General features: G+C 32.0%; 18 protein-coding genes across 31 annotated transcripts; 8 read left to right on the forward strand and 10 right to left on the reverse strand.

Annotated features, from left to right (window-relative positions):
• The first annotated feature begins 9,371 nt into the window (after nt 1-9,371).
• On the forward strand, nt 9,372-17,341 carry LETM1 (LETM1-like protein). The gene is made up of 15 exons (XM_022877798.2): nt 9,372-9,667; nt 10,378-11,024; nt 11,131-11,443; nt 12,300-12,446; nt 12,538-12,626; nt 12,753-12,845; nt 14,140-14,266; nt 14,451-14,515; nt 14,648-14,822; nt 15,088-15,279; nt 15,403-15,450; nt 15,791-15,937; nt 16,032-16,114; nt 16,674-16,789; nt 17,002-17,341. Exons 2-15 carry the CDS (start codon nt 10,441-10,443, stop codon nt 17,082-17,084), a joined length of 2,262 nt encoding a protein of 753 aa, XP_022733533.1. The 5' UTR covers nt 9,372-9,667; nt 10,378-10,440; the 3' UTR covers nt 17,085-17,341.
• Nucleotides 17,342-18,181: 840 nt separating this feature from the next.
• LOC111287873 (UDP-glycosyltransferase 74F2-like) lies at nt 18,182-20,565 on the reverse strand. The gene is made up of 2 exons (XM_022878547.2): nt 19,714-20,565; nt 18,182-19,214 (listed from the first exon to the last, which is right to left on the reverse strand). The coding sequence occupies exons 1-2, from the start codon at nt 20,350-20,352 to the stop codon at nt 18,483-18,485; spliced, it is 1,371 nt and encodes a 456-aa protein (XP_022734282.1). The 5' UTR covers nt 20,353-20,565; the 3' UTR covers nt 18,182-18,482.
• A 9,390-nt stretch (nt 20,566-29,955) lies between these two features.
• On the forward strand, nt 29,956-35,400 carry LOC111287628 (BTB/POZ and TAZ domain-containing protein 3-like). Of its 4 annotated transcripts, none has more exons than XM_022878286.2 (7): nt 29,956-30,111; nt 30,302-30,421; nt 31,352-31,723; nt 32,107-32,237; nt 32,955-33,261; nt 34,217-34,530; nt 34,992-35,400. In XM_022878286.2, exons 3-7 carry the CDS (start codon nt 31,382-31,384, stop codon nt 35,119-35,121), a joined length of 1,224 nt encoding a protein of 407 aa, XP_022734021.1. In that variant the 5' UTR covers nt 29,956-30,111; nt 30,302-30,421; nt 31,352-31,381; the 3' UTR covers nt 35,122-35,400. The 4 variants fall into 4 exon arrangements, with proteins under 4 accessions (XP_022734021.1, XP_022734020.1, XP_022734022.1 ...); XM_022878285.2 differs by having other exon boundaries at nt 31,357-31,723; XM_022878287.2 differs by lacking the exon at nt 30,302-30,421 and having other exon boundaries at nt 29,960-30,111; nt 31,357-31,723.
• A 5,052-nt stretch (nt 35,401-40,452) lies between these two features.
• LOC149519002 (uncharacterized) lies at nt 40,453-42,546 on the reverse strand. Of its 2 annotated transcripts, XR_016341327.1 has the most exons (3): nt 41,317-42,546; nt 40,736-40,824; nt 40,453-40,623 (listed from the first exon to the last, which is right to left on the reverse strand). XR_016341327.1 is itself a non-coding variant. In XM_089758942.1 (2 exons), exon 1 carries the CDS (start codon nt 42,434-42,436, stop codon nt 41,342-41,344), a length of 1,095 nt encoding a protein of 364 aa, XP_089615068.1. In that variant the 5' UTR covers nt 42,437-42,546; the 3' UTR covers nt 40,687-40,824; nt 41,317-41,341. The 2 variants fall into 2 exon arrangements, 1 of the variants encoding a protein (XP_089615068.1); XM_089758942.1 differs by lacking the exon at nt 40,453-40,623 and having other exon boundaries at nt 40,687-40,824.
• On the reverse strand, nt 42,457-43,709 carry LOC149519003 (putative disease resistance protein At3g14460). The gene is made up of 2 exons (XM_089758896.1): nt 43,053-43,709; nt 42,457-42,999 (listed from the first exon to the last, which is right to left on the reverse strand). Exons 1-2 carry the CDS (start codon nt 43,707-43,709, stop codon nt 42,457-42,459), a joined length of 1,200 nt encoding a protein of 399 aa, XP_089615022.1.
• Nucleotides 43,710-44,027: 318 nt separating this feature from the next.
• LOC149519004 (putative disease resistance protein RGA3) lies at nt 44,028-44,612 on the reverse strand. The gene has a single exon (XM_089758897.1). It carries the CDS (start codon nt 44,610-44,612, stop codon nt 44,028-44,030), a length of 585 nt encoding a protein of 194 aa, XP_089615023.1.
• A 2,366-nt stretch (nt 44,613-46,978) lies between these two features.
• On the reverse strand, nt 46,979-50,259 carry LSM6B (Small nuclear ribonucleoprotein family protein). Its single transcript, XM_022878139.2, has 4 exons — nt 50,152-50,259; nt 48,794-48,918; nt 47,349-47,462; nt 46,979-47,253 (listed from the first exon to the last, which is right to left on the reverse strand). Exons 2-4 carry the CDS (start codon nt 48,906-48,908, stop codon nt 47,207-47,209), a joined length of 276 nt encoding a protein of 91 aa, XP_022733874.1. The 5' UTR covers nt 48,909-48,918; nt 50,152-50,259; the 3' UTR covers nt 46,979-47,206.
• A 2,019-nt stretch (nt 50,260-52,278) lies between these two features.
• On the reverse strand, nt 52,279-58,294 carry LOC111287727 (formin-like protein 2). Its single transcript, XM_022878398.2, has 4 exons — nt 55,882-58,294; nt 55,502-55,701; nt 54,476-54,720; nt 52,279-53,536 (listed from the first exon to the last, which is right to left on the reverse strand). Exons 1-4 carry the CDS (start codon nt 57,399-57,401, stop codon nt 52,724-52,726), a joined length of 2,778 nt encoding a protein of 925 aa, XP_022734133.2. The 5' UTR covers nt 57,402-58,294; the 3' UTR covers nt 52,279-52,723.
• A 5,008-nt stretch (nt 58,295-63,302) lies between these two features.
• On the forward strand, nt 63,303-67,272 carry LOC111287245 (uncharacterized). Its single transcript, XM_022877636.2, has 5 exons — nt 63,303-63,607; nt 64,545-64,646; nt 65,431-65,572; nt 65,671-65,717; nt 66,947-67,272. Exons 1-5 carry the CDS (start codon nt 63,521-63,523, stop codon nt 67,163-67,165), a joined length of 597 nt encoding a protein of 198 aa, XP_022733371.1. The 5' UTR covers nt 63,303-63,520; the 3' UTR covers nt 67,166-67,272.
• Nucleotides 67,273-67,851: 579 nt separating this feature from the next.
• On the reverse strand, nt 67,852-72,708 carry LOC111287244 (mitogen-activated protein kinase 2). Its single transcript, XM_022877635.2, has 6 exons — nt 72,336-72,708; nt 72,116-72,245; nt 70,421-70,558; nt 68,932-69,264; nt 68,588-68,768; nt 67,852-68,285 (listed from the first exon to the last, which is right to left on the reverse strand). Exons 1-6 carry the CDS (start codon nt 72,584-72,586, stop codon nt 68,110-68,112), a joined length of 1,209 nt encoding a protein of 402 aa, XP_022733370.1. The 5' UTR covers nt 72,587-72,708; the 3' UTR covers nt 67,852-68,109.
• Nucleotides 72,709-74,148: 1,440 nt separating this feature from the next.
• LOC111287242 (uncharacterized) lies at nt 74,149-82,892 on the forward strand. 4 transcript variants are annotated; one of them, XR_016341328.1, is made up of 17 exons: nt 74,149-74,493; nt 74,560-74,604; nt 74,698-74,738; nt 74,875-74,956; nt 75,091-75,135; nt 75,931-75,987; nt 76,144-76,203; nt 76,285-76,412; nt 76,724-76,991; nt 77,598-77,664; nt 78,682-78,752; nt 78,828-78,917; nt 80,587-80,695; nt 81,265-81,356; nt 81,710-81,785; nt 81,871-81,976; nt 82,539-82,572. XR_016341328.1 is itself a non-coding variant. In XM_022877634.2 (16 exons), exons 1-16 carry the CDS (start codon nt 74,362-74,364, stop codon nt 82,661-82,663), a joined length of 1,518 nt encoding a protein of 505 aa, XP_022733369.2. In that variant the 5' UTR covers nt 74,149-74,361; the 3' UTR covers nt 82,664-82,892. The 4 variants fall into 4 exon arrangements, 2 of the variants coding, with proteins under 2 accessions (XP_022733369.2, XP_089615070.1); XM_022877634.2 differs by lacking the exon at nt 81,710-81,785 and having other exon boundaries at nt 82,539-82,892; XM_089758944.1 differs by lacking the exon at nt 82,539-82,572 and having other exon boundaries at nt 81,710-81,793; nt 81,871-81,973.
• An 842-nt stretch (nt 82,893-83,734) lies between these two features.
• On the forward strand, nt 83,735-90,131 carry LOC149519005 (uncharacterized). The gene is made up of 4 exons (XM_089758943.1): nt 83,735-87,929; nt 88,411-88,500; nt 88,620-88,788; nt 89,393-90,131. The coding sequence occupies exon 1, from the start codon at nt 85,819-85,821 to the stop codon at nt 87,895-87,897; it is 2,079 nt and encodes a 692-aa protein (XP_089615069.1). The 5' UTR covers nt 83,735-85,818; the 3' UTR covers nt 87,898-87,929; nt 88,411-88,500; nt 88,620-88,788; nt 89,393-90,131.
• Nucleotides 83,812-84,282, forward strand: LOC111287683 (putative disease resistance protein At1g50180). Its single transcript, XM_089758898.1, has one exon. It carries the CDS (start codon nt 83,812-83,814, stop codon nt 84,280-84,282), a length of 471 nt encoding a protein of 156 aa, XP_089615024.1.
• LOC149519006 (putative disease resistance protein RGA3) lies at nt 84,279-85,049 on the forward strand. The gene has a single exon (XM_089758899.1). The coding sequence runs from the start codon at nt 84,279-84,281 to the stop codon at nt 85,047-85,049; it is 771 nt and encodes a 256-aa protein (XP_089615025.1).
• LOC149519007 (disease resistance protein RGA2-like) lies at nt 85,194-85,808 on the forward strand. Its single transcript, XM_089758900.1, has one exon. The coding sequence runs from the start codon at nt 85,194-85,196 to the stop codon at nt 85,806-85,808; it is 615 nt and encodes a 204-aa protein (XP_089615026.1).
• A 3,560-nt stretch (nt 90,132-93,691) lies between the features above and the next one.
• LOC111288248 (putative phosphoinositide phosphatase SAC9) lies at nt 93,692-108,401 on the reverse strand. 6 transcript variants are annotated; one of them, XM_022879058.2, is made up of 14 exons: nt 108,361-108,401; nt 107,784-107,829; nt 107,080-107,678; nt 105,109-105,241; nt 103,187-104,400; nt 102,515-102,622; nt 102,203-102,373; nt 101,751-101,990; nt 100,750-101,184; nt 98,738-99,556; nt 97,324-97,521; nt 95,351-95,809; nt 95,017-95,247; nt 93,692-94,180 (listed from the first exon to the last, which is right to left on the reverse strand). In XM_022879058.2, exons 2-14 carry the CDS (start codon nt 107,794-107,796, stop codon nt 93,890-93,892), a joined length of 4,911 nt encoding a protein of 1,636 aa, XP_022734793.2. In that variant the 5' UTR covers nt 107,797-107,829; nt 108,361-108,401; the 3' UTR covers nt 93,692-93,889. The 6 variants fall into 6 exon arrangements, with proteins under 6 accessions (XP_022734793.2, XP_022734791.2, XP_089615072.1 ...); XM_022879056.2 differs by having other exon boundaries at nt 107,784-107,995; XM_089758946.1 differs by having other exon boundaries at nt 105,109-105,231; nt 107,784-108,042.
• Nucleotides 108,402-111,011: 2,610 nt separating this feature from the next.
• LOC111287674 (stromal 70 kDa heat shock-related protein, chloroplastic) lies at nt 111,012-115,282 on the reverse strand. 2 transcript variants are annotated; one of them, XM_022878348.2, is made up of 8 exons: nt 114,535-115,282; nt 113,516-113,768; nt 113,144-113,223; nt 112,909-113,051; nt 112,703-112,801; nt 112,361-112,550; nt 111,824-112,222; nt 111,012-111,634 (listed from the first exon to the last, which is right to left on the reverse strand). In XM_022878348.2, the coding sequence occupies exons 1-8, from the start codon at nt 115,087-115,089 to the stop codon at nt 111,236-111,238; spliced, it is 2,118 nt and encodes a 705-aa protein (XP_022734083.2). In that variant the 5' UTR covers nt 115,090-115,282; the 3' UTR covers nt 111,012-111,235. The 2 variants fall into 2 exon arrangements, with proteins under 2 accessions (XP_022734083.2, XP_022734084.2); XM_022878349.2 differs by lacking the exon at nt 112,703-112,801.
• Nucleotides 115,283-116,111: 829 nt separating this feature from the next.
• LOC111288569 (ion channel CASTOR-like) lies at nt 116,112-118,034 on the reverse strand. Its single transcript, XM_089760289.1, has 4 exons — nt 117,725-118,034; nt 117,275-117,541; nt 116,560-116,805; nt 116,112-116,475 (listed from the first exon to the last, which is right to left on the reverse strand). Exons 1-3 carry the CDS (start codon nt 117,785-117,787, stop codon nt 116,587-116,589), a joined length of 549 nt encoding a protein of 182 aa, XP_089616415.1. The 5' UTR covers nt 117,788-118,034; the 3' UTR covers nt 116,112-116,475; nt 116,560-116,586.
• Nucleotides 118,035-119,297: the final 1,263 nt, after the last annotated feature.

Here is a 119,297-nt window from a genome sequence, read left to right on the forward strand (position 1 = left end):
GGCTTAAGATAGAAATATTTACCTTTTATAGTATTTTACTCAATTTCATTACAAAGCTTTTAAGAAGATACTTCACATCATGTTCTCTTCCACCTTTATAGATCAAATGTAATTTTGCAAACATTAAAACAATCTCTCTAAAGCTAGTTGTTTGCTAAGTTTAAGTACAAAAAAATGATGAATGAACAACAAATATGATTTGAACACAATAAATACAAAGATATAGATTTTAAAGCTCTAAAACTCTAGATTCTTTAAGAGAATAAACATATGGCTTATTTAATATTACTCTTTTAATTCATCAACCTTCTTGATATGTTAGAATGCCCAATATATAAAGAAAATGATAATCGTTTAGGAATGTTTTGGAGTTGAAAATAGCCATTGAAGCTAGATAAACTAGTCATTGAAGTGTTTCTAGGCATAAAGGATCAATCCCCTCTTGTAGAGAATTGATTGGTTCATGTATTTCACTTCATTTTTTGCCATTACAGCTAAGGGGATCGATCCTATACCGTACTTGATCAATCTATTCTTGTAGGAGATAGATCTCTTTTGGTGTTTTTCAAATTCATTTTATTTTTATAAAAAAAAATTAATCGATCTGTTATAAGAGAGAATCAATTGATTTAGCCAGGGGATTGATCTTGTAACCTAAGGGATCAATCCAGTCAAGCTGGGCAATTGTATCACGTTTTACACTCTACTCACTAATTTAATCATATCTTGAGTTATACAATTTCAAATAAAAAAACTGTTTGAAGATTTAGAAACTAGACTTAAAATGATTTCTATTCATATAAAATTTATCGCCTAATTCATTGTATACGAATTATAATGAATTTTCAAATCACCCCTTGTGCAATTTTTAGACAACTGTAAAGTGTCTAGTAAAAATTTAAAATCTTTTCTTAAAAAATTTAGATTTTAATTTTGTTTGATCCATTATAAAGTAGATTCAAAGAGCTTTCCAACCATACAAAATTCAAATATCAAAGCTTTGTGAATTAACATAGAAAAATAAAATAAATTCAGTGTTGGAAAACTTTATTCTTGTAAAATAGCTTTCTTAAGTTAATCTATTTCTAAAAATCAATATTATCAAAATTGTATTGAGTCCAAAATGAATAAGTTCACTTTAAAAACAACAATTGAACTTTCATTTAAGCTCAAATAAATAATGTTTAAAAATACTTTTGATTTGAGAAATAAGAACACATAAAGAAAGGTTTGTTTAAACATTGAAACTCATATTATTTATTTAGTATAAAAAATAATAAAACTTAAGAACATGTACTAAATAAATCTTTTTCAAAATCTTAATCAAGCTTGTTTAGCTTAATGTTTTATTATTTCAAAATAAGAATCGATTCAAGACTAAAAATTTGCTTATATTGGTTTTGATAAGGTTGTGAGTGCTGAGGTATGGTTTCATTCTCTATAGTAGTTTACCCTTTATCTTTTATGGTAATTTTAAGAATTTAAAATCATGTATGATAGGGTAAGAATCCCCAATAAGATTTGTTACTAGGTATCATAACAATCATTTCCGTTTGTTGCAGGTTGTACATGCTGTTTTGATTTTTTATTTGTTTTTTTAAATCTACTTGATTCATTTTTAAATTGATGTTTGTATAGTATGTAAAATTGAAGATATGAACAAAAGTAATTTTTTAATAAGTTTCCACAATATGTGATTGTGTATTATGAATTTTTTGATTCTCTTTGTTTTTGTTTTAATTCATTATTGCAATTAATATTGATTATTTTTCGTTTAATTATTGTGATTATCACATTTTTTCTTAATTTTCTACTCTATTACATGATACTTCCTTTTCATGTTATCTTTATAGTGCAAATTATTTTAGTTTAGCTAACAACTTTAATGCAAAAGTTAAATTAATTTAACTTGATTTAGATTTTAAAACTATTAGAAGTAAATAAGCTTTATTAATTGATCATATTTTTTTTCATAAATAATCATATATTTGGTTCTTCCAATAATTAATGGTCACATATGTAAAACTTGAAAATTATTGGGAGGCTTTTGCCCCATAACAACTTTTTTTGCTATTTCAAAGTAAAATTTTAATGTACTTATAACGCATAGAGACATATATATACATTTACTATTAGGAATTCAAACAACATTCTGATGATGACAATCTTACACCATACTAGCTCATTATACTTTTGAATTTATTGTTGAATTTTATGCAACCTTTGAATTTATTATACACTCTTTATATTTTTGTGTTTTAGTTATGATTGACTTCAATAATTTTTTTTTCTCTTTAAGAGAAACAAACTTGAATGTTAAAAAAAAAAAGTTTACCTACAAAAGAGTTTCTTTGATCGAATAACTATGGTGACATCACTCAAATCAAATTAGGGATTTGTTTTTAGGTATTCTTTTTGTAATTTCAATGCTTTATTCATTTGCTCATATGTTATTAATTAGGATTAAAATATTTGATACTTTCTAACACTTTATTTTTTTCCCTTTTCTAATTGCAAGTTGTTTAATATTCCTATTATCTTTTTTGGTTAAGTTCTATTGTTCTCATTAGTCAAATGAGGTAGTTCAATATGATGCAATTTTTATTATTCACTTCGTTTATCAATTTATTTCTTCTTTATTAAGTATGTATGCCATCCTTGGAATGTTTTCTCATTATGGTAAATTGCATGCAATGGAATGATGTTTTTGTACCCTTTGAAAAGGTAGATTTATGATAATTACATGGACAATTTAAAGAATGTGGATTTTCTAAATAATGGACATGGAATGATGCAGTTAAATATATGCATTTGGTCTTGAATTTGATCAATTCTATCTTTTTAAGAAAATCTTCTTTATTTTTACTCCGTTTGATGAATTATTTAACATTACATTAGTTTTGGGTTAAACAAATTCTTGACTAGTAAAGTTTGTTATGAACACTTAAGGAGATTTGCTGATTTGGTTTGAAATAATTTCAAAACCAGAATAAGGTTAGCCAAATGTTATCAAAATCTCTAAGGAACCAATTTGGTGCAAACGTGGCACACCATGCTACTAAAGATGGAAGTGGAAAGACCAATAAGCAAAGGTTGTTTTAGTTTCTTTAACTTTTTTTTAGCAATTTTTGCTTTTATTATTAAAAATTATACCAATATGTGATCTTCATATTTGTCTTTTTTTTATTATTTTATAGGTAAATATAGGATATAGTTGAATCCTTAGTTTATAGATAGGTACTGATCCTAAGTAATTCACTTTTAAATTTTCTCCACATGTTTTTTGTTTGATAAAACTATAACTTTTGTCATTGCTTTGTAAAAATAGATTGATTATTTGCATGTTATAATCTTAGTTGTTTGGTCTCTTTATGACTAATCAATTCTAACATGAATTTTTTTATTGCTTTGCAAAAATAGATTGATTATTTGTATGTTATAGTCTTAGTTGTTTGGTTTCTATGGCTAATCAATTTTAATATGAATTTTTTTTATTCTCTAAAGTCTAAGGATCATAACTGCATAACATTATTAATTCATAACTAATTAGGTTCTTTGTTTTCTTTTTTTGTGGTTAATTTTGCCAATTTATAAGTTTCATATATTTAAATTTAATAAATGTTTCATTCTAAAAACATCTTACATAAATGTCTTTTATGCTTAATTTATAATATGAGCACTAGAATTTCAAGTTCTTTAGGTTGAATACTTAGTAATGAAATGTTAGTTCAAAACATTTAAAAAATGAAGTCCAACAAAAGCCCATGCATGTATCAATGTGATCCTTAAGAATGTTGTCAAATAACTCTTTCGATTAAGGTCTAAAATTTTTATTTTTTATACTTTTTGATAATATGCTTTTGGTCATAATATCACAAATTGCTTTAGAATATTTTTTCCAACATATGGAAGATGAGAACTTAGTGCACAATAAACTACTTCAAGGGACTCATAATTCATTAATAAGACAAGATTTTGCTTATTTAAGAACATTGCTTAGAGTTAAAATTTTCTTTTATTGTATAAAATAAAAATTTTATACTCTTCTCTAATAAGTCCATATTTTAGGTTAACTAGTTTATAATTTTAGACCCTATCTTTAAAGTTAAGATACGTATGATATCATTTACTCTTTAAATGTCTTTTATGTTTGAAACTTTTTTTTAGACTGTCAATATGACAAAAGTTCTACTATATTGTCGTATCAAAGGGGAGCCTAAGGGAAAAAAAACTATTGCAAGATACTCATATTGCTTTAATATGAAAAAGTATTACCTATATAAAAACATTGCTTTGAGTTAAATTTTTTTTAGTAAATAAAATGGAACTTTTTAGACCATTCTTTAATAATTTGATATTTTAAGTTAAATAATTTATAATGATTTTAAACTTTGTCCCTAAAATTAAGTATATATGATGTCATTTACTCTTCAAATATCTTGTATATTTGGAATATTTTTGAGATTGTGAAGATGACCAAGGTTATGCTATAATGTTGGATCAAATTAGAATTAAATTTTAACATCTTACATATGAACCAAGTTAATTTAAGAATTAAATTGTGCAATAACTATTGGATCGTATGTTAGGCATAAAGTATTTAATGACTGTTGTAACGGTTTTGAGATCGCTAGACATAAATGAGTTTTAAAATCGAAATAAATAAAAGAAGTCACCACCAATCTTTGTTAGGGTGTGATTGGCCATCAAAAAATTTATCTTTATAATAAAACTATAAAAATATGTTTAAAGTTTATCAAAAAGATAAATTTTGGTCTACGAAAAATCAAGTTAGGTTCGAGAGTCGGTTACGTGTAGGAAATGATTAGCACCCCCACAACGCCCATAAATTGGTACCATTTAATTATGCGTTATTTTCGGTGTTGGGTAAAAATGGTTTTGACTTGAAATTTAATACTAATTTCTTTCGTTTTAAAAAATATTTTTGCTAAAATTTTTATTTAGAAATATTGAAAAAATCTTTAAGTTAAAAAATTATCTTAAAATTTTTCAACATCTAGGCAGAATTTAAAATAACTCTTTTCGCTTAAGATTTAACACAACAATCCTTAAAATGAAATAACACTCTTTATAGAAAATTGTTGGTGACTCTCCAATATCTAAGCAGAGTACCAAAAATTATTTCTTTCAGAATGTTATTTTTATTTTTTTTTGTAATATCATAATTTTTTTTTGAAAGTATTATTTTTTTATTATAAAATATTTTATCACCAAGTAGTAAATAAAGATTAAAGATAGAATAGTACAAATAATTACTGATAATAACATGCTAACGTATGTATACCAATGAATGTTATGTAGGATGAAATGCAATTTAAAAGTTGGATTCTTAAGTATAATGAGGCCACCCCGACTTTTCAACATCTAAGCAGAGCTTAGGTGCAACTGTTTATATTTAAGATCCCAATTTACTATTATACTTTTTATTTATTAATCTTATTATTAATGCGAATTAAAAAATCGTGTGAAAAGACTTAACGAAGTAAAATTTTCTAAATACCCATCATCTAGGTGACATTCGGGAATAAATTGCTTCAAATGAAATTTTTACACGTGTCCTTAGGATTTTTAGAATGTTTTGAGTAAGGGCTTGGGTAGAGGTTTTCAAGGTTAGGGTTTTAAAATTTTGAAGATTTGGATTTTAGGGTTTTGGATTTTAGGGATTTTGAGTTTTGGGGTCTAGATTTAAAGGTTGGGATTTTAGGGTTTTGGATTTTAGGGAGTTTGGATTTAAGGGTTTAAAGGTTTTAAGGTTTCAGATTTTAGAGGGTTTGGATTTAAGGGATTTTGTATTTTAGGGGTTTTAGAATCCTAGGGTTTTGGTTTTAAAAAAAGAGGTTCCGTTTTTAAGAAAATACGAACATCTCTAAAAATCTTCAACATCTAGATGAATTTTTGAAGCAAGTTCGATTTTAGTGATTTTTTAAAATTAATCAATAATTTCTCATATATTTATTTTTTATGAAAATTTATTAATAATAATTTCCCAACATCTAGGCGAAATTATTTTTAGAAAAATATTTTTATTCCTTCCAACATTTAGGTAGGAAAAATAATAAAAATTATTTTTTTTAGCATTTTTAATATATATTTTTAATTATTATCTTACTTATTTTTATTTTTATTATTATTAAAACAATTAATATTTATCCTAACAAATTTAAAAACTTATCATGCATAAATATATAAAAATACTTAAAATAACAAAACTAATAATATATAAAAAAAATAAAAAATTAAAAAAAAATTTTACCTGAACCGGATCGGTCAACAATCCAGTCCATGACGATTTGGTTGGACTGAAAAGGGGTTAGTTCGACGTGCGGTTCAATTGAACGGTCTACAGTTCGATCCAGTTCAAACCGGTTCAATTGGATCGGTCAGCAACTATTGGAAGAGCGGGTCCACAGGTAGGGTTACGCGGATCCCAGGTAGGATCCAGGTCAACGCGCGGATCCTCATTGACCTAAAACGACGTTATTTTGCTCCTTAGTCTTTTATATATAATTGAAAAAAAATTTATTCTTTTTCTATTTCAGAAAAAAAAAAAAAGGGAGAGCTCTCTCACCGTCTGGTCGTCCAACTGTCGCTCTGGTCACCGTCTGAGTCACCGTCAGTGGTGGTTGTCGGTGGTCGTCGGTGACCGAAAAATGTCAAAATACTCCAAGAAGCACTCTTCCTAGATCTGACCTTTTTTTTTGTCGAAAATAGCTCTGATTAGCGTAGATCAGGGCTTAAAGTTTCTGTTTCCCCTTTTTTCTTTTTTTTTTGTTTTGTTTTGTTGAAACAAGACTAACGTGATTTTTTTTGCTTTTGCAGGTAACTTTGGCACTGGGTTCCTCTATGCGGGGGACTGTGTTTGTCTTTTTTTTTGTTTTTATTTTTTTGTTTATTTTTTCTTTTGGTTGGTGTGGGTTCTGTTTGGGGTTGTTGAAGGAAGAGGTTTAGCGTGGTGTTTGTGGTTGTTGAAGGAAGATGTTTCGAGGTTTGAAGGATCTGATCGAAGGTTTTTTGAGAGGGGTCTGTTCCTTGTCTGAAAGTTTTTGGAAATGGGGGTCCGAAGGTTTTTGAGAGGGGGGTCCGAGAGAGAGGTTTCAAGGGGAAGAATCTATGAGGTTTTTAAGGAGCTTCAAAGGGGAGCAAATGATGGTTATAGGGGTAGCTGTAGGTGGGTTGAACAGGAGACTGGTTAGGGGCTGGACTGGGGGCTAGTCGGGGGCAACAGCAGCGCCGTACTAGCCTTCTGGTTTCTATCTCCTTTTTCATTTTTTTTATTATTATATTTTTTAAATTATTATTATTATTATTATTATTAAATTAAAATAAAAACAGTAGACTCAGACAAAATCGTCGTCTACAATGACTATGCGTGAAAGTTCTACCAAACAAGTGATGGTAGATAGTTCCTTTGTACATTAGTTGATGCATTCATTGTTTGATTATGAACAAGCTTTGGAATTGTAAAGTGTTGATATATGAAATTTATGAAAGGCATTTTCAAGAACATATATGTGGACAAGTTTAGTATCTTGAGGAATACTCGTAGATTATTTCTTTCTTTACTTTTTTCTATTGGGCAGAATGGTGGCAATAAATAAAGTTGTAGAAGTTTGCAGTAATATAATAATTCTATTTGCAAGTAATTCCTTCATGACTCCTTTTAGATCTATAGATTCTATATTTTCTCTTTTTTTTAGATATATGCAACTTTTTTGAATAATTTTTTAAGTATTACTTAAAAATTTTAAAGTTGTCTGTTTGATGAAAAATCTGCGGAAGTTAAATAATATTAAAAAAAATTAGTTAACCTCAAATAATTTGTTAGGTAAATAAATCATTAATAGACTTTTTTTCAAAATCAAATAGCATTAGTGACCAAAGATAAGGAAAAATAAGTTTTAAAAGGGAATGTAGTTCCTAAATTTTTTTTTTATTAATAGATGAAAATTGTTGTTTATGTATAAGGTATCAAATTTTGTTAATCGAGTGACAAACATTATCATTATAGAGCAAAATAATTTATAATATGATGGCCACCAACTTAAATTTTATGGCTATTAGATCTTCATTTTAATAAGGGAACCTAGATCTACCAAATAATTTTGTGCTATTATTTATTCCTCTTTTAAGTTGTAATTTGAAGTTATTATCTGATTCAAGTATTGATTAATATCATTCTTTGCTCAAATTTCACCGGCTCGGTTGGTAACTTTAGCTTTCAATATGCTTTCCTCACACCATAAACTTATTAAAACGTCTAGGATTTATGCTCTGCATAAACAATTTTGGTGTGCTTTTTTTTTATTTGTTGCTTTAAAAATGCAATTTAAGTATAGATTATTACATGTTTTAAAGAAAAACATGTTAATACATCTCTTACAGTTTTAGTTTTTTTTTTTTTTCTTACTTTTATCATACATTTTGGATTTTTTTTTAAAATAAGGCATCATAGTGGATTATGGTGAGTTGGGAAAAGATCTAAAATAAATTATAAAGAGAAAATAAAAGAATGCTAAGAAAGTCATGGAATAGGTTGTTGAAGTTGTGGTTGTGGATTAAGCTCATTACTTTAAGCTTATGTTGCCCTTAATTAAAGGTATTATTTTCTCTTCTTTATTAAGTTTCGTAAGTAAGAGTTTTTTTGTTTCTTTAGTCCCTCTTGATAAAAAAATAATTTTCTTTATGAAATTGTTTCATACACAATAATTAATTTGTGTTCCTACTCCAAGCAAATGCATTTTCATATTTGATTTAAATCTTATAATAATATTTTATTTTTCTATTTTATTCATTAAATTTTTTTAAGTTGTTACATTATAATTTTTCAATATTTTATTATTTTTAAAAAATATATATTAAAATAAAAAATATGTAACCGCAACGAACCATGGACAATTTTCTAATTCTATTAAAATTGTCAAAGTGGCATGAACTATGCACACAAATAAAAAAAAAAATAATGTACTTAATTTTGCATTTGGATCTTTTTTCATGAGTCAAATTGAAATTGGAGGACCAGACCCTCGTTGCTAATTCGATGGCCTTGGTAATAAAATTTTTTAAGTTAAATTCAATTTACATAATATTCTTGTGGTTTTTATTTTTTTATTTTTATATTTGATACTCTGTGATAAATTTCATTCTGAATAATAATTGATAAAATTCCAAAAATAATATATATGAGAAAATAATATAATTTTTTAATAATGAGTATTTTGATAATTTACTATGAAGTTTACTTAATTTTGTATTAGTTTTGAAAATGAATTACTCCTAAATAATATTTTAATATTTCTTATATTTTGTAAGGCATAATTTTCTTTTACAAACTTTCCAAGATTTTTAATTTCGCACATGCTCAAATTAAAACATACTAATATTTCATTTGTCTTGGGGATCAAGAATATTCAAAGACCATCGGGTCACACTAGCTAAGATCAAAGAGCCGACGGTTGCAATAGTGTTATATAATAAAACCGCCTGAAATTTGCCTATTCCCATTCCCTAAACCCTCCTATTTTTCTCTCTAAACCCTCCCATTTTTTCCCTATAAAAAACCCTGATTTTTTTTCTCTTATATTTTACAACTTCAAATTTTTATGTATTGATCGATCCAAAATATTCTTTCTCAACAAGCTCTCTCATTGTAAGTGATACCATTTTATTCAGCAATTTATTTTTCTTGGTTATCGTTGAATTTCGCAACTTCAAATTTTATTGTAATTTTCGTTTTACTTATAATATTTATTAGTCGAATCTGAAAATGAATTATGATTATAAAATATATATTCAATTTTTTTTCTTTGGAATTTTCCAAATTTTGGATTCCTGTTTAGTTGCTAAGAACCTTTATGTTTGAAACAAAATGAAAATTTATATTTGTATTGTTTGATATGAAAAGAAAATTTTTTTTCTCTGATACGAAAAGCAAACTGATAGTAAAAGGAAATTGAAAGATTATATCAACTTCTGCTTATTTTGCTTTTATTATATCTATTTTTTATGAGAAATAGATACTTTGGTGTGTGTCAAAATTTGTTTAGTATGGTTTTTTTGAAGCTTTTTTTTCCTATTTTTTGTTTGAGTTTATTTGTTAATTGTCTGACTTGAAGAAAATAAAATATATATAATTTTACTTGACCAGCTACTAATCTTGACTCCTTGATTGATGTGATGCAATTTAAGGATTATTTATTTAAAAAAGAGTTGATGTCATGCAATTCAGAGATTATTTATTTAAACAAGAGAAGAGTTTTGAATGTTGACACCATTTTTCAATTTATGAACTTGTTAGGTGTTGTTTTTATTTAATAATATTCTTTTTTTTTTCTTTATTTGAAATGTTATCTCAACCAGGTTAATTGAGTGGTTGTTCAAGAAAAGTGAATGTCTTCTTGTTGACAACAACAACGATTGATAATGGCTTCTAGAGTGATTTTAAGAAGGAAGAGATTTATTTCCGATTACTTGAATGGCTCATCACACTCAGTCCAGATCTTTCAGTGTCTTGGTTATTCTACTCAAAAGTTGGAATCACGTAGTTATAGATCCAATGTGGCCCATCCATCTGAAGATTTTAATCATGTAAAGAAACTGGATGTAAATTCTCTTTCCAAAAAGGATTTACGGGGTTTTTCAGGATTAGGATACTTTAGTTATAGATGTCAATTTTTGGGTCTTGGAAGTGCAAAATTTCAATTCAATTCTCCATTGAGTGTCAGATTGATGTCCTATTCTGTTCGTTATTCTTCGACTGCTACTGCTAAACAACCTGAATCAAGTAGTGATGATGAGGAAAATGAAGAATTGGTTGCTACAAAGAGAAAGGAAGCATCTGCAGAAGAATGTGATCAGGCTGTTGAAGGTTTGAGTACTGCTAAAGCAAAAGTGAAGGCTAAACGATTGCAAGATTCTCAGAAGGTTGTCAAATCCATTTTGCAAAGAATCTGGGTCACAATTCTTGGAATTGGTCCTGCTTTAAAAGCTGTAGCTTCTATGAGCAGGTCAAATGCTATACTTTAATTCTTAAGGTTTTTTAATAAATCAATTTACATAATTTGAATTTATTTTTGATGTACTGCATATTTGATATTCTATACCTTTTTGCAGGGAGGATTGGGCAAGGAAACTTGTTCATTGGAAACACGAAATCCAGTCAACTTTGCAACACTATTGGTTGGGTTTTAAGCTACTTTGGGCTGATGTGAGGATTAGCTCACGATTGCTTCTAAAGCTATCTGGTGGTAGAAGTTTATCTAGAAGGGAGAGGCAACAGCTGACTCGAACTACCGCTGATATCTTTAGGCTAGTTCCGTTTGCAGTTTTTATCATAGTTCCGTTCATGGAATTTCTTCTGCCTGTTTTTTTGAAACTGTTCCCTAACATGTTGCCATCTACTTTTCAAGACAAGATGAAAGAGCAGGTACAGTGGCATTCTTTCAAATTACCTCTTTTTAGAACCTCTCCTTTTAAAGCAGGAAGCACTGAAGTTAGGTTTGTCCTTTATACATGCATTAAGTCATAAAGTGGGTTAGAATGAGCCAGCATTTTCTTTTTCACGCTTAAACTGATATCTTTTTATTTGCATAGTTTTCTTTCCAAACAACAGAAGTTTTCATTCTCAATTTTATTATGATTGCATATGTTAATAAATTATGCATTAAATTTTCTGAAATTTTTTTATATAAAGAAGGGATGGTGGTTCTCAATACTTGTTTGAGATCATATATGTGAACAAAACTTGAACTAATATGTGTGTGCACCTTGATTTAAGCCTCTTGAATGGATCAGAATGATTTTAACCAGCAGGATGTTAAAGTACCTTCAGAACAATATTATTGAATGAGTGTGGTAGGCATCTTACTTTCCGTATAAGTCTACTGGTTATTGTTATTGCCATTTTGTTTCTTTTTCTGTTGAACTTATAGCAGCTAGTATTTTTTTTTATATTCACCAGTTTCCTTTGGTACAAAATGGACTGAATCTTTCTGCTTCATTTTTAAATATTGAATTACTCAAATTTTGGGATACACGTGATTTCTCCGTGTGATAGGGCATGCAAGCACACTTGCTTGTGTAGCTGGGCATTTAGAAGTGCACTTGTTTAATATACTTACTTACCTATGTGTCTGTTTGTGAGGAGGCAGATTTTTTGTGTCAACTGTGCCAAGTGTGTGTGGCTGTGGCATGCCTCTGCTCCCCTCCCCTCCCCTCCCCTCCCTTTCCTTTTTTTTTTGTTGTTTTTTCAATGCATTTGTTTTTGCTTGCTGAACATGTAGGAAGCACTGAAAAGGAAGCTCCATGCAAGAATAGAATATGCGAAGTTTCTTCAAGATACAGTCAAAGAAATGGCAAAGGAGGTTAAAAATTCAAGGAGTGGAGAAATTAGGCAGACTGCCGAAGATCTTGATGAATTTTTGAATAGGGTAAGATCCTATCTCACCCACTGTTTTTCTTGTCTGTTTTCCCTTGTTTCCATTACTTAAATTTAGCAATTGCAATCTTGATATTTTGCAGGTCAGAAGGGGTTATGGTGTCTCGAATGAGGAGATTCTTGGCTTTGCCAAGCTGTTTAATGATGAACTCACTCTGGATAATATCAGCAGGTTAATCTCCATTTTTAATGGTTTTGTATTTGAAAGCATTTGACTATTTAATTTAAATTTAATTGTTAATTAAGCATAGTTGTGCAATTTTCTTTCATGTGTTTTCTTCTGTTTGTTTTGTTCCAGGCCTCGATTGGTAAATATGTGCAAATATATGGGAATCAGGCCCTTCGGAACAGATGCATATTTGCGTTATATGCTTAGGAAGAGACTCCAATGGTAATACTTGTTTATCCAATCTGAATTATAGTAACCATTATGTAACTTGTTTTGGCAGCACATGTCAGTGGAGTTGGATGTAGCCGAGAGGAGTGAATGGACGCTTCCAGATCTGCTCCATTGAACTTGTGATTCATTATGGTTGCTTGGGCGGGTTAATTTTACCTGAGTTTATTTGACTTGATCATATATGAACTCATTATAACATGTTGGCTTTTGGAGAGGTATCTGGTTATCATGTTATTGATGGTTCTCTTTTCCACTTGTAAAGTTTAAATATAATTAAGTTTATCTCCTAAAGCATAACTTGTTGTATTGAAATTTAAAACCACTACGTTTCATGGAATGGGTATTCGTTTATTTATTTAGTATTCTGATTTTTTTTTTTTTTTGGGGGGGGGGGGGGGTCTTCAAATTGGTAACTTACTCATACCACTTTGGAATATATAATGTTGAAATTAGAACTTGAAATACATAGGCATGTCTCCTTGAATGCTTTTGGTACATGAGAGCCATTGTATTGGAACCTTCCATCTCATACTCTGCCTTTATTGATATATGGATTGTGTAGCAAAGTTTTTAGCATATATGGAGAACTAAGGCGGTAAGTTTGTATACTGTGGTGGTACTTAAAACCGTTGTTCTGTCCTGAAGCATCAATACATTTTCATATATTTGCTTGATCACAGAATCTTTAATCCTTATATTGTCATATATTTGTTTATTTCTATGGAAGAGTAAGCTGCACACTCCAAGCTCTATATGGAGCAGTTGATGCAAAGATATTTTTCTGCAAATATGCATGCTTGACTCTTTATTTTTTCAGATGATAAAACTATTTTACACTCCTCTTTTATTTTCTCTCTTAGCGGAATTATCTTTGGTTAACTTGGAAGTGTTAGAATAAGCATAGGGCAGAAGCAAATATGAAAAATATTAGAGGAGTAGTTACTGAGTCATGTTGACATTTGGGTTTGATTCTTACAGCATAAAATTGTTTAAATATTGATCCATTGTTCAGGAGGATTTTACTATAATAATTCACATAGAAGATTGAGCAAAGTGTGGTATTCTTTTGATTTATGGTTTTCTTTCTAATGGTTTTTAGTTGAGGCAAGTTATTTTCTTTAGCTTCTCCTTCACTTTAACTTTTAGGATCCAACTAAGCTCTCTTTTTTAAATCCTTAAACTGTGTGTGTCGCTCTCTCTGTCTCTCTCCTTTTTCAGTATTTCTGAAGTCATTGAGAATGTTGTTATTATTACTATTTTCTTATAGTTATTATTTATGTTTTAGGATTAAGAATGATGACAAGCTGATTCAAGCAGAGGGCGTGGAGTCCCTATCAGAAGCTGAACTTCGTGAAGATTGTAGGGAGCGAGGCATGCTTGGAGTGCTCTCAGTAGAAGAAATGCGTCAACAGGTGTTGTTTTTTAATTTTTTATGAGCTTATTTACTTTTCTGTTTGCCAATTAAGGGCTTGAGAATCTGCAATCTCTACCTGCACCTTATTTGCAATTATAAGTTGTTGATGACATATGCAATTAATTGCAATATTGAGTAGAATTTTATGCTACTATTAAACATGGTTAATGTCTTGCCTGCAGCTTCGGGATTGGCTAGATTTGTCTCTTAATCACTCAGTCCCATCTTCCCTTTTGATCCTTTCTAGGTGATTTGAAGTTCCATTTATTTTCTTTCTTCCCATCTTTTGTGGGTACCGAAGTTTATAGATGATGCATATGTCTACCTTTTCTTTCATCAGATCTGAATCTGTATTATTATGCTTTGATACCCTCTGCAGGGCCTTCACTGTATCAGGAAAGCTGAAGCCAGAAGATGCTGTTCGTGCTACCCTTTCTTCTCTACCTGATGAAGTTGTGGATACTGTTGGTGTTACAACTTTACCATCTGAAGATTCTGTTTCAGAAAGGAGAAGGAAGCTGGAGTACCTTGAGATGCAGGAAGAACTGATCAAGGTTGAGAAGGAAGATGTTTTCTTTATATTATTATCATTTGAATAGCCTCATCTACTGTAGGTTGTATACTATTGAGGCCTGCTATGGGGTTCTGTTGCTCCCCTTTTTTGTGAAATAGTTGGGTATAATCTTAATGCATGTAAACAGAGGCCTCTAGTCTTGAAGTTTTCAACTTAGGCTTTAGAAATGAGCCTAAAAGCAGCTTTGGAGTTCTTGAGCACTTCTTTTGAATTGCCTTGCTTGTTCTAAATCGGTACCTTTATAGGAGGAGGAAGAGAAAGAAGAAGAACTGGAAAGGATGAAGGAATCTAAAGCTAGTGATGAGGATGTTGCATTGAAAGAGATGACTATCCCAACAGCTAGAGAAGCACAAGAACAGGCTATAGCAAGAGCATTGGAAAAACAAGAGCAGCTCTGTGAAATTAGTCGTGCATTGGCTGTTTTAGCTTCAGCATCTGTAAGGACTCGATTTTAAGATTTTCTTCAGTGATTGTCATTCCGTTGGTTCTGTTCTATTGTTTTCTTCCTAGCATTGCCACTTGCAATGTTGATTTGACTTTACTTTGTTCCTAATATGCAGTCTGTAAGCAGAGAGCGTGAAGAGTTCCTAAGTCTTGTCAATAAGGAGGTATGTTATACAGTTGGATATCTTGTGATTTGGTTGTTGAGAAGAACTGCATGTGAATGATGTCTACATATTAGTTTTAACTAGTTATTGTCAGAGGTCAAGGAAGAAAATTTAACAAATAAAACAGTCTTTTTGCAATGTCCTTATGGTATTCTTTTGAACTAGATGTTTTAAGTACTCATTTTTCACTAGTAGCTTACTAGGTTATTAGAAGCGTTATTTGGTCTCTACTTGCACCTTTTAAGTTGGAAAAATCATTAAAGAAATGATAAATTTTCTAATTCTGATTCCGCCCCTTTTTATTTTCTGTTGATGTTGGATTTTTTGCCAATGTTGCCAGATAGAACTTTATAATAGCATGGTAGAGAAAGAAGGTGCAGATGGTGAAAAGGATGCCATTAAGGCATATAGAGCGGCACGAGAAGAGATTGACCATTCTAGTGAAGTGTCTGAAAGTGATGAGGTTTCTTCGGTGCTTATTGAAAAAGTAAGAATTATTGGAACTAACTTTTATTGCAGTTTCTCTTTTTCTTATCATATGTGATAGAAAGCAAATTATTTACCATTCTTGTCACTCTTAGGTTGATGCTATGCTCCAAAATCTTGAGAAGGAAATTGATGATGTAGACATAAAAATCGGTGATCATTGGCGATTACTTGACAGGTGCAAATTTGTTTTTGGACTGTTTCCTTTCCTCCTGCCTTGTATTTGTTCTATGTTGCCTGCAAACAGTATGATGTTTTGTTATCATGATGTTATGTTCTGTTATTGAAAAGGATTAATGGAGTTTGGTGTTATTCATATCAATCATCACATGGGCACAGTTACTAGCATATTAATGATCGCAATGGCAGGGTTACCTTGCAATAAAGATTTTAAAGTTGAAAATATTTGGGTTACTAGGCTACAGTAGTGTCCAGGGTTAATTATTCTTGTCACCATTATTATCTTTTTTTTTTTGGACTACACTGTTGGAGGTAACCCTCTCACGTCCCATAAATCCCCTCTTGTACATCCAACGGTTCAAACCCGAGACCTCCAAGTTGGAGTCTCAAGTTCTAACTGCTGGTGTTCCTGTCGGGGATCCCATCTTGATTAAATAATATTAGCTGAAGCAATCATGAAATGTTCATCGACTTATGTTATATGAAATAGTATCAGGTCCTTTTTGTTGAAGTTGGCCTATGTAGTCAATTTTGTGAAAAATGTCATATGTCTGCAGAGATTATGATGGGAAAGTCACTCCTGAGGAGGTAGCTGCTGCTGCTATATACTTGAAGGATACACTGGGGAAGGAGGGTGTGCAAGAACTCATCAGCAATCTTTCCAAAGATAGAGGTAAGCTAAACAGTTCTTCATATAGCATGAATTTCCTTTTTCTTCCCAAATTGGGCATGGGAAAAAGATAATTTTATCAAAATAAATCTCTAAATAAATTTTGATTACGCTTTCTTGCTGCATCATTGTTGCTTTTAAGTTGTTTGTCGATCACTTGATTTATCTGTTCACAAGTGTGACTGCTATATGTTCTCATCGTTTCAATGCAATAGATGGCAAAATTCTCGTGGAAGACATTGTGAAATTGGGCAGTCGGACGGAAGATGACAATAGCGCCGAGGAGGGGAGACTTTAGAGATTATATATTCGATGCTCAATTCAGTTCCAATGGTCATTTTTTGTAGACCTTGGCTTTTATTCATGGTATTACTGATAAAATGGATGTTTTTGCTGAATGCAGCAAAAATTAAGGGTAATATAGTTAACATATATATTGAAAAACTAGATTTGCATAGAAGCCTTGTTGGTGTAGTAATCATCAAAATAGTTATTGTGCTTGGATTTGGAAATAATACTGCTCTATATTGCATATTATACGATTTAAATTGTTAATTGTGTTTGCTATGTTGTATGCAATGGTATTTGATTTATTTTGCTCTAATCTGAATTCGAAAATCAGTCAGGATCAAAATTTGACTGACTCGAAGTAGGATTCAACATTTTGAAAGGAGTGAAAAAATTAATATGAATCAATTCAAATTTAAATTGATTCATACCATTTTAAGATAATGTCTTTTTTTATTTTTTTAATATACATAGATACTGAGTGATGAAGCAACCAATTGCCGTGTGAGCTAGAACATCGATCTTATCGAGGACTCCCACAAAACTACCAACCCTTTTCTCTGACGTTTCTTCTATGAACTTGCTATGAAGCTTGTTCTTTTATGTTTCTCAATTACCCACAAGAAGCATCTGTTGCCCTTTTCAGCCCCAAGGCTAGTTCAACCATACTTGCTCCTCTGCCAAACCAGCCAAACTTTCGAATAATACATAGATAACTGAGCCGGTTTTTTTTTAGTCTAATCATTTAATGCAAAGGTTATTGTCGGGTTAGAAGTAGATCAGACGATTTATGTTATATAAAATATTAAGATTTATATATTTATATTATATTTTATATAAAAATTACATGTCGAGATAAAAATATAAAATATATTTTTTTATTTTATTAAATCTAAGTATAATTATTATTAAAATTTTAAATTATGTCATTTTTATATTATATTCGTATCGTATTTATATTATCGTATCTTATTTTAAATTAAATTACTAAGTGTATTAGAAGAGGTAGACCGCACGAAACACAAGACGACTTCTTTTAGGCTGTTCAAAGTATAAACAAGAAACCACTAAATTTTCCTGGAAGGCTGAAATTTGACAATTAACACGTCTAAGAAGGATGGATATGTTTGCATATCATGAACAAGGGATGGTTCGTTGCATTTACCTGAAATAGCAGCAAATATACTACATCCATTCAAACATAACCTGAATTATCAGAAAGGAACGATGATTAATCACTCAGTGCTTCGGAAAGTTAAATATATTCAACCATGGTATTTGTTGTTTCACTTTCTTCCAACTCAAGTGACTCGAAAATGGACGATTTGGCGGGTTGCACGGATTTGTCGATGCCATGGGAATATATATCATTTCTAATGATATTTTTAGTAAAAATAAATAATAATGATCAGCTGTATGTTCTGGTCACCATTTTAGAAACCAATTCATCAATGTTCTTGTCTGAACTTCCTCCTTCACTGACTGCCTCAACAGCAAATTCCTTCCATTTTCTAGCATTTTCTTTCATTACTTTCGCTTGTTCCCCTTCCATTACTTGTCTGATGCAAGACTCAATCTCGTCTCTGCTCACAATCCCGTTTTCATCGACCTTAACTCGAACCCCAACCTTCCAAACATCCTCAACAAACTTAGCATCCGTGGTTTGGTCAGTCCATTGCGGCATTGCCACCATTGGCACTCCCAAGCACAAAGCCTCGATGGTCGAGTTCCAGCCACAGTGCGTGAAAAAGCACCCCACAGCCTCATTTGCTAGCACTTCGGTTTGGGGAACCCAATTAGCAATCAGGCACTTATCATCCTTCTCTTCCACGAACTTGTTTGGGATTTTGGCTACCTCAGATGATCGAACCACCCACAAGCAATGTAAATTAGTTTGCTTTAAGCCCCAGGCAAGTTCCTCCATCTGGTTGATGCTTAGGTTAGCCATGCTGCCAAATGAGACATAAACAACAGATCCCGGTGGCTTGTTGCTTAGCCACTTAGTGCTTGTGGAGTCTAGTTTGAAGAGATTTAGATCATAATCCTTGTCATTCTCGACTCTTTTGTCCAAGTACATGGATGGGATTGTTGGACCAATTGTTAACAATGGACTGATCACTTTGGACATTGAATCCACAGCCTGTTGATCAGACGAGACAAAAAATACAGCGAATGAATTTTTTTTGACTATGCATATGTGATAAGAACAAGCACATGTATTGAGATTTGAATTCTAAATCTACATAAATCAAATAAATTAAAATAAGTTAAATTTTTAGTTCAAAATAGTCACTTTTTGTTACTAGTAAATTGTAACATATGATTCCATTCAATGTATAAATAGATACATAATAATTCAAGTAAAGTTGTATCTTTGTATTTCTTTTGACTGCGTTACGATGATTATGAGATGCTTTAATTAGTGATGCAACTTATCATAACCATATGAAAAGGAGGACAGTAACTTTTGTTACACTACCACAAAAAAGTATCAACTGAATTCTCTAATATAAATATATAAATTCAAAAGTTTAAAGTTTTTTACCTAAACAATATGTTTATTCAACTCTAGAGAAGCGATCATCACATTCAACAAATTTTTTTTTTCATTTTTAGGCTGCCATATATATAAAACTAACCTCCTGTTCCAGCTTGTAAAAGGTATTAATAAGAATGAAATCCGCCTTCTCTGCATTAGAAAACTGGTTCAACACCAACTTAAAGTAAGATGGATATGACCCTGCAACATAAATGTACGATGGCAGGTCTCGGAGGTCAAGCAATGGCAATCCAGGGAGGGAGACAGGCACCGATGAAACTGGAAGACTCAATAGTCCATGGTAAGCATAATAGTATATGTAATCAACGGCACATGCCTGAGTAAAAAAAGCTGCTCCGACTATGCCGAATTGCTTGGCTACATCGAGAGCCCACGGAAGTAAAGCATCATATACTATGCAATCAAAAGGATGGGAGGAGTTTTTATGCTTTATGATGAGCTCAACTAGGGTTTTTGATCCAGCAGCTTCTAACCCTTTGAGGTAGTCTTGGATGCTCTCGGCTTCCGAGAAGCCACCTTCGTCACAGCCGTCGGATATTGTGTCGATTTCGATGTCGGAGCCAAATGATTCAGGCTTCATGGTTTGGAAGATGAAGAGGGTGGTGGCAAAGGTTGCCTTCAGTCCTCTGGAGGACAAGCGCTTGGAGAATTGGAGCATGGGGTTAATGTGACCTTGGCTTGGGTAAGGAATTGCCAACACGTGGGCTCTTTTCTCCATCTCTGTCCAATTTATGATCTTCAAGCAAATTGGGAGTGAGCTATTTACAGGGGAAAGCGTGACCAATTAAGAGAGAAAATCACAATATCCCAGCAATTTGGAAGTTGAACATTCTTTGAGTTTCAACCACATGATGAACAGTCGAAATTAGTCAATTCTAGTGTTGATTGATATTATCTCTTTCTCTTCTTTCATTCTTTAATGCTGCAAAGTGTCCTGATTTACCAAAAAAAAAACATTATTTCATTTTTTTATTTTTTTCTGTCAAATTTAAACTTTTAGAATCTTTTGAGATTTTTTGTAGCTCTAAACAATTTCTTGTGTCTGAAAATAAAATTTTTTGAAGGTTTGATCTTTTTGAAGTGTTTCTTTTTTTTATGACTACAAAGATATAAAGAATACTTGATTTGTAGATCTGTTGAAGAATAAAAATATGATTTGTTTATGTAATATTTGGCATAATTGAAAGAACGTTCCATACTAAAATTATTTTTTTCACAATTTTTTTAAATTACATTATTAAATATTTTGAAAGTTTAATTACAAATTATAAGAATTGAGAGGAAAGAATTTCACAATTAAATGACATACAAAATTTAAGATGTACCCAAAATATATATATATATATATATGAATGAGTTATACTTGACTAAAAATAGCAAATTATAGTTATGCTAATCAAAGTTTTTTGTTTTTAACAAAGGAAATCATATTTTGCAAATGATGGAAGAGTTGTGATTCTAAAATTTAAAATTTAAAATTATTAAATATTATTTTTTTTAAAATGATTATCTGAATTTAATTATTATCCTCACAAAATGGTTGGGATATTTAATATAGATTATAATATCATCTATATAAATCAATATTTGGTAATTTAATTTTCAACTATATTATCAACCATAACTTTCTTTCCATCACCTTCACAAAAGTGAGATTACCTTGCTCTATACATAAAATTAATACAAATTATGTCAAAAATAATTTTTTGTTTGTGAGTGATTTGTTATTTTATTTTATTTTTTTATTTGTATGATTTGATTGATTGAAATTCATTAAATAATTGAAGGAAAGTCAAGACAGATATTTACTTCATGTGGTCCTCAATTGACCATGTGTAATCAAGAAATAACTATGCATTAAGAATTGAAATTTTATCTTAAAAATGTGGCATTCAATGGATAGTTACGGTCTGTTGGGAATGAGAAAATATTACAACTTATGTTGTAATTCAAAATTAATATACAAAGTGAATAATTATATAATTTGTTGAAAGATTCTTAATTTTAATAATAAAAATCAAATTTTAAATATTTCAAATAAAAAATTATATAAAAAATAGAATATTTATTTTAATTAGAACAAAAGAGCAATATTTTTGCTATAAGTAGTAGCTTCGTTTGTAGTAGTAATAATTAGCAGATCTTACCAATTTGTCAAAAAAAAAATATAACAATAATGATTATTGTTGGACGATAAATTATCGTTCTCAAGTTCTTGCTTTAAATTAAACGAAATCAGTGACTTCATCAAGGGCCATGTCATTATCAGTCGATTATAGGATGATACCATAATAATACGAAAAAGTATTTTATGTTTTAATCAAGTCCACACGATTAAAATATGATTATTTATATTATATTCATATGAAACTGTAATGACATATTTAAATCATAATATTATGTAAGTATATATAATATATAAATTATAAAAATTATTTTAATTTATTTTTTAAATAAATTAATAATTAAATTTATCTAATTATTTTGGTATTTAAATAAATTTTTAATTTTTAATTTTTAAATAATTTTTTTCTTAAATACTAATTTAAATAACATTTTTTGTTTAAATAAATTAATTAATCATATTATTTATATTTAATCATATCATATCGTGTTATTTAAGTTGTGTTAAATATAAATTAATTTTAAATATATTAATTATATCATATCACGTGTAATAAATATAATAAACATATCAAGTTCGTATTTTAATTATTCTTATCATTTAAATATTTGTATCGTATTTATATTAAAATATTTATATTATATTTAAAATCATATTTGACATAAAATACAATAAGATAACACGAATTATCAAATCTAATTGTTATGTCTTATTGCTTTCCTTTCCCTTTCAATTTTATGTGGAAAAAATCTTTGTCAATCTTTTATTTTTCTCTTATTTAATTTCTTTATTCATATATATATTTTAAATGTTCTAACATGATTTTTTTTTTTTCCAAAACATCCCTTATTTTTATAATAGGTTAGGAATGAAAATTTAAATAAGTGAGAGATTATTGGTAGTTTAGAATATATTATATTTCATATTAAATAAAAAATTAATTATTTGTAAATAGATTTAATTTTTGTATTAATTTTATTCATATTTTGAATAATTATATTTAAATAAAAATAATTATTATATAATAAATAGTTATAACTTGAATAGATATATAAAAAAATTTATCATAACCATTTGATTAGTAATTTATATATGTTTATTTATTATAAGTAATTTTTTTAATATTATTATTTTTATTATTTTTATTAGAGAATTTAAAGTTTTATTATTTTTAGAGATATAATTTTTAAAAATATATTTTTTTAATGCTTCAAAATAAATTTTTATTTTTATTTTTTATATTTTTTATTTATTTTTTTCTAACACTAAACCTCACCTTAGATCTCTTACTTTTCATTCGTTGCCATAAGCAAGAAACTTTGCCTGCATCAAGAATAATCTTTGTTTATATTTGATATATTAGTAGTATATAAATTTTGTATTTGAACTACAAATCATTACATCATTAATAAATAAAATTGTGAAATTAAAAATGTTAATATCTATAAATTTCAATTGTTAATAAAACGATTATAAGTAACAAAAATAAACTTAAACACTCGTAAATATGATTTCTAGTATGGAAATCTTGGACCACAAAAAAAGTTACATCGTTATAATAAACTAGTTGCCAAATATTAAATAACAATTGTGTGATTTTATCAAGTTCTTCGCAAGGCTTACGGGATTTGCATTTTTTTTTTTTTTTTTTAGCTTCTCTTCCATTTTTCAAAGTCACAACTCTTTAACTCTCCAACATTTTTTATATCTTCAAGCGTCACCCATGTCAGCCGCAAGCAGCACTTCAATTTATCCTCTTTCAGGCCAAAACAACTATGTTGCCCTTCAAATCAATGCATAAGATCAATGGATTTTGTTTGATACGTCAGAATCTGAAAAGTTTTGGATTGGATTAAAATGAAAATTAGGACAGATTAAAAAAGCATGGGACATAGAAAAAAATAATTTAAAATGTGATATGATAATATAATATAAAAATAATATAAATAATATAATTTAAAATTTTAAAAAATTATAAATAAATTTAATAAAATAAAAAAAATTATATTTTATATTTTTATATTAATATAAATTATAATATATAATTTTTATATAAAATATGATACGAATATAATATTTTATATAATATAATAATACGAATTATCATGTTTATATGTTTTTTTTTTTTTGACTTAGCAAACAACCTTATGCTATTTTTTTATTGATTTCTTTTTATTTTTAGATAAATGTAATTTTTTAATCATAAAAAAGAAGCAGTATAAACCTGCAAAAAGAAATCAATGACGCATAAGGAGCCAAAAGGTCTAAACATAGAACAGCTAATATCTAATTGCAGATCAAAACAAAAGTTAAATTCAGATCCGTAGAAGCTACATACACATAGAGTTTGATTTCTCGGGGCAGTGGCGAGGTGAAGAGATCGCAATTACGGCCGATAATGGTTTGAATAATTCGAATTTCATTTAATTTTTTATAATATATAAAATTATAAAATTTTAAATTTGACTTAACTTTGAATCAAAAGTATTACACGATTTAATTTGAATTAAATTCTATTAATTTGATTCATTGATTTTTAAATTTAAATGTTTTATTTTTATATATTATTTTAATATAATTTTTAATATATTTAATTAAATTTAAATATAAAATAATTATTTTGATTTTATAAAAAATTTTAAAAATTAATAAAAATATATATTTAATAAATTCTATTAATTTGGTTTATTGATTTTTTTATTTTTAATTTAAAAATTGATTTGAGTTTAATATATATTTAATATTTAAATAGAATATAAAAATTATCCTAAACAAAATAAAACACTAAATTTTGATTTGTTTTTATTTTTTAATTTTTTTCTCACCCTAATAGCCATGCTTAAATTGAACAGCTCCATTATTTAAAAAAATGAAAAAATAAAAACGAAAAAAGAAAAGAAAAATTGAACAGCCTCTCCACTAAACTAATGCTACTATCAAGTAAAAGTCTGCATGGAGAGCGTCCAAATCCGACGCTGATTTCGTTCTTTCCAGATGAGATATACGTGAGCTGTCCAGGCTAACTTTAGAATAATTGTGGCTAATAACTTGCCAGGAAAATTGCTAATGCATGGCCCAGCGTAATTCCAAAGACCCCTTGTGAATAGCACTATCAGTGGGGCATGGTAGAGGCTGATAGATGCTCTAAAATAAATTAATTAAAAATAAAATACATAATATGATATAAAAATAATATAATTTAATATTTTTAAAAAATTATAAATAAATTTTAAAAAATTAAAATTTTATATTTTATATTTTTATATAAATATAAATTATAATATATAATTTTTATTTAAAATATTATATAATATTATATAAATATAATATTTTATAACATAAATTATAATTTAATTTAAAATAAAGTATTTATGTCCATTTTAAAGATTATATAATAAAAAATTTTAAAAATCTATGAATATCTCATCATTTTTATTTGAATAATTTTTTTGTCAATAAAATTAATAAATTTATTAATAATTTTTTTAAATATTATACATAAATATTTTTTATGTATTAAAACGTTTGTAAAAATTGGCAACCAAGCAAGAAAATCAACAATATCAGAAGGCATAGAACGATGGGATCCACGTCATGGACCTACCCACCACCGTTGGATCAGATTCACATTTTTTCATTGCAAAATCATTAGCTTTACTCCGTCGGACTGTGACATCATCACTGGTCCCTCTCCTTGTCTTTTTCCGCCGCCCCATTTTCCCTGCCTCTCCGTTTTCTGCTCTCCATTCTTATCCACGTGTCAATATAATATTGGTCAGTCTTTTTGGTTCACCGGCGATCCTGTGGACGTACGAGGTGGCCCCCACTTTATGAAATCAATCACCACCATCCGTACACAGCGTCACAGTTACAAGCCATCGGGATTTCTTATCGTCTCATTTCCTGATAAATTCAAATTTTCCTCATTTGCTTTTTTTTTTTTTTCTAACTTTGATAAAGAAAATTTTTAAAATATTTTTAAGATTAATTATTATAATAATACTTTATATTAGATGCAATCATGCGATCATTCACAATTAATATTATAAATTTTAATGTATTAAAAATTACAATTTATTTAATATAACAATCAAACACTCGTTAGCAAATTTTTTTTATCATCATGCAAAATAATTTTTTTCAAAAAATAATATACTATTATATTTTTCTTCTATCAAAAAATATTTTGTTTATCTATTCTACACACTATATTTATATACGTGAAACCATTTAATCAATCAAAATATCATCTTTTAAGAAAATTTTGAATTTAATTGTTTTAAGGATACATGAATATTTATCATCACATGGAGTACTCAAAATAATTCTAATTTTTTATGAGAAAAATAAAACAAATAAACAATTATGAAAAAAATAAAAAAAATAATTTATTCAATTCATATTTGATACATTATTGATATATAAATTATTTTTAAAAAACCAAAAAAAAAAATCATATAAGTTGCTATAGTTTTAAGAAAACTTTCCCACATCGTCAAAAAAGCTTTGGTGCATGTCTAATGTCTGTTTGATATTGAGTCAAAATTGGATTCTAAAAAAATAATGTTGATTAAAGGATGATTTGACGATTATGTAATTGGTAAAAATTTTTAATAAATGAAAATTATTGATAATCCAATAATAAAGTTTTATAAATATGAAAATAGGCCTTTAACTTTTAAGATCACGAGAGATATAATTTTCATGTGAAAATTGAGTTTGTAAGGATAAACAGAAAGAAAATATCAAGTTAATGGGATAAAAAATTTTATTTTGTGTTACATTGCATATTAAAAGGTCATGTTTAATATATAAAATTATTGATAGGATATGATATTAATCATTCTATATCATGTTCGATTTGTGTTTAAAAATAAGAATAAAGATTGTAAGGAGTATTAATATCATCTTTATATAGAATTATTCAATTTTCTTCAAGTGAAAAAAATTATTTTTAATTTATAATATTAAACTTACATATCTAATTATATCTTTAAAAATTATATCAATAATTTAAATTATATAAACTTTGAAGAAGGATAATTTAGACAACTAAATAAATTATTTTATTCTAATTCTTGCAAACATCAAATATAAAAGATGATGACATTATTTAATTTAATCATATTAATAATATTATCTTATTTTATCCTATCATAATTTTGTATATCAAACATAACCTAATGAATGCGAAAATTATATTTTTTTCAGGTTTGTAAACGAGTTCTTTATTGAGGTAAGGAAGAGTTATAAATAAGTAAAATAGAATTTACTAAGGAGATAGTGGAGAGGAAGATAAGAGTAAATCTTGAAGTATTGAGCACAAAGACAGACAATGATAATGGTAAAATAAGGTTAAGTAGAGAAGATAACAATGCTTAGAAAAAGATTTAGGAAAAAAGGATTATCGAAATAGTTTGAGAGAAAATGATGAGAAATCTGTTAAAGTCTAAAAGTCTCTCATGAATTGTGAAAATTTTTATTTATAGTTTTTCAAAAATAGGAGTTATATATAGTGAGTATTGAATAGGAATAATAGTGAGTAGTAAAAATTTTGGTTGTTATAAAAAGTATAAATGTATTGTTTAATGAGAGTTTAATTAGCTTATTGATAATGATATAGTAAATATAAAAGTTCACTATCTATTCTAAAGAAAAAGAAAAAGCACTCATATTTAAGAAAAATGTTAAGAAAAAAATCTCTTAACTGTCTCCATATCTGATCCATCAAACCAAGCTCTCTGAAATATCCCAATAGTGAAATTAACCCAAGAACCATATCATATTTTAAGATTATTTTCACTTATTTAGTTAAAATAACATTTGGTGAAACATCTTTTATGAAATAATTTTTAGTGAAATACTTGTGTTTCAAGAGTTTTTTTTTTTTTTTTCCCATAAAGATGTTAGCCTTGTTCATTGAGGAAATTGTTTCGAAAACAATTATTCTATGAATGTGTTATTTCATAAAAGAGTTATTACTTGAATAGTTGTTTCATAAATAACTATTTTATAAAAAAAAATTATTCTATGAATAGTTATTTCATAAAATAATATTTACTAAAACAGTCTTATTACTTGCTCTGACTTATTCTCAATTTTAATAATTTTAGAGAAATTTTAAAAAATAAAGTATTAGTAACCAAAATCAAACATCTATAGGATTTAATATGATTGTTTGTTTTTTTATGTTTTATACTTTTTGTAATTTCTATATATATAGTAAATATTTTTCTTCCATTTGATCAATATAAATAATTGAAATTGAATTATTGTGTATGTAATTTATGTTTTTTCTTAATATTATAACAATATAAATATAGGCATTTTTTGAAAGCTATCATATCAAGAAACAGAAAGACAAAAATAAAATTATTGGAAATCTTATGGCAAAAAAGATAATCACAATTACACAAAACCATACAAAATCTGCATTGATGAAAGCATAGAAAAATTGAATGGCTATATATAAGTCCAAACCGACCAATTGGGATATGAAGTATTGGATTAGAGAGAGTATATGAATACGCAAAAGGAGTGACAATTAATGTTAGGGACGTTATATCGTTATCTATAGGGCATTTCAATTGCGTCATGTCCATAACACTACAAGAAACTATTTTTGGACACCATTTGGTTTAGTCAAGATTGTAGTAATTAATGATTAGAAACTTCATACTTTAAATCTTGAAACGAACGAATTAAAATTTAATATAATTTCACTTAATTTTTGATGTAGAATTAAGAGATTAAAAATAAATCATCATAATTTATTCATAAAATGATAGATGACATTCAACATATTTAAATTTCAAATCTTAATATTTGAAATCTCTTTCTTTTTTTTTATTTTCAGATTATGATCATTTTTTTATAAAAAAATTATTTAATAGAAAGATGTAATTTTTATTATATAATCTAATATATATCACGAATTAATATTTATGGTATAAAAGATATGTATTTTTTATTGTACAGTATAATATATTTTACATATACTATTTTTTAAAGATTATTTTAAATAAATTTAAATCCAATAGAATTCTAGAAAGTTACAACACAAACGTGTATGAAGTAAATGCCATATCTGACAAAAGGAGGAAAAAAAAGTTTGTGAGTAATGGAGTTATATCTAAAATAGCATATAATATTATATAAGATTTGGCTGATATGATAAAAATCATAAAGATACGAATATTAATATATTTGCTATATTTAGATTTATACATAGAAGCTTCGAGGTGAATATTAATAATTTAATAATTCCTATATTATGACTAATAATAATAACAATACTTAATAAATGCTAAATAATAAATAGTTAATATATTCTTGACATAATATTGAATTTTGTTATATATCGATGTGAATTTCACGGTAATGTTTTTTAATTGAAACAAAAAATTAAATTTATATTATTTTAGAATTAAATTAAATCAAATTTAAATTATTATTTTTTAAATTAAATTGGATGGATCAAATTTGAGTAGCAGGTGGAGCCAATTTTTTAAAATTGGATAAGCTTTTAGATTGAGAAAAAAATAAAAAAAAATTGATTCAAAGTTGTAGTATTTGTTAAGTTGATTTTTTTTATTTATCTAGTTGGAATTAAGTTTAAATATTAAATATATATAATAAATTCAGATAAAATTTTAGATCAAAAAATAAAAAATAAAAAATAAAAAATTTAAATTAAATTATATATTTTTATTAATTTATATATATTTTAAATCTATATAAAACAAAAATAATTATTTTACATTTAAATTTATTTAAATATATTAAAAATCATATTAAATCGTTGAATTAAATCGAACTAAATTAATAAAATTTAATTTAAATCAAATTAAATTACATAAAAATTTAAATTAAAGTTTAAATTAAATTTTAAAATTTTATATAATATCTAAAAAATTAAATCATATTTAATTCAATCTAAACTATTATCATCGTTAACCCTAATTATAAAGAATCATTGAATAATTTTTAAGTCCAAAAATAAAAAAGCTTTTGACGTAAATAGTAGTGCTCAACAACAGCTCATAGAAAATAAGAAGACAATGTATTAACGTAGACAGTCAAATTGAATTTATCGCGAGATAAGTAGCGCACTGATTTTCATCTCACGGTTCTCGTAGTTTCCGCTTTGAACTTCCAACTCAAATTAAGTAATTATTATTTTTATTTTAACGCAAGAAGAAACGAAAACCACCAATAAAAAAATAACGAACTCGTCTGCCCTCTCTTCACCTCTTTTCTTCCTCTCGCTACACGCTAAAACTGCACCATTTTGAAGCTCTAAATACCAACGCTCTTCCACTTCCACCTCTCACTTACAGTTGTGATCCAAAGGTCAGTTTTAAGTCTTTGCTATGTTCTTTTTAATTCCAGTTTTATAAAAGAAAAAAGGTTTGATTATTTTTCCTTTAAAGTTGATATTTCTTCATCTTCAGCAGCGATTTTCTTTTTTTTTTTTTTCAATTAAATTATATATATTGAAAAATGAATTTACAATAAATTTGTTTTTTTTGTTGTTGTTCAGGTTCTTTTAGCTTTGTAGTGTCAGATTATCAAAAACTCCGAAGAAGATCGAGTAAACATCGAGCGATTTTGGTTTTTTTACTTTTTTTTCTAAAGAAGATTTGCCTCTTTATCTATAAAGGTATGAACCGTGAAAAAAAATATCAATAATACAAATAAAAAAAAAGAAAAAGTAAAGCTGAAATTTTTATTTCTTTTCACCGTATTTTCTTGGCCGCCAAGAAGAAATTTATTTATATTCCGTCGTTAATGAAGTTAGCTCAATTAAGGGTTTTTTTTTTTTTTTTTTCTTCTATCTGACCCTTTAAAAAAAAAAATTAATTCTTATTTCAAGCATATTGGAAATGGGAAAATGGGGAGTTGAGAATTTTTTAATCTCTTTTTATATTATTTTAATCATAAGAAAACACTAAGAATTATTATTATTATGGGTATAGAATTATGGGGTTTTGCCTTCTTGTAGGTAATTGTTTTAAGTTTTCCTCGATTACAGGTAAGGTTAGGTAGCCGTTAAGAAACACTTTCAGTTGATGCTTTTCCTGTTTGGTTCTGTTAAGGTTTCTGCTTTGTTATTAATTTATGTTAACATTCCTTCTAGGTTTGGCGATTCGTATATTTGTGTGGTGTAAAATATTAAAATTTATGTATTTGTGTTATATTCTATACGAAAATTGCATTTGATATTTCGTGTTTAATCTAAAATATGAAATGTGTTATTTTGGTTTTTTTAAATCTATATATAGTTATTACTAAAATTTAAATTGTGTCAACTTTATGTATTTTATTCGTATAGTGTTAGAATCGTGTCATTGTATCATGTTTTAGATTGTTAGGTCTATTCTAGGACTAGATTTTGACATTATATTGTGCAACACTAAGATTCTATTTAGGAAAATCTATATATTTGAATGAATTTAGTACATATTTGTCTCCCGGTTTCATGTTATAAAGTTGGTTTTATATCTTGCTACATAGCTCACTTACAGTTAATTTATAGTTTTGTACTTTGATTGCTCTATTCTGATTTCTTCCTTTTATCGTTTAACATTAGTGCAGATATCCTGCGAAGAAGTTATATTTGATGGCTTCACCAGCGATTGATTCTGTATGGCTATCCTTGCCTAGCGAGCCCTTTTGTAAATCTTTAAATGTATGTGTAGAGGAAGCAAATCCAGCCGATATTTTACCTGTGCTGGAAGCTCCTATGTCTTCTGTGTCTGATAACTCTAACATCCCAAAACCGCCACCTCTCCCTCATAAAATGTGTACAAGAACTCAGTATTCCAAGAGGCCTCTGGAGTGTAGTTTTGTCCCAAAGGAAACAAAGGATACGTGGGACAAGCTTTTTAAGGAAGGGTATGGTGCAGATGTTTGTATTATCACTGAGGATAAATCATGTGTTCTAGCTCATTCTAATGTTTTGGTGAGTTAATTATATTTTTTTCCTTTTTATTTCTTGAAGTAGTGCAATAAAGTTTGCCTGATTTATATCATAATGTTAAGGAACTTTTCTTCTAATTATTAGATAGAGAATTTGCATAGTTGTTTGCTTTTAAATGTTAATTCAATGGTGTCAATGAATTTGAATAGAAATTCCACCGAGGGTCATTACTGCTCTTCTTTGAAAACAGAAATGCTAAGTTACATTAAAGCTGAAATTGATTTCCTTACAAATGACAGAATATTGCCTTCATTTCATCATACTTGTGGAAAAATGGAAGCTGTAGGGCTATATTATTATCAATTCATCATATTCTAATTTCTGATTTATGAGCTAAATATTCATCCTTGTCTTTTCTTTTGCAGAGTGTTGCATCTCCTGTGCTGGGTAATGTTCTCAGGCTATCAAAAGTCAAGCATGGCATGAGATATATCAAAATTCCAGGAGTACCTTATGGTGCTGTCTGTGTGTTTATTCGTTTTCTATATTCATCCTGGTATGTTCAAAATCTTTTTCTGCATACTTATTGCCTAAATTTTTCAGCAGTAGTTTGTGGACCTGGGGCGAAATCATTATATGATGATAGTTTCCTGTCTGTTTATACCATTATTTTAAGTGGCAATCAAAACCAGTAAATATGTTAATTTTATCTATCATTTGATGCAGTTGTGGCATGATACTACAAACTAAATTTTGTAGTCTCTTCAAGTTACTCTGTTTATTTCTTTTCTCTTCTGTTTAACACTGCCTTAAAAAGGCCTACGAACATGTGTAACCAAGCTGTTGGACTGTGGCTCTGCAAAGGGTTGCACCATATAACCAACCAAGTCCGTGCACAGTTATTTATGTAGACATAATTTGTTTCATTATATTTTTAAAGGTGCTTCTAAATTCAGTGATTGTAATTTGCAAATAACATATGATTAATATAAAATATGGTTCTTAGAACCTTCATGCAGGAAAGGGATACTGGTTATGCTCAAACTGGATTTTGCTAGGAAAACATTTGTACATCTGTAAAAGGGGAATGGGAAAGCAACTTGTTTTTGCCATTGCGAAGATTTCTATTTTTTCCCCCTCTTTGGCAGTATGTTATATTTTAGGTGTTTAAACTTGATAGGCACTGGGACATTGGCCTAAGTTCTTTATCTCTGTCCTTACTTATCCATGTTATAATTGGATATACTCAGTTTTATTCAATATGGCAATGTAGCTACGAAGAGGAAGAGCTGCAGAAGTTTGTTCTCCATCTATTAGTCTTGTCACATTCCTACTCAGTTCCAGCACTGAAAAGAGCTTGTATTTGCCTACTGGAGGAAGGCTTGCTTACCAGGGAAAATGTGATAGATGTTCTTCAGTTAGCAAGAAATTGTGATGCACCTAGGCTTGCCTTCATTTGTGTTCGTATGGTTGTAAAGGATTTCAAATCTATATCTTCAACTGAAGGTTGGAAAGTGATGAAGCGTGCCAATCCTGCTCTTGAGCAAGAACTTGTAGAGTCTGTTGTTGAAGCAGATACTGTAAGTCAAAACCTTCTCTATGTTTGGAGGAGTTTATATTTATTATTCAATTTATTTCAAGAATACAATCTGCCTTTTGTTATATTTGTTAATTAATTTGTTTTCTTTTTCCCTCTGAGGAAGGTTACTTTTTTTTGAGAGGTAACTTTTTGTTGCTGTTGGTCTCTTGAATACAACTGAATATGTTTCATCTTAGTAATTTTCAGTTCTCACTACAAAGCTTCTTCTTTTGAAAGCATAAAGTATATTGACTTCTGTTGAGCTGACTATTTGCAACTACAATAGTTTAGGTTATTACAGCATGGGGCATGATTCTATCACATGGAAACATTTTGTTTATTCACACTTATGAGAACCAGTTACCATGTCATGATTTATGTGTGCGACTTCTTGTATGGTTGCCCTCTCCTCCCTTCCCTCATATAATGTCAATATTTTGACCAACTTATTATTTACTTTCCTATCTGTAAGACTGTAACTTAGAAATTGTATCTTAGCATTGGTTGAGTTTCAAATCATGACGCAAATTATGATACCAGAGTTTAGTGAGGTTTTTGGCTAAAATACTAAAAAAGTCTCTGAATTATTCCAGTTTTGTTAAATAAGCCCCTATACTTTATTCAAATAAGCCCTTATTCTTTTATTTATATTGAATTAAAGCCCTTATTTCAAATAAAAGATTGATTTATGTTAAGGGCTTATTTAGGTACAAATTGAAGGCTAGAGGCTTATTTGAACACAAATTAAAGTTTAATGGCTTAGTTGGATGCAAATTAAAGGTCAATGGCTTTAGGTGCATTTAAAGTATAGGGGCTTATCTAAATAAAGTGGTAAAGATCAAGGGCTTTTTTGTTATTTTAGCTCCTTTTTTTAATGGACTTTAGTGATAGTTGACCTTATGGTTATATGTTATAAAATTGTCCTGTTTTTAAATCATTCGCTTTCTTTCTCTTAGAGAAAGCAAGAGAGGCAGAGGAAAATGGAGGATAAAAAGGTTTACTTGCAACTGTATGAGGCAATGGAAGCCCTCCTTCACATTTGCAAGGATGGTTGTAGGACGATTGGACCTCATGACAAGGTGCTAAAAGGAAGCCAGGTTACCTGCAATTTTCCAGCTTGTAAAGGACTTGAAACCTTAGTGCGTCATTTCGCGAATTGTAAGACTCGAGTCCCTGGTGGATGTGTTCACTGCAAGCGCATGTGGCAGCTTCTTGAACTGCATTCCCGCATGTGCAATGAGCCTGATTCCTGCAAGGTTCCTCTTTGTAGGTAAGCATTAACATTTGACCAAAACATGCTATCAACCACTTTAGAGAAACATTTTAGACATAAAGAAAGGTCAAGGGTGATATTGGTTAACATAAAAGAAAAGAAGGATAATATATAAGGTTTATGCTTGTGTCAGACAATTTCATACTTGCTGTTGAAAGCTTACAAAATGCTTGCAAATTGTGTTCTGATTTGGTTGATTCTGTTTGTTGCAACACCGATTGGAATGCCTGTTTCTTTAGAATACTTTTCCCTGTTAAGCTAGGGTTTTAGTGCAGATGATATCACCTACCATAGTGACAATGCTCCAAAAGCCAATTGATTTATCAATGTTGGCTCGTACTTGTTACCTGGCATTTTGATTGACGATGTGATCCATCATTATAGTTCTTGTCAATGATGACAAATTTAGTGAATATCTGATACTGGTGATTAAAATTGTCTCTTTTCCTATTTCATAGGCATTTTAAGGAGAAAATGCAGCAGCAGAGCAAGAAAGATGAGACTAAGTGGAAGCTGTTGGTCAGCAAAGTTGTTGCAGCAAAGAATGCAGTTGGGTCATTCTCATCTCGGCGGTCAGGTTTATTGTGACATCTTAAATGAGAAAATGGCATTACCATGTACTTTTATTGGAATTGGTTAGTGCTCCATAGTAACTTATACAAGTTCTGAAATGGGAAAAATAAAAAAAATAATATTAATAATGAGTTAATGACAAAATAAATAATAGCAGTTGTTTCTTCTTTAGGAGTATTCTTATCTTTTTTTTTTTTTCTTATTTAACTTTTTTATCTCTCTTACATAATCAATCTAAAGAACAGATGATGTAGGGAGTGAAATAATTGAAATGACATCATTTCTTCCTTCTTCCATTTGATTTTTTCCTGGTTTAATTATTTCTTCTAGTGCTAATATCATCTGCTGTTAGCTCATTCCAAAATGACTTTGCATATGGAAGGGATTGATTTCACCATTTTGACTTCTGGGAGCAAAATGTTTCACCTAGCTGACTTAATCACCATAGTGATTACCATGAAATGGTACCAAGTATCTGTTGGGGACAGATTTTCAGGTGTGCTAATGGCCTTTGAACTGACTACTGAGTAGCTTGTTTCAATGTAAACAAAGGTTCAGAGGCCGGTGGTGTGATCATTTATGGAATGGGAAAGTAATGATTTTTCTGTATCGTATTGTATCATGTCAAACACAAGTAAAACATGGAAAAAATTGTGTCAAATTCGATTGATATACAAAACATATATTTTGGTTTTTATTAAATTCATAAACAGATTTTATTAAAATCGTATTGTTTTTATATTCTTTTTGGCATTATTTTCTTGTAATATCACTATATAGAATTTAAAATTGTCAATACTTTCAAAAGGTTACTAATGAACCAGGGACCTGACAAGTACCAGAGATGAGAACCAATTGTTGATTACCTCAAGTGAGCTTGTCCATGCATTAAACCTAGATTACAGGGTCTAATAATTCCCCCCAAAATTGAACTCAGGATGATAGGGAAAGAAGGTTAAGATCAAAACTAGATTTCATGCAAAGGTCAGCAGCATTTCAGCTGTTGTTTCCGAAGATGGTGACTGGAAAAGTTACATCATTGTTATCTATCAATTCAAACAGGCAGACTTATTCTTCCCTCAAAGCATCCACCGCAAAATTGCTCCAACGGGAGCATAACCTAGCATAACCACAGACCATGTTTTATTGGAAACCTGAAGTTCTATGTTCTTCCCTCCAGGTTTCAAATGATTGGTCTTAACAAATCTTTTCGTAACATTCTGCATAAACAAAAATATAATGTCTTTTCAATCAAACAAACAACAATGCTAATGTCAATGACTTGGATTAGAAGACAAACTTAATTATACATATGTATGTATGTTTGTAACTTACCCCATATGCTTTGCGCAAATAAGAAGGTTTGATAATAACTGTGAAGAATGAATAATTGGAGTTGAATTCTTGGGCGGATTTAAGACAAACTGCTTTTCTTCTGATTTTCTCCAACAACGGCTGCGGATTGATCCTTTTGATCAGGCAAGCTGTCCTGATCAGCTTCATCATCACTAGCTCCATCACAAAATTTCGAAATGATCAACTTCACTTCTTTTCCTTGTCTTAACAGAATTCAACTTCCTGAGGATCTTTGTCCGAACATTCTTATGCCTTTTCTCCTCGTCAGATTGCAATGGTGGTTCAATTTCTCTTTCTCTAACTCCCTGTCGACATCCAGCCATTGCTTTGAATGTTTTCTGTTCATGTTGGCATGAAAGAGGTTGTTTGCCCTTCGTCCAAGCATCTAGAACTACCCCTTTTTTGCAGCAGTTTCTTCCATAAATTTCAAGCTTAAACTTGGAATTGCCATTGTACCTGAAAAATAGAAAGTGTCCCTTCTGTAGAGAATTTTGTTGGATAAATTCCTTCCAACCCTTTCGGAAGTGCAAAAAATTGTCAGCCTTTTCCACAACAACATGCTAAAATCTCCTACCAGAGTTTTTATGTACGAACCCTTGAGGTAATTTCCTAGGGAGATTATTCTCCAAGTTCTTTACAAAACCATGTGGGATTCGCTATAAAACAATTAATTACGAGTCATACAAAACAAAACAAAACATTATGAAATAATAGTAACATACATATCATAATTGCTCTTGCACATCGTTCATACAAAGTATTGTTTCACCAATTCCAGGTACATATAATGACAATTCATAATAAAAGAATAATAGTAATAATAATAATAATAATAATAAAAGCGTTTCAGATATTTCCCGTTAAAGAGATGACATAGTCATTCTTTCTTTCTTTTTTTTTTTTTTTTTTTTTGAGATTATATGAATATGTAGAAATTATATCAACTATCATAATCGAACAAACTATCATAGTATCCCGTAAAACAAATCAATTAATAAAACAAACTAGCATCAATTAGATAAAATTTAACATAAAATTGAATCCAATTCATATATAATAAAGTTTTGGGTTAGTTTGAATTTCGAGTGCCAACATAAGGTGCATATGGATAGCATCTTCGTCTAAGTGCCCTTCCAGTCTCGAACTAGAGGGAAAGGATCCAATTGTATATATAGGACAGTCGACATATTTGGTGAGATGATCAATTGTCCTATGCTATCTTATCATTATTACTGTATTTATATCTAAATATATATTCACACAATTAATTTTAATTTCAGTATTACATTATTCAAACTCATCTAATCTCACCATTACTACTGTTTTTAATCTCATTACAACTAATCTCATTAATCATCCAAATTGACCCTTAATATAAAAAGATTTTAGGATTTTTTTTGTCATTAAAACCATATATACCCTCATTGGCAGTTCTTCTAATCCTTGTATATCACGCCTATGCACTGTTTTAAATTTTATATCTATATATTGAACTTGTGCATGCATGGGATAACAAGTGATAAATAGAATAAAGAGCCAACATTGATTAATAATGATAAAAGCATTTTTATACACTAATGATAACCCAAATTTCATAAGAACAATCGAAAGACAACCCTAAGAACGACAAAACGAAAACAAGATCAAGTTTAAAGATTTTTGCTTGAAGAACTAAACCCTAAAGAAACCAACAATGGCAGTCAAAGACAATGCATATATATAAGGGTGACCAATTACCGGCTGGGTAGAGATTTTTCAAGATTAAAATCTTGAAAAAGCAAGGCCTTCTTGCCATTCGAAACTTTGCCATGGGAGATCAAGTGGCTTTGGAGGAGAGGTCCTTTGTTCAAGACATTGACAGCTTTCTTTAACATTATAACAAAGAAAGAAATATTATGAGGATCAAAACCCACAATTTTTTATTACCTGCGTTTGATTACATAAAGGTCTTTTTGTCTGTTTAAAATCGGGAAAGGAGACTTCATAGTAGGTTAGGATACAATCTACAAAGGTCAAAGATAGTGATCCTTGCTTTCCTTGTATTATCATTTAAAGATATATATATATATATATATATTTTAAGATTACATTTGTGAATTAAGTTTAAATTTATTTTGGTTTTATGTAATTTGTTTGTTTTATTGGTATTGTAATTTTTACTGGTAAAGTGTAATTTTATAAAAATAAAAACTTAACAAGAATAGTTTTACAATATTTAATGCGTAATTGACTTTAAAGAATGATATGAAGTCAATTTCATGGATTAATTTAATAATTTTAAATATATAAAAAAAAAAAAAACAAATGGCATGAATTTAAATATAAGTCTCATTTTTCTCACAATTTTCAAACCTTTCAGACTTAAAATTATTGGGTTAATCTAACAATTTGAAGATTCATACTTAATTTATAAATTATTATTCATTTTAATTTAAGAATATTATAATATATATTGTATTATATTCATATATTTTTTCAATACGAGATTGAAAACGTCTTAGCTCGGGATCTCTGTGAATTGCCCATGCATCGACTATTAACATTAATGTGCCCTTAAGAATGTTAGAGGATATATGGGGAATCAAAAGTGGAGCCGGTGGACTTGGGGGATTTTCTTGTTTTTTGTTATTATTTGATGATGAAAGTGGTCGATGACTAGGATTAAAAGAAGAAATAGCAATGAATATTGCGGCATCGAACCATCCATTTTTTTTATAACTGATCAAATGCTAACCGAATTGATTACCGTGTTTAATTTATACCGATTAAATCATTTTCCTGTCATCCAATAAAAAAGAAGTTTGGATGTGAACAAGTTTTAATAAATTATTTACGCACCCATTTTAATTAATTAATTAATAGTTTGACAAATATAGTGTTATAATTATTAACAGATATTGGCTCAAGTGATCAAAGGAATTTATTGGATTGCCTAAATTTAAATCCATTGAGAGATTGTAAAAATGTAATTTTTATAAATTTACAGCTAATGATTAGTTAATCAATTGTATCATATTAGTGTAAAGTGTTGTTTTCATCAATCTTGTATAAATAAATTGTGCAGTCAAAAGTTTATAATCAATGAAAGAAATTGCAACTTCTTCTTAGTTCCTCTGTTATCTGTTCTTGGATTGCTGATTTTGTGCTTCATTGTTCTTCGGTTTCTGGTAAATGTTCTTGCATCATTTTGGTACCAGATCTCCATTCTGGCATCAATGGCAGACAACACAAGGTATCAACATTTCAGGATGTTTCTGATAATAAGTAGTTCTCCCTTTTTTTCTTTCATTTTCACTTCCTTTTGTGATTGAGTTAGTTGAAGCTTCAATGGAAGCACCACAATATTATCTATATATTGTTGCAACATCAAGAGACAGCATTGAGTTTGAAATTAAGTAGATGCTCCATATCTGCTCTGCAAACAATCCCATTTCATCAAACTTCTTGATTCCCAAATAAATTTGAAGTGTTGAAATTAAAAGACAGACTGATGATTAAACAATGTAGGTTAGGCCAAATTCTGCATCCAAACCTAGGATTGCACTCCTAATGTGTACACTAAATGCCAAATACTTGTTAAAGATATAGTTAATTATGCAGATAAGTTGTAAAAGCAAGAAGTGTAGAAGTGTTTCATATTGGTTCAAAATCATTGAAACGCCTGACAGGCCCAGAAGGGTGGGGGATGCAAAAAATAAGCAAAGCTTGACAAATATCAGACTATAGAGGAGTCACAAGTCACAACAACTATCATCCTACTCCCACAAAACATGGTTTCCAAAAACATTCAACTAAACAGTAAATCTCAGTTTGTTTACAATTAGCAAGGATATTAAAACATCTTAAGTTATTCATTTGTTTTTGACTTAATGAAAACTGTCAAATTTTGGGCTGTCTGCATCAATAACTTTGCATGATAATGGAAAAGTATTCGGAGTAGTAAATTATTTTTATAAGAAATAGCATGGGAATTCAAGGTGCAAAACTCACCTCACAAAGGGAAAGTATTTTCTTTATAAAACCTGGACTCCAGCTCAGTAAATATGCTAAAGAAGTTAGATGAAGTGATCTGACTTGGAGGGACTCTCATGGCAACAGTAGTGCTACTGATGCCACTCTCCTTGGTTTCACTTATTCTTGTACTATTTGTTTGCCTTTCATCTGCTTGAGCATAGTCAAATCCAAAAGGAAAATGAAATAAAGAAAAGTCATTACAAGAGTTTAGAACAGGAAATATGAAATCAGCAAAAAGGAGAAAAGAAGTCAAACTAACCAGTTGTTAAATTGTTGGAGCATCAACTGTTCCCTATGGAGTGAAGTCCAAAAAGCAAGGAGGCTGTCCATCATGATTTTAAAAGCAACCTGGAAACAAGAAGTTCCAATGGAAGGATTAAACAAAAAACAATAACAGAAATAAGATAAATTCATAGGGTCATTCATGAGTTAATCACAGTTCCAAACAAATGTCATGCAAATAAGATGATTTTCCTTAATAAATGTATGAATCCTCATAAATATAAAGACAAAGCCCTCATGCAAACTAGGTATAGGTATAGCCTTAAAATTCCTGGAAAACATCACTTTATAATTCCTTAAAATTTAAGAATTGCCAAACTGATAAGAAAAAAGGATTCACTGTCTTTTTTATTATTTTTTTTCTACTAGGGTAAATGGCAAAATCAGAAGGATTGCAGATTAGTGTGAGAGGAACAGTTCAAACTTTTATAGAAGGAATTCCAGTACATTGCATCCTAAAAATAAAATATAAAAGATCAATAAGAAACCTGAAATCATGATTGAAAATGAAAATGTAAATAGTAGATGGGAAGAAGATGATTAAGTAATTAAACATACCTCTGTTTCAATTGACTTGAAATCCTCAATTATCATTTTTAATTATGACTTCTGGAATATCAGAAATCTTGGACCACTCAGGGCCAGTTTCCTTGGCACATCTTCTACTTAATTTGGAACTATTGTGAATAAAAAGCCTCTTCAGTTGTGTCAGCTGCTGCATGGCTTGTGTAGAAGGCAGATGCTTCAGATTCTCACATTGGTGGATTTTTAAGGATTGAAGAGATGACATATTTCCCAACCAGTCAGGCAAGGCTACTACTCCATCAAACAACCATATCTCCAATCGCTTAAGAGCTGTGAGGTGCTGAAGTTGATACGGTAGATACCTCAATCTTTTCCATCCTAACAATAGCAGACAATCAAGGGAGGCATTAAGATGACGGATGGAGCTGAGACCTGGGAATTGATCCAACTCTTCGCTGAAACCACCCATAGTCAATACTTTCAAGCTGCTGAATCTGCCTAGGCACTCCTTCGGAAATGTTATCAAATTTGGACAAATGGTAATATTTAGGAAACGAAGGGAACACAATTGCCTTAAATCTCCTGGAAGAACTTCCAGATTGAAGTTAGCAACTATGTCCAATTGTTCAAGAGAAGAACAGAATCCCGACCCACTTGGTAGCCGTCTTAGGCCCTCACATTTGTTTAGAACTAATATTCTTAGAGAGGGGAGTGCAAGTATGCTTGGAATACATGTCAGACAAGGGCAATCATGTATTGGCAAATTCTCAAGAGAATTACAGTGTGAGACCCCCATTGGTAGAGATGATAATACTCTGCACTTTTTTAACTTTATTTCCTTTAGAAAGGAGAGACTGTGGATGGCAGGTATGTATCTCAATTTAGGGCAAACTTGTATATTTATTTTTCTGAGACAAGTTGATGCAGATAGTCCATCATCCATAGATCTTAACTCCTTGCAAGAGTAAATGTTAAGGGTTTGAAGAGATGGTAATCTCCCCATCATTGGAACAATTCTCAACTCAGGACAGCAACCAATAGTCAACTCTTCAAGGCAAGGAAAAATACCCGATCTTTCTGTTAGCTTTGAAGTTCCCATACCATGGAAGTTAACAAAAAAGATTGGAACCATCCATGTCTTCAAAGTTTCCATATCCTCTATGGTGAGTTCTTTCAATGCCGGAAACAATGCTCCATACGCACCAGCATCACTACATCACTACGATCACAATAAAATTTACGACTTATGTACTTCACATTGTTCATCTTTTTTATTTCAAGAATTTTGAGATTGCGCAATCTCCCAAGAGTTGGAAGACTTCTGCAATTCATGCAATTGAATAAATTCAATTCCACCAAATTGTTCAGCAAATATGAATCACTACAACCACTATTGATGCTCCTCCAAACCCATGATGGAAAGTTCTCACCCCTGAAATTCCTAATACTCAAACTTTTCAAATTTGCAGGAGGCTCCAAGCCCTCCAACACTTCTTTATTGTAGTTGAAGCTTTTATAGCTCCGTTGGACATCTGATCCATTCACCTCTTCCTGATCATCCTCAAAACCTTCTATTTCAGAGCTCCATTCATATATCAATTTGTATATATTTGTCTTTTCTTCCAATTTTGCACCCCTGGCTTCTTCTCTGTCTTTAACATACTCAAGATTGCATATCCTCAATTCTCCTCGAAGTTGATTAAAATTTCCCAGCTCCTTGATTTGCAATCCAATTCCACACCCACAACAAATAATGGCAACGTCCTTACACTAGGAAGGCGCCCAATCTCAACTGGCATAAGCTTTTCATCATTGAAATAAGTATGTCTCAAACTGACTAAGTTTCCTAATATTCCTTTCGAAAGCATTTCCAGATATCTGCAATGCATGAATCTTAATGTTTGCAAATTGTAAAGTCTGTCCATGGATTGAGGTAGTTTTGTTATGCTACTTCCTGAAACATCCAAGTACCCCAAACGCTTGAATCTACCAAGAAAAGCTGGCAAGTCATTTTTCATAGCATCACAAAAGTTTAGAACTCGTAACCTTTTGAGATCCCTTGACACATCATTAAAGACGTCAACTTTTGAAAACAAAGACCGCAATTTTTTAGCAACATCCTCTGTGATCTTTGGCACCAATTCCTTATCATAAGCAACATTTACATGTCGAATATGATCAGAAATATCAGTGGTAAGCTTAGAAGGAAACATTTCTGATTTTGAAACAAATTGAGCAAGATCATGCACTACATCATGTATCTTGCAAGTTCTGATTTTACCACATGTATCCCTTTCCATTTCTTGAAATAAAGAGTTTGATAGCAAGCCATTACAAAACTTATCACCAATATCTTCCAACTCTATACCACATCCTACTTCAGACCTTGTAATTTCCTCAAATGAATGAAGAAAACCTTGAGCCATCCAAAGCTAAATCAGTTTAACCTTTTCAATAACATGGTCCTTAGGAAAGATCGAACAATATGCAAAACATTGCTACAAGCAAAACGGGAAGTTGTCAAAACTCAACTTCAGCTTAGGTAAAACCTCGTTGGTGTTTTCCAAACTATTTTTCATCGCCAACCACTTTTCTTTTTCCCTAGTAAAACCCAGGGTCCCTCCTAAAACACTTGCAAGCAATGGCACACCTCCACATTTTTCTGAAATCACCTTCCCGATATCTTCTAGATCTGAACTTATTAAAGCCCCTCCTTTCTTGCAGGCTCTTTCCTTGATAATTGACTAGCATTCTTCATTTGATAATTTTTCCAAGTGATGCCTATGATAAGCAGATGTCTCCACAATAGATGCAACGTTCTGGCTACGAGTGGTTACAACAATAGCATTTGCTTTGTCTTTTATGTGTATGGATAAGTCACCTGCATTATCATTAATTTTTGACAAACGGTTCTTCAATTCACACCACTTCTGGCAATCTTCATTCCACACATCATCAAGAATCAGAAGAAAACTTCTATCTTTCAACTCTCTTCGAAGGTTTCGAAGTATGGCAACAATATTAGTCATGCCCCCAGCACTTCTGTCCAGAGATTCAAGCATTCCTCCTAGAATCTTTTGGTGACTAAAATCATCAGAAACACACACCCAAATTGCTACATCACAAATCTTCTTCTCTTCTACTTCTTTACACACCGATTTAGCCAAGGTTATCTTTCCAATGCCTGGCATACCAACTATGGAAATGACAGATATCTCATGTTGGTTGCTCAGACTACTCAGCATGTTGACAATCTTTGAGACATCATCTCTCCTTCCAACAGGTTCAGAATCGAGGTTGGAGTCAGAGTTATAGTCTTGGCTGATCATTTCAGCAATTCTACCTACTGATCCAACTCTATTACCAAGTCCCAAAACAAATCCTTCATTTTTTATTTTATCCAAGGATGCATTGATCTTTTCAAATTTGTTGGCCATTATGAAGTGGAATAACACAGGGTTGGAGAGAGAAGAAATTGCACACCTGTTTCCACACTAAGCTGCACATAGGCTTATTTATCACGATCTCTCTTCGTAGATCTTCATAAACAAGATCATCAAGAACATCATCCGCCTCATAAGCCACTTCCTGAAGCTTCAGCAGCCATCTTCTAACAGCTCTCTCTCCCTTGTCTGTCTTCTGCATCGTGCAACACATCCTGAATGATAGCCAATGAGTGTTGAAGCCTTTTCGGCTCATCTTCAAAATGCCATGCAAGTTTGATTTGCTCAGTAGCAACTGAACTCAGGCTTGAAACTATTCCCTTTGCAGCAACGCTCACAGCTTCAGCCATTGTTTCAGTTTCAATCTCTAGATCTAGAATGTAGAGAAAGAAGCTGTAAGAAGAATACTTTGGGTTCTGTTTCCGGTATTAAAAAATCCAGCTATGTCCACGTAAAACCGCGTGCGAGGCTCATGTACAAAATGTAAAAAAACCATGGTTGGGTTGTTGGAGCTGGATTATTTTACTAAAACGAAGAGTCACAAACTTTGAATCAGTCAAAAATTGCAGGGATAATGATATACACGTACAAAGCTTGAGTTGTCATTAGTGTAAAAACAACCATGGTTGGGTTGCTTTGTCTTTTTTTTTTTTTTTTTGAAGGGACAATTCAGCTGCCTTATCAGTTCACTCCATTTCAGGCAATCTTCATTCCACACATCATCAAGAATTACAAGAAAACTTGTATCTTTCAGTTTCTTTTTATGGTTTTGAAGTATTGCATCAATATTAGTCATGCCACCAGCACCTCCGTCCATAGATTCTAAATTCCTCCTAAAATCTTTTGGTGACTAAAATAATCTTCTTAATTCTAAAAAAGAAAAGATTGAGAATTGAACTAGAGATTCATTTATCTTCTAGTTCTATTAGCAAACTTGAAAGAAAATGTCACAAGCTTGAAGAAAGGAGCTTCGGCTGAGAATTTCCTAAGCAAACTCGTCTAGGTTATCATCAACCTTATGATAGGAAATGTCTCTAAGCCTCTCCAGCCAAAGCTGCACAGCCTTGTCTCTCACTTGCCTTCCATCCTGAAGCACAGCCTGGACCATAGTAAGTGAGCCACGAAGCCCTTGTCAGGTCTTTCTTGAAACCCCAGGCGAGATTGTTCAGTGGCAAGAGAAATCACCTTGGAAAATGTTGCCACTATAAAAAAACTGAACAAAGCTTCAGCCATCTTTTGATAAGCGCCATTACAAGAATAGAAATGCATCTTTCCAGACAGTAACTCATCTATCTTACGTTCTTCATGAATTCTAAAGGAGTGAGAAATTAAAAGAAAAATGACGCATTCTGATTAAGCTTGTAATCATGGATGAATATCCCCATAGTTGCAGGGAAAAAGAGCATGTGAAGCCCAAACAATGGAGTAAAGATTGAATACAAATCTGTAGGAAAGCTTACGAACATTTACAAAGAGACTGGAAGAGTGGGCGGCTTTGCTTCATCCCTTGAGCTTTTGTGCCGAGTGTTTTGCATTTTTCTTTATTCTGTTTTGTGCTGATTTTATTTCAGTTGAACAGCCTTCGTTGCTATAAGAGGCATAAATAATTCGAATAAAACTCTAGCTCAATCGATTTCATAAGTTCAAACAATTTGAGTTTAAATTTTATCATTATTAAGTTCGAACAATTTGAGTTTAAATTTTTTAATAACTAACTTAAATAACTTGTAAATTAAATCAAACTTTTATATTTTCGTATATATTTTATTATTTTAATTAAAAAATTATTATTTTATTTATATATATAAATTCAAATTTGATATTCAAATTTGAACACAAATAAATAATTAAAATTAAAATCAAACATAAAAATTAAACTTATTTTTTATTTAATAAATGAACCTAATATTTATTTAATAAATGAACTTAATCGAATTAATTTAAGTAACTTAATTTTTATTTCGAGTTAAACTCTAATTAAAATTTTATCAAATTTAAATCAAATTTCAATCAAATTTCAGGTAAAAATTTTTAAATTGAATTTGAATTTCTCGCTATGTCAACACGATTTGGCTCAGCTAACCCTCTAATTAATACATGTAAAACAACACCATCTTCTTTAATTGTTAGGGTTCCTTTCATGTAATATATTTGTTAATCAATTTAAAGTTGCTGCAGTAATATTTAGAGAAATTACATTGACAAAAACTATTTAAAAATGAAAACTTGGTTCAATTTATAGTAGATAATAATCAAGCAATTTAGAATAGATTAGAATAGAGAAAGTGAACACTGCTCTTAGAATGAAAGCATCTGCCACTTACTTCCACAGGTTGAAAGAAACAGAAAAGCTTCACTGTTTCACTCGAGTAAGAAGATCTAATATATCAGTTATCAGTTTTAAATCCTCTCCTACAAACAAATTGATAAGAACAGCAACGAGTCATAGGTGATATTAAGTCTTCGATGCAGTAGCAATGCTAAGCCCCATCTGCTAATGTCCTCTTTGATGTACTGATATAAAGTACTGCATAAGTGAAATCAAATTGACAATCATTGCCAGCACAAGTATATAAGTAATAAAAAGTGAAATAAAAATTAAGTTTATCTAACAATGGTTACCATTATTTCCACGAATAAAAGCGTCACCGTATTTATTTTTTAACTGTCCATTGACATATTCTTCTGTTTGCTCCATAGCTATATTCATATATCCATCTAGACAAGCTAGAATGCCTGCAAATTAGGAGAACAAGTTGAGGACACAAAACTCCAGGAAAGCCAAAGTACGTAAATCGATAGACCAAGAATTCAAATTTGAACGTTGGCTCTCCCTGCTTTCTGAAACACTTGAAGCAAAGGGACGGGCACGAAGCTTACACAATCACTATCACCCACATATATATTCCAAAAAGAAATTTTCATAATATACATTATGTGCACTATCTCTGTATAGATATGCAGGTGTCTCAAACATCTTTGGAGAAAATTTGCAGATTCAATGAAAACCATCAGCATGCAGAAAAAATTAAAACCATGCCGTTCATGACAACTTTGATATCTTACAGCAGAGGAAAGGAAAATACTGACGGACAGAAATAAAGAATGAGAATGATAATAATAAAGACAGTTGTGATGTAAATGTCTCCCTATTATGTTCATTCTTAGTATTTACTATCTCAGTTATCCTGTAATTGCAAACAACAGCAAGGTGCCCCAAACGATTAACCGCATGCAAATAACAACATAATGCATTACACAACAAGCAACTAATAAATTCCAAATATGTTCTTTGAACAATATGCAACCGGTGAGTGGTAATCTCCACACAAGATATTTAAACTAACAATCCTCAATCACCTAGAAACTACAAGATATTTGAGAAAGGGACAGATACTTTCTCTTTCCTGAGAGTTTGAGCTGAATTCTAGGCATGTATGAAAGAGACAGAGAGACTTCATGAAATAAACCAGAGAAAAACCACTCAAAAAAGCTGTCAATGCGTATCATTTCGTATCTCCTAGAAGAGACAATAAGAAATGTTCTATTGTTCACTTAATTCAGCACATTAAAAATAAGGCTTAATACCAAAATATGCCATCAAAGTTGAGTAAAAAAAAGGAATTAAGCCCCTAATCTTTTATTGCATGTAAATAAGACTACAAGGTTTTTATCTTTCTGTAATTATAACAGCTTTTAAGTTGTTTTATCACTTAAGTTATTTTATAAAAAGTCTAATTGAAATATCGGAAGACTAATTATGACTTTTCACGTGTTTACCAACAATGCTAGCTAACAAATTTAGTCGTCTGCTATTCCAATTGGATTTTTTGATTGATTTCAAAAGTTTATGGTTATAATTACATACAAATAAACAAATTATAGCTTTATTTACGTGCAATAAAGGATCAAGGGCTTTCGAAAGTATACTTATATATTAAGCCTAAAAATAACAATCAAATTTCTAAATCCAAAAAATAAATAAATAAATCTAAAAGCAAAATGGAATAGAAGCATACATAGATGAAAAAATAATAAGGTAGAAGTGGAGATGCAGAAAGACCAACCTCTATAATCAACGCCAGAATTCAGTTTGACAACAACTGGTCGCCCACGGATTGATTTGAGGAAATCTGCAGGTGTTTTCGTAGTTGTTGACCCTTTCTCTCCTGCCCCACTCATCTTCCTTATCCTACTTCCACACCAAACTTTTATTATTTGCAAATCATAAAACAGTTTAAACTTTCTAGAATTACTAGTTTGCCTGCAATATATTCAAGTGAATAATTCTATGGTGGTAAATATAGGACCTAGGACCTAGGAAGGGAAGCCAGGCTTCATAGACTAACACATACGCGTGTGTTTGTGTGTGTGTATAAACCAGGCATGCTTATGAGTCCATAGTAAAGAATATCAACAGTCAACTAGAGCTGCTTCAAACAAAATTTCTTATTAACAGGCATTCTCTTTTACAATGAGATCAATAATAATAAAAGTCGCAAAGCAACTTCAACCTATTTCCAACCCCACTAGAATCTGCCGCTTTTGACGTAATAGAGAAATGCAATTAGAATTTATCCTTTACACTCCAAAAAAAAAGGTAAGCAATGCCAAAAACATTTTAAATCAACAAAAAAATCATATGTATAATAACTAATTACCCATTTGTTGCAAAATCTAGACAAACAAATGTCATACTATACTTAGATACTAGATTCGCAAACCAAAAAAAATAAAGAAAAACCCTTTAAGCTGTGCTTTCTCCCAATTTAAAAGTAACAATATATTTCAGACAACAATTTTCACAACTTAGATTAAAATCGCACCTAATCCACTATTTTTCTCTCATGTTACTGCAACTTAGAACCCCAAATTTTCCACCCTATTCCAGAACACGCATGTATCAGTATACCCTACAAGTAAACAAAAATTTCCCACCTAAAACTTCAATTAAACATAAAAATCCCATGAATTAGAAAAACAAGGGCTACCCCAAAGCAAGCTTCAGTTACCTAGGAAATTGCAGACACACCAGAACCTTTGAACTCAAAAGAACAAAAAGCAGTCAAAAAAGGAACCAAAAATCTATGTTTTTTTTTTTAAAAAAATACCCATTAGAATCCATGAAAAGGGTACCTACCCATGTAATTGTCATCATTATAAAAACTCAAAAAAATTCATATAAACATAAATAGGTGAAATACATAGGTTATGCCAAAATGGGCTTTCAAGCTATTCATTTTTCAAAGATTTTATTACTTGAAAACGGCAAAAAATTACCGAATAGATGGCCAAACAAGATATAATCAAACTGGCCCAAATATCTCATTGAAATTAAAAGAAAAATAAACCCCGTAAAGATAAAGAGTAAAGTTTTAATCTGAATCCGAAGTACGAGAAGTGTTTCCAGCAACCTAAAGCTTACCTTCTCCAGTTTCTTGATCAGTTGGCTCGATGACACTTACACGGGAAAAATGGCCAAAGTCCAATTGCTTTTATATTTGGGGAATAGATATGAAAACGGAGTCGTTTAATGTTTCTTCATTCTTTACTTTTTTAAATTTTTTTCTCTTTTGATTTAAGTTGGTAGAGTAATTTACAAAACCAACCCTACTAAATTCCCCAAACTACAGTTTTGCCCTATAATCTTGTTTTGGAGTGATATCGACCCGACCGAATTCAATTTAATTTTTAAATATTATATAATATTATAAATCTTTAACTTTTGGTTTAAATTTGAATTAATTTTTCATGTAATCCGATTTAAATTGAATCAAATTTTAGTGATTTGATTGATAATTTTTTAAATTTAATTTTTTATTAAAATTTAACAAATATATTAAATTAATAAAAATATATAATTTCAATTTGATTTTTTTTTATTTCTCAAATCAAGACGTAATATATCAACTTAATATTTAAATTTAATTCAAACTAAATAAAAAATATCAATCTCATCCAAACTAAACACTACAATTCAAAGCGATTTTTAATTTTCACAATTATTTTTCTCACCAATACACTTTTTCATCTTGTCCCGTTGGCTAAATCTTTTTATTTTGAAAACACTGGACTTCAAGTGGTTCGCTCAGCTTAGCAAACTTCCTTTAATTGTTGAAAGTGTTGAAGAAATAAGTAAAACTTTCACAAGAAACTCATGCATGCAATGGCTTATACGTGCATGTGAGCAACATGGGAAAGAGAGAAAGAGAGAGAGTGCTTGAGAGCTTTTGTTGATGTATACCTATTAATGGATCCATTTATGCTGAAATTTACTATTAGTTTTTCACTTTTGTTTTATGTTATATATTTGAACTGATCAAGGAAGCAACACCCTTTTTCATGACATTTTTTGGCTGATGCAGGTGGATGCCGGAAATTTCCAGAACTTGAGAATCCTATGAAACTTGTCATTAATGTGCAAGTTGTAGCTCATGTCAGTCACAACTCAAGGCCTGAGCTAAGGTCCAGTGAGGTGAGTACCTGAGTTACACTGTATAACAATGAAAGGCCTTGTCCAGTGAGGTGAGTACCTGAGTACCTGAGTTACACTGTATAACATCACCCTTTGTGTTCATCATTTTCAATACTATCAAATACATCGTTCTCGTTAAATAATGATTCAACCAAAGTAAAAAAATTTTATTACACAAATCACTCTTTATCGATTTCTTCATTGAAAATTTTAGAATCTGCAAAAAAATTTTGCTTCAAAATTTCTTATTTTCCAAAATTTAAAAGTGTGCTCGAACACCTTACTATTGATTCTGAATCCACTTGCTTCGTGCTTAAAGGGGATCGCATTTTCTACCTGTCCTAGCAGTTTAGATCTCATATTAAACTTGATCCAACCCTTAGATTGGTCACTGCATTGTAAATTTACAATTAGAATATTTGTGTAATGTAAAATATTTAAATTTATATTATATTTTATACAAAAATTATATATCACAATTCGTATCAATATGAAAAAATAAAATATATTTATTTAATTCGTAACACACTCATATCGTATTACTATATTGTGTTTTATATTATCAAATCTACTATATATACTCACCCTGTAAATGAAAAGAACGAACAATAGAATGCAACAAATTTGAATGTATGGGCAGGATCATGAAAACTGTCTTTGAGGAAAGAATGACATAAACCTCTTGTTTTAGACTTCTACGATTTTCTTGACCTGATCTTAAAGCATCCTGTATCTAAAATTCAAGGTCCACAAGCAATATGTTGAATTAGAGGCTTGAAAAACAACACACTAAAACTCTTTCTCATTGTCATTATGCAATGATGGAATTACTTCCATCATAGCAGATAGATTAGCTGCCTGGAATTGCAAGGAAAGTCACTGACTATGTCCTCCTTTGGACAAGGGGCCATGTGCTATGACCAATCTTTGCCCTCTCTCCCTAATAAAAGAATGCCAGATCAAACCTCTCAGCCACAAGAAGTAACTTGTTATCTCTTTCAATAATTGATGGACAAAGACCTCACATTTGATTGTCCCCAATACTCACCACAACTTGTTTCTAATTCTAGTACAAAAAGAAATTAGGCAGGCACGTGTTAAAACACAACAGTTAACAGATCTATCATTCTACTTACAATCATTGAACATAAATTTCAGTTTCAGAGTCACTAATTTATTTACAAGATAGATCCAACTTTTATAGATATACTACTTTATTACCTCCCAATATAATTTCCTCCTGTATATTACACATAGCAAAACAACTTCCAAAATCCTGTAAGTAAATATATTGAAGTACAAATTTAGCTAACCAAAAAGAGATTACATTATATAAATATATATATATATATATGTATGTATGCATGTTGAGACCTACCCACAAGCATCTTTGCCATGACTGCTGCATTCTTGAATGGGACCTGGTTAGATAGATATAAGATTCATGGATCAGGATCTATGATGAGGATGATGAGATTTAACCCCAAATATGCAGATGGGGGACATTAATCAGGAACTATAATCAGGATGATGAGCTTTCATCGTCGGAGGAACCATAATGCTGCCTTATGTTGAGTCTGGGAAAAACTGGTTGATGGGCAGGATTTGGCAATGGACGTGCCAAACTGTATATTGTTCTCTCATTGACCTTTGCAACTTCCTTGCACACTTGATCGAGAATAGAAAGGAAATCCCTTACAACCATAAAAATCCTGAATGGATGAGCTTCTTCCTCGGCTGAGTTCCCATGGAAATATTCTGTTATCTCCTTCACCATAGAGAGAGCAACTGTGTCTTGGGCTTGGATCCTTACAATCTCTTCCTCCGCCTTTTTCAGGAACTCAGTCATTGACATACAGAACTTGTAGGTACTGTCCTTCAGCGCAATTTCTTCATTTGATTTTATAGCTTCTCTTACTTTAGAAATACCAGTAGCAAGTTTTGCAACTTCAATACTAAGAACATCTGAATCCATAGTAGCAGCCTTCTTCACGTTGGTGAGCTCCCCACTAAGACCAGAAACAACTTGCAGGCCGAGCTTCCTGAATTCAACATCATCCTGAAAATCAGATCGCTGAATTTTCTCAGCTTTCAGATTCTCTTTAGAACCAGAAAGGCAAGAACCTTCAGCTCTGATGATTTCCTGCACAACAAAATGCAAAAGCGTGGTTTTCCCATCAGTGCCCTTTACATCAACAAGCTTTAAGAGTGTATCAAGCTTGAATGCATGTGCATCGCCATGATTGGTGCCAACATTCATACGGTTTCCAGTTTTGAGCACTGCCTCCAAAAGCTTCAAAAACATTCTGCTGTTTCGCAACTCTCCACAAGCAGCCTGCAGAGGAGAAATAAGTTGCCGCAATTAGAAAATTACCACCCAAGAGTAATTTGAAACATCAAAATCCTTCATTTCAAATGGATGCAAGACCAAAATATCAAGAGTAATGGTTATGAAAAGGACATCATGCTCATGAATACATATGCACACAGCTTTATCAAAAGCATAATGGTGAAAATAGTGTATGGTTGCCCCCAAAATGTTATTGACTAAATGTAGCCTTCATCTCTATGGAGCTTGATTACCATAAGCATTTTCACTTGATTACCAAGATGTTATTGACAAAATGTTATCACGCCAACTGTCATTGGATGCAGAATTACGACCATTGAATTAAATCCAAGCTTATGGTTTTGAACATCAATTAGCTGGAATACCATAAACTCACTAGCTGCTTTGTATGAAGAGTTTAACGCAATTGAACTAAACCCAAGCTCACAATTAGGAAGATTACTAGGCCAATGATGAATAAAGCACAACTGTTATCCTCTTAGATGGTAGGCAAGCTTCTTATGCAGGAATATAGGTCTAAATAATTGACTCTCAGTTGGATCTACGAAGCAGATAAAGACATAAAATATGATAGATTAATCAGACACTTTGAAGCTCCCCATAAGTTTCTTGTAATAGTAAATCTGATCCCTTAAAAATAAAGAAAAAAAAAAAGAAGCAATAATCAAGAGAAACAACAGAGAACTGTCCCTATCTTACTTGTTGACTTTTAACTTGCAATAAGCTACTGCAACTGAGTTGCTACAGTCCTAACAAAGCGTGTTTTATGTTGAAAAAGTTTTAATTATGGTCCAAGAAAAAAAATAAAAAAGGTATCAATGATGAAGAAGAATCGATAGATATAAGATTCATAACAGATATCTGAGTGGTTGCCCAATAAACCAGAAGCACACAAGTACACACAGATTGGAAATTAAGACCTACCTCTAAAGTTTCAAAAGACCTTTTCAGGTACTCAATTTCAGAGTCAAAATTAGCAATGTACAGCATAGCATCAACCCTCTTGAAGGCGAAAGGTATGTCAAGAACTGCCTTGAGGAATTTCTCGGCAGGACCTAGCTTAAAAGGTGATTCATCTTTGAACTCCTTCAGCTTACACTCTTCTTCTTTGGTTGGAGCCATTTTTAATAAGCTTTCCAGGAGTTCTGTCCCAAGTGTGTCTGAATTGCCTGTTTGCAGAGAAATTAAAGCAGTTTAGAGATATAATAAACGTGAGGAAGGAGAGGATGACAAGAAGAAATACAGTTGGTTGTCCTATCACGTAAAACTTTTTACAGCTATAGTTTGAAAGGCAATAAAGTGTACAATTTTGTTCTTGAAATAGCATTTCTAAACTGGAGATATAATCGCAACCATTTCAGCAAAACCTATAAAGCAATAATAAACAGCACCAAATAAACAGTTATGTTCTCCGAGGCACTGCCATCCTAAAACCATACGTTTAGCCCTCCTGAAAATGTATAGACAAATGGACAATTGATAGTAAATAGGTGACACCTTAGAAACCTGTTTCAACTCTCAACTGAACAGATTTTCTTGTAGTCTCAACTTTCAAGAACAGAATTATATATTGCTTATACAAATGCTACATGAGGTATGGTATTGGATGAGAAATGAGATTCCCTCCGTTGGGAAAGGCTTTTAATTCACCACCATCAAGGTCACAGCATAGCTTCCAAAAAAGTAAATATGAATTATTGCGGTTTGTCTTGGTCTTATTTTATGATTGGTTGGTTTGAATATTGAACTCAATATTTTATGGTTGTGGCACAACAAAATCATTTCAAGCCTGGAGTTCCGATGCATTAGAATTGTTTTTCTCAAGTATAGTCCTCTAAAGTCTGTTCCTCCTACTACAGGACCATCGCTTGTCAAAGAAAAAATTAATTTCTCCTTTATGCTCTATCTTTTATTGATTCATTGTACTTGCCATGCATGTGAAATGATTACCTTCCACAAGTGCTTCACAGACTTCATCAATGGTGACATTTAGTGCCCTCAATAAAATTGCAATGTTCTGAGATTTCTTTGGTTCAAGCACGCGATTTTCCTGATTCACAGAGGACAGAATCTGCCTGCGACCATTATCTTTCGTGACCAAATTTGAATTATTCACCACAAACAGTGACTCAATCATTTCCTCATTCAATCTGAAGCACCATTATGGCATTCTACATGTTACCAAACACTCCAAAAGCAATAATTGTAGAAATAAAGTAATTCAACACCAAAAGAAGAAGAAAAGTTTAAGCAAACTAGATGTACTACTATTAAGAGTTAATACAACACTAATTCAATAAACGAGTAAAAGAGGGCTGTGAGTATCTTACTGAAAAGAGCTTGCTTTTATCCGATCCCATACCATGGCCCGATCCGAACTCGCTTTAACCTTATCCCAATGCAAAGGCTTCAATTTCGGTTTCGGGGTCTCTTCACTCCCATGTAAGCCCTCATTCTTCTTCAACTGCTCATTCACTACCAAATTCTGCAACACTATTGGCCTAGAAGGCGCAACAAAAACCGGAGGCCTCCCTGAATTAGTCTCAGGATCAGACTTCACTGCCACAGGAGCCTCCCAGAAACGCGATGGAGGGAGCGGAGGAGGTGGTGGTGGCAGCTTCTTAACCACAATCCTTGATGGAGACTTCTTGTTCTGCCCCGAAACACTTCTATCCGGCGAATCCCGTTCTGACGACGATGAAGATAATCTTGTAGATGAAGGTGAAGTTGGAGATGGGTTTTTTACTCTCACTGTATAGATGGGAACAACATTATCTGGAGACTTGGATCTCAGAGTCAAAGGACTTGAGTTCAAGAATGAATTTGTAGGTGAACAAGAGTTGGAACAAGGGTAAGAAGCGGTTCTTGAGTTGAAGCTTCTACTAACAAAGTTCTCACCCGGGAACTCCCTCCTCGAACTTGATCCCATTCTTGCTGGTGGTGGACTCTCTCTTCTACCTGATGACCCTTTGGTTGAAAAAAACTCCTCTTCTTCATCTTCAACATTGTTTTCAAAGCCACCTATTTGCCTATTTTGGAGAAACTGCTCTCCACTTTGAAAAGTTTGGACTTTTGGCAATGGTGGCAATGGTCTCAGCTCTGGAGAGCCAAGCTTTTGATAAGGAGAAGATGAAGCTTCCAGTTTGATACCTCCATTGCTAGAAAGGGTTGTTTTTTCTGGGTCTACTCTAGAGTTTACAAGGGTGCCTAGGTAAAGAAACTCCGAGCTGCGGTTGGTTGAGACATAGCGTGGCGGTTGTTGCGGTGGTGTTGGAGGAGGTGGCTTCTGGGAGACATCTGAAGGGGAAACGTTGGGAGGGAATAAGCGGAGGGAGTCCGAACGGGAAGCTTTGTCGTTGGAGGAGGTGTTTTGGTGGTTACGATGGCGGACGAAAAGGGCGAGGGCGGCGAGAGAGAGGATGACGGCAGCAGCGAGGAGAGAGGAGGAGAGGGAGATGAGGAGGTGGCGGTGGTGGGAGGAGTGGGAGGGAGAGTGGGGAACGAGCAGGGAGGAGATGTTGGCGGGAAAAGTTGGGAGCGTGGAGGGTGAAGGAGGAGGGGGTGGAGGGGAAGGAAAGGAAGGAAAGAAAGGATTTTGAGAGGTGTAAGTGGGAGTTGTGGAGAATGGATACTTGGGTTGTTGTTGTTGTTGTTCATCGTGATGAGGTTGGGGTTGTGGGGAAGGAAATGGGGAAGAGGATGAAGGAGAGTATGTTGGTGGAAGAGATGTTTGAGGGAACAAAGGTTGGTGGAGGAGGTGGCGGTGGTAGTGGATGGAAGTGGCGGTTGTGATGGCGGAGAGAAGGAGGAGAAGGACACGACGTAGGTAGCTCATGGTGGCTGTTAGCATTATTATTGTTTTTGAACTTGAAACCACACACAAACACACTCTCTTGACTGTTTTTTGACTAAGAAAAGGGTCAGAGGGAGAGACAAAGACAGCCAGCCAGACAGAGAGAAGAGTGTTTAACTTTCTTTGATGATTACTTTGAACAGAGAAAGAACATGAAAGAGGAGAACTTGCTTTCTTGCTATAATATACAGTGGACCAAACAGGCAACAGAAGAAGAAAGGAAGGGAACAGTAAGAGCAAAGGGAACGGTAGTTCAGACTGTTCAAAACACTTTCATTTTTCACCTCTGAACTTTGAACAAAACCCAATCTTCCATTGCAAAACATGGTAACAGTAAACATAAATGTTTCAAAAGCTGTCTAAAAAACTTACCATGGACGAGGTGGAATGATCATTCCAGCCACCCAGGTGTGAAAAAAGACTCAATAGGTGAGAAAACAAAGGCAAGAAACTTTCTTGTACAAGATACACAAAAAGAAGAAGAAGATAAAAAATGTTCTGACAGACAGACAGACAGATATTGTTCGTTATTGGCATTTGCATCAACTTTTTTTCCTGTGTTGGGATTCTTGCAATTTTATACAACTTTCTTTCTGGGCCTGGTTAAAGATGAGCTGGTTACACTTACACTGTGATCCTGTATACTGTGATGAGGAGGTGAAAGGGAATCCACCACCAGCAATGACGTTAAAAAGTATATATAGTCATTTTTCGTGGGTGCAACTGGATATTGTAATTTGAGAGCGGTTGAAGACAGCAAGAGACATACTATTCCATGTTTTTGTCCTAAGAAAATCAAAGGTTTAATCGAATTTAAACTTTGTTTTGGACATTTTGAAGTTCTGTTTTTCCTAGGATGAGAAAACAAATTTAAAAATTTAAAAATCTATTCGAAATTATTGTGTTTAGTATGATTGAAATCGATTTTTTTTATTGATTCAAATATTAAATATATATATTAAATTTAAATTAAATTTTAAATTAAAAAATAATAAATAATAAAATCAAATTGAATTTAATTATATATATTTTAGTGTTTATATATTTTTTTAAAATTTTTATAAAATAATAATAATTTTATATTAAATTTTATTTAAATATATTAAAATAATATATAAAAATTAAAAAATGACAGATCGATTCAAATCAATAAAATTTGATTCAATTCAATTTGATTCAAATTCGAATCATATTTAAATTTTTATAATATTATATAATATTTAAAAAAATCAAATTAAATTTAATTTGAATCGAATCAATTATCACTTTTATTATTTTTTATTGGAATATTATGATCTGAATTTTTATTTTCTTATTTATCTTTTTATAAAATTATATAATGAAATAAAAATTATAATCATAATCTAACAATCTCAATTTAATATTTTTGGATAAAGATTTTTATAGAAAAAAAATCAAGTGTACAATTCCCTGCGCAATAAAAAACGTTAAGGGTCCCTCAAATTGCGACAAAGATGCGACTGCCCTATGATTCCCAGATGGGTTTTTTTTTTTTTTTTTTTTTTTTTTTTTTTTAGTGCTTAGAACAGCTAGTAGTATGCAAATTTTCAATCATTCATATTTTTGCGGAATGTGGGAGGGATAATATTTGAACGGCCAAATTTATACAACCAACTGTGACCAACCAAAGTGAGTATAATTTGCCATGCATTAATTTATGATTGCATCTTAGTATTTTAGTAAAAAACTTATATAACTTTGGGAAGTTAAGTTTTGTTTTCCATCAAATATTTAAAAATATTATATAATTTCACAATTTTAAGATTAAAAAAATTACTATTTTTTCAATTTAAAAAATTAATTATCAAATATTATTTATTTAAACTTTTAAAATTTTATATTCGTGTTATGCACGGAATAACTATATCTATAATAATTTTTTTGTAATATAATATTATTTAAAATTTTAATATAATTACAATTTTAAAGAACAATTTAAAATTTATTTTCATAATTACAAAAATATTAATAATGGTTGATAAAAAACTTAAGTCACCTTAAATAATTTTTTATCATTATTTTATTTACAATTTAATAAATAACCTTGATTTGATTATTAAAAATAAAAGTATAAAAGTACAAAACAAAAAAGATGTGATATAAAATTTTTTCTCATTTTAAAATAATTTCATTCATAAAACCGAAAGATTACAAAACTTAAAAATCTTACCAAAAAGGGCTCCAATGCATTAATAGAAAAATAATTGTAACAACACCTAATAATACACAATTTAATTTCTCAAAAAAACAATACACACATCCTAACCTCCTTGGAGTCTACTATTAACAGGCATAAAATAATTTTGTTTTTTCTAAAGGTAAAGAATCAATAGTTTGCTACTTTGCTTTTCTAAGGGTATGGGCAAAATTAATAATTTCAATTTTACTTATAATAATTAAAAACTTTTCACTCCTTTTTAAGGTCATGAATTTGTGTTAAATATTTAAGATATATTTGCTCATTTAAATCTAATATCATATAAATTTTAAGGGAATATAAAAATAATTAATTAGGTAAAGTTATATGTTTAAAAAGTCAATATGAAAATAAAATTTGATATTAATTGTATGAATTTTTTTGTAATATTAATATATTAAATTTATAACTTAATTGTACGTATATTTCCTTAGAATAGGTGAAGAAGTTATATTAATATATATATATATATATTTGTCTTATATTATAAAGTAGTTAGAACTTACATTAAAACCAAACTATTAGCATTTTTATTTCAACATTATGTGTGTTTTTGTTATAAATTGGTGACACATAAATATGGTATCTTGAAATATCTATCTAAAAAGAAAATTGAATTAAGAATATCTATCTAAAACACATATATATATATATATATAAAAGAATATAGGAAATTGGGTATAAGAGTTTCAATTATAATTTTAGCATTTTTAAAATTTTAGGACTTGTTAAATGAAATAAATAATAAATTTCACAAAATAGAAGAATTTGTTCCATTTTTTTATAAGATTTTTAAAAATTACAAACTAAAAACCCTTAGATTACTTTAATGTTTCATTCATCGAGAATTTTATAAAATATTTTTTTTCATTTTCAATTGAGACAATTGATATTTAGTTAGGTCATAATCAATTATATCATATTAGGTTGATTTGACTTATAATACAATATTTGAAAATGCTTATGATTTGGCTTCCAATCAATGCATAGCCACCCAGCTTGATAGTATTCAAATTAATCAATCTTTTTTGGCATTTGATTGTAAAACCTCGCAAACCAATATAATTTTATCGACTAATCTCCTAAAATAAATGAAATTCATTAGGCCTATGCTAATTAATACTTCACAAAATAAAAATAATACTTTAGTAACATCACATTTAATATATATATATATTATCAAATATTCACCTTTAAATTATAAATTATAAATAAAATTATACTAAAATATATAGTTGATAAAATTGTTATTTTAAAAATAAAATCTAACAATTGCACAAACAAAAAAAATATGAGTAAAATCTCGATAAACTTACAAAAAAATAACAAGCAACACTACAAAATATTTTTTTTATAAGATAATAAAAATAAAATTGCAGTAAAATAAAGTTCGAGAATAGTCAAATTTAATTTGCTTAATATTTTTTTTAGAAGAACATTTGTATTTATATTATTAGTAAAAAATATTATCATAAATGCTTAATAAAAGACATTAAATTAATGAAATATTTCCTTCAAAATTACAATTTTTGAATTATTGCCTAATCTACTGTCTTTTTATAAAAAAGAAAACAACAAATTTCCTAATTTAATTACATCATTATTGTCAACTCATTAAAAGACTGACTTTTATTTCCTAATTTACTATATTGAATTTCATTTAATTTTTCATAAGTAATAAGAAAATATGAAAATATATTCATAAGTAATTAATTTTTTATTTAATTTCTTTTTTTTATCTGTATCATTGATTAAATTATTTGTAACTTATTTATATAAGGTAAAAATATTGAATACTTAAAATGTAATAAATGTAATTAATTTAGTGTTACTAATTATTTTATAAGTAATAAAAATATTACTATAAAAATAATAAAAATATTTTAAATAAATAAAATACATTTATCAGATAACATGGTGATCTTTAAACCCTTCCATATGCTAAAAATATAAACTATCTACGTTAAATTATTTCATTTTTTATCAAAGGCTTTGATTTTTATATATTTATATAAGATATAAGATAAAATTCTATTTTAGTATATTAATAATAATCAAAATTAATAATCAAAATTAATATTCAAAAGCAATTATCTTAATTAATAAAGAGAGAAATTCATTTTTTATTATTAACTCGAATTCAATTTTTGTCTTGAACATTTTAAAAATAAAATTTTAGATACATAAAAAAAATCTCAAAATAAGTAATTAGATTAAGAAATATCTCTTACAGGAAACATATAATCAGTTTATTTTACTAAACCTGAGAGAGGGAAAAGCATGTATAGTAGTAACATGAAAAGGAGGAGACTGAAAACAACTAGAGCTTAAGAAAATAACAAAACAAAATATTTTACTTGGATTTGGGTAAGGGCCGTGCCGTTACAAGTTATGACCTAAGCCCCTGCAATAATGCGAAGCATGGCGATGCTTGAGGATTCTAGTAGGAAGGAGTAATAATAAATCGGATGGGATTTAATTTAAATTTTTAAATAATATATAAAATTTTAAAATATAATTTGAATTCAAATTAATTTTCATTTAAATTTGAATTAAATTTTCATATGATGTAAGTAAAATTAAATCGAATTTTATTGATTTAGTTTAATTCAATTTAATAAAATTTTAAATTTAAATTTTTGTTTTTTAATAGTATTTTAATATAAAATTTAATATATTTAAATTGATTAAGTATAAAATAATTAATTTTATTTTATACAAATTTAAAAAATATATAAAAATTAATAAAAATATATAATTCAATTCATTTTTTTTTTATTTTTTTACTTTTTGATTCGAAATATAATATGACTTTAATTTACATATTTAAATTAAATCGAATAAGAAAAAAATCAATTTTGTCTTAGTTTTTTTTTTTATCTTACTCTTAATTGTAAGTTATTTAGAGATGTAATTGAATCAAATTGATATAGTGAGAAATTTGAGTTTGAGTTCAACATAAATTTCATGAGTTTAATCAAGTTTTAATTTTTAAATTTAAATTTTACTTGAGATAAAAATTAAATTACTCAGACCCACTTAATTAAACTTATTTATCAAATAAAAAATTCGATTCATATATTTAACTTCAAACTCGATTATTATATTCAAATTTAAACTTGAGATCGAATTGATAAATCTATATATTAAATTTAAATAATAAATTTTAATTAAAATAATTAAAATATAAAATTTTAATTAAGTTTACAATAAAAATTATTTAAATCAAATATTATAATATTTAAATTTGACTAATTCAATAAATTAACTACTTAAGTCTGAATTTAATATCCAACTCAAATAATTTTTATTTAATTCTCTCTTCATTTAATAGTGTTTCTAATATTATTTTTCATTTTGTAATATTGATAAATTATAATTTTTGATATTATATTAAAAACTAATATAAAACGTAAACAAATAAAAGTTACAATGGAAAAATAACAGAATGTTGAAACAATTCATAAAAAAAAAAAAAGAATATTCAATTTAAGAGGGAAAGAATAAACGAAAATGATAATTAAAAAATATAAAAAAAAAATTTGTCCCTATGGGCGACGGGCCTATATGTACAGCTTGTCATATGATATGACCTCACAATACTCTTTTTTTATTATTTCCTTCCATTTTATTTTTGTTTTTTTTTTCGAATAAATAATTTATTTCCCTAATAACTATTTAGCTTTGAAAAAAAAAAAAAAAACCTTGAGATTCCCCTTCCTCTCCCTCCTTTCTCCCAAATCTCTCTCTTTGCTGATTGCAAGTCCCTATATTCTCTCTTCATTTAATATGGGTTTTCTCCCCTTAATGTCTTAAACAACAGAAAAGAAAAAAATTTCTATTTTTCCTTGTTTCTTTTGAGTTTTCTGGGGTTTCTGTAATCTGGGTATTTCTGAAAATGGGGAAAAACCAAGCCTATAAGGCTATGCAAAGAGCCAGGCTTGGCTCTACCTCTGCAGGTCCTGAAGAGATCGATGATGGCATGGTTTGTACCCTTCCATATTCAAACAAAGTTTATTTCTTTTACATTTTTCCTTTATGGGTTTCTTTTAATTTATGTTAAAGTATTGTTTTGTATTATTACTTGTAGTTTTTTTTTTTTTTTTTCATTTGGGTACTTTCTGTTTGTTGATTTATTTCATTTTATTGATAGATGTGTTTCTTGGTGCTTCCAAAGTTTACATTTTTTTGGGTCTTTTAAATTCTTGTTGACTTATTTTGTATCAACTTATTAGTCATAATTTCTTGATAGGTAAAATTTCAAAGTAGTTGATTCAGTGTTGAAAGTTAGAAGTGCTTTAAAGAAACATTAATGTGAATCTATATCTAATTGGTCTGAGAATCATTGTGGTTAAGTCAAGAGTTTGATATGGTGGTGTAGATTGGTTATAATTTAAAAATGAATTCCTGTAAAGCATGAATGCATCCTGGTTCTGATGTTCAATAACATTCAAAGACTGACTCAAATTAATTCTTCAAGCAGGGTGTGATAGCGTAGAGATATGATAATAAAAGAATATATTATTTGGTTTTGTATCTGTCTAATCTTGATTTGATGATGAGTCGTTCTATAATGGGAGTGTATGGTTTTGAATTCATTAGTATTTTTTCTTATTTCTAGGTTACAGATCAATAAATGTTATGCTTCTTATAAAATCATTCTAATTGCTACGAACTTGTTTTTGATCTACACCTATTAAGTCCTATTGTTGCTTGATAGCTATTTTGTTTGCTAACTTGAGATTGTTGGATGAAGGACTTCAGAACATTGGCTGCAATTTGATTTTTGATGAAAATGTTTGCCCTCTTCTGTTTTTATATTTTCCAATGAGGTTGTAGACTTTTATTGGATTATCCAATGTGCTAGTTGCCTTCTGGATAATTTTTGTTTTCCAGAGCTTTTCTGATGAGGACAATCGCAGGTGGATGGTTCTTTTCATTCACCAGAGTGGCATGCTGCTCGTTTGGCCAGCCTTAAAACATCTCATACGGTTACATGGGAAGAGTTTAAAAAGAAACAAAAGGTAAGCTAGAGCAATATTTGCCCTTTGTTTCTCTCATATTAACTTGTTGTAAAAGTTGCTAAAGTATTTACAAATCGCTTTTTAATTGTATGAAGATGCATACCGAATGAATTATGTGTTTCTGTTATTAGACAAGCATATCAAATGTATATGTTGGAAAAATCATTCAGAACTGATTTGATTCCATTTTTTTTTTTTTTATGTATTAACATACATTGCCTACTTAGTGATTCCAGTGACTAAATCTCTGAAAAATGATCCCCAAAAGATACCTACTTTCTCCTTAATTATGAGTTGTATGTAATGATGTTATTAATGTCTGTACAGAAAGAGAAAAAACTATATTAGCAGTTTATAAATTTGGCTATTTGTGCATTCAAGAAGCTTTCTTCTTTGCTTTTAAGTCTTTGCGAGTGAGTTAGTTGACCAAAATAATGTCCAAGTAAGCATTATTAGTCAATCACAACCATGCCTTAATGATACTAGTTCAAACATCACTAACTGAGCTGCATTGGACTCAGATTCGACAACTAAACACTAAGAAATTAAATCAAGAGCACAGATGAGGCACTATTTTGTACAGGTATCCCTTAAATTTGAAGGAGGAGTTTCTGTGTTGAACTTATTTGTTCATTTGCTAAATGTGGTGAGCATAGGGGTAATGTCTGTACTAATCTGGTAGTTAAATTGCATTGCTAGACTAGCAGTCTATTGGATTGTTATAAACAGCATGACTTGTAAGTTGGGGTGTAATATCACTTTGTGTATTTTGTTGATATGCTAGGAAGATGCGTTGAGAAAGGGGGAATTAGAAGCAGATACAGATCGACTGATGAGAGAGTATAGAGCTCAGCTAGACGCTGAAAGGGCACGCAAGCTTGCACATGGTAGAAACCACTCCAGCAGTAAATCTAGCCATAAAAAGGGTATGTGTAAAAGGCCTTAAAGTTGCGAGTCTTTTCATGCTTGTTTTATGGTTACTATCTATATTTCTTGCTCTCTAAGGGTGTTGAATTCATTGCAGATCGAAAAGACAAAGATGCAAAGAAATGCAGCAGCAGAAAGAGAAAGGTACTTGTAGCTTCTAACTACTTTATGGTTCAAATTTTATGTTTTAATTGCATATGAATTGAAAAGGGTCATGAAGTTGAGATTTTGATTTTAATGTGCAATTTATTTTTAGTTTTTTTCTCCTGCTATTCGTTACAAGATTAGAAGCACCATTGAAGCTCTGCGTCTATATTAATCACCTGTCACAAGGGAAGCTCTATATTCTACAAGGAAATCCCAATAAAAATTGTCTATGTTTGAGATAGGACTATATTTTCTGAACCCTGGTTGTGAAAGTTTAATGCAACAACTTGGGAAGTGGTTGTCGTGTTTTGAAGTTTAAAGACATAATGTGTAAAGGAGACTCATGGTGGCTAAATGTGGTGCTACTTGGTATTGAGTTTATTGCAGAAGTGTCAGATAGTTGGATGAGTTTGCTTATTATGTAACTAATGAGGTTATTGATTGTGGGGATGAGTGTGCTTATTATTTCATTTCCAGACCAGTCTATTACTGAGACAAAAAGATTCTTTGATTTCTGGCTACTTGTGCGGAGCAGGCAATAATAAAGGAATGGCATATGATTTATGAGAAAGCCACTCTGGGTTGGGAATTGGACAGTATCCAAGCAGAGGGTCTCTTATGCTGGAGAGTGGAGACAAGCGGGGAAATAAGTTGTTGAGTTCTTATTTGAAGTGTTTTAGATGAAATTAGGAAAGACAGCCTTGGAGTGTGTGATGGATCCTCTAAGCATGGAAGGCGGCAGCATTTCAAGGTGAAAATTTAGTGGAGCAAAAAAATTACTGTTATACATCAAAAGCTGAAGAAATTTGTGCAGTCTTCTTATGATTTCTGATTACGAGGCTTTCTGTTTTTGGTAAGTTAGGCTGGGAAAGGCTAGGTAAAGTTTGGACATATTTAGAAGTCAGCACAGTAGGGCACTGGTGGCTAGTATGGTTTTATGGACTCTTCTCTTTGATGGTGCATATGGGAGGGGAGGATCCAATAAATACTTGATTGAATCTTTTATCTGGTATGGTAAGAACATTATTTATGTGGCTTGTGTTTTGGTGAATATTTCTTGTCTTTATTGGACAGTTTTTATGTCTTGGAAATCAGATATTTAGCTGTAATAGTAAATGGTACAGAAGCATGGTATGAAGCAAAACCCAAATTGTATTATCCCCCCCTATTATTATTGTCATGAAAATGTGAACTGAATCACACTCATTAAACCTTGACTTATGCAGCGTTCAAGACGGAGGTCTTCTGACTCTAGCTCCTCCAGTTCATCCTCGGAATCTCCAAGCAGTGATGATGAAGGGAGAGACTCAAGAAGATCGAAGTCCAAGTCTAAGAGAGATAAGAAAAAGAAGCACAAATCAAGAAACAAGAACTCAAGCACTGACAATGAAGAAGCTGAAGGTCCTGTGCCACTTTCAAGATTTTTTGAGAATGTGAAGAGTTAATGGCATGAGAAAGATACTGTTTATGTACTTGATACAGACTCCCTGCAGTAGAAAATAATTTTTCTCCCATCCTTTCTGAATTAAGAGCTTGTGCCTTTGTTTTTCTACGTTAGTTGGCGTTTGATTTCTGCTTTCTGCATTTCATTAACTTTGATCAATCGTATGATATGGATTTGTTGAAACCTGTTAAATTTCTTCCACCAATCTCTCTTTCTAGCCCGATTGCACTAAAAAGCATTCAATGGTACTCCTGAAGTAGGCCTTTGGACTCATAATTATTACTGCTAACATACGACATGATATAATTGATCATCTGTAGAGTAGCCATTGACGAATTTAAGTGGTGAGAAACAGTGTTGCTTCATGTCAATTGTTGACTCCAGTTGTACCTGGCCGCTGGCCCATCTTAACATTATGGGCTTGTAGACAGGTGGTTTTAACGGGTCTTCTATTCCTTACTTGTCAACAGCATCCAAGTATCAGCATCACACTCAACCAAGATTCTACAAGCATGATCGACAACATGATATCATGTAACTGAGTCAATGTTACATGCATGCCAAGTATATCTTCACTTCTGACACATAATAGATCGCCAGTAATGGAAAAACATTTAAAGAGGTCGACCCGAAAAGCTGAAACTTTGATTGAGTCCTGCCTTTACAAAGAAAGAAGGGAGGAGGCTGTACGACGAAAGGAGCTACACTCGATTATGAATGTCTTGGAGATTCAACAGATAGAACAACAAAAGAAAACAAGACAGCCCGTACAAACACCAATACAACTGTTATTGTTTCCTGCATTCTGCCCATAATTGAATATCTCAGTTCAAGAACCATCCTGTTCTGGATGGAACATATATACACGAAGAAATAAATTACCAAAACATAAAGCATTTTAACCACACTGATCAAAACCACGATATATAAATGGCAGATGGGTCATCACGGCTGCATATATTGCGGGTTGAATGCAAGTGCCTCCTGGTATATCAGCTCCTTCATCTGCTCCTCGGTTAATGCATGCTGCTCAAAGTCAAAGTTAAAGGGGGTCATGCAGTCAGGCTCATCACTTATGTCATGCAGTGACGTTAGGTAGGGATGAGCAAGTGCAGCCTCAACTGCAACAAACAGGAAGTAGTATACATGAGTTCCAGCTCAGAATAAAAAATGATAAAAACTGAAGAGACTGCAAGGCCGAATCAGCAAGAGAAAGACTACAACAACTATCCTAAATGTGACCATTTTGCATGCGCTGGCAAACTTTTGCCAGAAATTGTGAAAAAGTGTAACACAAACTGAATAATAAATGATGTGCCGCATAACAACAAGCACATGCATGAGAGAGAGAGAGAGAGAGAGAGAGAGAGAGAGAGAGAGAGAGAGAGAGAGAGAAACACCTATTCTTTTGCAACAAACTCACCGGTAATCCTTAGTCTGGGATCAAATGTCAACATCTTTTCAACAAGATCAATAGCTAAAGGGTGGACATTTGGAAACTTTTCAGTGAAAGATTGTCTGCGATAAATAGGAAGTTGTTGAATGTATCTCCTAGCATTGTCATTCAAAATCTCCAACTCAGCCTCTGATGGGGTACCAATCAGCTGCAAAGCAAAAGAGTTCATTATTCATGGTGCAATATTACAGGAATTTTTTAGTTTACCATATTTTTCCCTAAAATGCTCCTGGCACCCCATTTAGCAACTTATTTGTTTGTATTTAGACAATTTCATATTGGTCGGAGGATAAGATCTAAGAAGAATTAACCTCCATAAGCAACCGCAGCTGATGCACATGATCTCTACCAGGAAATAATGGCTTCCGATCCATTAATTCCATAAAAATGCAACCAACTGACCATACATCAATGGCAGCAGTATAATCTGAAGAGTGTAGCAACAGTTCTGGTGGACGGTACCATCTTGTAACAACATATTCTGTCATAAAATCACTTTCAGAGGTAACACGAGCCAGTCCAAAATCACATATTTTCAAGTCACAATTAGCATTTAGGAGGAGGTTGCTAGGTTTTAAGTCCCTGTGCAGAACATTTGCAGAGTGTATATACTTCAGCCCCCGTAAGATTTGATAGAGGAAATACTGCAAAGCACAAAGAAACGTGGTTAACTATAGTGTGCTCAAGTGGTAACACTTAAAACATGGGCGCTTTAATTAACTTAATACTGTTTGGCTGTTGCTTTTGTTACTTGGTTTTTCCTTCCAGAAGCAAAAGGCAAAAAACACGTTTGGGAACAAAAGCAAACAATATTCTTGTCAAATTTTAAACTGAAAATGTGATTTAAAAATAAAAGAAAGAAAAAATTTTCTTGTATATAGAACAACTGTGTTTAGAAATGGTGTTGCTTTTTTAGTCATTTGTTAATTTTTAATCAATTACCAATTGCTTCTACTTTGATAGTTTCCTATCTAGAACAAAAATCTTGATAGTATTTAAATTACTTGAACTATGCATGTGTGAACAAATAAAACTTTCATTTAAATGAGAAGAAGTTTAAGGGTTACCTTATTTTTTACAATTATGTTTTCTTTTGAATTATATGAATCAACTCAACCCTAGGAATGAAGCCTTGGGACCTTAAACTTGAAATCTAAGAAAATCAAGGGAGAAGGCTTTGATGTCTGTCTTTTTTGCTTATTATTTGAATTTCAGGAATCATTCAGATCTAACATCAACCCTGAACCATTTCCTTTGAAGTTGGACCCTAGCAAAACCATCTATGCAAGCATAAAGTAACCCACATCAATTGGCCCTAAAAATAACCTTTAAATCAAGGTCATTGTTCATGGGTACCAGGCACTTACACTTACAAAACTTTGAACTTCTCAATCCAATATTAATGCTATAGCATATTACTTAAGAAACCTTATTTTCCACAAGTTTACTCTTTTTTCCCTCTAATAAGCATAGATGTTTGCTTTCAAACCCTAAATTGCATGCCGGCCCAATGAAGCAACAATTTTTTGACAATTAGAGGCTTGAGGAACAATAGGTAGCTCTCTAAAAGCCTAGGAAATTTCTCTATGCCATATTTGTCAAGTGAAATTTTACCAATTCAATGAAGTACGAAGGAAGAAGAAAATCCCTATACAGGGCTAAAGCTTTGCTTGAAGGGAGCAAAATTAAGAATCTAAATTAACATGGTCAACTGGAAATAGCTGTAACATAAAAACTTTAACTAGTAACTTAAGGAATATGAGTCAATCATAAATTGCATCCACATGTCTATATTCCAACCTGACAATGCTCTTCAGATAAAGCTTGATTAGAACGGATTATCTGATGCAGGTCAGTGTCCATCAGCTCATATGCAATATAAACATCATTAAAGCATTCCCTCTGGGGTGGTGGAATTATATCCCTGATTGCAACTACCTGCATGAAAGGTGCAAATGAGACTAACTCACAATGATAACAAATAAGATACTATTCTTCCTAGATCTCTCTCACTTTCTATATTTGTGTGCATTCACAATGAAAGAAAAAAGAATTGGCACAAAGAAAGAACATGATATAACCAAACAATTTCAAGGTTTACATGGTAAGCTAAGGTTTAAATAAAAATCACCAGCGATAGCATTAACAAACACAAATCTGACAAAAAATTTCATTGACCTGAACAACCAAACAACCAAATTCAGCCCAGACAAGTCGTTATATAGATATTATTTATATTTAATAATCAGATTAGTGCAGCCACTGTTAGATAGAACAACACTGTTTTAAAACTTAGAAGTACAATTTTAGCTGAGGGATTTGAGGCTTTTTATTAGTAAATATGATCCAACATTCAGATCTAAAAAGGAAAAAGAAGCACTGCTGGGGTTACTTAGAAAAGATTTTACTTTTTGTTCTTCACTTAGGGAAGGTTCCTGAATGCTGTATGACAGCAAAAACTAATACTTACCATAACAATCCTCCTATTCAATCATTAACAATATAGAATGAGGAACGTGGTAAAATGGACGACACTGATGAATTAGATAAGCGACTTTCATATGAAAAAATACCTGAGCATAGCTCATAACTAAACATCAAGACGTTATTAACTGTAACCCTGTTAGATTTTCACCTTAAGTTTTATTTAAATGATTGGTGAGTGAATACTCATATGTTGCCCCGACTTTTTTTTTCCCTGAAGCACCTATGTCAACTACCTATTTCGGACACATATCCAACATCCCAAAATAAAATGGAAATAGGGTTCTGATTTTTCACTCAAGTACCTATGTCAGACACATCCAACACCCCAAATTGGAAATGGAAATGGGTTATGGCCTTTCTGAATATCAGAAAAAGAAAAAAAACTGAAAAAATTGAATGCACCCATGTCAAGACACTCACTCCAAAGGGTATAATCGAGTCAAGCCGAGTTGATATAGTGAGAAGCTTGAGCTTGAGTTCAACTTGAAATTTGTTGCCCGAAGCTCAGTTGATCTCAATTAAGTTTTAAATTTCAAGCGCGAGCTCAACTCGAGATAAAAGTTGAGTTACTTAAGCTTGCTTGATTAAGCTTGTTTATCAAATAAAAAAATAGCTTGATTTCCATACTCGACTTTAAGCTTGATTATTTGTATTTGAATTCAAACTCAAATTCATATAGATATATATATATATATATATAAGGTTAAAATAATAATTTTAAATTAAAATAATAAAAAATATATTAAAATATTAAAATTCGATTAAGCTCGTCAGTTACTAAGTAAGAAGCCCGAACTTGGCTCGTTGAAGCTCAACTCGACAATGATCGAGCCGCACGAATAGCTTGCAGTAGTGATCTCAGTCCCAAGTCCGAGTAACAAAGCCATTGACAACATTAGAACAACAAAACAGAAAATAAAACCAAACACAGAAAAAAATCACTAACAAATGGATTGAAGTGAAAGCAAGTAAAAAAAACCCAAAAAAAAAAAAAATCCACTCACTGACGTTTTCATGATCCATGTGACGAAGCAGCTTGATCTCACGAAGAGTTCTCTTCGCATCAATCTTGTTATCAAATGCATTCGCTATCTTCTTTAATGCCACGTATTCATTTGTCTCAGAGTTCAATGCAGAACTAACCCAAATAATCGAAAAAAATTCATAATTCAATAATAAACAAAAATCAATTTAAATAGATAATCAAAAGAAGAAGAAGAAGAGTTACCAAACGATGCCATAGGCGCCTTTACCGATGGGCATAATAGGGGGTTTATATTTAGCAGTGACCTCAAAAATGTTCCCAAATATATTATACTGAATAAACCTGCCGCCATGGCTGAGAGTGGCCGGAATATTTTCCATCCCGGCGGCCATTTGCGGCGGCTGTTTCTGGTGGTGTTGTGGGTCGGGTTGCTGCGACTGAGCTGCCTCCGCCATCTCCGTATCCGCCGCCTGAGGGGGTCCTCCGCCTTCCATTTTTGCTGAAATATAGAAAACAAATTAGGGTTGGAAGTTATTTTATTCGTCACTGGAAAAAAAATTTTTTTTGCGTGAAATTTATTTTCTGCAGATGAGTAACTGGTGTTGGCTGGCAATTATCAAAAAAGGAAAACTGGGGCTGGCGTGTTTTATCCTTATCTTTTTTTTTTTTTAACAACTTTTCTTGTTTTCTGTTTATTTTTCTTTTAAAAAAAAATTACTTTTTCCCATAGTGGGAAATTTTTTTTTTGGGAATTTTGAATGAATGGTAATTATAGTAAGATTTTTATTTTTTTTACTAGAAGTAGCTATTCCGTTCGTTATAATAGAGTGAAATATTTTTCTGTCAAAATTTATTATTATTTAATATATTTATAATTATTTTAATATATAATTTAATAAAAATATTATAATAATTTTCATATAAAATACAAAACATTATCTTTCTATAAATAATTATAAAAACATTTTCGTAATTATAATTAAAAGTATTATAATAATTTTGTTAATTATGATAAAAAATATTTTCATAATTATAATAAAAAATATTATAATAATTTTGATCAATTAAAATAAAAGGAATATTTTCATAATTATAATAAAAAATAGCATAACAATTTTCATTAATTATTAATAACTTTGGCTTATTTATTAGTTGAATTTTATTAAGAGGTTGTTAAAAAATAATTTTCATGAATTTATTAAATTTAATGTAAATAAATTTTTTGCAATTAATTCATAAAAAATATATTGAGCATAAAACTTTATAAATTTATTAAATTTAATATAAATAAATTTACTTAATACGATATATAAAAACAATTTGAAGAGAGAATATACTAAACAAAGAATTGTTGTTTAAAAAAATCTAGACACAAAAAAAAAATATATTATTAAAATAATTGAATGGCTATTTGTATATTCTATTATAAACTTTAATACACTAACATAGAAGCAAATTAATTTGCAAAACAAAAACATAGAAGCAAATTCATTTTAAATTATTTTTTTATATATATGTCACTTCAGTTTTAATAATGCAGACAATTTATAATATATAAAAGACTAAAAAGTATAAAATATTTTTAAATTATTAATTAAAAAATTTAAATACTTATTATGTTATAATTAATTAATTTTTTATATTTATTTGAATGAAAGATGATTAATTTTTTGCTATTTAAGATAAAATATTATATAACATCAATAAAATTAATGAAAATTTAGCATATAACATAATTGATATATATATAAATTAAATAAAATATATTTTTTAAAATTTATTTAAAGGTTTAATTGATTATAATTGATTCAATTTTATCAAGTAATTTAATTTCTTTCAATTATATGTTTAATTAAATAAAAATTTAAAATTTTAAGTAATTATAATAAAATATTTAAAACTTAAATAGTAATTGAGTTATAATTTAGGGCATATTTTGCCTTTTTATCTTATACAAAAATAAACAGCAAAAATGAAAATAGCACAACTACGTCGTTTCCAAAATCAGGCCTTCCACTTTCCTTGTTCACCCAGCAGCCGCACCTACTTTACTTCCGCTCGTTTCTTTTCTTTTCCCGTGTTTACCTTTCTTCTACTTCATTATTTCTTTCCGGCAACTTACCGCTGGCGCGGCGGTGTGCTGCTTTCGATTTTCTCTTCTTTAATTGTTCTGCCGCCAGTCTCTTTATTTTGGTATTTCAAAATTTCGCTTTTGAGTGTCTGAAGAGGCAGCGGTTTTTCTCTTCTTTGTGGGAACAAAAAGAGAGAAATGGAAAGCAACAAAGAGAAAACAATGGACGACGTCGGATCCGTAGTTGAAGCTATATCCGCTAACGATGAAATCATGGCTGAGGCTCCTCTTTATGAAGTCGAAAGCCTCTGCATGCGCTGCACCCAAAATGTAATTCCATCTTTTGATTTTCACTTCATAATTTTCAGTTCAAGTGATTTGAATTTTTGTTGACAGGGAACAACTAGGTTTTTGTTGACTTCAGTTCCGCACTTTAGAAAGGTAAATCAATATCAAAATTTTAAACTTTTCTTTCCCTTTGTTTTATTGGTTGATTTTTTTTCTTTTTTAGTAATTTGTGTTTTTGGCTTGCAGGTCTTGCTCTCAGCTTTTGAATGCCCGCATTGTGGTGAAGGGTAATTTCATTTTTGCTTACTACATACTTAAATTGATTTTTTTGTTTTTTGGAAAAGTTTGATCTTTAATTGATTTTTTTTTTTTTTTTTTTGGAAAGGTTTGATATTTTTTCACGCTTCTATTTGTTTATATTAGGAACAATGAAGTTCAGTTTGCTGGTGAAATTCAACCTAAGGGATGTCATTACCGTTTAGAGGTCCAATTAGGAGATCAGAAGGTTGTCCTTTCTACTTGACTCTGATAAAAATGTTTAATGCTTTCTTCATGTTTTATATTGTTTCATGTGTCTTGATGCTTTATCTATTGATTTGATGAAGAACATTGCCATACTAATTAGTCTCTTTAATGTAGATATTTACTCGACAAGTGGTGAAATCTGAGTCTGCCACCATAAAGGTACATTATCTTTGCAATGTTCATGAACCCAATTTTAGTTTTCTGCCTATGTTGTGTTGATGATCAGTTTTATTTTTTCTTCTTGTTGTTTGTGTGTTTGCTATGTTTGAAATAGCAGATGAAATATTGGAATGGGAAATTTTCCACTGATGGGTTTTTGGAGATGTTAAGAGCTTAAAGTTGGATAAACGCTGAGACTTATATTTGTTTTATTTTATTGAATGATCTTATCGGCAAAAATGGGTTTGATGCAGCAATGTTGTCAACTATGTTGTTTTCCTATTTCATTTTTCAACAAATTACTTCCATTTTTTATTTAATTTATTCTTATGATTATCATTCTGAGGAGTGAATGTTAGGCATTGGTATATGTGTGTGTCAGGTGCATTTAGTTTTCCCTTATATTTGGACAGTGATCTCTTCTCACTTTATCAAGATGTGTATAATATGGATACTTAAAGAAAAATTTAGTTGGAGCAACTTAGTTTCATTTGATGATGAACCTTATTAGCCCATTTGAATTAATGTTGTTAACAAAATTGTGTTCTTTTTTCGTTTTTTACCCATTGTTTATACCCACTCGTTGGACACTTTACTTTGTTTTCCCATTCTTAGAGTGACACAAGCTCTAAACAAGTACATCTCTATCTACCAAAACAACTGCAAATGTTGGAAAATAGAACATTTGGCCTACACAACATATGAAAAGTTTGTAGCTTTATCTTAAAAACCTAGGATTTAGAAGATCATATGCCATGATGCCTTTTATCTTATCCGGTTTGTTTCTTCATGTAGATCCCTGAACTGGATTTTGAGATCCCTCCTGAGGCTCAACGTGGAAGTCTGTCAACAGTATGTACTTCAACTCTCTTGCCTAATATGTTTATGCATTAGTTAGCTTTTGAGTGGTTCACACAGCCACCTGTTTATCCACTCTATCTATTTTGGGTTTTTTCCCTCCCTCTTTTTGTTTTTGTGACCAACTCAGATACTGTGTAATGGTTTTAGGTGGAAGGAATATTAGTACGTGCTATAGATGGATTGCAAGCCCTTCAAGAAGAACGCAAGGTTCATTTTGTGATTGATTTCAAGTGTTGCTTGATGTTGTGTAGTTTTTGGTACTTTACATGAATTTCTTTTGCTGGACAGAAGGTGGATCCTCAAACTGCCGAAGCAATTGACCAGTTTTTATTGAAGTTGAGAGCTTGTGCAACAGGAGAGTCGCCCTTTACCTTCATCCTGGATGACCCTGCAGGAAACAGCTTTATTGAGAACCCGTAAGAGAAAAAATTTTAATAGAAAAAGCTCAATTTTAATGAATTTTTTATGTTTATGTTATGGGCTTATGCTTTAGGCATGATGGGTGGTTGACATGAAAAGCAGTTGCTTCCATATGAATTATCAAAGTTTATCCCCAGGAAAAGAATTGAAGAATTTAGGTTGCTTTTTTTGCTGTTATTTCATTTGGATTAGAAAACTTAATTGACTAGCACTTTTGGTTGGATTTGTTTCAGGTTTTAACTAAAAACCTTTTAAATCTTAAGTTGGCTTTATTTTAGCTTAGATTAGAATATTCTCATGTCATCAGGTTTGCTCCATCTCCTGATCCATCGTTGAGCATCAAATTCTATGATCGAACTCCAGAACAACAAGCATCGTTGGGATATCTTGTTGACCCATCACAGTTGAATGAGCCTGCTGCTGGTGCATCTATGGAGGAAGCAAGCAATGATGTCGATCAGATAAGAAGACAACCACATGGATCAGTAGGAGCAGCAGCTGGTCAAAGGGCTATTGCTCAGAGTAATAGTGCTGAAATTGCTGAGGCTTTATTCCAATACTCTGCACCAGAAGAGGTAAGCCAATTTCACCTGTTACATTATATTGGATTCATGGGGATAAATAAAAGAACCAAATTAAGAAGGAGGTGAAGAAAAGTGATTTTAATTGAAAAGTGATTCAACTAGGTAATTTTTTCTGCCTATCTATTTTCCCTCTCTCTCTCCACCCCTTCCTGTTTATACATTTTAAAATTTATACTGTCCTACCTTTTCAACCCTATTTTTCTGTTTGAACTTTGAAAGTCTTTGATGTTAAAGGAAATATATATATATATATATATATGTATGTATGTATGTATGTATGTATGTATATATATTTTCACTTGCATGGTGTCCTTGATGCTTTTTGTATATGACTGCATTAGTCTGTTGCATTTCTCTCCAACCATCCCCAGTTCTGGAGACTTAGAAATGGGTTTGAACTTTGGAGAGAAATTGAATGGTATTGGCATTTTGTCCTCTTCTTTTCACTTCTCTCCTAAATGTTGCTATCCTCATGAAAAAAAATTTTACCCCTCTATTTAAACACACTTAATTTTTCTGTGTATTAGGATTTAGCTTTTTGTCTTGAATTTTCTTTTTACCTATTTTTTATATTACTTGTTTCCTGCTTTCAAATAGGTGATGACTTTCCCGTCAACATGCGGAGCTTGCGCTGCTAGGTGTGAGACTCGGATGTTTGTAACCAGTATCCTACCTAATATTTTTTATGATTGCATTTCTGGCAATATGATATTTCTGCTTCGTGTTTTGCTCCAGTTTTAGGGCTATAAAAAATGGCATATCTGTTTGGCAAGTTGGAAGTTTCATCTGCTTTGCATTTCCAGCAATATGATATTTCTGCATCATGTTTTGCTCCAGTTTTAGGGCTATAAATAATGGCACATCTGTTTGGCAAGTTGGTAGTGTAATCTATTTCCAGCAATGATTTTGATTAAAAATGCATATTTGTTTGTCCGTTGTGCTTCCAAATTTTCATCTTGCTCATATGAAGTATGCAAGTTATACATGTTTGAAATTATTGATGTGTTGCTTTACCGTGGGAAATGTTTTCTTCATTTGAGTGATGCACTGGTGAAAATAGAAATGCTTGTACAAGCACTCAACTTTCCTCAATGCTTTGAACAAATTTGAAGTTCTAGTTTTGCTTTTTGCGCATAGCTGACATTCAGGAGAAAATTGAGTTAAATAATCCTGATTTTAGTTAAATAAATTGCATATGTCTGATTTCTCCCTCTTTTTTTCCCCATTTCTTTACTTGCGTTAGAACATCTTAAGCTATCAATACTAAATCTCAGTTTACTTAAAGATAATCCATGAGTATCTACATTTATATGGTAGACCTTTATCACTTAACTGAATTTATCCTCATATGTTAGCAATTCCAGAAGGTTGATTGAAAGGTGAAGTAGATTCTAATGGTTCGTAGAGAGTTAAATTTATTGCTAACATATGTGTTGATCCCTTTTATTGAGATGGAAATATGCATGCGTCTCAGATGTCTTCTCTGCAGTAATGATTTAATGATACATATATCTTATTTTATGGTCACTAGGAGCACGTATTCCCCCTCCTGGCCTGACCATAACTTAGTTAAGGACTTGGCAATCTTCTTGTGAGGCCTGTTCATCTGAATTATTTGTGCTCATATCATGGTGTCTTGCAAAGTTTATCTATAATTTTTGTTAAGCTTAACCATGTACAGGGATTCCATATTTTCAAGAAGTTATTGTCATGGCATCCACATGTGATGCTTGTGGCTATCGAAGTTCTGAGGTTGGTGGTAATTTTACTTTTATTATGTTTTTGTCTCCTCTAAGTTAGTGTTTGTTAACCATGCTTACCTTGTAGTTGAAGCCTGGTGGGCGAATTCCTGAGAAGGGAAAGAAACTTACCCTGCGTGTGGAAAACTTTCATGATTTAAGCCGTGATGTTATAAAGGTTTGTTCTGATTGTGATCTCAATATCATTCTTTTTAGGTGCATTGCAATACTAGCTTCTCAATAAAATAGCGCATTTTCTACTATTCTGGTATTCATTAGCATAAATTAATTATATATTTACGTACCAAAACAATGGTTTTTTTTTAATCATATCTTCCCTATCCAACAATCAAATCTTTTTGTTTTATTTTTTATTAGGGTTGATTGTCTATTAAATCCACAAAAGGTATTTTGTAAATAATATTGAGTTTAGTCATAATAGTGATAGAAATGATTGCCAGAATTTAGATATATTGATTAAGAGAACACTGAGCCAGAGGATGAAATACTATTATTTTAATTGAGTATTCAGAGTTTAGATCCTTGTGGGTGTAATGTGCAGATGTATATCTACTTTCTAAGCTATATTTAGGCTAAAGCATACTTCTCTCTGGGGAGGGTGTAGCAGCAACTTGTACAAGTTGTGGACTTCTAAGATTCTGATGGGTTGTGAGTGTTCTTGTCCTGAGGAAGAGGTGACATGAGGACCAGATCATTGATAATTTGTGGTAATTTGTAACAGTGATATAGGAAAGCTAGGCAGGTAGGTTTAAGACAGTTTTCTAATCTGAATACAAAAGCAAAAAGAGAAGAATTGATCCCTAAGCTTCAAACATATGGTTCCTTGGTTGCATCATATAATAACAAAAAGGAAACTTAGGCGTCACACCTTGGATTCGTTAGGAATCACCCCTAAAGGTTGATTATCTTCATGACATTTGTCCTTCAATTGATACCAGTACATTGATATTTATATAGGCTCTTGTCAATCCTAATACTAAGACAACTAGAACTCCTATTCCAAGTAGGACTTTTGGCAAAAAAAAAAAAAGAAAATGCTTGTACTCCAAATAGAAAACTAACAAACTTTACCTAACAACAAAACCAAATAGGATAAGGAAAATCTGTGCTAAACCCTAATAGAAATGTGTAATATACCAAAATTTGCCCTAAACCTATAAACTATTAAAATTAGGCCCATAAATACACCAAAAGTAACAAAATAAAATCTTAAATTGACCCCTAGCTTCATTGCATTCTGCATCAAGGAGTCTAGAAACCATTCTTAGATATCATCATGATCTGAAGAGACAGAACATTTGTGAGTTATGAAGGGTTTCTGAATTCTTACCTGTATTAAATTATTGTTAATGTTATAGCATGGAATTAGGCTGGGTCTTGAGACTTTAATCTAGTGTGATTAGTGTAACTGTGTTTTGTTCTAGTTCTGGTGCCTGTAGATGCTTGATAAGCAGAGCTTATGGCATGTTCTTTTAAAGCTATTTTATTTGGGGTAAGTTATAGGATGAATATGGCCCTTTTAAATTCAAATTCACTCCAGGGAATTATTGTTGGAAATAAATTTCACAGCTGTAACAGGTGCTATTAATGCAGTATTGTGGTCGTTAATGCAGTTTATGTGCATTTAGCAATTTAAAGTAACATTATTATCATCATAGTCCCCATCATCATCACCATAATTTTCTGCTATTATTATTACGTTGGTTTTCAACTTGCCCTCATACATGTAATTCACATTTCATGGGATGGAGAGAACATGTCTTTCTCTTGTTATTTTTTCTGTGCTTATGGTAAGTTATCTAACAAACATCTTGTAAGTGTATCAGTCAGATACTGCAAGTGTAAGAGTCCCAGAACTTGACTTGGAGCTAGCTAGTGGCACACTTGGTGGGATTGTTACAACAGTTGAAGGTTTGATTACAAAAATTAGTGAAAGTGAGTACTGCTTTACTTATTTAGTTTCTCCATGTTAATTTTCTGCTTGCTTTCTGATTCTGTTATTTATAGTCCTCTTCCTTAATTGTTTGCTAAGTTTGAGCATTTCACCCCTGAATGGTTCACTTCTCAACCTGGTTTGGTTATGTTCCAAAACAGAGTGAGGCTAGATTTTCTCTTTGCTTTCTGATTCTGTTATATATAGTCTTCATCCACCGTTGTTTGCTAAGTTTGAGCACTTCACTATGGAACGGCTCTATTTCCAACCTGGTTTAGATATATAGAACACGGAGGCTAGTTCGTTACTATGTACAGCCTCCATTTCTTCACACAGCTAAAACTTTTGCTTCATTCTGTTGTTTTATGCCTATTATTCCTCCAACTTCCCTCTGTTTGCTTTCACATTTGTGTTTGATGTCCTTGGTCAAGTATCACTACCTTATGTCTTCTATTTGTAAGTGTTTGGGAAAAAAAAGAAGGGTGGGGGGAAATGGGAAGATGTGTGAATGAGGCTTTAGTCCTCTATCTCATGCATATTAAATTGTAACCTTCATGATCTCTATGTACAGGCCTTGAGAGAGTGCATGGATTTACTTTTGGAGATAGTCTTGATGAATCTAAAAAAAACAAGTGGCTAGACTTTAAAGCAAGATTGAACAAGGTACCATATGAACATTGCCTCTGTTGCACATTTCATGTAATGTGAGTGCATAAAGTATCAGTTGATTTCAGGTCTGCCTCTGTCAATATGCCTGTCTACTATTTAAATTTCCTGTTAAATATCTATATATGTGTGCTTTGTCATTTAATAACTCATATTGAAATACAAAGCATCATATTCATAATAGTGGATTACTCAGTGTATTTAAAATGCAAGTATAGATTGAGATGTATAGCAGTAATAACAAGCAAAATTTGTGACAAAGATTACTGCCTCTTCTTCCTCGCATCACTTTCACTTAAACAACATGTATGATCCATGTGTTTGTTCTTGTGTTTTTGCTTTATGTACAGGGGAAGGATAGAGACATATTTTGCTGTGTTCTTGACATTTTTTTTCTTGAAGAATGAGACAAACATCAAATGACCAGTATAAGTGTACATATTTATTTCTTGAAGAATGAAAATCTTAACCTTATTCTTCTCACAGAGGAGTCTTCTTTGCTATTTTGCAGATTTTGAGCATGGCAGAACCATGGACTTTAATTCTGGATGATGCATTAGCTAACTCTTTTATTGCACCGTCAACCGATGATATTAAAGATGACCATCAGTTAATTGGTGAGTTCTCTCCTGCCAATCTTGATAAAGAACTGCTGTCCATTTTTCTCTTTTTTTAATAACTTTTTTTTGGACTTGTGGATGGACTGTTTTATTAGAAAGGAACTTCCTCATTGGTTTATTTCTGGTTCTGCATTGATCATTGTGATGGCATTTTGAATTTTTTATTCTTTTTAGTAAGAAAATCATTTTTTTTTTGTACAATAAAGAAAATCAAATTGGGAGAATATGAAAAAGAAAACTGCCTGTTATTCAATTGCGGTACATCAGGAACCATTAAATGTATCAATTTCTTTGGCAGTTTTGTACTTCAGGCTCATTCTTATTTTTGTTTCTCTTTATGGTTTGGATTCTCATGGGGCATTTTAATTTTTAGTTTCTGTATAATTTTAGTAAAAAGGGGTTAGGGGAACAAACAGGGAAAATACGGCATGTATTGAAGGAAAGAACAAAATTTGAACCGAATTTCAGGGCCTATACTTGGTTCTCTTTATGAATTTATTCTCACAAATAATTTGGTTTGTTTCCTTTGTACATTTAACAAACTGGATTCTTTCTGCAGTTGAGGAATATGAGAGATCATGGGAACAGAATGAAGAGTTGGGTCTCAATGACATTGACACCTCTGCAGCTGATGATGCATATAACTCAAGGGGGGTGACATTGAAGGAGAAAACAGAAGAGTAAACTCCAATGATCTGTGTGAAAGCATTGGTCGTTTTCTCGTATTTAACCATTGTATGTGTTCAATGGCAACGGTTTTGAGTAAACTATTCAGACTGGCTGCTGGAACAATGTGTTAAAAAAGATTGGAGCCAGATTGCAATTTTGAGACCTTGTACTTATGACTGTAAACTATACTGTAAAACTCTGGCTGAAGTGACTAAATTCTAGAATTGGATTTGATTTGATGTTACTGCCTGTCATTCATATATTTTTAGGGCGTTACAGTTTTCTTGGCCAAAGTATTGTTGGCTGTTTTACCTATGAAAACATGAGGAAATAGAGGAAATGACAGAAAACAAGTTCATTTGGATGTGTGGTAAGAGAACACTTATCGCGCTGCTGCCGCGCATGTTGGATCCTTAGAGATCCAGTCATTATTGATCAAGAATGCCCAAAGTGAATGAAAGCTCTTCTAAGTTATATGGTAGTACAAATTTCCCTCTCTGAAAGACGTGTATATTTTCCAGCATCAATAATCTAAGACACCACTACTCAAATGGTGAAGGCCATCAACAGGTTTTGCTTGTTCTCTTCTTACGCCACTAGTAGCATGAACTTTCTTGTACAAGGCCTCAATGTTATCCGCCTCAATTCCTCGCTTAATATACTCACTAAAGTGATAATGCAGCTGAATTATCCCACCCCCCCTAAAAAAAAATAAAAGACAAAGCAACCTAAGCATGGTTTTTTTTACATTAATGACAACTCAAGCTTTGTACTTGTATATCATTGTCGCTGCAATTTTTGACTGATTAAAGTTTGTGACTTTTCGTTTTATTAAAATAATCCAGCTCAACCAACCCAACCATGGTTTTTTACATTATGTACATAAGCCTCGCGCCCGGTTTTGCAAGGACATAGCTAGACTTACGAAAACAGGAAACAGAACCCAAAAAATTCTTGTTTCAGCTTCTTTTTCTACTCGTTTTATAAAATAATTCTCCACCAAACCAACCATGGGTTTTTTTTACATTATTTACATAGAAAAAGGCCAGCACGAGGTTTTGCTTGGACATAGGTAGACTTTGGGATACCGGAAACAGAACCCAAAAAATTTTTCTTAGAGCTTCTTTCTCTACATTCTAGATCTAGAGATTGAAACTTAAACAATGGCTGAAGCTGTGAGCGTTGCTGCAAAGGGAATAGTTTCCTGCCTGAGTTCAGTTGCTACTGAGCAAATCAAACTTGCATGGCGTTTTAAAGATGAGCTGAAAAGGCTTCAACACTCATTGGCTATCATTCAGGATGTGTTGCACGATGCAGAAGACAGACAAGGGAGAGATAGAGCTATTAGAAGATGGCTGCTGAAGCTTCAGGAAGTGGCTTATGATGCAGATGATGTTCTTGATGATCTTGTTTATGAAGATCTACGAAGAGAGATCGTGATAAATAAGCCCATGTGCAGCTTAGTGTGGAAACAGGTGTGCAACTTCTTCTCTCTCTCCAACCCAGTATTGTTTCACTTCATTATGGCCAATAAAGTTGAAGAGATCAATGCATCTTTGGATAAAATAAAAATGAAGGATTTGTTTTGGGACTTCGTAATAGAGTTGGATCAGTCGGTAGAATTACCGAAATGATCAGCCAAGACTGCAACTCTGACTCCATCCTCGATTCTGAACCTGTTGGAAGGAGAGATGATGTCTCAAAGATTGTCAACATGCTGAGTAGTCTGAGCAACCAACATGAGATCTCTGTCATTTCCATAGTTGGTATGCCAGGCATTGGAAAGACAACCTTGGCTAAATCGGTGTGTAAAGAAGTAGAAGAGAAGAAGATTTTTGATGTAGCAATTTGGGTGTGGGTTTCTGATGATTTTAGTCACCAAAAGATTCTAGGAGGAATGCTTGAATCTCTGGACAGAAGTGCTGGTGGCATGACTAATATTGATGCCATACTTCGAAACCTTCGAAGAGAGTTGAAAGATAGAAGTTTTCTTCTGATTCTTGATGATGTGTGGAATGAAGATTGCCAGAAGTGGTGTGAATTGAAGAACCGTTTGTCAAAAATTAATGATAATGCAGGCGACTTATCCATACACAAAAAAGACAAAGCAAATGCTATTGTTGTAACCACTCGTAAGCAGAACGTTGCATCTATTGTGGAGACATCTGCTTATCATAGGCATCACTTGGAAAAATTATCAAATGAAGAATGCTGGTCAATTATCAAGGAAAGAGCCTGCAAGAAAGAAAGGGCTTTAATAAGTTCAGATCTAGAAGATATTGGAAGGGTGATTGCAGAAAAATGTGGAGGTGTGCCATTGCTTGCAAGTGTCTTAGGAGGGACTCTGGGTTTTACTAGGGAACAAGAAAAGTGGTTGGCGATGAAAAATAGTGATGTTTAGAATCTAGGAAACACCGATGAGGTTTTACCTAAGCTGAAGTTGAGTTTTGACAACTTGCCGTTTTGTTTGAAGCAATGTTTTGCATATTGTTCAATCTTTCCGAAAGACCATGTTTTTGAAAAGGATCAACTGATTCAGCTTTGGATGGCTCAAGGTTTTCTTCATTCATTTGAGGAAATTACATGGTCTGAAGGAGGTGGTGGTCCAGAGTTGGAAGATATTGGTGATAAGATTTTTAATGGCTTGCTATCAAACTCTTTATTCCAAGATGTGGAAAGGGACACATGTGGTAACATCAAAACTTGCAAGATGCATGATGTAGTGCATGATCTTGCTCAATTTGTTTCAAAATCTGAAATATTTGCTTCCAAGTTGACCACTGATATTTCTGATCATATTCGACATGTAAATGTTGCTTATGATGAGGAATTGGTGCCAAAGATCACAGAGGATGTTGCTAAAATATTGCGGTCTTTGTTTTCAAAAGTTAATGTCTTCAATGATGTGTCAAGAGATCTCAAAAGTTTACGAGTTTTAAACTTTGGTTATGCTATGATCAATGACTTACCAGCTTTTCTTGGTAGATTCAAGCGTTTGAGGTACTTGGATGTTTCGGGAAGTAGCATAACAACACTACCTCAATCCATGGACAGACTTTACAATTTGCAAACATTAAGATTCATGCATTGCAGATATCTGAAAATGCTTCCGAAGGGAATATTGGGAAACTTAGTAAGCTTGAGACATTTATTTCAATGATAAAAAGCTTATGCCAGTTGAGATTGGGAGCCTACCTAGTCTAAGGACGTTGCCATTATTTGTTGTGGGTGTGGAAATTGGATTTCAAGTCAAGGTGCTGGGAAATTTAAATCAACTTCGAGGAGAATTGAGGATATGCAATCTTGAGTATGTTAAAGACAGAGAAGATGCCAGGGGTGCAAAATTGGAAGAAAAGACAAACATATACAAATTGATATATGAATGGAGCTCTGAAAGAGAAGGTTTTGACAATGATGAGGAAGAGGTGAATATTTCAGATGTCCAATGGAGCTATAAAAGCTTCAATTATGATGAAGAAGTGTTGGACGACTTGCAGTCTTACTCAAGTGATCATAGCTTCAGCCAGGACGAAATGCTAGATGATGACTTGGACGAAACTGAAGGCTTCAACCATGATGAGGATTTGCTGGTCAGCTTGGAGCCTCACTTAAATCCGAAACGAAGCTATGTAAGTGGGTTCTTCAGCCGGGATGAAGTGCTGGATGATGACTTGGATGAAAGTGAAGGCTTTAACCATGATGAGGATTTGTTGGTCAGCTTGAGGCCTCACTCAAATCCCAAACGGAGCTATGTAAGTAAGTTCAATCATGATGAAGTGTTGAAGGGTTTGAAGCCTCCCCCAAATTTGAAAAGTTTGAGTATCAGGAATTCCAGGGGTAAGAACTTTCCATCATGGGTTTGGAGGAGCATCAATAGTGGTTGTAGTGATTCATCTTTGCTGAATAATTTGGTGGAATTGAATTTATTCAATTGCATGAATTGCAAAAGTCTTCCAACTCTTGGGAAATTACCCAATCTCAAAATTCTTGAAATAAAACGGATGAAGAATGTGAGGTGCATAGGTAGTGAATTTTATTGTGATCATAGTGATGCTGGTGTGTATGAAGTATTATTTCCGGCATTGAAAGAACTCACCATAGAGGATATGGAAGCTTTGGAGAAATGGATGGATCCAACCTTTTTTTCTTTTGGCGAAAGGATGGACCCAACCTTTGAAATTGTTACCTTACATGGTATGGGAACTTCAGACCAAAAGGTTAAACCGACAGACAGATTAGTAGATGTTGTTTTTCCTTGCCTTGAAGAGTTGACTATTGGTTGCTGTCCTGAGTTGAGGATTGTTCCAATGATGGGTGGATTGCCATCTCTTCAAACGCTAAAAATTTACTCTTGCAAGGAGTTAAGATGTATAGCTGATGGACTATCTGCATCAACTCGTCTCAGAAAAATAAATATACAAGTTTGCCATAATTTGGGATCCATACTTTACATCGGCAGGCTCCCCTTTCTAAAGGAAATAAAGTTAAAGAAGTGCAGAGGATTATCATCTCTGCCAATGGGGATCTCATACTGTACTTCTCTTGAGAATTTGTCAATACATGATTGCCCTTGTCTGACATGTATTCCAAACATAATTGCACTCTCCTCTCTAAGAATATTAGTTCTAAACAAATGTGAGGGCCTAAGGCAGCTACCAAGAGGGTTGGAATTCTGTTCTTCTCTTGAACAATTGGACATAGTTGCTAACTTCAATCTGGAAGTTTTTCCAGGAGATTTAAGGCAATTGTGTTCTCTTCGTTTTCTAAATATCACCATTTGTCCAAATTTGAAGACATTTCCGAAGGAGTGCCTAGGCTGCTTCAGCAGCTCGAAAGTACTGACTATGGGTGGTTTCAGCGAAAAGTTGCATCGATTCCCAGGTCTCAGTTCCATCCATCATCTTCATGCCTCCCTTGATTGTTTGCTATTGTTAGGATGGAAAAGATTGAAGCATCTACCGGATCAACTTCAGCACCTCACAGCTCTTAAGCGATTGGAGATATGGTCGTTTGATGGGGTAGTAGCCTTGCCTGACTGGTTGGGAAATATGTCATCTCTTCAATCCTTAAAAATCCACCAATGCGAGAAGCTGATGCTTCTGCCTTCCACACAAGCCATGCAGCAGCTGACACAACTGAAGAGGCTTTTTATTCACAATTGTCCCAAATTAAGCAGGAGATGTGCCAAGGAGACTGGCGCTGAGTGGTCCAAGATTTCTGACATTTCAGAAGTCATAATCAAAAAATGATAATTGAGGATTTCAAGTCAATTGAAACTGAGGTATGTTTAATTACTTAATCATGTTCTTCCCATCTACTATTTACATTTTCATTTTCAATTATAATTTCAGGTTTCTTATTGATCTTTTATTTTTTATTTTTAGGATGCAATGTACTGGAATTCCTTCTATAAAAGTTTGAACTGTTCCTCTCACATAATCTGCAATCCTTCTGATTTTGCATTTACCCTAGTAGGAAAAAAAAAAAAAAAGACAGGGAATCCTTTTTTCTTATCAGTTTGGCAATTCTTAAATTTTAAGTAATTATAAAGTGATGTTTTCCAGGAAATTTAAAGGCTATACATAGTATGCATGAGGGCTTTGCCTTTAAATATGAGGATTCATACATTTATTTAGGAAAATCATCTTATTTGGATGGCATTTGTTTAGAACTGTGATTAACTCATGAATGACCCTATGAATTTCTCTTATTTCTCTTATTCTTTTTTGCTTAATCCTTCCATTGGACCTTCTGGTTTCCAGGTTGCTTTTCAAATCATGATGGACAGCCTCCTTGCTTTTTTGGACTTCCCTTCATAGGGAGTAGTTGATGCTCCAACAATTTAACAACTGGTTAGTTTGACGTCTTTTCTCCTTTTTGCTGATTTCATATTTCCTGTTCTAAACTCTTGTAATGACTTTCTTTTCGATTTTATGTCATTTTCCTTTTGGATTCGACTATGCTCAAGCAGATGAAAGGCAAACAAGTAGTACAAGAACAAGAGAAACAAAGTGGCATCGGTAGCACTACTGTTGCCATGAGAGTCCCTCTAAATCAGATCACTTCATCTAACTTCTTCTTTAGCATATTTACTGAGCTGGAGTCCAGGTTTTATAAAGAAAATACTTTCTATTTGTGAGGTGAGCTTTTGCTTCTTGACTTCCCATGCTATTTCTTATAAAAATAATTTACTACCCAGAATACTTTTCCAATATCATGTCAAGTTATTGATGCAGACGGCCCATGTTTTGACGGTTTTCTTTAATTCAAAACAAATGAATCACATAAGATGTTTCAATATCCTTGCTAATTGTAATAAACTGAGATTTATTGTTTAGTTGAATCTTTTTGGAAACCATGTTTATTGAGCGTAGGCTGATATTTGTTGTGACTTTTGAAACCTCTGTAGTCTGGTATTTGTCAAGATTTGCCTGTTTTTTGCCACCTGTCTGTGCCTATCAGGCGTTTCAATGAGTTTGAAGCAACATGAAACCCTTCTGCACTTCTTGCTTTCACAACTCATCTGCATAATTAACTATATTTTCAACAAGGATTTGGCACTAGTGTACACATTAGGAGTGCAATCCTAGGTGTGGCCTAACCTACATTGTTTAATCATCAGTCTGTTCTTTATGAAATTTTTTTCTCGTATTTTGGAGGATTTCTAATGTATCACCCTTTTGGTATTCATTAGAACTAATTTTGTGTTGCTGTCTTTTAATTTCAACACTTACAAATTTGCAGAATTTTTGGGAATCAAGAAGTTTGTTGAAATGGGATTGTTTACAGAGCAGATATGGAACATCTACTTAATTTCAAATTCAAGGTTGTCTCTTGATGTTGCAACAACATATAGATAATATTGTGGTGCTTCCATTCAAGCTTCAAGTTACTCAATCACAAAAGGAAAGTAAAAAGAAGGAAAAAAAGAGAGACCAGAAACTTCCTGAAATCTTGAGACCTTGTGTTGTCTGCCATTGATGCCAGAATGGAGCTCTGGTACCAAAATGATGCAATTTCTTCCTTCCTCTTCTTGCCAGCTGCTACTTTTGCTTGCACACCGCTCAGAATGGGGGTCCTCTATCTCCTCGGGCGGAGGAGGTGGTTTTCTAGCTGCATTCGCGTTCCTCCAAGCACCAACATTCAAGCCTAGCATTTCTGTCTCCGCAATTATTTGATCATTATCTGAAGAATTCATTATCAGGCCATCTTTTGTCAGGAAATCTTGGTTTTCACTGTTTTCTAATCGCATTCCATATTCCATTACATATTGTAATGTGTCTGTTTGAACTTCTAACTTTAACTTCATAACCAGAAATTTAACAGGTTTAGTAAAAATCAATCAGGGTATTTCTCTAGTTCAAAAATAATAGCATGAAATTTAGGATTAAACCCAAACATTTGAACCCTTCTAGGATTACGTAAAATTTTCACACATGGGCACTCTTTCTTTTAGTATTTGAGATCGTTTGAGATTAAATCTTCATCACTAAAATTAAAAGTTCAACTGATTGATGAACGCATTTTGTATACACAGTTAAAAAGGCTTCAATATGCAAACCTGCGATGAACAAGTTTATAATCTTGATTGATTTGGCACTGGCTAGAACAGGGGTTACTGAATGGGTGGACACCCTTTATCAACCCTGGGGGAATTGTTTGAATTAAAAAAAACAAAAACAAAAACTGAGACAACATTGTCCTTTGTGATGCAGAATGAAACTTGGAATGGATAGTGTTTGTGGGTTTGGATGTAAACAGAAATGAAAATCCATTGGTTGGGACTCGATAAGGTTCTCCTCTTGTAGACCTTGCATGAACTATCGTATCTCTGTTTTATCCTTACATTTTATCTGTATCATACTGAACTGTTATACCATCTCCAACCATAACAGATAACATAAGTGATAATTTATTGGATGAGTAAGTATGTTATTAGAGTTTATACTTAAGAGATTATGGATTCGAAAAAAATTTTATATAATGTTCTCTTCAATTTAGTAAATAAGAAAGTAAAAAGTGTTAAAATTGATTATCTCATATTTAATAAAATTTTAATTTTTTATAATTTTATATTCAAATTAAATCAATTCACTTACTGTCATTTAATTTTAAGTTAAATATTTACCATTATATCATAGCCAAATTTTTTTTTTATTAGCTTTTCCTAATTGTCACGTGGAAGGCTTTTTTTATTTTTGTCTATATAGGATGGGATATGATAAAATGGATTATATCACATCTAATAAATTTTTAATTTTTTTAATTTTATATTCAAGTTAAATTTTTTTATTTATTATTAATTAATTTTAAGTTGAATTTTTAATAAAATTTATTTAAAAATTATGAATTCGAAATAATTTATATATATAAAATCTTTTTCAACCAAGTTAGTAGTAAAACAAAAAAAATTTAAAGACATATTAGAAATTAAAAAAAAAAACCATAAAAAGATGGAGACCTGTTTTCTTCAGCTTGCTCGGCTTTATTTTAAACTCTTTTTTTTTTAGTTTTTATTTTAATAGAGTTTTACATTATTTTAGTTTACTCCTTGAGATTGAAGGCATTTTATAATCTACTATCTAGTCAGATATATTGTATTTAAAGTTTTAAACTAATTAAAATCAAGTAACCTTTTATAAAAAATTAAAGCAAATTTTCATTTTGAAACCTTGTTAAAAATTTTGAATAGTCAATTCCATAGTTAAAACAAAAATGCATCACAAAAATCATATATTATTATCAAGTTCTGTTTTTTTATCATATCATATTTATTTCATATTTATATTATAACTGTTTTGTATTTTATTTTATATCTATATTTAATTTATTTCATATTTATATAATATATATATCATATTTATTTCGTATTCGTCTCATGTTTATTTTAAAAATTATTATCTCATAATTCGTTTATGCAGTAAACATAACATATTTTTTTGTTTATCATTCGTTAATAATTTTATTAAGATTTTGAGTTATATTACTTTGATATATTTTTTGTATAATTTTCGTATTTAAATCTATCTAATAAGATTGTAGAAATCCTATGCGAAAAAATGAAATGAAATGTAAATAAGTTGCTAAAGGTCCTAGAAAAAACCTTCAGAAAAGTAATCAAATTCTGGGATAAAACTGCAATGGCAGCATGTATAATAAAAGAAGGGAAAAATTTTAGTTCATTGAGATCAGCAAGCTACATTCAATCCTCATCCTCTGAATCAGCAACACCAGCTGCAGCATTAAGGGTGTGTAGCCGTTCAACTAACCTCTTAACATTTTTCACCTTCATATATGCAGCAACATGGCCATCATTAATGTACTTGCGGTGAACCTCAGCATCAAGCTGCTTGCTGTCCTCGGAGGACCAGGCGAACCTCTCGTCACTATGAGGTGTCCAAGCCAGCATCCTAAGGTCCCTGTTAATGTGAAAGCAAATTCTATTGACTCAAAAGTTTCATACTTCAGTGAATCAAAAGCTCTAATCCACTATATTAAAAGCCAGCTTAGCATTGCTGTTACATTAAAAAAAGTTTGGGTTGGTAAAAAGGCATTTAAAAAGTGTGATAAGAAAAATGTGATTAAAAATCTTTTGGTATTACTGTAAAAAAATACTTTAAGTAATTGAAATATCTAAAAATATATGTATAAAATTATAAAATATTATAAATATAAGGATAATAAAATAATTTTTTTATCTCAAACGTACTTTTTCACGGCAAAAGCTCCTCAAAGGAGCCTTCTTGGGTTGGGTTGAAAATCCAAGCTTATAGATTAAGAAGCTAAATTTTTTTTATTATTTAATATTACGTTTAGGTTAAAAGCAGTTTTTGAATGTAAAAATTACTTTCAACAATAATATTAAACGAGACGTAAATCGAAATTTAGGCGTCAACTAAAATTGATTGCTTGAAGCATATATATTTAAACAAGTGGTCCATGAAAAAAGGTGATTCCAGTCCAATCCAATTATACAGAGAAAAGGATATATCAGAGGAAAGCTGTACTTGGAAATGGTAACGGGCAGCAGAACAAAGTAACAACAAACACATTACAAGAAGTAAAAATTTACAACAAAAAGGGGATGAAATCATTAAGATACTTTGAAGAATGATACAAGGTAATATAAAGTCGTGATTAGATAGCAACAATGATCAATTTGAATCATACTTATAAGAAAAGAGTCCTATCTATCATACCTATAAAAAAAGAATCTTATCTAAAATAGATACAATTACAACTAAATTTTTAATACCTTTAAAAAATTAAAAGTATTATTGTCAATTGTTGTGTCGTAAAGATTCATACTCGATTTAAAGGTATTTTTCATTTTGATTCAAAGATTTTATAATTTTATTTTATAAAAAGTATCTCACAAGTTTAGATTTAAATTTTTTTTATATATATTATACTATATCCATATATTTTTTTTTAATATAAGATCGAGACATCACAATTTTTTTACTTTTAATGCTTAACGTCATAATTTTTTTACTTTTAAAACTTGACGTTTTTGTCAAGCGGATTCCAACTATATGACTAAAGATCACAACAAATATTAAAATTTTAAAAGTAAATTTTTACTGTATAACACTTAATAACTCCCATGATCCTTATATAAAACACTACAATTTCATCTTCCATTTTTTTTATTTTTTTCACCCCTTTAAAAATAGTAACGAAATCAATTGATCTGATACAATTTTTTTATATATATTTTATCAAATTTCTTGTTTTGATCAAACATTAAATTATTATTTTTAACAAATTATAAATTTTAATCTAACTCTGAACCAACGCAATGTCCGCGCGTGTGTATATATATATATATATATATATTCAAAATCTCTTTTAAGTTATAAAGTTGAATAAGATTAAATTGCCTTCTTCCTTCTAATATAACATTTTTATGATTGAAAATTACTAAAGGAAAAAAAAATGATAATTGTAAATCTCAATATATGTTTTTATAATGAAAATAAATTCTTTTACTGTAAATTTTATTTGACCTCGTACATACAATTAAATTTGACAATTATGATCTCAATCAACTTCAATTATTATAATATTAAACGAATTCTGAATCCATGCAAAAGAAAAAATCAACCTACGTGCTTCCAGAAAAAAATACATGCACTCATCTCAGTACTTCAATTGGCTTTGACTGTTAATTTTAAAACTATACAACAAAAAAATATGAATATGAAAACAAATTCAAACTTCTGAGCCATTTTTGTAAGGTCAAACTGCAGAAAGGCTTGCCCACTTGCCAAGATCATAAGGATCAGCATAGTAATACAACTTGATTCTATTTGAAAGAGACAAGCCTGCTGCAACCGGTGGAGCTCTAAAACCAGAATCATCCTGCTCGGCTGCTGGCTCGTCCGTAAATGCTGCAACATCTCCTAGAAGTTTGAATGAGATTCTGCGAGTTTGTATTTGTCCAGGGAAATCGAAGTACATAGCTGTTCCCGGTTTGGCCTCTGGCAATCTGTATTCGGCAATAGTCACCATGTTGGATCCTATTCCTTCCTGTAAAATTGTTCTAGTAAGTTTTCCAGGCAAGGTTTTGTTTCTATGGAATCAGAAACAGAATTATTTTCATTAAGAAAATAAAATTTAATCATGGATACCATATAGATATGTAAATTTTTTCAGAGAAATAATTGTAAAAGAGTGGCCCAAACTGCTTAATGGATATGAAATAACAATCACATGAACTGTGTAAAGTGGTACCACAACAAATGCTAAATGCTAAATATATTTGAGCAAGAATAAGCAACAGCAACATGACTCATGCATGAATCAGCATGAAAACAATTTCTCTACTTAATTAATGTGGCAACACTTTGCGCCATGGCAGCCTATTTCTCTGTCCTTAAGCACAGTTGAATAAATAAGTATTATTTCACTCATAATATGAACCTACAACCAGGATTAGAGAAGACTAGGGCTAAAATGTAGCATTAGCAGAGACTAGAACTTATTGAAAATATTGCCGATTCGCTAGATTCAGCCACCAAGGAATCTTTCCTTTGTCTCATTTCACTAGAATGTGCATTCCTCTAGAAAAAGAAAGAGTGAACCACAGGTTGATAAAAGTTAAAGGAAGTCTCAAACAATCTTTGATCTATCCCACCAAGATGACAAAAGAGGAAGGAGCAAACAAAAAAAAAAAAAATGCCAAATCCCTCAAGCCATTTTCTCTCCCTTTTCTCTCCAACTTTCCACATCCCCATCTCTTTCAAATCTAAAATTAGGCTTCAGTAACAATTATATTACGTTGCCGCCTCATTGTATTTTCACTGCCATAAATTACCCTGCTTAAAATTAACAAGCAGTACCATAAAGGCAGGGCTAACAGATACCTGGAGTGCAGATACTTGAATATATAGAACGGCTGGAGAGATATGTCTGTTTTCTAAAAATGTTATTGATGTATCCCAGATGTCTACATCTGAAGATGGTGAATGGGTAATTCGAGGCTTTATTGCATTGAAGGCATCCAGTCGGAATCCAGCAAGCATTGGTGAAGAAGGAGGAAGATACTGCTCTAAGACCAGATCATTGTCCATTAGCCTCTCAACCTCAATCGGAACCTGAAAGTGAACAAGGATTAATGGAGGCAATGCACACATAGTATGAACGTAGAGCAAAACACTGGAATGAAGCATAAACAGAGCACTGAAGCAAAACTATTACCTTGAATCTATTTAATTGTGGAGCTTGGTCCAACCAGTTTCTATAATTCATTTTGTCAGTGCTTTGTGACGATGTAAACCCTATCTCTTTTTTCACAGGGCTTCCAGCTACCACTATTCGTTTGGCATGAAGGCATGGATCACATTCAACTGCTCCTCCAAAAGAGGCACGTCGAGTATCTTGTGCAAAGGGATTTTCATCAAGAGACAAGAAATTAAAGTCTTTATCAAAATTAACAGAGCTTGAACCAGGCCGCTGAAGGCGTAGTGTTATCCAAATGATGCGACATCTAACAGGATTCCTGAAAGTAAATTTTATATGCCGAGGCAACTTATCCTCTCTAACTGACTTTTCAGGTCCATAAAGTTCTGGTGAAGAGCTAATCAGGGACTGGACATCCCATTTTCCTACACAGGACCTTTCTTCCCTGTGTATTTTATTGCTCGCCCAAATTTGCACCTGTTTAATAATAGGAGAAACTGTTCAAAAAATGCATAACCTTAATAAAAGTTACAAGGGCTACCTTTTATTGCAGAAAAGAAACCTGAATCAATATTGCTGGACAACAGGAAAAGAAACTCAAGGCCTATGACACAGGAAGCAATGAAACAACATGATACAGACATATTGAAACAGAATACAAAAAGAAATGATCCAATTGATAAAAGCATAATACCCTCTGTAGCTATACAATATGGAAGAATATAGTATGAATGACAGAAATAAGAGGGCACCACAACTGTAAGGGAAAAAAAATGCAGCTCATTTATTCAACATATCCAAACAATATGAATAATTACGTTACACATGACAAACATATAGTTCCAATCAACTCATTTGATAAGATTCTAATGCTTCAATTTGTAGCTAACTAAATTACTATCTTGCATCTAACCTTACTTTAATAAGAAAATTTTAAGAATTAAAGCAAAAAAGATTGAGAATTTAATATTTGTGAAAGACAATAGCTTGAAGAAAGCATATCTAGAGCATTCTGAGCCATAATATCAAATCCATTTCTTAATTAGATGTCTTTGGTCTGAATCTTAGAGAGGGAAATGGGGATTTATAGCATTGGAGACGGCTACCTCCCACTGTAGCTCAAGCTCAAAGGGCTTTCACATATATTAAGACAAAATCAAATCCATTCCTTATTTATAGACATTGACATAGTTACAGTAAAGTGTTTAGTACCAATAAGTGAAGTCAAGTGCACAATATTAGCACACTTAGTTGAGTCAGTTAGAAACACTTAAAGTACAGCCTAAGAAGTTTAATTGTCTAAAATCCAGAGAAATAACACATACACACACACAGAGTAAGGACATATATGTGGTTAAGTACAAAAGACATCCATATGACACTATGAAGATAGTACAAGACACACCATAATGAATATATTATTAACTTACACTAATATTTGGTTAATTGGTTAAATATTCCTGCTTGAAGCTCATTATAGTTCCATCTTGCAAGCATTCATTAGTTAGCAAAAAATTCGTTTCATTGACAATCAGCCGTGTTATCTTTGTTAAACTATGCTGTTCTGACTCTTCATTTTCATAAAGTACTGTGCCCAACATGTATACCAGGAAAGGTGTCATGGGTCACATAACCATATACCAGAGTCTGGGCAACATAACTGTCAGGGAGGTAGAATCCATGCATTCTAATGTGCTTTTGATGCTAGAATGACATTGAAAAAGGAGTAGCATGTTAAAAAGGGCCTGTGTAACTAAGCACAACATTTTCTGGAGTTAAACATAACTGATAAGAGTTACTAATTTAAAAGTATAACAGAAATTCAACCTTTGCATATGGGAGTGAAACATAATTGAGAATATATATATATTAATTTAAAGTTGCTTCTAAGAATGATACATACATATATAAGGCTTCTCTATGGACACCACTAGACCTTAGCCATTTACTTTAACAAGTCAAGAATACAGCAAGAAGATGGGTACACTTACTATGGGAGCATCAGCTTCAGAATAACCACATGGACTTACAAGCAATATGACTCCACTGACATCTGAAAGTGTGCCAAGAACAATAACAAATTCAGAAGAAGTAGTATTAGGGGGAGCCTTCCAATAAGAATGTCGTGATCCAGAATCCAGTGGAGTGAGTAATGACAAGAATGGTGCTGAATCTGTAGCTGTCTCAACCTACAGTTTCATTGTAAGTGATTAGATACCAAGAAAAACTAAATGAAAACATCTCAACATGTTTCTCTACAAAATATGAAGCACAAATCTTGTACCATGAAGATTACATAGTAGTACCCAAATATACTTATTCCTTAAGTTTACTAAAGTATTCTCAATGAATATTAAAGCATTATATTTTTTCTATATCGCCAGCCTGACTTTCTAGACATGTCTATTATTAGACTGCAATAATAAACTAGTTTGACATTGGTAAAAGGGAGAAAAGTTTCAATTTATCATTTTTGTTTCAATTTTCTATATAGTAAATTTACTGACAATAACATGAACTTATTTTAAAAGCTTTTGCTACAAAATTCAAGTAATGATGGGTAAAAGGGGCAATGCAGTTAAAATGCATGCCTAGTCTTTTTCTAGTGGAAAGAATAACTTTCCTAATTAATTCAACTATCAAGAAGAATAGATGTGCCACTAATAAAAATAGAGTTAATGCATTTGGTTACCAAAGTATAGTCAAATGTTCGATTTGGTACCTAAATTTTAAAAATATACAAATGCATTTGCTTACCAAAGTATAGTAAAATGTTCGATTTGGTACCTAAAGTTTAAAAATACATAATTAGATGCTCAAATTTTGCTTCCATTAAAAACATTGCACATTTCCCTGACTCCTTTAGGAGCAAGCCTGGCATGCCCCCAATAGCCTATTGAAATGCACCAGCTGTACAGTTTTTATTGGCCATTGGAGAAACATCACACTTTATGCTAACAGAGTTAGTGGAATGTGAACCATGATTAATGGAAGCGGAGTTCAAGTACCTAATTGCAAAGTTTTGAACTTTAGGTATCAAATCGAACATTTAACTATAGTTCAGGTACCATATGTTAACCCAAATCATGAATTCAAATAAGCATGAAGTACAAATAGGTTCATATTTTTAATAAGGCATGAGATCATCATTACAGGATGAAAGATACAATGCATTTCATAGCTTGGAAAGATGGTAGACAACAAGCATGAGCAGTTGGAAAGGATAGAAACCTCCATATCCTTCTTGATTTAAGTCAAACTAATAAAAATAATTAGTAGCAAACTTTTATCATGTCAATACTTAGGAAGCCTGGTTACTTCAACAGAACCATTTCACTTATCTAGATATTGCATCGATGAAAGAACAATGTAATAAATATATTAAAACAGAAGCCAAGGTTATACCGAGTGTAGAAAGCTGGCGAATGGAAACTCAGCCAGTGATTCCTCCCCAGCAAGTAATTGTTTCAAAACTTTAACAGCTTGCTGATTACCAGAGGACTGATTCCTGTCAGACATGTTGTGCAGGAATGAGGACCCTGTAACTTCGTCCAAAGCTTTATACGCTGCACTATCAGCACGTGCTCTTCTTCGTGAGCTAATCAAGACCCTAACATAGTCCAAGACCAACGCAGCAAGAATTATCTCATGACAGCACTGCTTGCAAATAACACTGTCCAGTGTCACTGAACGATTTGTAGAGAGATCAACTTGGCTACCATGACTTGACAAACCATTATAATTAGTCACTTCCCTTGTATAATTTGGCAGAAGAAGGGCTCCTCTCCCTGCACAACAAGCTCGACAAGCCTTTCTCTGACATTGAGAACACAAGAATACAGATTTTGAACCTTCTGTAGATGACACCATCGAGGAAGCAGATAGAGTTGCCTTAGTCTCAGTCTGCACTTCACACATACCACCAGAACAGCTATGCCCTATTCTATTAATGTTCCAGAAATCTATAACACTATCCTCGAACTTCCCAAGACCAATAGTGCCATTAATCTTGTCCTCAAGAACAGCTTGCCCAAGCAATGCAAGGGTGCTTGCTACCCTGCATAATCTTGCCATGTATGATTCATCAAGCAAAAAATTTGGATTTACAGTAGCTGGATCAGTTCCAATAGACAACAAGGCTCTATCTCTTTCAGCTGCAGAAAGATTAAGCTGTAGGCGTTCAATTTCCAATTTCATTGCTTCGAGGAAGTCTAGCTTTCTTTCCTGCAAAATTAGTTAAATTGAACAGGCAAGTTTTATCTATCTTGAGTTAATGTAACAAGTAGAATATATATTCTCTAATCCTCAAAAATGACAATATATGCATTTAAATCATGCTACACCCACAAAAATAAATATTGAAAGCCAATGCAGTAAGCATTTTTCAAGTGAAATTCCAAGAGGAAAAGGTGGCATATACATAACATTTTACTGCTTAATTGAGATGAGATGCTGCAATTCAGATAAACAGGGAACTGCAGCCCGTAGATATATCGTTTTTTGCCTTATTCCCATTTTTGTTATTAGTTGGGTTATGCTTTGAACAAACTGGTAGCTTCTAGCTAATTGCAGAAAAGTTAAAGGAAAAGCTCAAAATGATTGTGACAATAAATTTAAAAAAAAAAAAAAAACTCAGCAAATCTATTGCAGAGTTTATAGAGGGGGAGACGCTCTAGAGATTTTAATTTAGCAAATTATTCACATTGAAGATCAATTCTAGCTTTCTGAATCGTTTTCAAGGTTCTACAAATTGCTAGTTTAGACATTTGGATGTCTTTCTTGAGTCTACTCTACTAATATGCTAAAATTGGAGTTTTGCAGTAATTTTAGTTAATATTATTAATCATCAGCAAAGGACTGTTGGGGATGGGGACGGGAGAATCAGCTAAAATAGCAAATTCACATTGAATAATTGAGGCTTTAGAGATCATTCCACATAAAAGATGCAAAAGGATCCAGAGAACAGAAATCTAAAGCTCTATATTGTCACATTCCCTCATTTGCATATATACATAAATTGAACCAATAAACCATTGAGCAAATCTCAAATCAGATATGATGTTCAATACAGATATGATAACTATGGGAATATCATCCCAGTATGCTCTTTCCGTGACCAATTCCTATTTACATTCTATTTGTAACATATGATTTCGAAAAAAAAAAAAAATGCATCAGTAAACTCATTATAGCACAGAGAGCAATCACATGATCAAGAAACATAAATGACAAAAGTTGAAAAATAAATGGAGACAAGAAGGAATCATAAGTAGCATTCAATTTCTCATGGAGAGAATAACTTCATGGAGGACCAATGTTAGGGTTTCAATAGGGTCTTATTCATATTTAGGCTTTCCATCAGTTTTTCCCAAACATATGAGGTCAAGGAAACATAGAAGCAACAAGTAGTCACATACCATATTGGGCCCTGTAAGGGATTTTAGACAGTTTATGTACTTTTGGGTACCACTCTCTTGAGGACTCCCTTTCTGTGGTGTCGAGGATTTATGATCAGTTTCAGGGCCATGACAGTCAACAACAGCTTGGTCCAGAAAATCAAGCAAATCACCTCCCTTGTAAGCAGCATTTTCTGTAACTGGCTGAGAAACAGATTCAGAAAACACATCACCTCCAGTTAATAGGTCAATCCAATCATTGGCAGAACCTTGTCTTGCTAATGTTGACAAAGCTTCATTGGGTGGAGAAGTGCCAGAAACTGGGTTTGTGTCCAAACCAGACAAAAAAGGATTGGTTTCCTTTTGAAATTTCTTTGCAAGCTCAGTTAGTCTGGCACCATACCCTTCATTAGCAAATACTCCATTCCAGGGGAGAGAAACTCCAAGGATTTCTACCTATAAAAAATTTTAATACATACAGAATGATTCGGCAGCACTAGAAAACCCCACTGCTTAAATCAAACTAAAAAGAAGAATGAAACAAATTAAGGAGGGTGGGAGAAGGAAATTAGAATTACTATTCAGAATTGTCAGGTCAAGGCAACTGCTAATGAACAGAGAGAGAGATTTTATCTAAGAGAAGGAAATGACACAGTAATGTTAACTGCAGTTTCTCCCTATGGCTATGAAAAGTATAAAGATTTCCATAACCACATCAACAAAGTTTCTTGCTTGAGTTGTCTACTCCATTAACAGCTCTAATTTCTCTCCAACACCCTTCTGATCTCACATGAAAAAAAAAATAAAGTAAAAAATTCAGAGCAAAACTAATCATTGTGCAATCTCTTTCCTGTGGTTTCCTATTACTTTTATTCATCCATCGCTAAACCTCTACTTCAAATTTTCAATACATGCACATGGCACCCTGTCCAGCAGACACATTAATTATGCAATAAAGATCCAAATTTAGAATAAAAGATAAAAAATACATCAAGCAACAAATCTCTGAGAACTACTTTTACCTCACCAAGAGTCATAGGACTCCCAGAAGCAGCAGGATAAAATGTAAGTGCCACTACACGGGTAAGAAAGTCCAATTCTCCCTCTAATTCTTCAAAATCATACAATAATGATAGAGGAGATGTAACTTGATCATGAAGGCGTGCACCAGCTCCAGTTACAGCCATGTCCTCTGCACTAATTGGGCCTGATAAGGGAATCAGAAGATTTGTCCCATTTCCACACTGGGGAATGAAAGCCCCCTGTTAACCCATCCAAAATAGGATTAGAACACTATTCAAACTCAAATAAATCAGCAAGGATGGAAAAACCATGCCATTTTAGGAGGAAACTTTGTGAGAGAGGAATTTAAAACAAGTTAATAAAATTTTCAAGGCAGACACATTAAACTACAATCACATAAGGCAAAGTGTCCTGGAAAACTTGAGGAGAGTGACAATAAAAGTGAGCGAACCTCAACAACCAGTTTAAGCCCATCTAGGTTGCGCCCTGTCCTCACATCAACAGTTGAAGGATAAGTTGAATCATCCGCACCATGTGAAACCGTAAGTAGCAGCTGACAGATATGGCAGGGTTCACTCAGATAGATAAAAAGTTCAACAACATCAGCAGCCTGGGGACAAATCTGCAAGACAGTAGATGCATGCGTTCAGATAAAGATAAAAAACAACAATATAAAGAAGGGCGAATAATATCTCCATGCAAACAACAATTGCTAAGTTACAATATCTTTTTCCTAGATGATGAAGAGGAAAACTGTAAGTACCCATATTAGATCCTTTTCCTTGAAACTCAGTAGACTCGCTCCACCATTAGAGGTTGGGAACATACTGCCAACAGGCTTAAGAAAGAAACCAGATGGTCGAGAAAGTACCTGTGATGAACAGTATGATAAGTGATATAGACTGGAACATATAGACAGCAAAATCAACTATAACTTTGTTTTCAAATTGAATACTGGTTTTAAACAAGCATAAAATTCCTTATGAGGAAAAATGTTCATTTAAAACAAAAACTGTAATAAATAAGTTAAAAACTGCTTATCTTCCAAGGAATGTGTAAAGTAATCTAAACAACAAACTCAATATTTTCAACAGCATTTATTAAAAATTAATACCGAAGCCATGTACTAACTTATTGGCTTACTGTCATTCAATAACCAATTAGCACAGAAAGTAGCTCACAAGAAAGAAAAGAGTTTGGTTTCGGCAACAGAGTTTAGTATCCAAGGCCACATTCAATTGTTTGATAAAGTTTCTTTTATCTATTTAAAGGCTAAAGCTAAATTGTCAAAAAAAAAAAAAAACATTTAAAGTAAAAAGAAAAGATTGATGGATAATCAAACATTTACTAAAAAGTCAGGGACAGTACAGAGCCATCACCACAGTCAGATTGTAACAATAAACCTGAAACCTAGACACACACTAGAATTACATACATGCAGAGGTTGAACAGGAACAGATGGAAGATGCTTGAAAAGCCTTATCCCAAGGAACATCTCCAACTGCTTTTGACGAGAACTATCCACAAGTGCATTTTTATATCTCCTTTGAAGAGTGATTTTCACATTTTGTGCCGCAGAAAACTGCTTGAATTTTCCTGTTTCTTCATTGAATATGCTTAGAATTTGGCTATGCATGGCTTTGGAGCCTGTATATAGTGTTGCATGGATATCACCAGCAAGCAGGAAAAGATCTGCTAGCTGAGATACAGGTGATAAAATTGTCGATCTCTTGAACTCATCAAATGTCATGTCAAATCTCTTCCATGGTTTATCTGGGCATGGATGATTCCATGTTGTGGTCCTCGTATTGTGATCAATAAAATAAGTTTTCCCTGTTACTGCATCAGATCGTTTCTCCCAGCCAGGTGGGAGTGGAGCAGTATAACCACCATAGTTATTAACAGACTGGTAACCATATGCCAAATTACTGTCAAGAGATATCCCAAGCCGCCTACACTGCTCAACAAACACTTGCAGTGCCCCAAAGTAACTAGCAGCATTGGTTCTATCCAAAGAATCTGCACAATTGAAACGTAACACACCATTTTGATGGGATCTTAAGCAGAAAGCCCCTTCAAAGTCATCATTGTTGATGATTTCACCTCTGCAATCTTTAAGTCGCAGTCGTGAAGGCAAATAATCACCTTCAGAAATGCCTATAACCAGAGTGGGGGCTTTTAGAAGTTTCCACAATTCTTCAATTGTTTGTTGTTCACCTTGTAACTTTATCCGGGCATGCCAATCATAATTTATTAAATGAATTCGAGTATAAGGAAGTTTTCCAGTGGATTTAATATGGTCTACTAATATCTCAAAATGCTGAACTAAAATGCATTCGGACTTTCCTTCTCCATTTCGAAGCAAGTTGACACATACAATTGGAACAAAAGCCTTTTTCTTCTGATTTTCCCCAATACCAACATCTAAGTTGCGAGCATCATATCGTTTACTTAATCTTTCATAGTACTGTGAACTTCCTTTATAAGGGTTATCTGAAACATAAATTTCTGCTTCAGCAGCAGTGATCTTTAATTCTGCACCCCACCAGATTGGTATTGTGCCCCGTCGCCAAATGTATGTGTTAAAAGGTACACTCTGACCAGCCCTTTTAGGCACATATACAAGTTGTTCACATTCTACTTCATTCCCTATAAATATGAACATTTTTTATAAGTTACAAGAAAATTCATGCAGTAACAAACAACACCGAGATGAAAGTCAGGATAAAATGAATAGTGATGCAAAATGAGATGAAAAAGAAGTTAATTTAAATGAGAATACAGAAGCTTACATCTACATGAGATTACATGCAATAGTAGGATGGAAACACTTGAAAAGAAGGTTCAATTATTTATTTGGATCCAAATGAATTCAGGGTTGCAACTTTACACACGTCTTGAACTATCTTCCACAGTTTTCATTCTGGTTGCTCAGAATATTTAGCACAGATCAAGGAAAGTATCGACAAAAGATTATCAAACCAATTATGCCACATAAAGCAGAAAACACATACAAAGCAAGACTCTTAACAACGTGGGGTATGCCACATCCCACACATGTTACTTGTGTGGATAACTACTGATCATTGTAGCCCAAAGAAACAATACAACTATGCACTGCAAGCTAGATAGATAAGTCAATTCAACATAGGACACTAAATTGAAAAAAAAAAAAAAAGTGAATAAAGAAAAGAGCAGTTACAATTAGTGATCGTGTTTAAATATTTGGGTCAAAAAAAACAATAATTTTTAAGAATAACAAAAACTCGGAAAAATTCTAGAAGAAACGAAATCTGTTTTAAGACAGATAAATCGATTATCTTAATCTGTTTTAAGACAGAAAATAGATTATCTTACCTGTGCTAAAACATGAATTTATACCCCTAGCCAAGTACCGAGTACCAGGATGCAGCCTACTTCGACGAGCTGTAAGAGCAACAATCCCTTCTACCTGACCTGAACTACCAAAACTTCGACTTTCTGCAAACCCCTATACATTAATATCAAGTAAGAAAGCAGAATTAAAGTATTAAGACATTATATCATCATGTTGTCAACACTGATAAACCATTAATAAAGAAGGTTAGGCAGAGAATGTAAGTAAATACAAGTTCGACAATCCAAACACAGGTAATAGGGACGGCAAAGGGGAGGCATAAACAATTACAGATGAGAAAAATGCTTGAACAGGATTCTATAATATAGTCGTAAGCTTATAAGTTTAGGAAATAAAGATGAGGGGATAAAATAGATCAATCGGTATGCTTTTTAGATGCTCACGCTCCTTACGGTATCAAGAATTGTTAAACACAGTTAACCAGAAAAAATAGCTAGGAACCTAGGAGAAAACAAGTAAGCATATATGAAAGGTACCCCCACCCCCACAACTAACAAAAGAAATTAACCCAAAACTTTTTCTAATCATGAATTTTATGTGCACAAATTATTTCAAAAGGAACAAATAATAGCAATGAGAGAAGAAAAAGAGAACAATCTTATGCGTCATTATAAACAACGGTACACAAAACAAAGATGTAAAGAAGAGTCTGGATTATTAAGAAAATAAGAAATTCTAGTCATTTGATGTGTGACTGATTTATGCCTCTTTCAGGTCCGGATGTAGCAAATTTAACTGCATCAGCTTATTTAATTTTAGAGTTAATTAGGCAGAACTTTCAAGACATCTGATCCGAAGCTTTGATTCAAAATTTAAGGCATGTAGGGTATCATGTTTTTATTTATCATTTAGAAGTGGTTTTAAGTCAATCTCGGAAGTTTCTATCACAGATGTCAAGTTTTAGTAGGTTTGGGTTAACACCCCCCCCCCCTGTTTATAGCAGGATTATGATTGCTTGAAGACAACGTATGTGCATGCAACTTTTTTAAATAGATAGAGAGCAATTTTTAAGCAACTAACTGTTCTTTAGGATTGTGTGAAGCAACCCTAACTCTGGCTATGAGAGTCTTTCGGACATTATAAACACCTAGGAAATCTAGCCCTAATGCCTAGAACCTTATCTACTTAATTTCAGCACTAATGTAACCTAAAAATGTTCTTTCAAAAGATAGAGAACAATTTTTGAGCAATCATCAGTTCTTTGGGACTGTGAAGCAACACTAAACCTGGCTATGAGCCTTTGGGACCTTAGCAATGAAACCTAGGAAATCTAGGCCTAAAGCCTATAACTTGTCTACTAATTTTCAGCACTACTGCTAACGTATAACTGAATCTAAAACCAACATAGACCCCTTATACAAATCATAGAATCCAACTTCAGGATGAAAATTCCTGTTCAGGATACCAGACAATAAATGGGTTTTCTTACCCGCAATTAAATAGAATACCAAATCCTTTAACAGACATAAATTCTTCTCACAATCTCCCATGGATTTCCTGCCCAATAATTCTACCAATTAGCCTGAACACTCTAACTAGCCTATTTTTTACCTTAGGTGATGCATATATTGTATTAATCACCAAAGCAGAATTCTATATATTGTCCTGTTGAAGAAAACTCATAGAAAATGCTGGTCAAAAAGGAAATAAAATCCTATTGTAACAAACAAGAAAAAGTCAGTCTCCGCTCAACAATTTGGCATCAATTATCAATATCATGCAATGCCCCATCATGCATACAGCGCCGAGTACATACATAAGGAGCATGTAACAACAAATAATCATGGGCATATAATGCACAACTAGAACATTTTACTACCAGATATAGAGACAGGAAACCAGTAAATCTTATATCTAGAAAGAAACTGGATTAAAAAACCAAAAACAACCAGATGAGCATTAAATTGAAGATACTGAGTATGAAGCAAAACCTGCAGAAGAATGACACAGTGTTGTGTTAACCCAATGCTTTTAAAAGGCATTGAAAGCCATCCATTCCAAACAAATTCGTCATCAGGGCTGAGCAGGGACATGCGACTTGGAAAAGGTCGAGTGATATCTCTTGTCTCACAAAAGTAGTGCTTACCATCAATGTCGAGCTCAGTCAATTCTTGTACATTCTTTACTTCTCCTTTACCCTGGGGTTGAGGATTCTGAAGTGGTATTTTGATCCATTGACTCTCCATGACTGTAAACACACATCCCCCACCAGGCAAATAGGGAATGCTGGAAGCTAACTTTGTAGCAACAAGAAGTAATCCATAGCTTCCCAAGGCGGCATAACCCAATATTGCCCTGGCATGAATTTTACTCTTACACTGCCAGGGTGATCCATTGATAACATAATCTAAAGCTTCATTCTCAGACCTAAAAACATCAAAACCAAACTTCCCATGATAGCATAGCACCCCAGTTGTCGGATCAACATAAATCACCTGAGTGTCGTTCCTAGTAGACAAGGTAACAACAATATAAACTTCACCTGTATCCAACGTTACCACAACAACAGATGTGCTTCTTGAACCACCAACTACAAGTAAAACCAGACACACAATCAGCTAACAGACTAAATCTGATTTAACTAGCCATTGAAAACACGATTAACCCAAAGAAATAAATAAAAAATTGTGATCACCTGGTGATTCCATGCGCTCCAAATGAAACTACTGACTAAAAACTTCCTGAAAATCCCAAATGTTCAATAATCTGTTCAAACAAAATTAAACCTAGAAAAAAGAGTCAAATTCTCTACTTTTCTCTTATACGAACAAATTGTGGAAACGACCAATGAATCCATCAAATCCCAAGAGAAATAAACTCCCTATGAATGTAGCTGAGTCAATTACACTGAAGCAATAAATCAACGAACAATCAGCTTTTCTTGTTCTTGAGATCTAAAACATGCAAAAAAAAAATTAAAAATACTTTTAGCTGAAACAAAGAAGACCACTTGATTTCATGTTCTTTGACTACGATCTCAAATCAAATCAAGCATCAAAAACTTTCTCAGATTTAACTAATCAAGTGATTAACTCTAAAAAAGAGCAAGAAAATGAAACGAAGGAAGATGAGGAGAAATTTTGGGAAATGAAGGAATCGAACAATAAGAGGAGAAATGGAGATGTTATGAACTTGGTTTTATTATTAATGAAATTGAAAATCAAAACCAAAAGAAAAAAAAAAAAAAAACTTTAAAAAGTATATAAACGGACCGGAAAGTTAGAACATCGGAGCGAGAAACACGGGGAGACTTAAAAAAGTGCCGGAGACATGGGAGAAATATTAAAAAGACCAAAAAGGAATTAAAGATCTTCTGCGGTTGTGTGCAGGAACTGTTTTCCAGTGATTCATCGCCACCTCTGAGGATCTTTGGTTTGTATTTGTCTTTTTTTTTTTTTCAAAGATTGGATTTTTTTGCACCCTCTTTTTACTCTTTATATCTATTTTTTTATAAAAAAAATTAGTTATTTATTTTTTTATAAATTACTGAAAATAAATTTTTAAAAAGTTATATGACGAAAATAGATTTTTTAAAATTATATGATTTTTTAAAAATAAAATTTCAAAAAATCATATAACTTTTGAAAATATATTTTCACAAAATCATTTAACTTTTTAAAAATTTATTTTTAGAAAATGAGATAGTGAAATTTTACAAAAAAAATAAAAAAAATGAAATTTTATTAGAAATTTTATTAATTAGTGTTTGTTTTAGAAAATAGAATTAGTTTCTGTTTTTATTTTTTTGAAAAATAAAAAATATGAGTGAAAATATTTTTTTATATTTCAACTTATTTTTATTTTTATTTTCTAAAAAGTTATTTTATTTTTTATTATCCAACACTTTTTACTCATATTTTTTATTTTTCAAAAATATAAAAATAAAAAAAATTCACAAGTCATGAATTTTCATAACCGTGACCAAAGCATTATTTTCTGGGCTAAACTTACATGAAATTTTTTAGATAATATTTGTGAAGTTCATCTTAAAAGCAATTTAATAAAAATTTTAATAAAAAATTTAAATTGATAGATTGATAAAATTTGATGTAAAAATTAATAATATGTAAAATAATTATTAAAAATATTATTTATAATTTAAATTTAATCGATATTTATTTAAAAGTTAAAATTTTATCAATATTTTTATTAAAAATATTTATCTAAAAATATATAAAAAAAAACTTTAAAAATTTTTACACATTTAATCTATGAAACGAAATCTTTTAATTTATCGATTTTTATTTTTTATTTAATTATTTTAATAAAAAATTTCATAAATTTCGCCTAAAAAGATTTCTTATAAATCTTTCCCTTATTTGCTAGGGTGGCATGTTTTCTTTGTCCGCGATGGGAAGGGAATTAAATAGATCTTATGAGCTGGAGAATCGAAAGTGTCATTTAAACTATCAGTCATTTGCATTCAGTAGAATTATATGCCCTTAACCTTCCTTCTTCCTCTCCTGCTTGAGTCATATATAAGCTAGCTGCTGACTAACTTGTCAACTATATTTTACATAATTTTGCATAGTTACTATCTTAATCATGGATTAAGGATTAGGGTTCTTTATCTTCGTAACTGTTTATTCAGATTTCAGCAAAACTTCGACATCAATTACTTGTTCTTCTAATGAAAATATTTCTTGAAGGTTGTTGCTGGATCCTGTCAGACTTGGAGCTCAGGCACTGTCATGGATGGCTGGGAAGTTATAAACCAATGGCATTGGACTTCCAACCACACCCTCATTATTAGATCTTTCCAAGACCGAGTGCTGCAGGCTGCTGCAAAGCTTGAATCTCAACCATCCGATGCAGAAGATCCATCTCCTGAAGTGATGGCTCCAATGAATAAGAAAATTGATAGGTGATGTGGATTTTTCTCGCAAGGCAGTATGGCATTTCGTTTGATCATCATATTGGTGAATGCAAGTTGACCTCGCTCACTCAGTGAGCGATGCTGAGGGTATAATAGGGTTCGGATGGACAATGAGCATGCATCACCAGAGACAAGGCACATCGAAAGCTTTACCGCTAATGGTCACAACGCTATCATTGTCGAAGACTCGCTTTTGGACCAACTATGACCGAAGAGATCATGAGAGACCATCTTCCACCCCCCTCACCCAAAATCCGACAGCCGATAGATTGGAGGGGCAGAAGGTTGGAGGGTACAACGATGCATAACACTCAGTCAGGCGTGCCCTCAGTATAGTTAGTGAACAAAGACTATATAGCTAGATACTGACCTGCTCAAAACCCTAAGAACGAGTCCTGTACGTTACTTAGGCTTTATATAGATTTGCAATGGCAAAACTGGCAGTTGAGGAACTTTTGTGACAAAGACTTCGTGATAATGTTGACATCTGAGATTTTAAACCTTGGAAAAATCACTTCACATGACAGCAGACATGAAATCTAGTCAACATCATATGTTTGGAATTTGAGTCTTGAGCACCCTTAAGCTGAGAAAGCTGTTCTACATGATTTGGGACACTGATGTTTCAGAAATATGTAAGATGGCGTTTGACAGAGGATCCATTTGGCAGACCAGATCAGAATTCCACCAGCTTACATTCTAGTTCTTTACTGGCAAGAAAGAATACAAGGCAATGATACCTTAAATCCTGTCAGGCTGTCTTTTTTTATCTATCTCAGATATTCCAGAAAAAGCAGAGGGACTAACATTCATCTGGAAGACAATTTTAGACCTAACTCGACAACAAGAAAATGGTAAAATAAAAAAAAAATATAATTCGTATTTGACATACTGAAGTAAATTATAATATAATAATTTTTATATTTCACTCTAAACTTATATAAATACATAAATTATTATATCTACTTCTAAATACTCAAGGATCAATTCAAGAAATCCATCTTATTTCACAATTTAAACAATGTTTACAGGCTTAACAGCAAGAGTCATTACTATTTGAGCATTCTATATTCAGCGCTTCATCCTCTAATCCTAAAACCAATTGTTTTCTTTCATTACCATAGAACAAAAATGATGGGAAATTCAATCCCCCACCTCCACACCAAGACACAGAAAACAAAATCCTAGTACACGGTTCAATACCTGGCTTTTTACTTGCTGTCAGTGAAATCTGCATCAATCACATCCCCATCAGGCCCCTTGTTAGATGAATCTGAAGGCCCACTTTCAGCACCAGGTGTAGGGCCAGCACCACCTCCTGCACCGGGTTGGTTGTAGAGTGACTGGCCAAGCTGCATGACTTCTTGGTTGAGGGCAGCCATGGCATCTTTCGTACCTTGTGTTGAGCCCCCTGAAATTGCATTCCTGAGCTCTTGCAGTTTTGTCTCTACTTTCTCTTTGACTGGACCAGGAACCTTGTCTCCAAGCTCTTTCAGCTGTTTCTCTGTCTGGTAGACAACAGAATCAGCCTGGTTCTTTGTGTCTATAGCATCTCTTTTCTCCTTATCCTCCTTTGAAAACCTCTCAGCTTCCTTTACCATTCTATCAACCTGCAAATTATAATAATACAATTAGGAAATGATAATATTAAACATAGAAGGCATTTCCAATACTTGCATCGAAATCCAATGGAAATGCATAAAATCAAACCACCAAATAAGTGCAAATAATTTGTGGAATGGCTTAAAAGCAATTCGTCTGAGCAACAAAAGAAATACATCGCAGAGTTAAATGCATACCTCATCACTGGGCAAGGTACTAGCACCAGTAATAGTGATGTCCTGCTGCTTCCCAGTGCCCTTATCGATAGCAGTAACAGAGAGGATACCATTGGCATCAATGTCAAATTTGACTTCAATCTGTGGAACCCCACGAGGTGCTGGTGGGATACCATCAAGACGGAAGCTGCCAAGTGATTTGTTATCCCTAACAAACTCTCTTTCACCCTGAAGTACATTAATCTCAACACTTGTCTGGCCATCAGCAGCTGTTGAAAACACCTCTGATTTGGAGGTTGGTAGTGTAGTGTTTCTTGGGATGATTTTGGTCATGACACCACCAAGAGTTTCTAGACCAAGTGACAAAGGTGTAACATCCAAAAGGACAATATCACTGACATCTCCAGCTAAAACACCAGCCTACAACCAATTGCGAGACAGAAGGAAAAACATTAAAAATAAAACCTATAATGATCTAAATCCAACCCTGCCACATTTAACTGTGAAGGAACAAATACTATAGAGTAATTGCTATAACTTAAACAATACTCAACCCACCTGAACTGCAGCCCCCAAGGCAACAACTTCATCTGGATTGACAGTCACATTAGGTTCCTTGCCAGTCATCTTTTTCACAAGTTCCTGTACAGCAGGGATACGTGTAGATCCACCTACAAGAATCACCTCATCTATGTCTTTAAAGGAAAGTTTTGCATCCCTCAAGGAGTTCTCCACCGGAGTCTTGAGCCTACAGAAAATATCAAACAGACAAAAGAAACCCAAAATCTCCAGTGATTAAAGCCAAAAATTTAGAAACAATGTCAACCAATTTTTCCTCCTTTTTTTTTTTTTTTGGTGGTAATAAACAGAATGCAAACCTATTGAAATAATAAAAACTACCTATCAAGTAGGTCTGAGCACAACTCCTCAAACTTAACCCTGGTAAGGGTGGTCTCAATGTGTTTAGGCCCATCTGCAGTGGCAGTAATGAAAGGTAAACTAGAAAAAAAAAAAAAGAATAAAAGAAAAAGCTCTATCATTAAAAACCACACAGAAAATGCACAAACAAAAACATGTACACAAAGAAATGAGGGGGAGAGAGATGCCTTATGTTTGCCTGAGTCAAAGATGACAACTCCATTTTAGCTTTCTCAGCTGTCTCAGTTAACCGCTGAAGAGCCTGTTTGTCTTTCAAAAGATCTATGCCTTCATCTCTCTTAAAGTTGTCAGCAAGCCAATCAACAATTCTCTGCACCACAAATAGATACATATGGACATGCTTCAGCACTAAAAGATACAACTAATACAAAGGAAAATGTTGATTCATCCGACTATACCTACCTTATCAAAGTCATCACCACCCAAATGTGTGTCTCCAGATGTAGAGAGCACCTCAAACACTCCATCACCAACCTCAAGCACTGCAGCATATTAACAAATACACAATAAAACACTTGCTGGTATCTTCACCAATAAAAGATAAATAAATGAAGACACTCAATGGACCCCCACCTCTCTCCCAGCAAATGAAAACCAAGACAACACACAGAAAATGCCCTCAGTTCTCATCCCAAATGAAACCCCAACAAAGAAAACATTCTCTAAGCACATTGCTAGACACTAAATATTTCAACATAGTGTAAAACATAAAGCATTATAACATAGAATTTAATAATAAATGCAGATAAATAGGTTCTCAACTCGCCAGCATACCTGAAACATCAAAAGTACCACCTCCAAGATCAAACACAAGGATGGTTTCATTGTTCTTTTTTTCAAACCCATATGCCAAAGAGGCGGCGGTAGGTTCATTGATAATCCGGAGAACTTCTAACCCAGCAATTCGACCAGCATCCTTTGTTGCTGTCCTTTGGGAATCATTGAAGTAAGCAGGGACAGTAACAACGGCTTTGGTCACTTTATCGTTCAAAAACTTTGAAGCATCATCAACAAGCTTTCTCAAAATCTATATATCCAAATGCAGAAATAACCCATTAGCAATAGAAAGATTCTAAATTTATATTAAAAAAAAAAAAAAAAAAACTGCTAATTTTTAGACTTAGCTTATAAATGCTATCATGAAGCTCCATCATTTGATCAATGATATGCAAAATTATGGATTTTCATCCATGCCTTAAAAAACTTCATCAGCAATGCATTTAATACTAATAAACTGAAAATTCCATAAATTTTGGTTCCAAATAGGCTTGTAAATGATATATTAATGTTTGTAAGCTATTCGAGTTTGAATTGGATAAAACTCGAATTTGGCTCGAGTAGCTAAATTTATTGAATGAACCAAATTCGAGTTTCCTAATATCCGTTTGAAGTATCTCCCGAGCCTAATTAAACTTTTATATTTTAATATATATTTTTATTATTTTAATTAAAAAATTATATATATTTATAAATTTGATTTCGAGCTCAAGTTCAAAAAATAAATAATCGAACTTGAAGTCAAACATGAAAATCAGACTTAATTTTTATTTGATAAACAAGTATAATGGAGCGAGTTCAAATAACTCGATTTTTATCGAGCTTAAACTTGAAATTTAAAATTCGATTTAGCTCAAGCCAAGTTTCATACAGCAAATTCCAAGTCTTGTATCAACTTGGCTTTGCTCTATTACACCCTAGTTCCGAAAACATTTGAAACTTCTCAAATGTCCAAGTCAAAAAAACTCTATAAGCAAAGCAAAGACAACCAAATTCATGACTAAGCATAACAGTACCTGAGCTGAAATTTCCTCGGCAGCGAACCTTTTACCAATGGCAGGACACTCAAGCTTAACATTCCCGTTCTCATCTCTAACAACCCTGTAAGAAACCTGTTTGGATTCCTCATCCACTTCCGACATCTTTCTTCCTATAAACCTCTTCACAGAGAAAAACGTATTCTCGGGGTTCACAACGGCTTGCCGTTTCGCAATCTGCCCAACCAACCTATCCCCACTCTTGGTATAAGCCACCACAGACGGCGTTGTTCTCTGCCCTTCCGCATTCGTAATAATCGTGGGCTTCCCTCCTTCCATGGCCGCCACGGCCGAGTTAGTCGTCCCGAGATCGATTCCGACCACCTTCTCGTTCACAACTCTCACCGGCCCAACATGACATCTTTTACCGTTGTTGTTGGTTTTAGCAAGTCGTAAGAAGGCGGCGTTTAACGACGACGTTTTGCCCAGTCTCTGACCAAAGAAAACCGTTCTGGGTGAATGGTTGTTGGGTTTTCTCGAAGATGCAAAACCAATACCACCAAGGACGTGGATTTGGGCAGTGGAGGCAGCCATTTTTCCAAGTATAAGTAACAAAAACAACTATGAGAACAATGAATTGAGAGCAGATAAAGAAGCGTTTTGGATTAAGAAACTGAGAAAACGAGAAAAACCCAAGTCCCCACAAGGAAAAAGATTGTTAAGAAGGCAAAGGGAAATCGGAATTGCTTGGGCTGAGTTGGGTTTGGGGTTGGGAAGAAGATAAGACGAATGGGGAGAAGGGCTTAGACTTTTTTAGAGGCAATAGGAAGAAGTGTAAGTGTGCGTGTGTGTGTGGTCTGTAGTGGGGGTTAGGTGGTGACAGGTGGCCATATTCTGAATGATCTGAAATTTTGCGTTTAATGACCGTTAGATTTGATACTTTTGTCGCTGCTGGGTGGAAAGAAAGATCCAGGTGTTTTGAGAATTTGGGCTGAAAGGTTAATCCATTGTCCATTTATCCGGGCAGGTCAACTCGACTTCTGTTAAGATAGATTTTTTTAAAATATTGGGTTTCGAGTTAGTTGAATTTTTTTAAAAAAATTGAATTCGAAATCGAACGTTCAATAAATCTCTCTCTCTCTCTCTCTATATATATATATATATATATATAATTTTTTATTTATATATATTTTATATTAATAAAATTATTATTTAATATTTTAATTCAAAATATTAATTTAATAAAAATATTATATTAATATATAATTAAAAAATAATTTATATTAAAAATATTAATGAATATTAATTAAATTAATTTTGAATATGATCAATTGTAATTTTATACATATATAAATTAAATTATGCATACAAAATTAATATTTTAATATTATATCAAGTTGAAACATTAAATATAAATTTTACAAAATTAAATTAAAATCAAAACTAGTAAAAACTCATCCCGATCTAACTTATTACCATCTCTATTATGTAGCATTAACGCATCTCAATGTCATCCCTGTTTTGGAACGAGTTGTGCAATTAGAACTGCTGTCCTAACTGCAATATGTCCATGCATGAAATTTTTACGTCTCAAACATATGAACATGACATTTAACAACCATAAGCCATTTCTGTAATCGCTAAAGGGCACAACATCTATCGATGCTTCTCTTATGTACTTCGATCCCTAATCGTGTTTCAAGTTCTGGAAACACATTACAAGGAAGAAAAGAAGTTCAGTGAAATTTGATTCATAATGGACAAGGGAAAAGGAAAACTACTAACCATGAGTAACAATAAGGATGCGGAATTCATTACTGAATCCATTGATTTACTAGATGAGACCATGTTCACAACAACACATACAGCAAGGAGGGATGATATACTGCTCAAGTGGTTTCTGTGAATACAAATTGGAAGAGAAATGTGAAGCTAGGATAGTGTCCAGACTTTTCACATTGATTTCTCATATTTGCCAACCTGCATGTTATGTGCACATATCATATTTGGGAACTTCGAGGTGTAAGAATTTCAATTTTTCAGCGATTTCAAATGGAATCTTACATGTCAGCATAATAAAGAACTACCATCTCATTCCTTCTCTGTCATTACCACAAATACATCCTTCTCTGACCATCTTCTTCTCTCACGTTTAGCTGGGTGATTGATAACAGCTCTCTCGGCATTTCCTAACCGGTAACCTATGACAATCTCTCTCCTCTGCCGAGCTTGCAAGATTATTTCATAGAAACTCAGTTCTTCACCTTCATGAAGGTAAAGATCCGCTTGCTGAATATGCAGCTCATTTCCCTGATAAAATACGAGATTTTAGATTAATAAGGTTATTGTAATCAGAAGATACATATATATAGATAGTGAAATTTCTTATATAAGATTGTTTTGCATGACAGCAGGAACAATACTTAGACAAATCTCATTCACGCAAAATAGCAGCTCCAGGGTAACTTTTACAAAAGTTAATAACTTTTCGGAACATGACACAAATTGGTACAGAAAGTATAGCCGGAGGCGAAGCCAGATAATAACTAAAAGGGGCCAAACAGTGAACTGAATCATGAAAGAGGAGATGCATATTACTTTTGGTAGGCTCAGTTACTAATCTAGAATGGTGCCAAAAAAAATTTTGGGGAGGGGGGGGCCGTGACCCCTGCCTGCCTCCCCTTGGCTCCATAGTCTGCCCGAATATAGCCAAGCACATTGTTGTTTTTCTACTACTTATAAACGAGCCAACGTAAAGACTACATAAAAGAGAGAGTACCTCTTCTGCAAAAAGCTCTTCCAGTACATCATTTATTTGCCGATCCTCCGCAACCATGGCTAATGCCATACTGACTAGCTCGTTTGATAAAACGTAATCACTAACCTTTGACATGGATAATAAATTTTTAGTCCTTGGATCCAGAATTTCACTGATTATTACCGATATATCGGAAGCTAGCTGCATCTCCCCTATGCAAGAACCTTGTGAGGAACTTCCTCTGTGACCTCGGGTTACCATAGCTTCTCTATATGGAAGACACTTGGCCTGCCACGAGCAAAATGTTTAAATTGTAAAACTTATAGTTGTGAAAGAGAGAAAGAGAAATTCTTGTGAACCAAAGAACCAAAAGCTGTAATTAAAATCTGTAAAGCAAAACATACAAAAACTATCAAAATATCAACAAAAATAAGAGAAGAAAACAATAAATTTTTAATTTTTAACGCATACAGCTATAGAGAAGGCCATCTGCCACCCGATTTTAACCCGTTGACCGGCAATTCGAATATCCATTTCGCCGGACGCCGTTTTCTCAACCGAAACGGCATTCGAAACGCCCCGTTTCTGTTCCAAAACGGCGCCTTCTTCTTCGTGTTTCGACGTTCTCTGGCTCCTGAGAGTGAAGTCGACTCTTTGGCGAAGGAAACTTATTTTTTCTTTGGTATACAGATTGAAAATAAAGAGAATAAAATGGGTTAAGAGTAAAGTTATAAATAAAATTAATAATTTAAATTTAGTTCTTTCTTTTCACATTTGAAAAAAATTATATTTTGAGAAAAGAAATATGTGAATTCATTCATTTCATTATCTTTTTATTTTTCACGTACTAAATGGAAGAAATGATAATTTTTTTTTCTTTCTTTTCTCTTACAAAATACAGTGTAAAAGAAAAGAATGGTTGATCAACAACTCAGTTTTCAATAGTGGATATCTTTGTTTTTTTAAAAAAGAAGGGAAAAAGAGAGAATAAAAAAAAATTTCTTTTAATTTCGATAATTATTTGAATTTCAATTAATTGAAATCTAACCGAATCAAATTTTATAAAAAATATAATTTTTTTTAATAAAACTTGAAATCAATAATTTATTAAAAAAAATTTAAATTACTTAATTATTTGAATTAACATACGTTGATAAAAAAAATGTTTAAACTCTAATTTGATGAATCATAAAAAAACGTTGCTTTTCCTTAAAATATAAAATTATTTAATAATTAAATATTGCTTTTGACGATTTTGTAGATCTTTTAGCCGTTAAACGATTCAAAGATCTGTGTTGGAAAGCCATGGTGATCAAAAGGAAAGGAATTTGTGTCCAACAAACAACTTTTCATTTCAATATATTGAATTTCTAACTTTTTTATTAAAAATAAAAAAGAAAAAGAGAGAGAATAAAAGAGGGAAACGTTTAAACTTAAATATACCTCGTATAATAGTTAATTATGTGAGTCATATTCAAGAAACATTATTTTTCTTAAAGCTTAAAATTATTAATAATATTAATCGATTCAATTAATTAAAATTCCTCTTATTCTACAAAAAAAAATTTGATTTGAATTATGTTTATAATCATTTATTAAGATTATATCAAATATATTATATACAATAATTTATTTTAAATTATCAAATACGATACTTTTTATATTAATTTAAAAAAATTAAATAATCTATTTATCTTTATTTTTTTAAAAAAATTATTAATAATTAATATTGCTTTAACAATTTTGTATATCTTTTGGAGGTTAAACAATTCAATGTTATGTCCAGGGTGCTATGCTGAGCATCTACGTCTAGCTTGTCAGGACTAAAGTATTGGAAGTGGTTTCAGTAAGATACTTTTGATTACAAAGTTCGTCAAATTGCTGATAAATGAAATTGGTATAGAATTTTTCTTTGTTAATATTATCAATAACATTTTTTAGGAAGACAAGATATAAATCCGACTTTTTAATAGAAAAATACATACATTTATTATTGTCATTAAAACAACTTTAATTTTTTAAAATTGGATGTCAATATTATTTT

This window comes from Durio zibethinus, chromosome 4 (genome assembly GCF_047325235.1).
Source record: "Durio zibethinus cultivar Kanyao isolate XHJ-2024 chromosome 4, ASM4732523v1, whole genome shotgun sequence".
Taxonomy (NCBI): domain Eukaryota; kingdom Viridiplantae; phylum Streptophyta; class Magnoliopsida; order Malvales; family Malvaceae; genus Durio; species Durio zibethinus.

Bases quoted from the DNA above. Each gene is read 5' to 3' on its own strand.
- LETM1 (XM_022877798.2), top strand. From the start codon at position 10,441: ATGGCTTCTAGAGTGATTTTAAGAAGGAAGAGATTTATTTCCGATTAC. The intron at 15,280-15,402 runs GTAAGGACTCGA...CCTAATATGCAG, and splicing joins CTGTTTTAGCTTCAGCATCT to TCTGTAAGCAGAGAGCGTGA. The intron at 16,115-16,673 runs GTGCAAATTTGT...ATATGTCTGCAG, and splicing joins CATTGGCGATTACTTGACAG to AGATTATGATGGGAAAGTCA.
- LOC111287873 (XM_022878547.2), bottom strand. From the start codon at position 20,352: ATGGAGAAAAGAGCCCACGTGTTGGCAATTCCTTACCCAAGCCAAGGT. The intron at 19,215-19,713 runs GTTAGTTTTATA...TCTGATCAACAG, and splicing joins TTTACAAGCTGGAACAGGAG to GCTGTGGATTCAATGTCCAA.
- LOC111287628 (XM_022878286.2), top strand. From the start codon at position 31,382: ATGGCTTCACCAGCGATTGATTCTGTATGGCTATCCTTGCCTAGCGAG. The intron at 31,724-32,106 runs GTGAGTTAATTA...TTTCTTTTGCAG, and splicing joins TAGCTCATTCTAATGTTTTG to AGTGTTGCATCTCCTGTGCT. The intron at 32,238-32,954 runs GTATGTTCAAAA...ATGGCAATGTAG, and splicing joins CGTTTTCTATATTCATCCTG to CTACGAAGAGGAAGAGCTGC.
- LOC149519002 (XM_089758942.1), bottom strand. From the start codon at position 42,436: ATGGAAACTTTGAAGACATGGATGGTTCCAATCTTTTTTGTTAACTTC.
- LOC149519003 (XM_089758896.1), bottom strand. From the start codon at position 43,709: ATGGCTCAAGGTTTTCTTCATTCATTTGAGGAAATTACAAGGTCTGAA. The intron at 43,000-43,052 runs GTAAGGACGTTG...TTGCAAATCAAG, and splicing joins AGATTGGGCGCCTTCCTAGT to GAGCTGGGAAATTTTAATCA.
- LOC149519004 (XM_089758897.1), bottom strand. From the start codon at position 44,612: ATGATCAGCCAAGACTATAACTCTGACTCCAACCTCGATTCTGAACCT.
- LSM6B (XM_022878139.2), bottom strand. From the start codon at position 48,908: ATGAGTGGGGCAGGAGAGAAAGGGTCAACAACTACGAAAACACCTGCA. The intron at 47,463-48,793 runs GTTGGTCTTTCT...CCTAATTTGCAG, and splicing joins TTCTGGCGTTGATTATAGAG to GCATTCTAGCTTGTCTAGAT. The intron at 47,254-47,348 runs GTAACCATTGTT...TCACTTATGCAG, and splicing joins TTTTATTCGTGGAAATAATG to TACTTTATATCAGTACATCA.
- LOC111287727 (XM_022878398.2), bottom strand. From the start codon at position 57,401: ATGCTAACAGCCACCATGAGCTACCTACGTCGTGTCCTTCTCCTCCTT. The intron at 55,702-55,881 runs GTAAGATACTCA...ATGGTGCTTCAG, and splicing joins ATAAAAGCAAGCTCTTTTCA to ATTGAATGAGGAAATGATTG. The intron at 53,537-54,475 runs GTAGGTCTTAAT...TCTCCTCTGCAG, and splicing joins GGTCTTTTGAAACTTTAGAG to GCTGCTTGTGGAGAGTTGCG.
- LOC111287245 (XM_022877636.2), top strand. From the start codon at position 63,521: ATGGGGAAAAACCAAGCCTATAAGGCTATGCAAAGAGCCAGGCTTGGC. The intron at 64,647-65,430 runs GTAAGCTAGAGC...TTGATATGCTAG, and splicing joins AGTTTAAAAAGAAACAAAAG to GAAGATGCGTTGAGAAAGGG. The intron at 65,718-66,946 runs GTACTTGTAGCT...TGACTTATGCAG, and splicing joins GCAGCAGCAGAAAGAGAAAG to CGTTCAAGACGGAGGTCTTC.
- LOC111287244 (XM_022877635.2), bottom strand. From the start codon at position 72,586: ATGGAAGGCGGAGGACCCCCTCAGGCGGCGGATACGGAGATGGCGGAG. The intron at 72,246-72,335 runs GTAACTCTTCTT...TATTTGGGTTAG, and splicing joins GGCGCCTATGGCATCGTTTG to TTCTGCATTGAACTCTGAGA. The intron at 68,769-68,931 runs GTTAATTCTTCT...TTTGCTTTGCAG, and splicing joins AGCTGCGGTTGCTTATGGAG to CTGATTGGTACCCCATCAGA.
- LOC111287242 (XM_022877634.2), top strand. From the start codon at position 74,362: ATGGAAAGCAACAAAGAGAAAACAATGGACGACGTCGGATCCGTAGTT. The intron at 77,665-78,681 runs GTATCCTACCTA...AACCATGTACAG, and splicing joins GACTCGGATGTTTGTAACCA to GGATTCCATATTTTCAAGAA. The intron at 78,918-80,586 runs GTTTGTTCTGAT...TAAGTGTATCAG, and splicing joins TAAGCCGTGATGTTATAAAG to TCAGATACTGCAAGTGTAAG.
- LOC111287683 (XM_089758898.1), top strand. From the start codon at position 83,812: ATGGCTGAAGCTGTGAGCGTTGCTGCAAAGGGAATAGTTTCCTGCCTG.
- LOC149519006 (XM_089758899.1), top strand. From the start codon at position 84,279: ATGATCAGCCAAGACTGCAACTCTGACTCCATCCTCGATTCTGAACCT.
- LOC149519007 (XM_089758900.1), top strand. From the start codon at position 85,194: ATGGCTCAAGGTTTTCTTCATTCATTTGAGGAAATTACATGGTCTGAA.
- LOC149519005 (XM_089758943.1), top strand. From the start codon at position 85,819: ATGCCAGTTGAGATTGGGAGCCTACCTAGTCTAAGGACGTTGCCATTA.
- LOC111288248 (XM_022879058.2), bottom strand. The intron at 101,185-101,750 runs GTAAAAGTAGTT...AATTTTTTATAG, and splicing joins GTCCTATGACTCTTGGTGAG to GTAGAAATCCTTGGAGTTTC. The intron at 97,522-98,737 runs GTATAACCTTGG...ATGAAACTGTAG, and splicing joins TCGCCAGCTTTCTACACTCG to GTTGAGACAGCTACAGATTC.
- LOC111287674 (XM_022878348.2), bottom strand. From the start codon at position 115,089: ATGGCTGCCTCCACTGCCCAAATCCACGTCCTTGGTGGTATTGGTTTT. The intron at 113,052-113,143 runs GTAGGTATAGTC...TTTGTGGTGCAG, and splicing joins GTGGTGATGACTTTGATAAG to AGAATTGTTGATTGGCTTGC. The intron at 112,551-112,702 runs GTAGTTTTTATT...TATTTTCTGTAG, and splicing joins TGCTCAGACCTACTTGATAG to GCTCAAGACTCCGGTGGAGA.
- LOC111288569 (XM_089760289.1), bottom strand. From the start codon at position 117,787: ATGGATATTCGAATTGCCGGTCAACGGGTTAAAATCGGGTGGCAGATG. The intron at 117,542-117,724 runs GTATGCGTTAAA...TGCTCGTGGCAG, and splicing joins AGATGGCCTTCTCTATAGCT to GCCAAGTGTCTTCCATATAG. The intron at 116,806-117,274 runs GTACTCTCTCTT...GTATTTTATCAG, and splicing joins AAGAGCTTTTTGCAGAAGAG to GGAAATGAGCTGCATATTCA.